Source organism: Chionomys nivalis, chromosome 20 (assembly GCF_950005125.1).
Source record: "Chionomys nivalis chromosome 20, mChiNiv1.1, whole genome shotgun sequence".
NCBI lineage: Eukaryota > Metazoa > Chordata > Mammalia > Rodentia > Cricetidae > Chionomys > Chionomys nivalis.
In genome coordinates, this window is record NC_080105.1 from 188732 (window position 1) to 332910 (window position 144179).

The following is a 144179-nucleotide window of genomic DNA, read 5'->3' on the forward strand; positions in this document are numbered from 1 at the left end:
AATTCTTGCATTGGCACCTGCCCATCTCTTCCTTTAATAATGCCAGGAGAGGCCTGGTGTCTTGGTCCAGTCTTTGCTGTGACTGACTCTCTGGGTGTATCTCCTCAGTGCAGGAGCAGGAACTGTTCCTGTCTGGATGGAACTCTTCAGCACTAAAACAGGGATGCCTGGTAGCCCAAGGACACTGTGGACAAAAGGGCCATAATTCCAAGTTTTGTTTGCTGAGGCAAGGTCTCATGTAGCACAGGTTGTACTCAATGCATATTGGAAGATGAGCTTGAATTCCTGGATCTTCCTATGTCCACCTCCCAAGGGGCAATAAGTAAATATTTAATTTGACAAACTTTACCTTGAAAAACAAACACAGGGAAACCCTGTCTCAAAAAAGAAAAAAATACAAACAAACAAACAAACAAAAAAACAAGCTTATTTTACTACAATGTAGGAGGGAAAATTTCCAGAATTCTGAATATTAACTTTACATACATACATAGTGTTTTTAAATTGTATTTATTCATGGGAAACATGTATGTGTGTGGAACTATGCTATGAGTAAAACTGAAAAACCTGTTTTTTCTTTTAGGTAATTTTGAATTGCTTACCTCTTCAGAGTTTACTGCACTTACTGAGTAGCATCAAAAAGAAAGCCTATTGTACAATATCTAATATTGCAGCTGGAAATAGGGCACAGATCTAGGCAACACCACAGTGCCTGCCACAGTACACATGGAGGTAAGAGAAGAATTTGCAGGCGTAGGTTCTCTAGTTTCATTGTGTTTCTTAGGAATCAAACTCAATGGCAAGTGCCTTTACCATTTGAGCCAAAGTGCCAGTCTATTAGAATAATATTAAAAGGTAGTCTGAAATACATTGAAGACTATGAATCTGGTTTCACTGTGTACATTCACAAACACTGTGATGTGTGATAATACATACCCATACCTAAGAAATTGGGAGGCAAAACAAAACCCTATAGACCAATTTTCCTGATGAACATAGATGCAGAAGTTCTTAACAAAATATTTGCAAACCAAATTCAATGGTGCATTAATAAGAGTATACATTACAACCAACTGGGCTTTATCCCAGAAACACAAGGTTGATTTACATATGTAAATCATTAAATGTAATATACCATACAAGTAAATTCAAGGACAGAAACCACAAATATTTTAACCAACTTTTAAAAAGCATTTGACAAAGTTCACCACCCCTTTATGATAAAAGTTCTTAAGGCTTCAGAAATAGATGGCACATACCTCAAAATAAAGGCTATATACAATAAATCTATAGCCAACAGTATATTAAATGGAGACAAAGAGAGAGAATGTTCTCAAAATGAAAAATGAGACAAGTATGAAAACCTCCTCTCTCGTATTTCATAATAATGCCCAAAGTTTTAGTTAAAACAAGAGGAAGACTTAAAATGGGTAAATTCAGGAAAGGAAAAAATTAAATTATCCCATTTGTAGACATGATTCTGATTTGGTTTTTGTTCTTTTGTCTTAATTTTGTTGTTTTGAGACAGGGTCTTACTGTGTAACTCTAACAGGCATTCATTTATACCAACATTCTATTCTCAGAGGAATCATGAAAAATATTCCATTCAAAATAACCCCCCAAAATCAAGTATCAAAGGAATGGATTTAGGCAAAGAAGTGAAAGACCTCTACAAGGAAATCTTTAAGGTAATGAAAAAGGAAATTCCAGAAGATACTAGACAATAGAAACATATGCCGTGCTAGGAGATTGACAGAATGTGGTGGAAATGGCTATACTACTAAAATTAACTTATAGACTTAAGGTGATATCTAACAAATTTTCCATTTTATGTTTCACAGCTTCAGAAAAACACACACAAGAATTCATATGAAACCAAAAAAAGACCACAGGTAACCAAAGCAATCCTAAGGAGCAAGAACCTTCCTGGCAGTATTACAGCATCAGGCCTCAAATTACACTATCTGTCTACAGCAATAAAAGCAGCCAGGTACACAACAACCATATGACACCTCTATTTTACTCCTGCACATATACCCAAAGAACTCCATACCCTATCATAGAGAGATGTGCAGTCCCAAGTCTATTACTGTTTTATTTATTATAGCAAAAATTTGAATAAACCTAGTTGTCCATTAGTAGGTGAATAGATAATTAAAAATCTCTCTCTCTCTCTCTCTCTCTCTCTCTCTCTATATATATATATATATATATATATATATATACATATATATATATGTATATAATTCAGTACTCAAAAAAATAAAATTTTCAGAATTGGATGGGCTTAGAACATGTAATATTAAGAAAGTTCATGCAATTTCAGAAAGAAAAAACCCCACCTGTTCTGATATGTGGAATCCAGCCAATAATTTGTGTATCTCTATAAGCAAATGTGCATGGGGGTACAGTATAACATGGAGAAAAGAGAACAAGAAAGGCTAAATATTCGAGGATAAGGAAGGACTGAATAAAAGTAATGAACCAACTTTCGTATTTACCATCTGACACAAATAACTCTAGGTATCTACCCAAAAGAAATTACAAAGCTTATAAGAGAATGTTACATAAACACTAAAAGAACAATACACACAGCTGTACAGAAGTACACAAAACAGCAAAAAATAAACATTTGGAAATATGTATGAGGGGTGGATTGTTAATACTGACAACTCCAGCTAATGGAGGAAAATAAAAGATCAAACTGCATAGAGATGTCAGAATATAATCTTTTTTTCAAGACAGGGTTTCTCTGTGTAACCTTGGCTCTCCTGGAACTTGCTTTGTAGACCAGACTGGCCTTAAACTCAGAGATCCACCTGCCTCTGTCTCTAGAGTGCTGGGATTAAAGGTGTAAGCCCCCATCACACAGTCAAAATTTAATTTTTCAAATACCAAAGAAGTGATCTAGAAAATAAACATGTTAGGAATTAGAAAGGGAGAACACTGCACAAAAAAGTTAGAAATGGGGGTGGTGTGGGAAGACAGAATCCAGAAAGAAGAAGAAGAAGAAGAAGAAGAAGAAGAAGAAGAAGAAGAAGAAGAAGAAGAAGAAGAAGAAGAAGAAGAAGAAGAAGAAGAAGAAGAAGAAGAAAGGGCAGGGCCTAGTGCACTGTAACAGCAACCCTAGTCATAAGCTGGTTGAGCATGAGCTGGGAGCAGATATGACAGAGGACAGTCTGCATAGCCACTTGCAGAACAAGCCAGGAAGATTGTTCATAGTTCTGGTTCATAGTTCATCCATAGTTTCTACTTCCGCTCCTTCCCTGGATTCCCTCAGTGATAGACTTTGACCTGGAAGTGAGAGTCAAATAAACCTCTTCGTCCTCTAAGCTGTTTTTGGTGTGGTTTATCACAGACATACTTTCTTGAAGATCATCTTACATCAGAATCTCCACAAGTCTCCACATACTTCTGCATCGTTGACTGCTTGAATTTTATCATTGGGTCTGTCTGACAGGTGTGAGAGGGCCCAGCAGGCATCAGCCAGCATGTTAGTGTCATTGACAAACAGCAGCCATGGAAGGGCATTCAAAGAGGGAGAAACCTAGGAAAAAAAGATTATTAGAAACTAAACAGAAACAAACTGAAATAAGATTAAGACTAAAGAAGTGTGGGAATTGCAGCCCCGAGTTGATATCCCTTTCCCCATTTGAGGTGCTTATCTGCAAGGAAAACATAATAAATTCCCTCTGCTCCTGGAGCGGGGAAGGAAGGAATTTTGAGTGCATGATGACCGGTCCTTGATCCCTGCCAGGGTCAGGTTACAGTCCCTTCGCAGCCCCCTCCTCATTTGGTGCCATGTTATAAAACCAGCCCAGCAGACAATAAAGAAAGCTGTTCCACCTCAACCTCCTGCTCTGTGTATTCATTCAACCTGGACACCCTCCGCCGAGACTCTTGGTTCCAGCCCGCGCTGGCGCGGCATCTGGAGGTCCCAACCGAGATCGGAAAGTGAGGTACAGTGGACTGGGTCGTCTCGTAAGCCGGCCGGGATGCATTGGGGAATTAATTATATAAAGGAATATTAATTAATTAATTAATATGGGTAATATTACAAGTAAATCGGAGTTAAAGTTTCAGTTAAAGAGATTATTGAAAGAGCAGGGAACAGCTGTAAAAACTAAGACTTTAGAAGATTTTCTTAAAACTATAGAGATGTGGAGACCCTGGTTTGTCACCAGTGGAGCCCTCAATATTTCTGAATGGGAACAGGTCCATGGGGATCTTCAGAAAACGTTGAGAAAGGAGGAGCCTGAAGTCCTACCAATGGCCACGTTCTCCCTTTGGAGACTGATCAGGGATGCTTTGCTTACAGAGAAAGTCCGGGTTAAGCAGGCTTTGGAAGCACCAAAAGAGGTGTTATCTGAGATCCAAGATAGTGAAACTAAGGCTTCCCTTTGTTCTGATAATGCCTCTGAAACAGAGGCCGAACTGCTCTCTCAGCCTGCTGAGGGGAGGCCTGGTAAGGTAGAAAAGAGAAAGATTAAAAGAAAGCGAAAACCTCCAGACAAGGGGGAGGGAAGTGAATCCCAGGACCAAGTTTCGTCTGAGAGCTTAGGGGCTCGTCCCAAGCAAAATTCTTCGGCGCAAACACGCCTCTACCCTTCTTTGTCTGATTTTGAAGAGAGCTTGGGGGAATCAACAGGTTCAGACGAAGAAGTTTTGGAGGGAGAAATGGCAGCGCTGCAGCGGGAATTACGCAGGGCCCGTTTAAAAGAAAAGACAAAGGGGACCTCTGGGGAGCAGGACAAGCCCCCTCCCTATCCTCTTTCTGACCAGTTCTTACCTCTCCGGCCCCTCCCACTTGGTTGGGCTCGAGGAGGCTCTAGGAGGAGGCTCCCCGCGGAGGTGTTAAGTGCTGCCCAGTGATTGCCCCTGTTATAAAAATTCCTGACCCTAACAATCCAGGACTGGGCTGCCAGTCCTTCAATTTGTCAAATATATGTTGCAGCTTCTTTGGATCCACTTTGGCTTAAGTTTTCCTCCTTCCATAGTGTCCTTTATATAAATGATATACTTCTGGCAGTACCAACAAAAGAGGAAAGTTTATTAATGTTTGAAAGTTACAGACCCCTCTGGAGGGACATGGGTACAGAGAAGGTGCAGATGCAACCCCCCTATTCCTATCTGGGCTTTCAAATCCAATCCATTGGGCTTCAGCCTCAGAGACTGCAACTGGATTGCTCCCATTTACAGACCCTCCATGACTGGCAGAGATTATTGGGAGATGTTGAGTGGATCCGTTCCTCCCTTTCCATTCCTACAGGAGCTCTTAAGCCCCTTTATGATATGCTGCCTGGGAACCCTTCCCCTGCCTCCCGCAGGATCATGACTCCAGCGGCAAAAGAAGCCCTGTATGCCTTGCTTAATGCTCCTGAGCAAGCACATCTCCACCGCCTCGATTATGCCCGCCCTTTTTATTTCATGGTCTTTTCTTCACAATTTTCTCCTACTGGAGTTTTTTGGCAAAGGGGACCAATTTATTGGCTACATTTACCTGCTTCCCCTAAGAAGGTGGTGACTCCATATTATGAAATGGTGCTACAGCTCCTATGGAAGGCATATGATTTTAGTTTACAAGTTTTTGGCAGGATCCCAAATAAATTTCTAATCCCTTATCAAAAGGAAGAAATAGCAAGGCTACAGAGGGTTCAAGATGGATGGACCTTGTTCATCGCCACCACTGGAGCCATTTTTGATAACCATTATCCTGATTCCCGTTTAATTTCCTTTTTTAAGAATCATCCTGTTATTTTTCCAAAAATTATTAAAACCTCCCCCCTTAAAGGAGTGCGCTCAGTGTTCACTGATGGTTCTTCCAAGGGCTATGCAGTGGTAGTTTCTGATTCAATTAAAGAAAAGCAGCCCCTAGGTCCAATTTCTGCCCAAGCTGCAGAACTCACGGCCTGCCTTATGGCCTTTTCTCTTTTCAAGGATCAACCCTTCAACTTGTATACTGATAGTATATATGTGGCAAGAATTGTCGGGCCATTGGAAACCTCACCATACATATTATCAACCTCTCAGGTTTTCCACCTTTTGGTTCAGCTACAAAGTCTTATATGCCAAAGAGTGTTTCCTGCCTTTGTTGGTCACATTCGGGCCCATACTGATTTGCCAGGGCCCTTGACAGAGGGAAATAAGCTTGCTGATTCCCTCACCCGCCCAATGGCATTGTTCCTTTCTGAGGAACAATGAGCCCGTCATCTTCATGAAAAGTATCATTTAAATGCCTCTTCTCTAAAGTTTCACTCTGGCTGTTCTTTAGCCACGGCTACTCAAATCACATCCCAATGTCCAGCTTGTGCTCCATTTCATAATGCCCCCAATGAAGGTGTTAATCCTCGAGGCCTCAGTCCTAACCACCTTTGGCAGATGGATGTTACCCATTTGTCCCAAGCTGGCAGGCTTAAATTTTTACATGTCTCTATAGATACTTATTCCAAGGTAATTTATGCCTCCCTACATTCAGGGGAAAAGATTAAGGATGTTATTGCCCATTGTCTACAGGCTTTTGCCTATATGGGCATCCCAGACTTTCTCAAAACAGACAACGGACAGGCTTATACCAGCCAATGGTTTGCAAAATTTTGCCAAGGACAACAAATTACACATACCTTTGGAATTCCACATAATCCCACAGGACAGGCCATAGTGGAGCGCACGCATGCTACCCTTAAACAGTTCTTTTGTAAAATAAAGAAGGGGGAGTATATCACCTCCCCAAATACCCAATTATCTACAATTTTATACATTTTAAATTTTCTAACAGTAGATAAACAAGGTCTATCAGCAATAGAAAGACATTGGCAGAAACCCTCCCAATCTCTGGGCTGGGTTATATGGAAGGATAGTATCACGGGACAATGGCAATCACCCACACCTATGCTGGCTAGGGTGAGGGGAACCATTTGTGTCTTCCCTCCAGGAACCAAAAAACCCATCTGGGTGCCAGAGCGGAATGTTCGGCCTGTGGAGTCGGGTTGTACTGGCCCTGATAATATGGGTTCAAGTGAAGAACATCGAGGGAGGCCTGAGATGGGCACTGATGAGGAATCCACCCATACTGATGCCAGTAAGTAAAATAAGCTCTGTTTTTCCATCCTTTTACTCCACCAATTATACCTTGGGAGTTCCTGCAGCAAATACAGCATTAGAAAGATCCTCACTGGGTAATTTAACGTTTGATATATCTCATGCCCTCTGCTTCTGGAGGATTAACAATATTTCAGAGATGCCTAGTGTCTCCCTTTCTGGGCCATGTGTGGTCCTTAGTAATTATTCTCTGGGAGACTTTTCTTCTAATTCTTCTGGGCATCCCTGTTTTGGATTGAGAGATATCTTTTACCCAATAAATTTTAAAAGAAATGTTTCTGGACTCCCTACCCCTCTGAGACCAGCTCCCTTATGATGGAAGATGCCACAATCCTTCAAATTATATTTACCATTGCCTTGGGGAAATTGTGCTCCTAAGGAACCATGGAAATTGGAGGGAGATAAATATTTACGGTGGTTTGGTCACCGACCTACCTTTAAAAACTCCTTAGGAGGAGCCTTTGATTATTCCTATAGAAATCCAAATATGGCAAGAGTTTCTCCTACGTTCTCAGGCATGTTTCTCTGTGGCCCTCGTGCATGTACAGATATTAGACCTTTAGCCCTTCAAAGGGGCTTGGCCTTCAATGCCACAGCCCGATGGAACACATCAGACATCTTTGAAACCTCCCTCCAGATTAATTATGCAGCGGGAATGAATTTCTCTATTGTCAGCCTAGCTTGTGTTCTACCTCCCTTTATGTTTGTCTCCTTTAATGGGTCGGTCGGGGAGGATGGTGTCCTTAATTGTTCTTCCAGCTCCTGCTTTTTGAGCAACTGCTGGTCCCCGATGGATGAGTCCGTGCTGATGGTGAGGATTCCTGCCCTGGTTCCCCTGGTGGTAGAAGACCCACATGATGGACGAGAGCTTATCTTGTATAGAGAAAGAAGAGACTTTGGGATCACCGCCGCAGTCATCGCAGCTATCGCCATATCAGCCACAGCTGCCACCGTTGCAGGAATCACCGTGTCCCAGAGTGCAGCTACTGCATAGACTGTTAACACTCTTGCTGCCCGTGTTACCCAGGCCTTAGAAACTCAAAATACTATTAACTCACATATTCAGTTGGGGATGTTAAATTTAAACCATCAAATGGCCTTATTACAGTAACAGATTAATGTGTTGTGGATGGTGCAACAAGCTTCTTGTTCTCATTTTTATCATTCTGCCTGTGTGACCCTTATGGAAGTGAAAAATATGTCCTTTGAGGTGCAACGCCTTAATGCTTACCTTAGGGGACCTTGGAATGATTCCTTTGTAAACTTTACCCACTCTTTGGTACATCAAATTATTGCAATTAATGAAACTCGTGTTGAACCTGTATCTGCTGAGGGATGGTGGAATACCATGGCCCAGATTGGGGGTTGGGCACAGTGATGGGGAGGTGCCTTATCCCTGGGGATCTTGGGACTAATAGGGGTGGCAGTAGGCCTGCTCCTCTTAAAACGAGTCTTAAACATCTTCACTCTGACTGAGCTTGCCCACCGTCAGGTGTTACTCAGTCTGGCGCATGACTCTCCCGGAAGTCATGAGGTGTGGCTACAGATGTTGAAAAAATGAGGGCCTCCAAGGATGGGCAACCTGTGGGGAGACCCCCCACCTAAGACAGGGCATCGGGGGCCCTAAGGCGGGTAAGGGAAGGTACTTCTCTCACAGGACCTAAGACAGGACCCCTCATTATAAAATAAAGTAGGGGGAATTGTGGGAATTGCAGCCCCGAGTTGATATCCCTTTCCCCATTTGAGGTGCTTATCTGCAAGGAAAACATAATAAATTCCCTCTGCTCCTGGAGTGGGGAAGGAAGGAATTTTGAGTGCGTGATGACCGGTCCTTGATCCCTGCCAGGGTCAGGTTACAGTCCCTTCGCAGCCCCCTCCTCCTCATTTGGTGCCATGTTATAAAACCAGCCCAGCAGACAATAAAGAAAGCTGTTCCACCTCAACCTCCTGCTCTGTGTATTCATTCAAGCAGGACACCCTCCGCCGAGACTCTTGGTTCCAGCCTGCGCTGGCGCGGCAAAGAAGCCTATCAGGCAGACACTCGGTGGGTTACAGAGTGGTTTACACTTCAAGCAATTGAAGGACATTTTGATCTCTAGCAATGTGACCAGTACTTAATCAGTTTTCTGAGCTGAGGTAGTCAGAACCCAATGAAAATGATTTCAGGAAAAAAAATGCTGTGTATTAATCCTTAAATTAGAATTCTTTGTTACAGTACACACTTACAGAAAGTAAAGAAAGTAAAAGAACTTTCAAAGATATTACAGCAGAGACATTCTGTTACAGAACTCTGTTATCAACAAAAACTGCTGTGGTTCTAAGAGTGATATCGAGCTTCATACTGGCAGTTAGAAATTACCCTAAATTAAAGGAAAAACTACCAAAGCGTAGTTTCTACAGACAAATACAATTTCTTTTTTAAAAAATATTTTAATTATTTATTTGTTATGTATACAGTGTTCTGCCTGAATGTATCCCTAGAGACCAGAAGAGGGCACCACATCTCATTACAGATGGTTGTAAACTACCATGTGGATGCTGGTAATTAAACTCAGGACCTCTGGAAGAGCAGGCAGTGCTCTTAAACACTAAGCCATCTCTTCTGTCCCCAAACACATTTTCTAACACTAAATATTTTAAACAAAAATCATCTTTCTATAAACATTAATATTGGTTACTATATTACTTTAAGAGCATTTTGTTTCCTAATGATTTCCAACAAGCAAATTGTTTATGTTAGCAAATTTTGGAGGGAGACTCTTCCCTCTACGGAGATTAGATAAAGCTCATACTGCAATTCTGAGTCATATTCAAGCAGTTTTGCTTTGAAAATAACCTACAAGTATAATGAACCCACTGTAAATTATAAAAGATCCTATTTCTCTATAAAGAAAATAATACTACCAATAAGAAATGTCTTTATTCTCCAAAATAAATATTCATTCTTTTCTTAAATTATTCATTCTTTGAAGATAAACATTAATTCTAATGCAGTATTTTATAATTTCAATAAGAGACATCACCCTAACAAGGTAACAAGAATATAGATGGAATCTAAAGAACACACGGAAAACACAACGTGGCTTCCCAAGGTGTAATGCTTCTTATGTATACAACATTACTCAGAAAGAGAAAAGAAACCTACAGCAGAAGAGGGGAGAAGATATTGCAGTCTAAGACATAGTCTCTGCACATGGTCTTATCTCCAGCAATGCTGCCAAGGGCCCAGACTGCCTGTGAAAGAGCTATTCATTAATAAGTTGAATATTTCCATTCCCTCATAATTCTTTCAAAAGAGATGCCAGCAGATCACAGTAACACTTTATAAAATCAACATTTTACATAAGGACTATTATTTTCTTAAAATCACTCATAAGGGAGTAAAACCAGTTATAGTATCAGTGTTAGAAAATGCAATTACTACACAATAATCAAAGAAAATGTTATTTCATCAAAGTAAAAGCTTTACTAGTAAAACAGAATGTTTTTCCCACTGCTGGGAACTGAATTCAGTACCTCAAAAAGGGTGGACAATTGCTCCACAAATTTCCCTTCAACAGTATGAAGTATGAATCCTTATTAGTCTTAATCAATGAAACCCAGAGCCCTGAAAAAACAAAAAATAAATAAAAAAAATATAAAAAAAGAAACCCAGAGTCCTATATCCAGGGTGAAAGCTGAAAGAGCAGAGAAGCAGAGCAGCCAGTTATCAGAGACTTCTTACCTCTATGAAATCTCAGACTGAATAGGGCAGATCCTGTCTCTACAAGTCATCAGATTGAATGGGCAGCCGAGATCCTGTTTCCACCTGCATTATATTCCTGTCTCCTAGTCCTGGGATTAAAGGTTTGGGCCACCACCACCTGGCTCTGTTTCTCTTTTAGACTGATTCAATCTCGTGTAGCCCAGTGTGGCCTTGAACTCCTGTTCTACCTGTTCCTCCTCCCAAGTGATGGGATTAAATGTGTGTGCCACCACTGCCTGGCCTCTATGGCTAACTGTTGTAGGAAGGCCACTTGTTTGTTTTCCAGCTGCCCAGACTCCCATTATAATAACACGGAAACATACTATGCATGTCCTACTTTATGACTTGGTGGGCCCAGTAACACACAACTCATGATGGGCAGTTCAGGTCTCATATTAAGTTAGTGGCCCACTGTCAAATGTTCAGATTCTTCCAGTGCCTGGGATAAATGGCATGTGCTCATCTTATTGGCCATATTTGTGCTTGTGTGTGTGCATGTGTGTGTGTATGTGTGTGTGTGTGTGTGTGTAGACTATGTAGCACAGGCTTTAAAACTCACAGTGATCTTCCTACCTCTGGTGTCCAGATTGCTGGCACTAAAATAATGCACTACCACATATAGTTTGAAAATAATTTTTATGGTCTACATTGACTGTTCTTATCAAGGCCAAGGAGGCCAGAAGATGGTGTCAGAACTCCTGGTACTAGAGTTACAGATAGAAGTGGACTTCTATATGTACCAGGAATAGAATCTGGATGCTCTGACAGAATGTTCAGTGCTCTTAACAGGTAAGGTGTTTTCTATTTTTGATTTTACTGTCCAAGGCAGCCTAGTTAGGCTCAGATACCTGATGCTGATTAAAAAGTAAAAATTCTCCTCTATTTGGGAAAATAAGTCTCAGGCAGGGATGAGCTCCCTAACTGTTTATCCAATACAACATGATCAGCCAATTATTCATATATGCACAATCAACAAAATGGATTCTTCAGTTTGCATTCATGTGTTTCAGCATTCTTATTCACTCAAACTTAACAAGGAAGAAATTGGAAGGGATTGGGAAAGGAGGGAATGAAGAGATAAAAGGGAAAGTGATACAATATCTTTTAATTATCATTTTATGGTATTGTATGGAGTCTGCTACTTGGTTCCTGGCCACCTGGCTAGCTTAGACCCAAAATAATTACACCAAACTGTATTAATTAAATCACTGCTTGACTCACTAGCTCTAGCTTTTTATTGGCTAGCACTTACATGTTAATTTAACCCATTTCTATTAATTTGTGTATCACCACATGACTGTGGCTTACCAGCTAGATTCCAGCCAGTGTCTGTTTCTGGCAGCTCCATGGCTACCCCTAACTCTGCCTTCCTCCTCCCATGCTATAGACCAAGCCAGTTTTCTTCATTCATTAACCAATAAAATCAGCACATAGACAGCAAGAACCTCCCTCACCATTATTGAAATAAGTTTTAAATAAAAAGAGGGACTAGAGAGATGACTCAGCAATTAAGAGCACTGGGTGTTGTTACAGATCCCAAGGTTCCATTCCCAGAACCTACATGGTAGCTAACCATTTGCTGTAACTCCAGTCCCAGGCATCTTCTATTTTCTTTTGGCCTCTGTAGGTACTGTGCACAGATGTATGCTGGCAAAACACCCATACAACTATTTATCTTTTAAAGTTAGAAAAGGAAAGAATAGAATTCTCTACAGTGATGTCACAGTCCTGAGACAGCAGCCAGGGCTAGTTAAAATGAACTCCTGATCTTGCATGGAAACAGTTGTGGTCCTCTGCTGAGGCAGCCTGCTCAGAGGTGAAAGCAGCTTTATTCTGAGGTTAATAGAGTTCATCATAACCGTCCATCTAAGAGCAGAGTAAACAGTGCTGTTAAGTGACCTTTCCTTGAAGTATTTTGTATTTATGTTCTCTATCTTTTGTATCTGTGAGAATTGTGATATTGGTACAGTTATCTTTTAGATCAAACATCAAGATTGACAGGTCACGCCCCTTTCCTCTTTGGGCACATAACACCATCCAGCTCAGTCTGTCTGGTGCTGGGGGCAAATCCTCAGGGCAAGTAAGCAGGCGAGACTTCCTTTGTTTCACTGGCCTGCCTGCACCAAGCAAGGTAAGGGCTTTGTTTAGGAACTACCCAACCTGCACGGAGATCTGATCTCGGCACCAGGAGAGACAGCAGCGGGAACCTTCATCTAGCGATGGATGGAGATAGAGACAGAGACCCACACTGGAGCACCGGACTGAGCTCCCAAGGTTATAATGAGGAGCAGAAGGAGAGAGAACATGAACAAGGAAGTCAGGACCATGAGGGGTGCACCCAACCACTGAGACAGGGGGGCCGATCTATTGGGAGCTCACCAAGGCCAGCTGGACTGCTACTGAAAAAAACATGGGATAAAACCGGACTCTCTGAATGTGGCAGACAATGAGAGCTGACGAGAGGCCAAGGAGAATGGCACAGGAACTTTCATCTGGCGATGGATCGAGAGAGAGACAGAGACCCAATTTGGAGCAACCGTCTGAGCTCTTAAGGTCCAAATGAGGAGCAGAAGGAGGGAGAACATGAGCAAGGAAATCAGGACCACCAGGCGTGCACCCACCCACTGTGACAGTGGAACTGATCTATTGGGAGCTCTCCAAGGCCAGCTGGACTGGGACTGAATAAGCATGGGTTGAAACTGGACTCTCTGAACAAGGCGGACAATGAAGGCTGATGAGAAGCCAAGGACAATGGCACTAGGTTTCGATCCTAATACATGATCTGGCTTTGTGGGAGCGTAGCCTGTTTGGATGCTCACCTTCCTGGACCTAGATAGAAGTGGGAGGACCTTGGTCTTCCTGTAGAGCAGGGAATTTGGACTGCTCTTCAGTATCGAGAGGGAGGGGAAGTGGACTGGTGGGAGGAGAAGTGGAGTGGGGATAGGGGGAGGGGAGCGGGAGGAGGGGGCAATATGTGGGAGGAGGGGGAGGGAAATGGGAAACAGGGAACAGTTGGAAATTTTATTTTTTTTTTTTATGTTTTTTTTTTTTTTTTTTTTTTTTTTTTAAAGATTTTATTTATTACATATACAATACAGTGTTCTGCCTCCATGTATGCCTGCATGCCAGAAAAGGGCACCGGATCTCATTTTTTTTATTATGATGATGTTTATTAAATAGTATATAGTTCATGGATGTCTTTATTAAAAAAGAATTAAAAAAGAATAAAAAAAAAAGATTGACAGGTCACAGGCTCCATAGCAATCTTCTTTCACTGTGTGGTTTACCTGATTTTCAGCTAAGACCTTGTTGTTGTAAATTTTAAAAGTGTCACAAAAAGAGAGCTCACAAAGAAGGATTTTTTTTATTAGGATAAAGGGAATGTGAAAAGGGTGGGTCTTTAGGTAAAGTCTTTAAGTAAAGGAGCAGCAGAAGCAGAAGAGAAGAGAGAGGCAGAGAGATGGGGGAAGAGACAGAGACAGGCAAAGAAGTAGAAAGAGAAAGAGAAAAAGGGAGAAAGGTAGAAATGGAGGGAGAGGGAAAAAGAGGAAGTGGGCAAGGCCCACCTCTAATATGCACAAGTGGTGATTTTAGTGACTGAAGCTAAGGACATATCCTGTCAGAACCCCAAGGGCAGACCAGTACAGATGCCTGAATACTAACAGTTGTGGTACAAGATAAACATGTCAGAGGCATTTCTTTTCATCATCATTATAATTTATATGTTTCTACATGACTTTGAAGTGAGAATGTCCCTAAACATCTCCACTTTTATATTGTCATCATATTCAGAAATGGATTTGTTAACTGAACCTGCTTAAGAAAAGACAGAACTCTACATAAATGTGTAGAGACTCCCTTAGTAAAATCCACATGCTTCCTTTGTTTTGGAAAAGCATTGTTTTGGAAATAACTCTCATGCTTTCCCTGCCTCCTGCAGGTAACAATTTTTCTTATTTCTTCTGTCTTGACTATTGTTATGCTAATCTTGGAAGTCAAATTGACTACATCTGGAATTAACTAAAACCCAATGGGTATACCAATGAGGGATCTTTCTAAAGGTTTTGAAATTAAAGACCTGTCTTTAATCTGGATCATTTGAAGTGATTTCCATGTTCAAATGCTTGGTTGCTGTGCTCACCTCTAACCCCAGCACTCAGGAGGCTAAAGCAGTCAGATTTTCTAGGTTTGAAACCAGCCTTATCTACAGAATGAATTCCAGGGCTACAGAGAAAATCCCTGTCTCAAAAACACCAAAAAAAGAAAAAAGAAAAAAAAACAATTAAAGAATAAGATCTGTCTTAAATCTGGATCACACTTTTGGTAGTCACCTACATATATAAGGAATATATGTTGTGTTCAGTGGTCACACAATAATGGTGGGATAGACCCCCCAAATCTATTAAACCAGAAGCAAGCTTTATTCCAGAAAAAAAAACCCATCACGGGCACACAAAGCTTGACACCTATAACTGTGATCACAGCCAGAGCCTGGTTTCTGAAACTGTGGCCCTGGGGCTGGTTTGGAGCCTCTTCCTACAGTAAAATCTAGCACCAGGTGTGTGTCAAAGGGCTTTTCCAACCTTGAGGTCAGGCTTAAAGTCACATTACATTATTAGTTTTACAACTTTTGTTTATAGAGCATTAGAATGTTAACTTAGAGTGTTGGTGAAAGTTAGTGACTGGCACAGCCACTTTTCATTGCACCTGAAAGAATGTAAGGCAGAGAGTAGAGTTACGTAAGGGGACAGTTAAAAATTAGAACAAAGCAGAGGGTCCCATAGAGGCAATAGCTAGAAGCTAACTTTTTTCGCCAGTACCTGCCTATCTGGAAAGCTGGGAGGCAGGAAATGATTGTTAAAAGTTTATCTCTGTACACAGTGGCTGCCAGGATATCTGCTCTTAAGGCAGAAAGTGTTTGGTAGAGGTTAACAGTGGCTGGCAGGTCTCTCTCTCTCTCTCTCTCTCTCTCTCTCTCTCTCTCCAAAATGTGTTTTAGCTTACAACTTTATATTTTTGCATTTCTGGACTGGACCCTTAATTTCTATATCTTATTCCTGTACTTTTTATTACTGAAGAAGGAAGCTGTCTCTTTGTCTGCTTGCCCTACCTCTGGCTACCAAGCTCATTTCTTTACCAGCATTAGAGCCTACTTCCTTAAAATTTTGGTATCTACTGAAGACCAGCTGAGATATGCAGCCTCATGAACTTAACAACTACTAGACTCTTCAAATTCCTATGCTTGGCAGACATTTTTTGGATTACCTGGACCACAGCTTGTAAGACATTCTAATAAATCCACTTTCTATATACATGGAGAGATTCAGTCTACCAGTCCAATTCATGTAGACAACTTTGAATAATGCTGCTGTGGGTTTTTTCACCTGCCCATTGAGGAAGATGTGATGGCATTAGTGCTCATAAACACTATTTTTCCTATCTCATTATTCTCTAAGCATTCAACTTTTCCTGAAGACTACTCTTTATTTTTATCCATTTGACAACAGTTTGTTCTGAATTTCATGAATGAAACTCCAAAGGAATGGAACCATCATGCAGCTTTCTGGTGGGAGAAAGACTTATTATCTGTTTTCAATCTGTGATCTATTTCTTGCTTTTCTTTCCTGGTTATCTGAATTCCCTGTGACAACCAGGTAAAAATTATCTTCAGTTCATCTGGCCTCAGTGTCACATAACAAATATCTCCTTTTGTATCTTTAAATCTCCCTTTAGTTGTTAATATTCTAGGCATCCTTCCACCTGTGAGACAGGGACTGTTACGAGCTGGGGGATTTCAGCTCCAGGTTCTTTTCAAGTAATATCTATGAGAACTCTGTGCCCTTCTCCCCAGAGAGTGATGAGTAACCAGACCAAGCAAGAGAATTGTTTTCATGATGATTCTTTACTAGCAACTTCAATATCCAATACATCAATGGAGTTTACAATCTTAATAGGCATGGGGGATTGATGATTGGCAACACACAGGCAATTCAATATCACAATTATTATTCCTACTAAACCTTAATACATAAAACCAATTCATAACTTTAATCTAACTTATCACTTATCTATAAAATACTTCTTAACCTTAATACAACTTATCCATTACTTATCTATAACCTTAATACAACTTATCCATTACTTGTCTATAAAACATTCCTTAACCTTAACTTATCCATTAATTATCTACAAAATGCTTCTTAACCTTAACTTATCCATTAATATTTCCTAACTTATCAATTATCCATAAAATATCTCTTAACATTTCACACACTAAACATATGTATTAACATATCTATGCTCTTCTCTTAACCTCTCATACACACATGAAATAGCATCATACGACCTGGTATTCCCTGCCTTCAAAAGGGATTTTTGAATTTCTTCAGGCTGGGCTCTTATCCGCACTGGGGGCTGGGTAGCGAAGATCGACTCTTGACCTTGTAGTCTGTGCTCGGGAGATAAGGTTCTGATGATTCAGGCTGGTATCTGGTAGGGTCTTAGACTCAGCTATTTGAGTGACCGAGTCTCGGGAGACAAGGCTTTTAGTTCTCTACTCTTGAAGATGAGGATTTGCTCTCAGGATGGCAAAGTGTTCTGTCTGCTCAGAAGACGAAGTTTTGCTCTCGGGATAGCAAAGCATTCTGAAAGGCAAAGTATCTTGTCTGTTCTCAGGAGACAGACCTTCAATATCCACTCTCAAGGAATGAGGATTTGCATTCGGGATGTAAGGCGTTAAATGTCTTTTTTCGAGAGACGAAGCTCTGTATTCGGGAGACAGAGCATTAAATGTTTAGGCAAGGCATTTAATATTGCTGCTTTTTGGGAGGTAGGCCAGGAGAATCTCTCTTTCCATGGGGGCCTGGTGTCAGAGCCATTGTGAGAAGTGAGATAACCATCCTGCTTCAGCCACCTCTTTTAAGTCAGTTCAAAATTGCCCCTCGTTTGATCCTTCCAATAACCAGGTGTTTTAGGTTATCAGTATTGACTGGTCACAGAGGGGTGGGGGTCCCTCTTGTGTGGCAAGACTATTTCATTACCATGGTTTCTGGGTGCAACCCCCATATCTGGCAGGGCCAGATGGGTGTGGTAGCCTTCAAGTGGGCAAATGTTCTCTTAATATTTCACCTTAGTAATTTTCCATACCACACACAAGAAGAAATGCTTTTACATTATACCAAGTTACATTCACTCCTATTCTATAAATTTCCTGCTCTATCTACACTACAGATTCCCCTTTATGTATTTATTCAGAGGAATCTGTTTCCATGCTCATTACAGGGACATAGTATATTATAGTGGCCCGCACAAGCTAGCTAGCCACATTGTGTCAAGGAGAAGAATGGGGCAGTGCCTGTGGAGAGCAGGAACATAGCAGGGTCTGCTATTGGAGCCAGGGGCACATGCTATGGAAACGCATCTCTACTGATCTAGAAAAGGTCTTTGGGATGAAAGGCAGGGTCAGGAACCACTGAGCTGTGTCTTTAATTTTCATTTTTAGTACTCCAATGTGGGTCTTGTCTCTGTCTCCTTTCATCGCCTAAATGTTTTTCTTTGGGTTCACCTTCTTAATTAGCTTCTCTAGGATCACGCATAATAGGCTCAACGTCCCCTATTCAAGGCTAGAAACCAAATATGAGTGAGTACATCCCATGTTCCTCTTTTTGGGTCTGGCTCACCTCACTCAGGATAGTGTTTTCTATTTCTGTCCATTTTCCTGCAAAATTCAGGAAGTCATTGTTTTTTACTGCTGAGTAGTACTCTAATATGTATATATTCCACACTTTCTTCATCCATTCTTCCATTGAAGGGCATCTAGGTTGTTTCCAGGTTCTGGCTATTACAAACAATGCTGCTATGAACATAGTTGAGCATATACTTTTGTTGTATGATAGGGCATTTCTTGGGTATATTCCCAAGAGTGGTATTGCTGGGTCCAGGGGTAGGTGGATCCCGAAATTCCTGAGAAACCGCCACACTGTTTTCCAAAGTGGTTGCACAAGTTTGCAGTCCTACCAGCAATGGATGAGGGTACCCCTTTCTCCACAACCTCTCCAGCAAAGGCTATCCTTGGTGTTTTTTATTTTAGCCATTCTGACAGGTGTAAGATGGTATCGTAAAGTTGTCTTGATTTGCATTTCCCTGATCGCTAGGGAAGTTGAGCATGACCTTAAATGTCTTTTGGCCATTCGAACTTCTTCTGTTGAGAATTCTCTGTTCAGTTCAGTGCCCCATTTTTTAATTGGGTTGATTAGCCCTTTACGGTCTACTTTCTTGAGTTCTCTATATATTTTGGAGATCAGACCTTTGTCTGTTGTGGGGTTGGTGAAGATCTTCTTCCAGTCAGTGGGTTACTGAAATCTCAAGGTCCAAATCAAGAGCAGGAGACAGAGCACGAGCAAGGAACTCAGGACGGCGAGGGGTGAACCCACACACTGAGACAATGGGGATGTTCTATCAGGAACTCACCAAGGCCAGCTGGCCTGGGTCTGAAAAAGCATGGGATAAAACTGGACTTGCTGAACATAATGGACAATGAGGACTACTGAGAACTCAAGAACAATGGCAATGGGTTTTTGATCCTACTGCACGTACTGGCTTTGTGGGAGCCTAGGCAGTTTGGATGCTCACCTTACTAGAGGATGGAGGTGGGTGGTCCTTGGACTTCCCACAGGGCAGGGAACCCAGATTACTCTTAGGGATGATGAGGGAGGGGGACTTGATAGGGAAATGGAAGGTGGTGATGGGGAGAAGGCTGACATCTTTAATAAATAAATAAATAAAATAAAAAAATAATTTTTTTATTTCATTAGTTAATTAATTAATTTATTGTTTTTCAAGACAGGATTTCTCTGTAGCTTTGGAGCCTTTCTTGGAAGTAGCTTTTGCAGATTTTTTTTCTTCCTTCCTTTTTTCCTTCCTTCTTTCTTTCTTTCTTTCTTTTTTAATTTAGTTTTAGTTTTTCGAGGCAGGGTTTCTCTGCCTCTTTGGAGCCTGTCCTGAAACTAGCTCTTGTAGATTTATCTATATCTATATCTATCTATCTATCTATCTATCTATCTATCTATCTATCTATCTATCTATCATCTATCTATCTATCTATCTATCTATCTATCTATCTATCTATCTATCTATCTATCTAATCATCTATATCTATCTATCTATCATCTATCTATCTATCTATCTATCTATCTATCTATCTATCTATCTATCATCTATTGTCTTTCAAGACAGGGTTTCTCTGTAGCTTTGGAGCCTTTCCTGTAACTAGCTCTTTTAGAGCAGGCTGGTTTAGAAATCAAAGAGATTCGCCTACCTCTGCTTCCCAAGTGCTGAGATTAAAGGCATGCGCAGCAACCATCATCACATGGCTGAGCTGTGTCTTTAAGCACAGTATAACTGTATGGGAGGTGCTTTTGTCACTCAGGCCGCACTAGCCAATCAGGCCCTCCAGGTGACCTGCCAGTCAGAAGTTGTGCAGGATTCTTCCAGCATTGGCCACTTTCAAGCTTGACTTTGAAGAGAAGATGGCATCAGTGGCTTTGTATGTTCTGCTGTGAGTGCAGGGAGCTGAGCAGGAAGCATGGGCAAGCTGAAAAATCACAATGAGGTGAGCTTGGAGCTATCCCCAGACTGGGAAAAGCGACTAGTTTAGCCATGGGAGACAATGTGGTGCGTCCTTCTCTGGCCGGGTAGGAGCCATTGACCAGATGCAGAGTTCATCATGTTTCTGCCTGGTCCTGCTGGTCCTACATGCCCCAGCAGGGTCTGCATGATCCTGTGTGATTCTGCATGATCTTTGAAATTCCTGAGCTGGCTGGAAGCTCTGAGTAACTTACTATCCTTACTGCGTCTGTTCAGAGATTTGGGACTGTATTTTGAAATACCCTTGTTGTTGACTTCACTGTGAAATGTGGGTTCCCTTAGTGCTTGCATTGTCCCAATGAAACACAGATTTGTCAAAGTCAGATAGCTTTGTTCCCTCTAGTATCTTCCAGAAGTTCTTCACTTGGAACATTTAATATTTAGGTTTATGATCCATCTGGAGTTAATTCTGTGGAGCTTGTAAAAAGTATTTCCTGTATAGAGTAGCACTCCACTGCTAAACTATAGAAGAGTAGAATTGATGGTAATGGAATTACCAGTTCTTAGGAGATATTAAGTCACAAAATAGAATTTAGGTAAGGAAGAGCTGCACCCCAAATACCCCAAAGGCAATGGTATTCTAACCTGTTAGAGATTAGTATGATAAAATATAAAAGTTTGTTCCCCAGGATTAACCAGCTACATTCCCATCACAAAGGAGACAAGCCTGATTTACAACCAGCACGAATGCCCATGCGTCCATTAAAAAACTGGCTTCTAAATGCTGCTCAAGGGGCCATTACAGGTTCACAACTAACATTAAGTCCTGTTGTGCCATAAACATATATATTTTTTTAAAAAAATATTTATTTATTATGTATACAATATTCTGTCTGTGTGTATGTCTACAGGCCATAAGAGGGCACCGGACCTCATTACAGATGGTTGTGAGCCACCATGTGGTTGCCGGGAATTGAACTCATGACCTTTGGAAGAGCAGGCAATGCTCTTAACCACTGAGCCATCTCTCCAGCCCCCATAAACATATATTAATTCAATAATTAATTTCCATTCTTTTTGAAAAGTGATTTTGAGTCAAGGTCTTCTAATTTGATTGAGATGTGCTTGAACCCTCTCAGTAGCCCCACAAGGCATTGTCCTTGTTCTCCTCTTGACTAAACACTCTAAACCTTGATTACATGTCTGCTGTACCACACAGTTCTAAAATTACCACACAGTTCTAAAATTGTGTTTGCGTCATATAGTGGACTGTCCATGGCAGTATAGGGAAAGGATTTGTGTATGGAGCATGGCTTCTCCCTTCAGACCAGAAGAGGAGGAACATTGTTCTGTGTTCACTGCAGGAGGAAACAGACTAGATAATGGCTAGGTCACAGATTGCACTGCAGGGGTCTCCATTACAAAGAAGGACGGATGGGGCATGGTGAGTGACTTTCTTTGTAATTTCCCTGCATGTATTAATTCCTTCCATATGATTGAAGACAGACAGAGTTGATGGGTGAACAATTTAGGCAGGATAGCTTGAACTACTAAGTATTCAGTTTCCAATTAGAGAACTCTCCTATGCAGATATGTACAATCTTAGTTGTCATAGTTAAGTCAGCTGAAAGGTTTGAGAAACAATTGACTATAACACCATCACATTACAGCACTCAGTAGCCAACATTTTACATGGAACAAAGTCATACAGTCTCTTATTAATGGCATTCTATCTCTCAGGGAAGGGACTACCCCATTTCAAATTTAAGATAGATAAGTGTTCTACTTTTTTTTTTTTTATCATTTTAAAGCATCAATTATTGGTATCATTTTTAACATTCATTTTCTTTAGATGCATTACTGCTATATTTTTCAATGTTCCCTAGTTTAAGAATTTCATTCTATTCTTTCTTAAGTGCTGTTTATTTATTTATATCAGTTTAGAGCAGGGTTTCTTAACCTTGTTGGTCACAGCTTCCTTTGGGGGATCAAATGATCCTATCACAGGATTGGACTAAGACCATCAGAAAGTACAGATTTTATATTATAATTCATAACAGCAGCAAAAATATAGTTATGAAGTAGCAGTGAAAATAATTTTATAGTTGGGGGTTCAACACATCAAGAGGAACTGTTTTAAATGATCACAACATTAGGAAGATTGAGAGCAACTGGTTTATATCAGTGTCTCCTGTAGCTCAGGCTTTCCTCACACTATGTAACTGAGAATTGCTTTGAACACCTAATCCTGCCTCTGCTACCCAGTGCTGGAAAGACAATCCTGCAACTCCAACCAGGATGGACCTTGACTGGTCTGTGGAAAGGAGAAATAGATCAGTGAATGAGTACCCTCCAACTTCTCTAGATTTTATTGTGAATTTACAAGTGGAGTAGGACTGGTGTAAGAATTTAGTTCACTGACCAACTGTAAAGCAAGCATAGTTACAATGGAAAAAGGGATGGGCAAGAAAGAGTGTGAAAGATTTTCTGCTGGGACAGTAGTTGTCATTAGCAAACCCTGCATTCAAGAATCTATATAAAAACTTATAATTAAACCAAATTACTGTAGTTACAGTAGTTCAAGCAAACTAGAAGAACTAGGTAAAAGGGTGTGGTCCTGCCTAACATGACTGTATACCCTGAGAGAAATGATGTGAATTGTACTTGGTGTGCTCTAATACAGATCCTTCGGCTCTGGAGCACATGACCATGAAGCTTGTTTCTACTTTTTAACTGTATTATTTTGATATGGTAATTACATTTTTTTCACCATCTCTCTCTTGCTTCCAACTGTTCCCAAGGACCATTTATTGTGTTCTAATCCATGGACTCTTTTTGTTTAACAATTACTGTTGAATGTGACCTGTGTTTGGTTACAAGACCTCCCAGCTATGAAGTAAAGGGTTGACTACACTGGACATTGAGTGCGTAATAGAATATGCACACATAGGACCATGTGCCTTGGAGGAGGAACAGGAAGTGCTCTGGGGGAATAGAAGATTTTACTAACCTACAAATTTCCTAGATTAGGGTCTTGTCTCACCATAATGTGGAAGGACAAACCTGGAGGGGTTTTGCTCTCTGAGACATTTGATCTCTGTTCACCCAGTAGGTTAGCTGCTAATGTCTTGAAGCCCAGGATTCTCTTATTCTGCTGAATGGAGCTGTAAGGAGGACCACAAAGCCATGCCATGGTAAATGTAGGGGCCACTGTCCCCAGACCAGGAAGAGCAGGTTTGATGAGCTATTAGCTGCTTGGAAAGGAATGAACCATGATCCAGACAGGTTCTGTTAGTTTGGGTGATGTCCCTTGGCCTCTGAGCTTAGTTGAGTGTAGATTCCCTGGGGGTGGGGGAGGTTCTGCCATACTGGTGTGGGAGACTATGAGCTTATAATATTGTTGTCTCATGCTATGTAATTGAAATTTCTTTAAACACCCAATCCTGCCTCTGCTGCCCAGTGCTGGGTAGACAGTTCTGAAACTCCTTCAGGACAGGGCCTTGACTGGTCTGTGAGAAGGAAAAATAGAACAGCTAGTGAGTGACCTCCAGTATCTCTGTCTTTTTGAAGAGGGATCTGTGCAAGAACTGAGTACACAGGTCAAGCTTGAAGCTGGTAGATTCACAGTGCAGAAAGGGAGAGACAGGACAGTGGTTGAGAACTTTCCTACTTCAACAGTAGTTGACATTAGCAATGTTTAGCTATTTACTAATTACCTAATTAGGAATTAGGTAATCAATTTTAGATGTTCCATAAATGTCCTGGTGGCCATTTCTTGTTGTCCACAGGCCAGGGCTATCAAGAATCTAAATAAACAACTGACCTTTTCATGAAACCAAATTGCTATAGTTACAGTAATTCAACCAAAATAGATCTGAGTAAAATGTGGCCCTGCCTAACAGGACTGTTATTTTACTGGTTTTAAATATACATCCTGAGATAAAAGGTTTGAGAAATCTTTGATGTGCTCTAATATAAATCTCTAGTTTCTGAAGCACATGGCCATAAATCCTATTTCAACGTTTCAAAATAATTTTTTTGAGATTATAACTATATCATATTCACATTCTCTTTCTTGTCCCAAAGCTTTACCATGACCCCTTATTATCTTCTCATTCATGGCCCATTTTTCTTTAACAACAGTTGTGAATGTGACCTCTGTTTGGCTGCAGGATTTCCCAGGTATGAGGTGATGGGTTGGCTGCACTGCACATTGAGTATGTAATGGAATGTGCACACAAAGGACCCTGGGCTTTGGATGAGGAATAGGGTATGGTCTAGGAATGTGGATGAAGCTCTACTAAAATACAAACTTTCTGGACTAGGGCCCTGTCTACTGAGTTGGAAGGGCAGAACAGGAAGTACTTTGCTGTCTGGTCATTTCTGATCACTTATTAGGGGAGCTCATAATATTCTGAGGCCCAGCAGGGTGGCCTTAGCCAATGAGGGACTCTGGAAATCTTAACAAGCAGGACTAATAGTCGCAGGTAGGTTGCACGTTCTTTCCAGGATTCTTCTCTGCTTTTGTTGTAATGAGGTGTAAGGAAGACCACAAGCTATGGCATAAGGAGTGTAGGGTGTTCAGAGAAGGTGTGTTGAATTGTCATTTCTGCTGGGATTTGGATTTGGATGGACCATGAGCCAGGTTGTCATTTTGTTGCTCTGTGTAATGACCTGGGCAGTGCTCCTTGTCCTCTGAGCCTCCCTATGTATGGATTTCCTGGGGAGAGGAAGACTCTGCAGCCCTTGAATGGTAGGATGTTATGCTTGTAATATCACTGTCCAGTGTACAGAGTCATGCTTTTGGTGTGCAGTGAGAAGACAGATTTGAAAACTGATAATCTGATTTCTAGAAGTTCTGAATATTGCAGTCTACTTTCTAGTTTGTCTGATAAATGTCTCAAATGGTTTAAAAGCTGGTAGAACTATGGTGATGTTGGTTGTCTTTTAGCAATACATGATTAAAATTCTTCTAACTTTCTACTACCAGCAGCTGCAATGATGTGATTCAGTGATGTTTAGTTCCAGGGGACAAAGGGATTTTCTGCGCTACAGAGGTTTCTTAGGTTTTTTATGGTGTTGGGCAGGTAGATAGGTCAGAATCTATATCTTGTGCTATAATCCATTTGTCAGGAAGCAGAAGTTATTCTATTTTGTTTTGGGATTCAGCATCAATGTGTCTGGGTTTACCTGAAAACACAAAGAGGTCTAAGGGGCCGGGCAGTGGTGGCGCACGCCTTTAATCCTAGCACTCGGGAGGCAGAGGCAGGCGGATCTCTGTGAGTTCGAGACCAGCCTGGTCTACAAGAGCTAGTTCCAGGACAGGCTCCAAAGCCACAGAGAAACCCTGTCTCGAAAAAAAAAAAAAAAAAAAAAACAAACCAAAAAAAAAAAAAAAACAAAGAGGTCTAAGGGGCTGCAGAACCATAGCAGGAGATCATCTCTTTTTGCAGAGAGGGCTCTAGAATATGGGGCCTATATAGAAGAAATATCAGTAGCTGGAAACTCAGAAACAGCAGTTTAAGGGTCACTTCGAAGTAATTTTGTAAAAATTGTGAAGTCTTTATTTATTTCATTTCTATACACATAGAATCATAGGTAGCTGGGTAACATTGGTCAAGATCACATGTTTTCTGACTAAGTTTCCTTTGGTCTTTTGATTAATAGCTGACTATATTTTCCTGACTTTGTTCTTGGCTTTTTCTCTCCATCCTCTTTATTCTTTCCCAAATATCATACACATTCTTGATTGATCAGCTTTGTGGTAATTTTTTTCCCGAGACAGGGCTTCTCTGTAGCTTTGGAGCCTGTCCTAGAACTCATGCTGTAGACCAGGCTGGCTTCAAACTCACAGAGATCATCCTGTCTCTGCCTTTTGAGTGCTGGGATTAAAGGTATGTACCACCACCGCCCAGAAAGAAGTCATAGTATGCCAATCTGTGTACTATTTTTTCATAATCCCATTGATTACTCTGAGTGCTTCCAATATGAATGTAGCTTTGTAATCAGTTTTCCTGTTATAAATTGTTAGGAATTGTCATTGTACTGTATTCATATATGGTGCAAATTTACCATACACGTCATCTTAGTTTTGATACATCATGTTTTCAAGGATCATTTATTTACTTCTTTCATTATTTAGGTTTTGTTGCTCTTGTTGTTAATCTGTGAGAGACTTTTGGTTTATTGGATAAAAGGTATTATGAATGTTGGCAGGTGGCTCAGCACATATTCATTTTGGAGGTGACCTGAGTTCAGATACCTACACTCAAGTTGTGAGGCTCATAACTCTACCATTTTAGATCCAGGGCATCTGAACCCCTCTTTTTTGTGTTACTTGTATACATATGGAAGACATTTTCACTCATGCACAAACATATGCAAAAAAATAGCAATAAATTGTTTTCAAAGTGCTTGAGGCTTATAAAACAATTAGAGTAAAACAAGTACCTCTAGGTGTCCACTGTTTCTTTAAAAATCTGTTATCTTGCATTTTGTTTTAAAATGTTTTTATTTCCTCACTCTGATTGCAGACTTACAGGCAATCATCAATCAGGGGGAGCAATACGGTGTCTAAGTAATCTCAACAGACATCCTTTTCTTTACTCTAAGAAAAAAAATGAGGTTTTTCTTTAGTAGTCAAAACTATTTTCTATGAAGGTAAGACATGAGAAGGTGCCAAATGAATCTCTCCAGTTTTGGTGGAATGGCCCTCCTCACCCAAGCCGTTTTCTATTTTTGGTAAAGAATGAAGAACTGAAGTGTATAGGATGAGTGCTGGTCAGTGATTTCTTAGAGTTTGATTTTGGTTAGAATCTTGTAGTTTTTATTTAAAGGAGCATAATTTGTCTTTGTTTGTCAGTGCTACCCATCTATGTTGTTAATTTTATTCATTGTTTTCTAAGTATATTGTTTATTTTCTGGAAAATAATGGTCTCACCAATTTTGTATTCAGATTTTTCATGTTATGAGTTTCTTGAGTTCTTGTTGGTTTGGAAAGGTTCTGTGGAGAGACAGCTTTAGTTTTCTCTTCTTTATTTTAAACATTTGCCTCTTTCCATTTCCTGGCATATCTATCTTCATGTTTGTGTTTTTGCTGCTTAAAGATTCAAAGGCAATGTACTAATCATGATAAAAAAACTTCTTGTATATTATTGTCTCTTTCTTCTAATTAGCCTCAGCTATCAGCATGACATAGCCTAGAGTGATCTGAGAAAATACCAAAGGAGAGTATGCCTAGATCAGAATATCTGATTAAGGTACCTGAGAGAGATTGTGTTTATTTTGATTAATATAGGAAGGCTGTTCCACTGAGTTGGTAGTATCTCTGAGCAAGCAACCCAGGAATAGATAGGAGAACTAGCTGAGTACAAGACAGTGACAAAGTAAGAGTGAAAGCCAGATTCCATGTGTTTTGCCTTTAGTTATTAGCTTGAGTATCTATCCTAAGCTCTTATAAAAAGGAATTGTGAAATAGGGTTAACAACGAAATAAACATGTTCATTACCTGAGCTGCTTTTGATACCATAATTTAATAACAGTGACAGAGAAGAAAGTTGGAACAAAAATGGGACTCAAAGGGGATTTTGTTGCTGCAAAGGACTTGGGAATGTTGACTCTTATAATAATGCTGAAGATATCAGAAAACTGGACAAAAAGCTTAATCAGCTGTTCTTGTAGGACTTAGAAGATGGGAATGTTGAGAGTAATGGCAGTCAGTGGAGGTCAAGGTCATAGGATTTTAGTGGGCAATAGGCTTTTCAGGGAACCATGGAGTTGCCCTGACCTAACTGCCTTGAGAGGCCTGTGTCATAAGTTTTTTAGGTTAAAGTCCATGGTTCCTGGATCACAATATACCTCCCAGTTCCTGACAGACTGTTGGATTCCCTCAGGCAGTGAAGCATTCAGGCTGATTTGTGCTCCTTTGTAAGATCCCTTAGTAGTCAAGGAATCATGAACACTTAACATGACATTTGAACTTAGACATTAATCATGTGTATGCTGTATAGCTTGCAAACTTCATTATATACTGGTATAGACAGAGGTTGCTTGGTCATTTTCCCACTACCCAGACCCATAATAATTATACAGAACTTGTATTAATTATAAAACTGCATATCCAATAGCTTACAGTTCTTATTAAGTAACTTTTACATCTTAAATTACCCCCTTTTTATTAATCTGTGTATTGTCACATGGTTGTGACCTACCAGTAAGGTTCCATCCAGCATCTGTCTCCTTCAGTGGCTACATGGCATCTCCCTGACTCTGTCTTCCTTTCTCCTCTATCTCTGCTTGGAATTCTCACCTTTTTTTTATTCTGTGCTACCATAGGCCCAAAGTGGTTTCTTTATTAACCAATGGGAATAAAACATATTCACAGCATACAGAGGGGAATTTGGTCTAAATAAAAAGAAAGGTTTTAACTTTGATATAGCAAGATTACATATAACGAAACAATTATCAAGCAAGAATTATAGTTATAATATTTAGTCCATTTACATTTGGCAAATTAAGAAAAATACTTTATCATGTATTCTATCTTTGTGAGTCTAAAGTTTTTATATCTAATCTATCTTTTATGATAATAAAATGGTCTTGCTTCAACTCCATCAAAGACTTTAGAAGGATATATATTACTTAAGTAATTATAAGCACTTCCAAAACTCTAGAATTGACAAAGACATTTTGCTACCTGGACAATCTCCCAAAGTTCTTCTGTAACATTAGGGTATCCATCTTCAGTCTAGAGGCCCATAGTGTCTGGTAGATTTTTCCATGAAGCAGAAAATTTCAAAGACAGTTCTACCTATATTGGCATCTTTTTTCTGTGTCCTGCAGACTGTCTAACAGACTCTTTCATGAAGCAGGAACTATCTAACCTTTTTTAGGCAACTTTATCAGTCATTTTTTTGTAGGTCCTGCATGTTCAGTTTATACAACATACCATCAAGCAATCCAGTCAAGTGCAGTTTCTTGCCCAAATGGCTAACCTAGTCACATTGAAGGCAAATTCCACAATAACTTCCCTCAATGCCCATCAACCCCTCTGAAATAATTGGGGCTACCAGAAGGAGACATGTCTCATTGTCATGAAAAGGCATAAGTTTGAAAAACATTTAAAATGCCATATTCTATATGTCTTTGAAAGATTTGAAGAATATCTATCCATATGAAATATATCTCTGTACATTTAGAAAACCTAACTCACATGAATACAAGTTTAAGTATTATTAATGACTATCTATTAATTTGTATTTCTTAACTATACATTATCATAAATGAACTGAACAAATATAATACCTTAAACAAGATCAGAGATTCATTTAACAAAATTGACCTTAAATTTATATCCATAGACTTCCACTGTTTCTCTGATCTTTCAGGTTTTTACCCCTGATATCTGACTCCCAATTTTTATTGATAAAGATTAATTAGTTGATTAATTCATCTGACCCCCTAAAATGTATGCTTAATAAACAGAAAGGGGTAATTAAGACATCTAGATTTACATTGCATAGTAGTTTTTTAACTTTAATTTTTTAATGCTAATGAAAAGGAAATGGCAGCTGTGGAGAAAGTTAAAAGTTATAACCTTTCATTTTTTATTTAGACAAAATGGGAAATGTTGTACAACATTAATTGAAGGTGTGTTACATTTATTTATGCTGTGGAATATTTGTTTAATGATGCAAGAGTGTGTTGCATTCTTTTATGTTACATTTTTTGACTCTGTGAAGCTGTGTTACTTTGCCTGCCTAAAACAACTGATTGGTCTAACAAAGATCTGAATGGCCAATAGCTAGACAAGAGAGGGATAGGTTGGGATGCCAGACAGAGAGAATAAATAAAAGGAGAAAGAGAGAAGGATTGAGGACCAAGAAGAGAAGGAGGAGAATGTCAGGGACCAGCCACTCAGCTTCACAGTTAGCCACAGATTAAGAAGTAAAGAAAGGTATATAGAATAAAAGTAAAATCCCAAAGGCAAAGGTAGATAGAATAATTTAAACTAAGAAAAGTTGACTAGAACCAAGCTAAGGCTGGGCATTCATAGGTAAGAATAATCCTCCATGTGATTTATTTGGGAGCTGGGTGGTGGGCTCCCAAAAGAGCCAAACAGTAAAAAACTAACTACAGGATGGATCATATGTGGGTATATACCCAAGACTTGTACAACAGAATCCTAGGGTGGATCTATTCCCAATTTTCTGAGGAACTGCCATTTTGATTTCCATAGTAGCTATATAAGTTTGTAAAGGTTTTTCCCCATAGATAACCAGAGCGTTATAGCTAAAGTGCTGCTCAGCTCATATCAGTCTATATTTTAAGAGATTTTGGTGACTTGAAATTATTAGGCCTGTTTATATCCCAATATCTGAGTTGGGATTCTCAGAACCACCTGCTACTCTAGATTCAGGGGATCTGATACCCTCTTTTCCTATATGTCACCTGTATATACATGGAAGACATTCTTTCTCACAAATAAACATATACAAAATGTGGGGATAAACTTCTTTTCAAAAATTCTTGTGACTCATAAAACAATTATAGCAAAACAAGTTGTTTTAAGTATATAATACAAATCATACACCGTTTCTTTAAAAATTTGTTTTCTTGCATTTGGTTTGAAAAAGTTTTATTTCCTCACTCTTATGCAAACTTACAGGCAATCTTCAGTCATAGGAAATAAAATTGTGCCTAAGTGATGTTAATCATATAATTTTATTTTTATAAGAGAATGGGATCCTTTTAGTAATCAAAACTCTTTATAAAGTTAAATCATCAGAAAGTCTTATGGAAATTTCTACAATTTTGGTGGAACAGCTCTCCTCACCCAATCCATTTTCTATTATCAGTGAAGGAGAGAACTAGTGTACACAGGATAAATGCTGGCCAGTGATTTCTTGTTATTTAATTTTGGTTAGTATCTTGTGATTCTTGTTTAAGGAACTATAATATGTATATGTAGGCCTGTCTTTGTGTCTTGTTTTGCCTATGATACCATCTATATTGTTGATTTTATTAATTATCATCTAAATTTATTGGTTTCTCTATAAAATTATAGATCTTCATCATTCTTTTCCAGAAAATTTACTATATTATGAGGTCCCTGAGCATTTCTTGGTTTAGAAAGTTTCTGTAGAGAAACAGTTTTAGTTTTCTCTTCTTGATCTTAGAGGCTTACTTTTCCTCATTTCTTGGCCTATCTGTGTTTTCTAGTTTTTCATGTTTGATATGGTTAATATATTGTTTTTGTGTTTAAAAGATCATGTCTACCTTAGTTAGCTTCAGCTGTCAACATGATGTAGATTAGAGTCATCTTGAGAGACCATCTATTAAGGCTTTGCCCAGATCAAAATTGGTACTTACTATGTTTGGGAAAATTTTGTTAATTGATGATTGATGTGGGAAGACTCTTCCACTGATGGTTTCAATACCCTAAGCAAGTGGGACTGAGAGGGATAAGAAGGTTAACTAAACAAGAGAGAGTGACTAAGCAAGAGAGAAAGCCAGTAAACATGTCTCTTGCCTTCAGTTCCTAACTGGAGTTTCTATCCTAAGCTTCCACAGTTGTGGGTTGTGATCTGGAAATATCAGTTAAACTTGTTTATTACCTCAGATGCTTTTATTTAGAGAATTCAATAACAGCAAGAAAGGAACAAATTAGTTCAAAATGTGATACACAAAAAGTGATTTTGTTGCTGGGTAGAATGTGGGAATGTTGTCTTTTGGAGGAATGTGGAAGATATTAGCAATTTAGATGTTAAAAGCCATAGAAAACTGTACACAGAGCTTAATTAACTATTCTTGTAGGACTGGGAATATGGAGGTGTTGAAAGTAATGTACACAGTGGAGCTTGAGTTTATAGGATTTCAGTGGGAAATAGACTTCATGAAAAATTTATCTATGGGTCATTTGTATAATATTTTTTCCCAAATCATTCCAATTTTCTCCATTCCCTGAGAAGTTGTGTAAGGGAAAATTAAAAAGTAAGTGGGTAATTTCTTGGACAAAGCATTGATTCTGTTGGCTGTTTATTACTGATGATTTATTTAGGTCTACAGTAGAAAAAAAATGAGTGCTGTGGATAGAAATGAAAAGTCAGTTTTGTGGAGAAAAACAACACTAGGAAGATTCAAATAGCAGTCCTGTCATGAAAAAGATGACAAAATTTCAAGAAGTTTGGAACCATTAAAAAGAAGGCCCTTATTATTTGAAGCCTAGGAAGGTTTTTATCTATCTAAGTCTTCAATTTCTCAAAGGATTCAACTTGATTCCTAATCTGAGAAAGCAACTTCATGCAGAAGCTGCTGGAACTCTGAACCAAGCATGGTAGCATCCATAACAACTTAGAAGCCAAATTGTGTGTTGGGGGGGGGGCATGTTGATGTTTTTCTGGAAAAAAGAAAGAAGCAAAATTTATAGTTCATAGATTTTCCTCTTTAGTTTTAGTTTAGCACTGTTGCATCCATCTATGTTTGGCAGTCAGAAAACCACTGAGGAGATTGAGACTTTATTGCATGAAGCTGTGAAGATGAAAACAGAGATGTATTTTTAGATGACAGGATGTTGAGATACCCAAGCTATGAGGTATCTGCCATGGAGAACTACATACAGGAAGTATAAGCAGCAAAGGTTATATATATATGTTTGTTTTTTTTTCATGGATAGTGCTATCTAAGCTCTTTGAAAATGAATCCCCACCTGTCTGGTAAAGAGCTAAAGGGTTTGTTGTTTGCCCAGCTGAGTTTTAGTGTTATCATGAACCAATCTTCCCTCACTGTGTCCATGTTTCTCTCTCTCTCTTTTCAAAATTTATTCTTCTTGTAAACAGAGACTGCTTATTCATTTCCCGGGCACCCAGACCTGAATAATCAAACAGAAACTATATTAATTACAGCACCATTTGGCCTACTAGCTCAGGCTTTTTATTAACTCACTCTTTCATCTTAACCAATGTCTATTAATCTCCATGTCACCATGAGTTTCTGGGGGTGACTTTCTGCTTTGGCAGCTACATGACATCTCTTAGATTCTTCCTACTCTCTATATATATCTCATCCAACCTGGCTATATTCTGCCTTGCCATAGGCCAAAGCAGCTTTATTCATTACCCAATAAAAGCAACACTTATAAGAGGACACCACACATCACTTTTCTTATAATATATCCCAACTGCAGTTTTTCTGCTCTCCATTTCTCTCAGTCCTCTCCACTACTCCCTTCTCCACAAGATCCACTCAATCTTCATTTCCCTTCAGAATAGAGCAAATATCCCAGAGAATTCAAATAAGACTAGGCACATATCAAAGGCTGGATGAGTCAACCTAGTAGAAGAAAAAGGGTTCCAAGAGCAGGCAAAAGAGTCAGAGACATCCCCCACTCCCACTGTTATCAGTTGCACAAAAACAGCAAGCTACACAAAGATAATATAATATAGAGAGGACCTGGTGCAAAGTCCTACATGCTCCATGATTGCTATTTCAGTCTCTGTGAGCTCCTGTGAGCCCTACTTAGTTGATTCTGGGGCCTGTGTTCTCCTGTGTCATTTTAGTTGGGAAAGATTTTGACTATAAATTTTTTTGAAATTTTTTTTTCTGTGCCTTTGGGGTGAGATTCTTCTCCATTTCCTGTTATTATTAGGATTGGTCTTTTCCTAGTGTTTCATATTTCTTGGAGGTTATGTTTCAGGAAATTTTAGGTTTAACATTTTCTTTGATCAATATGTCCATTTCTTTGATCATGCTTTTAAAGGCTGAAATTCCCTGTTCAATGTCTTGTATTCTTTTAGTGAAGCATGCCTCTGTTGGTCTTATTTGATTACTTAGATTTTCATTTTCATAATTACTTCAGTTCATATTTTTTAATTGCTCCTATTTCCATTTTAAGGAGTTGAACAGATTCATTCATTTCTGTCAACTGTTTCTTCATTTATTTTTTGGCTTTCTTTAAGAGATTTATTAATTTTCTCCAATACTTCATTTATCCTTTCTCTGCTTTTTTTAAGGGACTCATTTACTTCTTCTTTAAGAACTTCTGTCATTTTCATAAATTGGTCTTAAAGGTGCTTCAACTGTGTTGGAATATTCAGGGCTTGCAGTAGTAGGATAGCTGGAATCTGGTAGTGACTTACTGTTGAATTTGGTATAAAATTCCAGCCAATCTGGGACAGGTCTTTGTTTAGATTAAAAGCCAGTTAATTCACCATGCTGAATCCCTTCTGCTCCCCTGGTCCCATCACTCAGACCTCACCAGCCAATCATAGCCTCCAACAGACCCGCCAGTCAGATGGGAGGGCTCTTCCAGGAGCTGACTTCTGTTCCTGTTCAGCTTTCTCACGCACTGCCTCTAGGGCTCTCTTGTGGGCAGAGAGCATGTCTGCTTGGCGGGTGCACCATGGTGAGTGAGGGGTTGCTCTCCACAGATGGTAGGAGTGGCCGAGCTTGGTGAGCTAGGGGCCTGTGTTCCTAACCTAGGTGGAGCAGCCGCTGAGGCTCGTGAACAGTGTGGTGGGTCCTCCACTAGCCAGATGGGAGCCAGCAGACATATACAGAGTTTAGCGTCTTCCTGCCTCAGTAGTCCTGACCTTGCAGCTCTCTGCTGGCAGCCTCTGAATCACTTCACTGCCCGGGCTGTGTCCGCATGGAGCAGAGTGTCGGGAGCCACAGATGGTGGTGTCTGTCATGCTTATATCATCCTATGTGGAGAGAGATCTTCACATTCTCCAAACGCGTAGACTCCTGGTGTCTCCTGTGTCTTCAGAAGTTCTGCACTTTTAACATTTAGGTTTGGGATCCATCTGTAGTTAACTTTGTGTGACTTGTAAATGGTTTCTCCTGTGTAAAATAGCGCTCCACTTCTAAACTGTGATGTAGATGAGTATAGTTGATAATAGAATTAATGGTATAAGGATTTACTGGTTCTTAGGAGACATTAAGTCACACAAAGTAGAATTTAAGTAAGAGAGGGTTGCAATGCCAAATATCCAAAGATGAGTAGCATTCACACTATGCCTGTTAGAGATTAGTATCAGGATTTGAAAATGTTGTTCACCAGGATTAATCAGTCATTAAGATACATTCCTATAACACATGAGACAACCATGATTTGCAACCAGTCCTTAAAGCCACTTCTCCATCGAAGGCCTCTGACCTGCTACTCAGGGGCCGTTATGGGGTCACAACCTTGTGTGCCAGGAGAGTATAACAATTCTACAACAGCTGTATTTTTCAGCTCTTAGGAAAGCAGTTGTGACACAGTGTCCCCTGTGCTGATTGAGGTGGACTTGAATCCTGTCTGCAGCCCCATAGGGCATTGCCCTTGCTATCCTCTTGGCTAACCATCATACATTCTTAGATTACAAGTATGCTGCTCCACCGAGCTCTAAAATTACCAGTTTGAGTCATACAGTGGGACTGTCCATTGCAGTAACAATAAAAGGATTTGTATGTGGAGCATGGCTTCTCCCTTCAGACCAGAAAAGTAGGAATGGTGTATTGTGTATACTGGAGGGAATAAACATACTGGACAATAGTTAGATCTTAGACTGAAGTTTAAGGCCATGGGCTGCAGCGGTGTCCATTACAAGGAAGGACACAGTGATGGGGCACACTGAGTGACTTAATGTGTAATTCCCATCATACATTAATTCCTTCCTTGTGAATGAAGACAGACACTAGTGAGTATACAGTTTAGAGAGGAGAGCTTGAACTCCTAAGTATTTAGTTTCCAATTATTGAACTCTCCCATGCAGATATGTTCAATCCTGGCTGACACAGTGAAGTCAGCTCAGGTGTTTGCAACACAGGCCATTGGCTGTAACTCCATGTGTCAGCTTACAGCACTCAGCAGCTAACATTTTACATGGGACAAAGTCATGCATTCTCTTATTAATGGCATTATCCCTACCAGGGAAGTGCTTACTCTGTTTCAAAGTCAGTATAACTAAGTGTTCAATTATTTTTTTATCATTTTAAGAAGTCAATTATTGATTATTATTTTTTAGATTTTATTTTCTTCAATGGCATGACTGCTATAATCTTTTTGTTTCTATTTTTTCCAATGTTTCCCAGTTTTTTAATTTCATTCTATTTTAAGTGTTGTTTATTTATTCATCTATTTATTTATATCAGTTGATAGCAGTGATTCTCAACCTGGTGGGCCATGACTCCTTTTGGGAGATCAAATGAACCTATCACAGGACTGAGCTAAGACCACCAGAAAGTTTGGATATTATATTATCAATCATAACAGTAGCAAAAATATAGTTATGAAGTAGCATTAAAAATCATTTTATAGGCAGGGAGATCACTACATCATGAGTAACTGTATTAAAGAGTAACAGCACTAGGAAGATTGAGAACAACTGGTTTAGATTAATGTCTCCTGTAGCTCAGGCTTGCATCATACAATGTAACTGAGAATTGCTGTGAACACCTAATCCTGCCTCTGCCACGTAGTGCTGGAAAGACAGTCTTGCAATGCCTACCAGGCTGGACCTTGACTGGTCTGTGTGAAGGAGAAATAGATCAGTGAATGAGTATCCTCCAATTTCTGTATGTTTTATTGTGAATTTACAAGTGAAGTGGGACCCAGGTAAGAATTGAGTTCACGGACTAACTGTAAAGCCAGTGTAGTCACAACAGACAAGATGGGCAAGAAGGAGGGTGAAAGCTTTCCTGCTGTGACTGTAGTTGACATTAGCTGTGAGTAGTGAGGTGATCAATTTTAGATGTTCCTTAAATGTCCCATCTGGCCATTTCATGGGTTCACAGACCACACACAGGATTCAGTGCCTTGGAGGAGGAATAGGAAGTGCTCTGGGAGAATGGAAGAATTTATTAAACTACAAATTTCCCAGATTAGGGTCTTGTCTGACTATAGTGTAGAAGGACAAACCCGGAGGATGCTTTTTGAGACATTCTATCTCTGTTCGCCCAATAAGGTAACTGCTAATGTCTTGAAGCCCAGCTGTGTGGAGCTAGAGGGACTCTGGTTGGCAATTAGCAGCACCAGAGGTAGTTTACAGGTTCTTTCAAGGATTCTCTTGTTCTGCTCTCAGGGGCTTTGATGGGGAACTTCAGCCAATCACATTCTGTTTAAGGTGTGTCCCCCTGGGGCCACACAAATCAAATAAAAACATCCAGTTGAACTTGTTCTTCCTCTTTGCCCTCTGCCTTCCTGGATCACTGGAACCCTGGTTTGTAAGTTTTCTTTCTTCTGTTTATTAAAACTGAATATTATTTTAAGTTGGTCTGGTTAATTACAACTTCCTATCAACCATGCCCCTACAGAGCTGTAAGGAGGACCACAAGCCATGCCATGATGAATGTAGGAGTGACTGTCCCCAGACCAGGAAGAGCAGGTTGACTGAGCTGTCAGAGCTGCTTGGACAAGGATGAACCATGAGCCAGACAGGTTTTATTGTTCTTCATGGTGACCTGGGTAGTGGCCCTTGGCCTCTGAACTTTGTTGAGAGTGGGGGAGACTATGAGCTTGTAATATTGTTGCCTCACACTATGTAATTGAGAATTGCTTTGAAAACCTAATCCTGCCTCTGCTGTTTAGTGCTAGGTAGATAGTCCTTCAGCTTCTACAAGACTGGGCCTTGACTGGTCAGTGAGAAGGAAAAATAAACCAGGTGATGAGTGACCTCCAGTTGCTCTGACTTTCAGTGTATGATTATAGATGAAGAGGGTGAATACATAGGTCAAACTTGAAGCTGGTAGATTCATAGTGCAGAAAGGGAGAGAAAGGACAGTGGTTGAGAACTTTCCTACACCAACAGTAGTTGAGATTAGCATTGCCGAAGCAGGTAATCAATTTTAGGTGCTCCACAAATATCATGATGGTAATTTTGTGATGTCCACAGACCGGGCAATCAAGAATCTGGATAAAGAACTGAACTTTATTCTTTTTTAATTAAAATTTCCAACTGCTCCCCGTTTCCCATTTCCCTCCCCTCCTCCCACACATTGCCCCCTCTCCCCTCTCCCCTCCCCTATCCCCACTCCTCTTCTCCTCCCCCCAGTCCATTCCCCCTCCCTCTCGCTACTGAAGAGCAGTCCAAATTCCCTGCCCTACAGGAAGACCAAGGTCCTCCCACTTCCATCCAGGCCCAGGAAGGTGAGCATATATAAAAAAAAAAAAAAAAAAAAAAAAAAAAAAAAAAAAAAAAAACAGGAAATAAGTCAATGACAATGCATGGGAGGGTAGATTAAGAAGGCGCGTTATCACTCACAGTAGAATTTTAGGTGGCAGTCAAAACAAATGAATTGCTGTAAAACAAAAAATATGGCTAAATCTTAGCAGTAACTGTTAATTTAAAAAAGCTTGATGATTTCATGAATGTAAAATCAAAATAAGTATATTTAAAAATAAATATATATCTAAAATGCGAAAAAAAAAAAAAAAAAGAACTGAACTTATAAGGAAACAAATTGCTATAGTTACAGTAGTTCAAACAAAATAGATCTGAGTAAAATGTGGCCCTGCCTAACAGGACTGTTATTTTACTGGTTTTAAATGTATACCCTGAGATAAAAGGTTTGAGAAATCTTTGATGTGCTCTAATATAAATCCCTTGTTTCTGAAGCACATGGTCATATATCCTGTTTCAAATTTTCAAAATAATTTTTGAGATTATAACTATATCATATCCACATTCTCTTTCTTGTCCCCATGCCTTACAATGACCCCTTAATATCTTCTAATTCATGCCCCATTTTTTTTAACAACAGTTGTAATTGTGACTTGTGTTTGGTTGCAGGATTTCCCAGGAATGAGGTGATGGGTTGGCTGCACTGCACATTGAGTGTGTAATGGAATGTACATACAAAGGACCATGTGCTTTGGATGAGGAACAGGATAAGGTCTAGGAAATTGTATGAATGTGTACTGAAATACAAATTTTCTGGACTAAGGCCCTGTCTACTGGGCTGGGAGGGCAGAGCAGGAAGTACTGTGCTGTCTGAGTTATTTTATATCTAATCACCCATAAGGGGAGCTGATAATATTCTGATGCCCATCAAGGTGGTCTTAGCCAGTAAGGGACTCTGGAAAGTCTTAGCAAGCAGGAATAATAGTGGCAGGTAGCTGGCAGTTGCTTTCCAAAAGTCTTCTCTACTTTTGTTGTAATGAGTTGTAAGGAAGACCACAAGCTATGCCATAGTGAGTGTAGGGTGTTGAGAGAAGGTCTGTTGAGCTGTCATTTCTGCTGGGATTTGGATAGACCATTAGCCAGGCTGTGGTTATGTTGCTCTATGTAATGACCTGGGCAGTGTTCCTTGTCCTCTGAGCCTTGCTGTGTATGGATTTCCCAGGGAGAGGGAGAATCTGCAGCGCTGGTGTGGTAGGATATTATGCTTGTAATCTCACTGTCCAGTGTACACACAGGGTCTTGCTTTTAGTATACAGTAAAAAGATAGATTTGAAAACTAATAATCTGGTTCCTAGAAGTTCTGAATATTGCAGCCTACTTTCAAGTTTGTCTTATAATATTTCAAGTAATTTATAAGCTGGTAGAACTACAGTGATGTTGATTTAGCAATGCATGATTTAAATGTCTCTAACTTTCTGTTACCACCAGCTGCAATGGTGTGATTCATTGATGTTTAGTTCCAGGGAACAAAGGGAGTTTCTGAGCTGCAGAGGTTTCTTAGGTTTGTATGGTTTTGGGAAGATAGGGCAAAATCTATACCTTGTGCTATAATCTATGAGACAGGAAGCAGAAATTGTTCTTTATTGTTTTAGGATTTGGCATCAGTGGGACTGGGTTCACCTGAAAACACAAGGAGGTCTAAGGGGCTGCAGAACCATAGCAGTATATAATCTGTTTTTGCAGAGAGGGATCTAGAGCATGGAGTCTCTCTGGAAGAAACACCAGTAGCCGGAGGGTCAGAAACATCAATTTAAGGGTCACTTTGAGGTAATTTTGTGAAAATTGTGAAGTCTTTATTTAATTTCTTTTTTTGATTATTTATTTATTTATTAAAGATTTCTGCCTCCTCCCCGCCACTGCCTCCCATTTCCCACCCCCTCCCTTTATTTAATTTCTATACATATAGAATCATAGGTAGCTGGATAACATTGGTCAAGATCGCACGTTTCCTGACTAAGTTTCCTTTGGTCTTTTGATTAATAGCTGACTATATTTCCCTGTTTTTGTTCTTGGCTTTTTGTCTCCATTCTCTTTATTCTTTCCCAAATATCATATACATTTTTGACTGATCAGGTTTGTGGTAATTTTTTTTCTGAGACAGGGTTTCTCTGTAGCTTTTGAGCCTGTCCTGGAACTCACTTTGTAGACCAGACTGGCTTCAAACTCATAGAGATCATCTGGTCTCTGCCTCCTGAGTGCTGGAGTTTAAGGTGTGTTCCACCACCACCAAGAAAGAAGTCACATTATGTCAGTTTGTGTACTATTTTTTCATAATCCCATTGATTACTCTGTGTGCTTTCAATACGAATGTAGATTTGTAATCAGCCTTTCTGTTATAAATTGTTGGGAATTGTCATTGTACTGTATTCATTTATGGTGTAAATTTAACATACTCATCATCTTAACATTGATGCATCATGTTTCCAATGGTCATTTATTTACTTCTTTATTTATTTAGGTTTTGTTGCTCTTGTTGTTAATCTGTGAGAGACTTTTGGTTTATTGGATAAAAGGTATTATGGATGTTGACAGGTGGCTCAGCACATATTCATTTTGGAGGTGACCTGAGTTCAGATACCTACACTTAAATTGTGAAGCCCATAAGTCTACCATTTCAGATCCAGGACATCTTAACCCTTCTTTTTTTGTGTTACTTGTATACATATGTGTGGCGAACTATCGCCGCCATTACAAGATGGCGCCGAGAGCCTGATGAACAAGTGTGTTTTGGCGTGTTAGACCAACGTCTCTACTGCCTGATCTTGCTCTTGATCTGCCCAGCAACAGCTGCTTCCAATCCCATGCGGCCACGTCTCTTTCGTTCTGAACACGCCCATTCTCCCTGTATATATTCAGCCGCTTTCTGCCACTCGGGGCCCCCTACTTCCACCAGTCAACTGTAACCGAGTGCACTTCAATAAAGCGTGATAGAGAAGGATCCTGTGTCAGTGGTCATCATTTCATCGCTGGTCGAGTCTTGGCGGGCCACAGCTGGTGCCGAAACCCGGGAACTTCGGTGGACACCGTAGGGGGCCGAAGAGGATTCAGAACTCTACACGCGAAGTGGTCGACGTCGGTAAAGTATCCTCAGGTATGTCGAGCTTGCTGGTGGGGGGGGGTTGAGCCTGTGTGGTTTGGCATCGCTGCGGTAGTCTTTGGGTTGATAATTTTTTTCTGCTGCCTGTGCTTGCGGTGTGATCATCCCGGAGAGGAGTGCCTCTGCTGCGTGTCAAACTGAAAGTAAAATCCCGGGTAGACAACTCGGTATTTCAGTCCCATCGTAAGACTCTCGTAAAGAAGGAAGGTGATGGGCTCGGACAGCAGCAAGGGTCAAGCGCCCGACTTTGTTAGCCCAATACAAGCTTTATTGAAAGAACGGGGATTGAAGGTCTCTGATGGCACTATTAAAACCATATTAAAAGACATTGACCAACAGGCGCCGTGGTTCGTAGTGTCAGGGGACTTAAATATCCCTTGTTGGGAGAAACTGGGGAAGGACCTCGACAAGGCAGAGGAAAGACATCAACTTAGAGCAGGTACAATCCCGCTCTGGAAATTAATTCGTGCTTGTTTAAAAGAAGGCAAGCATATGGAGCATGTGAAAAGAGGGCGACGCGCGTTGACAGAGCATCAGGATAGCCTCTCAGAGTTAAGCTCAGTGAAGGGAGATGAGGATAGCAAAAGAAATGGATCCAAACTGGGAGAGAAGGAGAAACCCAGTAAGAAAAAAAGGGACCCCGATCATGGGATAGAGAAAAAAGGAAATCCCGATCAGGGAGCAAAAGGGGAGGAGGGTGAGAGACCCGTGCCAAGTGCACCCCTCTACCCACCCCTCGATGAATTTTTAGATGAGTTTGCCACCATAGACTTGTATGAGGATGAAGGACTAGAGGGAGATGAGGAACTAATTGAGTGGGAGGAGGAGGAGCTGGAGGAAGAGGCAGCTAGATATGAGGAGGGCCGATATGAACCACAGCCTAGCTATGCTTCACCGCCATACCCAGGTCGGAACAAGCGTGGTACGGCAGGGGGAGCTCATAGACTCTCTCGAAATACTCTTCGATATCTAGCCGAACTTACCCCAATCCCGTCTATGGCGTTTCCTGTTTTTGAGGATCAGGACCAGCGGAGGTATCATGAACCAATTCCATATAAACAGCTGAAAGACTTAGTCGAGGCCTCCCGGACTTGGGGACCCAACGCACAGTATACCATAACCTTATTGGACAGGATATTGAATTCAGCATTAACACCCAATGATTGGTGGGAGATAGCGTGGGCTTGCTTGACCACCGGGCAATACCTAGATTATAGATCTGTGGTGACAGAGGCAGCCCACGCGCAGGCTAGAGTCAATGCTCAAGCACAAAATACAGCGCCATGGAATGCTGACATGCTTCTGGGTCAAGGCCAATGGGCCGTGAACCAGACAGCTTATCCAGTTCAGGTTTATCAACAAATCCATGATATTTATAAAAGGGCATGGAAAATGATCCCAAAAAGAGGAGAAGTGTCAGGAAATCTGACTAAGATAATACAAGGCCCAAATGAGCCATTCTCAGATTTTGTAGCTAGAATGGTAGAAGCAGCGGGAAAAATTTTTGGTGACGCCCAGGAAGCCATGCCGCTGGTGCAGCAGTTAGTGTATGAACAATGTACAAAAGATTGCCAAAGGGCCATTACTCCCTGGAAGGGAAAAGGGCTAGATGCCTGGCTAAAGGCCTGTCGTGAGATTGGAGGCCCATTGACAAACGAAGGGCTAGCCCGTGCCATGATAGCTGCCACAAAACAAAAGAGCCGCCAGAATGGCTGTTTTGCCTGTGGTAGGCAGGGACATTTGAAACGTGATTGTCCAAACAAAGGGAGCTCAAGCAATGGCCCACCGGCGGGCAGACAACCAGGCACCTGTCCTAGGTGTAAGAAAGGGAAACACTGGGCCAATGAATGCAGGTCAACAAAAGATATTAATGGTCAACCCATAAACAACCCATATGTTCCCAGGTCAAAAAACATGCAGAGGGGCCCTTGACCCCAGGGCCCCAAAATCTATGTGGCAATACAGGAGGGGAACATGGATCCTCCCAAATCGCCCGACGAGCCACATCAGGCTCCGCAGGGATGGACCTCCGTGCCACCTCCGGGTTGGTTTTAACTCAAAGTATGGGAGTACAAGCGATCCCCACTGACATGAAGGGACCGCTTCCAAAAGATTCAGTGGGAATTGTTATCGGTAGATCCTCTAGTACAATGAGAGGGCTGCTGGTACTCCCAGGAGTTATTGACCCAGATTATCAAGGGACCATTAAGATCATGTGTCACTCTCCTTTTGGAATTGTTTCTATAGCTCCGGGAGATCGAATAGCTCAGATGATAGTCGTGCCATCCATGCATGAGCGCTTTCTGGCTCATACCGCGGAGAGAGGAGACAAAGGGTTCGGGTCTTCCAGAGTAGATATGGCCTGCCTTTCCTTGGAGTTGAACAATCGGCCGATGTGTACATTAAAAATAGAAGGGAAGTCCTTTACAGGGCTGATAGATACAGGGGCAGATAGGAGTGTTATGAGCCGTCAGTTTTGGCCTAAGAGCTGGCCGTTGCAAAAGGCTTCACAAACACTCCAAGGGCTAGGATATCAGAACACACCTGACATGAGTGCGAAGAGCTTAAAATGGAATGTGGATGGCCAAGAAGGATTTTTTCAACCTTTCGTACTAGATCTGCCATTAAATTTGTGGGGAAGAGATGTACAAAAGCAACTAAAACTTATGTTAACCAATGAGGGAAGTTACTCAAGTACTAGCCAAGAACTTATGAGTAAGCAGGGATATATGCCTGGAGCAGGTTTAGGCTGTAATTTACAAGGTAGGCCTGAGCCTATTATCCCAGAGGGAAAACATGATAGAAAGGGTTTGGGTTTTTCTTAGGGGCCACTGAAGATTATATAAAAATTCCATGGAAGACTAATAAGCCCGTATGGATACCCCAGTGGCCCCTCTCTCAGGAAAAACTCCATGCGGCATGGCAGTTGGTGAGAGAACAATTACAACTAGGACATATAGAGCCGTCCACGTCGCCATGGAATGCTCCCATATTTGTTATAAAGAAGAAATCAGGAAAATGGCGCTTATTGCATGATTTGAGAGCCATTAATGCACAAATGTCCTTAATGGGCCCGATTCAAAGAGGCCTTCCTGTGCTTTCAGCTTTACCTAAAGGATGGCACGTATATGCCATCGATATTGTTGATTGTTTTTTCTCCATCCCCTTGCATCCAGCTGATAAAGAGCGCTTTGCCTTTACTATTCCTTCATTAAATCATGAGGAACCCGACAAACGATACCAATGGCGGGTCCTGCCTCAGGGCATGGAAAATAGTCCTACTATGTGCCAGCTCTTTGTGGATGCGGCCCTTACCCCTGTTAGGAGGAGTTTTCCTGATGTAAGAATAATTCATTACATGGATGATATCTTACTAGCGAGCCCAGAGAAGGTTAAGTTAGATCAGGCCTTAATTGCCTTGGAGGCAGCCCTGGGAGAGAAAGGACTTTATATAGCTCCAGAAAAGGTGCAAAAGACTGAAACGGTGGAATGTTTAGGATCTAAGATTGAATTACAGACAATCAGACCACAAAAAATTAAGATAGGCACACAACACCTAAAGACCCTTAATGATTTTCAAAAGCTTTTAGGAGATATTAATTGGTTGCGCGGATATCTCCCTATGACGAGGGAAGAATTAAAACCATTATTTAGGATTTTGGAAGGTAATCCTGATCTTAATTCACCAAGGAGTTTAACGGCAGAAGGACGCGAAGCCCTCAAATTGGTTGAGGCCGCAATTCAGAAAGTACAAGTGATGCGCATTGATCCTTTGCGCCCATTAACGTTTTGTATACTTCACACTTCTGGTAGCCCCACGGGGGTGTTTTGGCAAGATGCTCTGGTATGGTGGATACATAGCCATTCTCAAGGCCAAAAAACTTTAACTTATTACCCTGAAGCTGTTGCCTCTCTGGCCTTATTGGGGCTGAAGTTTTCAATTTCTACCTTTGGGTATGCACCAGATAAATTGATCATACCCTATACAAAAGAGCAGGTAGAGGTCCTTGCTGGTACAATAGATAGTTGGGCCATTCTTGTTACAGCTTATTCAAATTTGATAGATAATCATTATGCCCAAGATAAATTATTACAATTTTTGTGCCATAATATTTTCTTATTATTACCTCTCAAACACCGATTTCAGGTGCACTGCATATTTTTACAGATGGATCAAAAACAGGATTAGGAGTTTATCAAGTTATGGGGAGCAAGCCAGTGCAGTTACAATTTCGCCCTGGAGCCCCCCAGGTGACTGAATGTTTGGTCGTTTTGGAAGTTTTCAAGGCTTTTCATTCATGCTCATTTAATTTGTTATCAGATTCCTCCTATGTTGTTAATGCGGTTCGACACTTGGAGGCTACATCACATATTAAAGAACAAAGTATGATTGCGGCAGTCCTTTATCAAGTACAACAATGTATTTATAAAAGAGACACGCCGTTCTATATTGGTCACATAAGGGCACATTCAGGCTTGCCTGGACCACTCGCTGGTGCTAATGCCACGGTGGATGCTCTTACAAGAGAACAGCTTGGACTGCTATTATACGACCCAGTACTCCAAGCCCAATCCTTCCATTACAACTTTCATGTACCTGCCGAGACGTTACACCTCCGCTTTAATATCACTAGGAACCAAGCCAGAGACATAGTCAAATCCTGCCAGACATGTGTGATGTTTCATCACCCGCCTCAGACCGGGGTTAACCCTCGGGGATTGAAACCCCTAACCTTGTGGCAAATGGACGTAACCCACGTTCCTGAGTTTGGCAAACAGAAATGGGTGCATGTTTCTGTGGACACCTATTCAGGTGTCATTCATGCTTCCGCCTTAACGGGTGAGAAAGTGAGAAATGTAAAAACCCACTGTCTAGAGGCCTGGGCAGCTTGGGGAAAGCCTGTAACCTTAAAAACAGATAACGGTCCTGCCTATGTGGCCCAGGGCTTCAGATCCTTTTGCACTCAAATGCAAGTAGCTCATCTCACTGGGCTGCCCTACAACCCTCAAGGGCAAGGGATTGTTGAACGTGCAAATCGAACCCTCAAAGAGATGCTACAAAAACAAAAGGGGGGTATTGAGGGCTCTGCCTTTCCCAAGGATCGTTTATCACTAGTCCTCTTTACCTTGAATTTTTTAATCTTGGATAATCATGGCCGTTCACTGGCAGATAGACATGCTGGCCACATTATAACATCCACAGAATATGTAAAATGGAAAGATGTGTTAGATAACAAATTGCATGGACCGGATCCTGTAATACAGAGATCCAGGGGAGCTGTTTGTGTTTTTCCTCAGGAGCGGCCCAATCTGGTGTGGGTGCCTTCGAGGTTAACCAGAACAGTGGCAGACAAAGAAGACGCCGGACAGCCCCAGGATGACGAGCCAATTCTCGAGGAAGCACCGTCTGACCCTGAACATCATACTCGCCCTTGCTCCCCTTCTGATGACTGTTAATAGCCAAAACAATTATTTTTGGGCAGTTACCCGCACCTGGCCCATTCCCATGCCGGTTACTAATGTTTCTAGAATCTTGCCCCATTTGTATATAAAAGATTGCCTTTTTGATTTGTCCTGCCAACAAGTAGATTATAGAGAAGAAGCTTATAATGCAACCAGCTACGATTTACAGGGAACCCTTTGCCTGACTAGTAATAGTAGCGCCTCCCTTCCCTCTTGTTTGATGTTAGACTTTAAGATGTTTGCTAGTTATTTAGATCCTTTAAATGGCATTCACGAATCGTGGATGCTTGATGCCATATTTCAGACTCTTAAGCAGGCGAATGGGGGCAAGTCAAGTGGCTCAGGTGATATAAGCAACCAGACTGTTTTTAATGTTACCACCTATACGTTAAATGTTACCGCTGCCCTTCCATTTGTTGTTCAGACAGGTAATTCCAACGGGACAAAAGACAATACCCATAATTACAACCTACCCTTACCTCGCTGTGAGCGTAGGGTAAATTTTCAATGGCCACCTACATTTTTAAATTGTGTCCCTCGCTTTGACAAGCCCAAACCAGCTTCTCCGGGCTGGTGGCTTTGGAAAGAGCTACCAAAGTCAACGAAACAAGGATTAAAAAGGGGTCTGCTTACCTCACCTTGGATTTATTCCAATCATTATGGAGGTTTTGTGGATCTGTCACCTTTTATTTTATTTAACACTTCCAAGTGGATATTAACAAATAGTTCAGGAGTGTTAAATGGGTCCAAGTTGTTGATCCAAGAGAGTGAAGGGGTGGCTAATATTTCCAAATCAAAAAATCCAGTTTGTGTGGATGCCCCGTTTTTATGGATTTTAAGCAATCACTCTACCGACAAGCAGCTTAACTGCTCAAAGACTTCTTGTGTATTATCTCAATGCTGGTCCTTTCGGCACACAACCGGCCTGCTAGCGAAGGTGCCTACCTTTGTGTGGGTACCAGTGAAGGCAGACCCAAATGAATTTTCTGTTTTGTCCCTGATTCGGCAAAAGCGAGATTTCGGTATCACAGCAGCTATCGTAGCAGCTATTGCTGTTTCCGCAGCTGCGGCTGTTACAGCTGGGGTAGCTATGGCCAACCAGGTACATGTAGCAAATACCATTAATGAAGTAGTGCATAAAACCTCAGAAGCCCTGATACAACAAGAAGCTATAAATAAGCATTTGGCTTCAGGAATTTTATTACTTAATAAGAGGATAGATTTAGTGGAAGAAAATTTATATAAGATGTTTGATGTTATGGCTATGAGTTGTGTTTTACGCAAAGAATACTTATGTGTTACTCCTTATTTTGCATAATTTAATGAATCAAAACGATTATCCAATTACTTGAAAGGTAATTGGAGCTTGGAGTTTGAGCAATTACAATCCAATTTAAGCTTGAAAATTTTAAGTTTAAATGCTACCAAAGCAGAAGTGATTACACTTGGAGAGTTTACGGACTGGCTGGTTACTACCTTCTCTTATATTAAAGAGTGGGCTGGGGTTGGTGTGATTGGTGTGCTGATGTGTGCATGGTTGATGGTGGCACTGTTCTTGATTATAAAGATGATGAGAGCACGCAAAAGGGAGAAGATGGCAATTGTCCGAGCACTCGCTGCACTTGAGGCTGGCACATCCCCCCAAGCTTGGCTCACTATGTTTAAAGAGACTTAAGCCGTGTCTTTGCACCCAACGGGTCCTGTTGCCCATTGCACTCGGAAGAATGGCTTGCCTTACCCGGGGGGGCTTGCACCACAGAGTGCACAGGGTGAGCCACCCTGGAAATCATGGTTCCGTGCAGACGGGTTTCCTCTGACTAATTTTCCCGTCCCTGGAAAAACAGAGATTATCATTTTTGCCCAGGGGGGAACCCTCTAATTTCAGCCATGACTGGAGGTCTCTTTCTCTAATCAAACAAAAAAGGGGGAGATGTGGCGAACTATCGCCGCCATTACAAGATGGCGCCGAGAGCCTGATGAACAAGTGTGTTTTGGCGTGTTAGACCAACGTCTCTACCGCCTGATCTTGCTCTTGATCTGCCCAGCAACAGCTGCTTCCAATCCCATGCGGCCACGTCTCTTTCGTTCTGAACACGCCCATTCTCCCTGTATATATTCAGCCGCTTTCCACCATTCGGGGGCCCCCTACTTCCACCAGTCAACTGTAACCGAGTGCACTTCAATAAAGCGTGATAGAGAAGGATCCTGTGTCGGTGGTCATCATTTCATGGCTGGTCGAGTCTTGGCGGGCCACACATATGGAAAACATTTTCACTCTTGCTCAAACATGTGCAAAAAATAGCAATAAACTTGATTTCAAAAGTGCTTGTGACTTATAAACAATTAGAGTAAAACAAGTTGTTTTAGGTGTGCACTGGTTCTTTAAAAAAATTAGTTATCTTGCATTTTGTTTTGAAATGTTTTCATTTCCTGCCTCTGATTGCAGACGTACAGGCAATCATCAATCAACGGGAGTAAAATGGTGTCTAAGTGATCCTAACAGACATACTTTTCTTTATTATAAGATAATGACATATTTTTTAGTAGTCGAAATTATTTTCTACAAAGTTAAGACATGAGAAGGTTTCAAGTGAATGTCTCAAATTTTGCTGGAACAACCCTCCTCACCTGGCCATTATCTGTTATTGGTAAAAGATAAAGAACAAAAGTGTATAGGATGAGTGATGGTCAGTGATTTCTTAGAGTTTGATTTTGGTTAGAATCTTGTAGTTTTTATTTAAAGGACCATAGTGTGTCTTTATGTTGTTGTTTGTCAGGGCTACCCTTCTATGTTATTGATTTTTATTAATTGTTATTTAAGTATATTGTTCATTTTCTGGAAAATAATGGTTTCACCAATTTTGTTTTCAGGTTTCTCATATTATGAGTTCCTTGATTTTTGTTGGTTTGGGAAGTTTCTGTGAAGAGATAGTTTTAATTTTCTCTTCTTTATGTTAGATATTTGTCTCTTTCCATTTCCTGGCATATCTATGTTCATGCTTATGTTGTTGCTGCTTAAAGATTGACAGGCAATGTAGTAATCATGTTTAAAAACTTCTTGTATATTTTTATCTCTTTCTTCTAATTAGCCTCAGCTATCAGCATGACATAGTGTAGAGTGATCTGAGAAAATACAAATTGAGAATATGACTAGATCAGAATACCTGATTAAGGTATCTGAGAGAGATTGTGTTGATTTTGATTGATATAGAAAGGGTGTTCCACTGAGTTCACAATATCTCTAAACAAGCAGTCCTGGAATAGATAGGAAAGCTAGCTGAGCACAAGACAGAGACAAAGCAAGAGGGAAAGCCTAAAAACAATGGTTCCACATATTTTTGCCTTTAGTTATTAGCTTGAGAATCTATCCTAAGGAGGAATTGTGAAATAGGGTTATCAACCAAATAAACATGTTCATTACCTGAGTTGATTTTGATTACATAATTTAATAACAGCAACAGGGAAGAAAGTCAGAACAAAAATGGGACTCAAAGGGGATTTTGTTGCTGCAAAAGATCTGGGAATGTTGACTCTGAGAAGGATGCTCAAGATATCAGAAAACTGGACGACAAAGAGCTTAATCAGCTGTTCTTGTAGAACCTAGAAGGTGGGAATGTTGAGAGTAATGACAAACAGTAGAGTTCAAGGTCATAGGATTTCAGTGGGCAGTAGGATCTTCTGGGAACCATGCAGTTGGCTTGAGAGACCTGTATCATAGGTTTTTCAGGTTAAAGTCCATGGTTCTTGGGTCACAATATACCTTCCAGTTCCTGACAGACTGTTGCATTCCTTCAGGCAGTAAGCATTTAGGCTGATTTGTGCTTCTTTGTATAATCCCCTAGTAGTCAAGGAATCATGAATGCTTAACAGGACAATTGAACTTAGATATTAATCTTGTGTATGCTGTATAGCTTGTAAACTTCATTATATCCTGGTATAGACAGAGATTGCTTGTTCATTTTCCAAATGCCCAGATTTGTAATAATTATACAGAAATTGTATTAATTATAAGACTGCATATCCAATAGCTTAGGCTTATTAAATAATTTTCACATCTTAAATTAAGCCATTTTGATCAATCTGTGTATCGCCACATTGCGGTGGCCTGCCAGTAAGGTTCCATCCAGCATCTGTCTCCTTCAGTGGCTACATAGCATCTCCCTGACTCTGCCTTCTTTTCTTCTCTATCTCTGCTTGGAATTCCCACCTTGCTCTATTATGTGCTGTCATAGGCCCAAAGCAGTTTTTTTTTTGTATTAACCAATGGGAATAAAACATATTCACAGCTTACAGAGGGGAATTCCACAACATCCTGGAAGCTACAACTGTATTGATCCTAGAAATTGCCATTATCTTCTATATTTGATAAATAAAATGTCTGAGTGTCCTCAATAAAACAATCATAGCCTTGTCTTGTTGTGGCCTTTCTAGCCCAAGTCTGGCTTCATTCCTTGTTGCACGATCAGGTGATCTTAGCTTGGTACACAAGCACAGGTGCTTAGAAGACTTCATAAAAAAATTATCTACAGATCATTTGTGTGATATTTTTGTCCTAATCTTTCTTATTCTCTCCATGTCCTGAAAAAGAGCTTAGGCAGAATTACAGAGGTATAAACTGATTTCCTATACAAAATACTGCTTCTATTGGATGGTTATTACTGATGACTCATTCAGGTCTACAGTGATAAAAAAACAAGAAAAAAGAGATGACAAGTGTAGCTGCAAGTTTCTCTCTTATCTGTCAGCTCTTAAATAATCATTCCTAGGCTTATATTAATTATAAATATTTGTCCAATGACTCAGACTATTACTAGCTAACTCTTACAATTAAATTAACCAATATTTTGTATATATGTGCTTTGCTACTTGATTCACGACTTGTTCCCTCACATCTTGTTCCTCTTGAAGCTCTTGGAGTCTCCTTGACTTCACCTTCTTTCTCTCTGTATCTGTTTGGATTTCCTAGCTAGCTATATTCTGCCCTGTCATAGGCTAAAACAGCTTTATTCATCAACCAATAAAAGCAACACATATTTGCTGCATTCAGAGGGACATCCCACATCAGAAAAGTGTGTTTTGTTAAGAAAAACAATACTAGGTAGTTTCAGATGGCAGTCTAGTGGTGAGAAAGATGCAGAGATTATCAAGGGTTTTATCACCATTAAAGGGAAGAGCCTGGCTGTACATTCGAAGCCTAGGCACAAGCCTCATGTGTAAGACTGCATTTACCTAAGCCCTTAATTCCTGGAAGGAGTACACAAAGTGATTCCTTGTCCCAGGAAAAACATCATATAGAACGTACAATAAATTTGGTTCAAGCTTGGTAGGGTCCATCAAATCTTGGCAGGATTACCTATATCATACTGATTTAGAAAACAAGAAAGATGCAAAATGTAAAGGTCATAGATTCTTCTTTTGTGATCAGGTCATCACTATTTTGCTCATATATGTTTGGCAGAGTCAGAGCCCCAGTGAAGAAGAGATTGTGAGAATTCATTACATGAATTGGTGGAGATGAAGCTGGGTCACATTTCAAGATACCCAAGCTATGGGACATCTGCCATCGAGAAGTGCATAGGAGTGTGGAAGCAGCAAGAGTGAGATATAAGAGAGGTTGCAGGGTGTTGTGTGATATTTTGATCATATTTTGATAAAAGCAGGTTTAGGGTCAGAGAACAGAGCTTAGCTATTTACTGACCAAAGATGTCATAGAGGTTTGGAGGACTGTGGATAGATAGGAGACAAGAAGTAGTAAGGTTGAGCTGAGAGGGGATCTTGGCCTTTTTTGGATAGAGGAATGGAAGAGATATTCACTGGGGGCTTTTCCACTGTTTCTCTGATCTTTCAAGTTTTTTTCCTGATATTTGACTCCCAATTTTTATTGATAAAGATTAATTAGCTAATGTTTCATCTGTTTCCATAAAATTTATGCTTAATAAACAGGAAGGAGTAATCAAGACCCCTAGATATAAATTGCACAGTAGTTTATCAACTTCAATTTTTTTTCTTTTTTAATTAAAATTTACACCTGTCCCCGTTTCCCATTTCCCTCCCCTCCTCCCAAATATTGCCCCCTCCCCCCACTTCCCTCCCCCTATCCTCATCCTCTTCTCCTCCCCCCACACCATTCCCCCTCCCTCTCGATACTGAAGAGCAGTCCAAATTCCCTGCCCTGTGGGAAGACGAAGGTCTTCTATCTACGTCCAGGAAGGTGAGCATCTAAACAGGGTAAGCTTCCACAAAGCCAGTTCATGTATTAGGATCGAAACCTAGTGCCATTATTCTTGGCTTCTCATCAGCCTTCATTGTCCGCCATGCTCAGAGAGTCCAGTTTCAACCCATGCTTATTCAGTCCCAGACCAGCTGGCCTTGGTGGGCTCCCAATAAATCAGTTCCACTGTCACAGTGGGTGGGTGCATCCCTCATGGTCCTGATTTCCTTGCTCATGTTCTCCCTCCTTCTGCTCCTCATTTGGACCTTAAGAACTCAGACCGTTGCTCCAAATTGAGTCTCTGTTTCTACCTCGATCCATCGCCAGATGAAGGTTCTAAGGTGATATGTAAGATATTCATCAGTATAGCATAGGGTCATTTCAGGTTCCCTCTCCTCAGTTGCCCAAGGTACCAGCTGGGGACATCTCCCTGGACACCTGCGAACCCCTCTAGAGTCAAGTCTCTTGCCAACCCTAAGATGGCTCCCTTAGTTAGGATATATACTTCGCTGCTCCCATATCCTATATCCCAATCCTATATCCTATATCCTTCCTATATCCCAACCATCCCAATCCCCTAAGCTCCTCCCATCCTCCCCTTCTCACGTTTCTCATCCCATTTCCCCTTTGCCCCATGCCACCTCACCCGCAAGTTCCCAGTTTTTGCCCTGCAATCTTGTCTACTTCCCCTCTCCAGGCGGATGACTATACGATTTTCTTTGGGTTCGCTTTCTTATTTAGCTTCTCTAGGATCACAAATTATATGCTCAATGTCCTTTATTTATGGCTAGAAACCAATTATGAGTGAGTACATCCCATGTTCCTCTTTTTGGGTCTGGGATACCTCACTCAGGGTAGTGTTTTCTATTTCCATCCATTTGCATGCAAAATTCGAGAAGTCATTGTTTTTTACCACTGAGTAGTACTCTAATATGTATATATTCCACACTTTCTTCATCCATTCCTCCATTGAAGGGCATCTAGGTTGTTTCCAGATTTTGGCTATTACAAACAATGCTGCTATGAACATAGTTGAACAGATACTTTTGTCATTTGATAGGGCATCTCTTGGGTATATTCCCAATAGTGGTATTACTGGATCTTGGGGTAGGTTGATCCCAAATTTCCTGAGAAATCACCACACTGATTTCCAAAGTGGTTGCACAAGTTTGTATTCCCACCAGCAATGAATGAGTGTGCCCCTTTCTCCACAACCTCTCCAGCAAAGGCTATCATTGGTGTTTTTGATTTTAGCCATTCTGACAGGTGTAAGATGGTATCTCAAAGTTGTTTTAATTTGCATTTCCCTCATCGCTAAGGAGGTTGAGCATGACCTTAAGTGTCTTTTGGCCATTTGAATTTCTTCTGTTGAGAATTCTCTGTTCAGTTCAGTGCCCCATTTTTTAATTGGGTTAATTAGCATTTTAAAGTCTAGTTTCTTGAGTTCTTTATATATTTTGGAGATCAGACATTTATCTGTTGTAGGTTTGATGAAGATCTTCTCCCAGTCAGTGGGTTGCCTTTTTGTCTTAGTGACAGTGTCCTTTGCTTTACAGAAGCTACTCAGTTTCAGGAGGTCCCATTTATTCAATGTTGTCCTTAATGTCTGTGCTGCTGGGGATAAACATAGGAAGTGATCTCCTGTACCCATATGTTGTAGAGTACTTCCTACTTTTTCTTCTGTCAGGTTCAGTGTGTTCAGACTAATATTGAGGTCTTTAATCCATTTGGACTTGAGTTTTGTGCATGGTGATAGATATGGGTCTATTTTCATTCTTCTACACGTTGACAACCAGTTCTGCCAGCACCATTTGTTGAAGATGCTCCCTTTTTTCCATTGAATACTTTTAGCTCCTTTATCAAAAATTAGGTGTTCATATGTTTGTGGGTTAAAATCAGAGTCTTCTACTCAGTTCCATTGATCGACTTCTCTGTTTTTATGCCAATACCAAGCTGTTTTCAATACTGAAGCTCTGTAATAGAGTTTGAAGTCAGGGATGGTAATGCCTCCAGACGATCCTTTATTATATAAGATTGTTTTGGCTATCCTGGGTTTTTTGTTTCTCCATATAAAGTTGATTATTGTCCTCTCAAGATCTGTGAAGAATTTTGATGGGATTTTAATGGGGATTGCATTGAATCTATAAATTGCCCTTGGTAGAATTGCCATTTTTACTATGTTGATCCTCCCAATCCAAGAGCAAGGGAGATCCTTCCATTTTATGGTATCCTCCTCAGTTTCTTTCTTCATAGACTTAAAGTTCTTGTCAAATAGATCCTTCACTTCCTTGGTTAGAGTTACCCCAAGATATTTTATGCTATTTGTGGCTATCGTGAAGGGTGATGCTTCTCTGATTTCCCTCTCGGCTTCCTTATCCTTTGTGTATAGGAGGGCAACTGATTTTTTGGAATTGATCTTGTATCCTGCAACGCTACTAAAGGTGTTTATCAGCTGAAGGAGTTCTTTGCTGGAGTTTTTGGGGTCGCTTATGTACACTATCATATCGTCTGCAAATAATGAAAGTTTAACTTCTTCCTTTCCAATTTGAATCCCTTTGATCCCTTTATGTTGTCTTATTGCTATTGCTGGAATTTCAAGCACTATATTAAAGAGGTATGGAAAGAGTGGACAACCTTGTCGTGTTCCTGATTTTAGTGGAATAGCTTTGAGTTTCTCTCCATTTAATTTGATGTTAGCTGACGGCTTGCTATAAATAGCTTTTATTATACTTAGGTATGACCCTTGTATTCCTAATCTCTCTAAGACCTTTATCATAAGGGGATGTTGAATTTTGTCAAATGCTTTTTCAGCATCTAATGAAATGATCATATGGTTTTTTGCTTTCAGTTTATTTATATGATGGATTACATTGATAGATTTTCGTATGTTGAACCAGCCCTGCATCTCTGGGATGAAGCCCACTTGATCATAATGGATAATTTTTCTAATGTGTTCTTGGATTCGGTTTGCCAGTATTTTATTGAGTATTTTTGCATCGATGTTCATGAGTGAGATTGGCCTGTAGTTATCTTTCTTGGTTGTGTCTTTGTGTGGTTTTGGTATCAGAGTAACTGCAGCTTCATAAAAGGAATTTGGCAATGACTTCTCTGTTTATATATTGTGAAATACATTAAGGAGTATAGGTATTAGGTCTTCTTGGAAGTTCTGGTAGAATTCTGCATTGAAGCCATCTGGACCTGGGCTTTTTTTGGTGGGGAGGTTTTTTATAACAACTTCTAATTCTTTGCGACTAACAGGTCTATTTAGATTGTTCACCTGGTCCTGGTTTAACTTTGGTATATGGTACTTATCTAAAAAAGTGTCCATTTCTTTTACATTTTCCAATTTTGTGGCATACAAGATTTTGTAGTAAGATCTAATGATTCTCTGAATTTCCTCTGTGTCTGTGGTTATGTCTCCCTTTTCGTTTCTGATTTTGTTAATTTGCGTATTCTCTCTCCGCCGTTTGATTAGTTTGGATAGGGGTTTATCAATCTTATTGATTTTCTCCAAGAACCAGCTTTTTGTTTCATTGATTCTTTGGATTGTTTTCTGTGTTTCTATTTTGTTGATTTCAGCCCTCAATTTGATTATTTCCAGTCTTCTACTTCTCCTAGGTGAGTCTGCTTCTTTTTTTCCTAAAGCTTTCAGGTGGGCTATTAAGTCTCCAATGTGTGCTTTCTCCGTTTTCTTTAAGTGGGCACTTAATGCTATGAACTTTCCTCTTAGCACTGCTTTCATAGTGTCCCATAGGTTTGAGTATGTTGAGTCTTCGTTTTCATTGAATTCAAGAAAGACTTTAATTTCTTTCTTTATTTCTTCCTTGATCCAGGTGTGGTTCAGTAGTTGACTGTCCAGTTTCCATGAGTTCATAGGCTTTCTGGGGATAGCATTGTTGTTGAATTCTAACTTTAATCCATGGTGATCCGATAAGACACAGGTGGTTACCGATATTTTTTTGTAACTGTGTAAGTTTGCTTTGTTACCGAGTATGTGGTCTATTTTCGAGAAGGTTCCATGAGCTGCAGAGAAGAAGGTATATTCTTTCCTATTTGAGTGGAATGTTCTATAGATGTCTGTTAAGTCCATTTGATTCATTATCTCCCTTAATCCTCTTATTTCTCTGTTAGGTTTCTGTCTGATTGACCTGTCCATTGGTGAGAGAGGAGTGTTAAAGTCTCCTACTATTAATGTGTGCAGTTTCATTGCTGCCTTGAGTTTTAGCAATGTTTCTTTTACGTACCTGGGTGCTTTTATATTAGGGGCATATATATTCAGGATTGAGACTTCATCCTGGTGTATTGTTCCTGTTATGAGTAAAAAATGTCCATCTCCATCTCTTTTGATTGATTTTAGTTTGAAGTCAACTTTGTTAGAAATTAGTATGGCCACACCTGCTTGTTTCTTAGGTCCATTTGCTTGATAAACATTTTCCCAGCCCTTTACTCTGAGTAGATGTCTGTCTTTGTGGTTGAGGTGTGTTTCTTGTAAACAGCAGAATGTTGGATCCTGTTTTCGTATCCAATCTCTTAGTCTGTGCCTCTTTATAGGTGAGTTGAGTCCATTGATATTAAGTGATATTAATGACCAGTGGTTGTTAACTCTGGCCATTTTTCCTTTCTTTCTTTCTTTCTTTCTTTCTTTCTTTCTTTCTTTCTTTCTTTCTTTCTTTCTTTCTTTCTCTTTCTTTCTTTTGGTAGTAGAGTTTGTGTGTTTCCCTTCTTCATGTTGTGCTGGTGAAGGGTCATTAGATATCTGAGTTATTGTGGATATTGTTGGACTCCTTGGTTTGTGATTTTCCTTCTATTACTTTCTGTAAGGCTGGATTTGTGGCTACGTATTGTTTAAATTTGTTTTTATCCTGGAAAATTTTGTTTTCTCCATTTATAGTGAATGAAAGCTTGGCTGGGTATAGTAGTCTCGGCTTGCATCCATGGTCTCTTAGTTTCTGCAGTACATCTATCCAGGACCTTCTGGCTTTCATGGTTTCCATAGAGAAATCAGGTGTAAGTCTGATAGGTTTACCTTTATAGGTAACTTGACCTTTTTCCTTTGCAGCTCTTAATATTATTTCTTTATTCTGTATGTTTTGTGTTTTGATTATTATATGACGAGGAGATTTTTTTTTTTGATCCAGTCGATTCGGTGTTCTGTATGCTTCTTGGACCTTCAAAGAAATATCTTTCTTAAGGTTGGGAAAGTTTTCTTCTATAATTTTATTAAATATATTTTCTGGACCATTGAGCTGTGCTTCTTCTCCTTCTTCTATCCCTATTATTCTTAGGTTTGGTCTTTTTATTGTGTCCCAGATTTCCTGAATGTTTTGTGATGAGAATTTGTTGGTTATGCTGTTTTCTTTGATCAGAGTGTTTATTTTCTCTATGGTATCTTCAGTGTCTGAGATTCTTTTTTCTATCTCTTGTAATTTGTTGGTGGTACTTGTCTCTGTAGTTCCTGTTTGTTTATCCAAATTTTCCATCTCCATCCTTCCCTCAGTTTGTGTTTTCTTTATTACTTCCACTTCATTCTTCAAGTCTTGAACCGTTTCCCTTACCTGTTTGATTACTTTTTCTTGTTTCTCTTGGTTTTCTTGGGTATCTTTGAGAGATTTATTCATTTCCTCTACCTTTTTGTTTGTAATCTCTAATTGATTATGGCAGTTTTTCACCTCCTGTTTAAGGTCCTCTATTATTTTCATATAATTCACTTTTGAGTCGAATTCTTCTAATTCTTCTGGATTAGGGTGTGCACTTCTTATTTCGGGATTCCTGGATTCTGGTGATGTCGCGTTGCCTTTCAAGTTGTTGGGGGAATTCTTGCATTGGCACCTGCCCATCTCTTCCTTCAAATGGAGCCAGGAGAGGCCTGGTGTCTTGGACCAGTCTTTGCTGTGACTATCTCTCTGGGTGTATCTCCTCAGTGTAGGGGCAAAAACTGTTCCCTTCCAGATGAACTCCTCAACACAAAAACAGGGACGCCTGGTATTCCAATGACCCGCGGAAAAAAGGGCGAATGCAGGCGGTAGAGCGGGGTCGAATAGAACACAGGCGACACTGCAGTACAAGCTGGAGGTGCCTGCGCTCCCTTTCGGGGGTTGCTGAGGCCTGCCCGCTAGGCAGGCACTCACTGCTCTCGTTGGTAGCCTTAGTATAGGGGGGTTTGTGCTCTCTACTGGGACAGTCTGCTCCAGGGTAGCACACACTCACCCGTCCAGATGGAACTTGTCAGCACCTACACAGGGACTCCTGGTAGCCCCAAAGAGCCAGGGACCAAGGGAAGTAGGAAGCAGGCAGAGCAGGTCCAGGAGAGCACAGCAGACCCTGCAGCCCCAGCAGCAGGGGCCTGCGTTCCCTGGCGGGGACCTTGAGGCCTGCCCTCTAGTCAGGCACTCACTGATCTGGGTTGGTAGCCTTAGTGAAAGAGTAGGAAACTGTTCCACAGCAAAGGACCTTGCAGACAAGGCATTCTTGGGGGTGGGGGTGGGGGCATATGTGTAGGAAAGAAAGCCCTGCAGCAGGAGCTGGGGGAGGGGCATTTGTGCTCTCTACCGGGACAGTCCGCCCCAGGATAGCCCACACTCACCCGTCTGGATGGAACTTCTCAGCACCTACACAGGTACTCCTGGTAGCCCCAATGAGCCAGGGACCAAGGGAAGTAGGAGGCAGGCAGAGCGGGTCCAGGAGAGCACAGCAGACCCTGCAGCCCCAGCAGCAGGGGCCCGCGTTCCCTGGCGGGGACCTTGAGGCCTGCCCTCTAGTCAGGCACTCACTGCTCTGGGTTGGTAGCCTTAGTCTCAACTTCAATTTTTTAATGATAATGCAAAGGGAATGGCAGCTGTGGAGAAAGTTAAAAGTTATAACCTTTCATTTTTTATTTAGACAAAAGGGAAAATGTTGTGGAACATTGATTAAAGATGTGTTACATCCATTTATGCTGTGGAATGTTAGTTTAATGACACAAGAGTGTGTTGCATTCCTTTATGTTGCATTTTTAATTCTGTGAAGCTGTGTTACTTTGCCTGCCTAAAACATCTGATTGGTCTAATAAAGATCTGAATGGCCAATAGCTAGGCAGGAATGGGATACGTTGGGATGCCAGGCAGAGAGAATAAATAAAAGGGGAAAGAGAGGAGGATTGAGGACCAAGAAGAGAAAGAGGAGAATGTTGGGGATCAGTCACCTAGCTTCACAGTTAGCCACAGAGTAAGTAGTAAAAATGGGGGCTGGAGAGATGGCTCAGTGGTTAAGAGCATTGCCTGCTCTTCCAAAGGTCCTGAATTCAATTCCCCGCAACCACATGGTTGCTCACAACCATCTGTAATGAGGCCTGGTGCCCTCTTCTGGCCTGCAGGCATACACACAGAACATTGTATACATAAATAAATAAATAAATAAATAAATAAATATTTTTTAAAAAAGAAGTAAAGAAAGGTATAGAGAATAAAGATAAAATCCCAAAGGCAAAAGTTAGATAGAATAATTTAAATTAAGAAAAGCTGACAAGAACCAAGCTAAGGCTGGGCATTAATAGGTAAGAATAATACTCCATGTGATTTAATTGGGAGCTAGATGGTGGACTTCCAAAAGAGCCAAAGAGTAAAAAAAACTAACTACAGGATGGTTCATCTGTGGGTATATGCCCAAGACTATATATCAACATCCAGGGGTAGATCTATTCTCAAATTTCTGCGGAACTACAACTCAGACATCTAAAGACCCTTCACCAGCACAACTTGAAGAAGGGAAACACACAAACTCTACTACCAAAGAAAAGAAAGAAAGAAAGGAAAAATGACCGGAGTTAACAACCACTGGTCATTAATATCACTTAATATCAATGGACTCAACTCACCTATAAAGAGGCACAGGCTAAGAGATTGGATACGAAAACAGGATCCAACATTCTGCTGCTTACAAGAAACACACCTCAACCACAAAGACAGACATCTACTCAGAGTAAAGGGCTGGGAAAAGGTTTATCAAGCAAACGGACCTAAGAAACAAGCAGGTGTGGCCATACTAATTTCTAACAAAGTTGACTTCAAACTAAAATCAATCAAAAGAGATGGAGATGGACATTTTTTACTCATAACAGGAACAATTCACCAGGATGAAATCTCAATCCTGAATATATATGCCCCTAATATAAAAGCACCCACTTATGTAAAAGAAACGTTACTAAAACTCAAGGCAGTCATCAAACCACACACACTAATAGTAGGAGATTTCAACACTCCTCTCTCACCAATGGACAGGTCAATCAAACAGAAACCTAACAGAGAAATAAGAGGATTAAGGGAGGTAATGAATCAAATGGACTTAACAGACATCTATAGAACATTCCACTCAAATAGGAAAGAATATACCTTCTTCTCTGCAGCTCATGGAACCTTCTCGAAAATAGACCACATACTCGGTAACAAAGCAAACTTACACAGTTACAAAAAAATATCGGTAACCATCTGTGTCTTATCAGATCACCATGGATTAAAGTTAGAATTCAACAACAATGCTATCCCCAGAAAGCCTATGAACTCATGGAAACTGGACAGTCAACTACTGAACCTCACCTGGATCAAGGATGATTTTCATAGTAGCTTTATAAATTTGTAAAAGGTTTTCCCCCATAGATAACCAGAGTGATATAGCTGAAGTGATGCTGAGCTCATACCAGTCTATATTTTAAGAGTTTTTCAGTGACTTGAAATTATTAGGCCTGTTCATATCCCAATATCCAAGTTGGGAGGCTCTGAACCACTGCATACTCCAGATTCAGGGGATCTCACACCCTCTTTTCTTATATGTCACCTGTATACACATGGGAGACATTCTTTCTCACACATAAACATTTACAAAATCAGGGATAAACTTCTAAAATCCTTGCGGCTTATAAATCAATCAGGGCAAACAAGTTGCTTTAGGTGTATAATATAAATCATACACTGTTTCTTTAAAAAAAAGTTGCATTTGGTTTGAAAATGTTTTTATTTCCTCACTCAAAAATTCAAAGAAAACAAAATAATATACATAATTCAGACACTCTGTACATAGTCTATCTTTACATGGGTTATTTGTTTTTATTCTATTACTTTTTTATATTTATTTTATTGTCTTTACTCTTTGAATTTATGACTGTTCTCTTTCTCTTTAAAGACTTCATTTTTTATAAACCATTTACATCTTTTTATAACTATATTATTTTTCCTTTTCTCTCCCAGCTGTATGTACATTTTTAACACACTCTGTCTCATTTAGAGGACTTTTATGTATAAATTTGTCCTACTGTGTATCTGTTATTCTTTCCTGTTCAGGAGTGTGCTTCTTAAAATGCTAAGCACTTATAAACTTAAGCTGTGCCATTGGTAGAGCAAATACGGCCTGCCTGTTTCATTCACAAAGTCCAACATCGCAGAGGCATATTTGCTGCTTCCAAGAGCCATGTACATTGCCCCATTTTCAGGCATACACAGGGTCTAAGTTGCCATTAGCAATCTTCTCACAGACACCATAACTGGTCCACCAGAAAGAGTCAGAGTTCACGCTCGCAGCAAAGCCCTGAAAGCTGGCATTTCAAAATGGTGCATCTTTTTTTTCTGCTACCTCTAAATCAGGAAAACCTCTCTTAATGGTGCCAAAGCATGTGACCAGTAAGCAAAGCCCATTTGGGGAAAGAAATGTGGCTAAACTTCATATTTTAGTGTCTAGAATTCCTTTTCAAGCTCTCTAAGATTTTAAGTGGATTTTATTTGGCCACCTGGTCATGTTTGTTAAGGGAAACTGCTTGTTAGTTCCCAGCTGCTAAGCCGAAAAACAATCACACAGAATCTGTATTAATTAAATCACTGCCTAGCTCATTGGCTCTAACTTCTTATTGGCTAACTCTTACATATTAATTTAATAAATTTTTATTAATCTGTGTATTGCCATGTGGCTGTGGCTTACAAGATAAAGTTCTCTGCATCTGTCTTCTGCAGGGCTACGTGACTTCTCTCTGACTCCGCCTTCTTCCTCCCAGCATTCAGTTTAGTTTTCCCAACCCACCTAAGAGTTGTCCTATAGCTCTGTTATAGGCCCAAAGCAGTTTCTTTATTAATCAATGACAATCACAGCATACAAAGGGGAATGCCACACTATGAGTTTTTATAGCCTCAACCCATTTTCTGTTCCGTGTGCCTACTGTGTTATGGTTGAAATTAATCAGTCAGCTTTCTGTCATTACTTACCCACCATCATAAACTCTATCACTAAATTTACAGATGGTATCGTTATCTTTTCCAGGATGGTATGTATTCATGACATTAATACTGGCTGTGCCTTCTGAGTCATAGGCTTGCAGGTGCATAACCTTCTTTCTGCCTATTTAGTTTGTTTTGAATTTTTATTTTAAAAAGAATATTTTACCTGTATGCATGGATATGCACCATGTGAGTACCTGGTCCTTCATTACATTGATCAAAAGATGGTACTAGAAAATTGAACTTGGGAGGGAAAGCGGGCCCCTGCTGCTGGGGCTGCAGTCTCTGCTGTGATCTGCTGGACCTGCTCTGCCTGAGCCCTACTTCCATTAGTCCCTGGCTCATTGGGGCATCCAGGAGTTCCTGTGTAGGTGCCGAGAAGTTTCATCAGGACGGGTGAGTGTGTGCTATCCTGGGGCGGACTGTCCCGGTAGAGAGCACAAACACCCCTCCCCCAGCTCCTGCTGCAGGGCTTGCTCTCCTACACTCCCGCCCCCACCCCCACCCCCAAACCTGCCTTGTCTGCAAGGTCCTTAGCTGTGGAACAGTTTCCTGCCATTTCACTAAGGCTACCAACCCAGAGCAGTGAGTCCCTGACCAGAGGGCAGGCCTCAAGGTCCCCGCCAGGGAAAGCGGGCCCCTGCTGCTGGGGCTGCAGTCTCTGCTGTGATCTGCTGGACCTGCTCTGCCTGCGCCCTACTTCCATTAGTCCCTGGCTCATTGGGGCATCCAGAAGTTCCTGTGTAGGTGCCAAGAAGTTTCATCGGGACGGGTGAGTGTGTGCTATCCTGGGGCGGACGGTCCGGGTAGAGAGCACAAACGCCCCTACACTAAGGCTACCCAACCAGAGCAGCGGGCAGGCCTCAGCAACCCCCGAAAGGGAGCGCAGGCACCTCCAGCTTGTACTGCAGTGTCGCCTGTGTTCTACTGGACCCCGCCCGACCCCTTGCATTCGGCCTTCTTTACGCGGGTCATTGGAATACCACGCATCCATGTTTTGGTGTTGAGGAGTTCACCTGGAAGGGAACGGTTCCTGCCCCTACACTGAGGAGATACCCCTAGAGAGTTAGTCACAGCAAAGACTGGCCCAAGACATCAGGCCTCTCCTGGCTCCATTTGAAGGAAAAGATGGGCAGGCGCCAATGCAAGAATTCCCCCAACAACTTGAAAGGCAACGTGACATCACCAGGATCCAGGAATCCCGAAATGAGAAGTCTAAACCCTAATCCAGAAGAATTAGAAGAATTCGACTCAAAAGTGAATTTTATGAAAATAATAGAGGACCTTAAACAGGAGGTGAAAAACTGCCACAACCAATTAGAGATTACAAACAAAAAGGTAGAGGAAATGAATAAATATCTCAAAGATACCCAAGAAAACCAAGAGAAACAAGAAAAAGTAATCAAACAGGTAAGGGAAACGGTTCAAGACTTGAAGAACGAAGTGGAAGTAATAAAGAAAACACAAACCGAGGGAAGGATGGAGATGGAAAATTTGAATAAAGGAACAGGAACTACAGAGACAAGTACCACCAACAGATTACAAGAGATAGAAGAAAGAATCTCAGACACTGAAGATACCATAGAGAAAATAAACACTCTCATCAAAGAAAACAGCATAACCAACAAATTCTCATCACAAAACATTCAGGAAATCTGGGACACAATAAAAAGACCAAACCTAAGAATAATAGGGATAGAAGAAGGAGAAGAAGTACAGCTCAATGGTCCAGAAAATATATTTAATAAAATTATAGAAGAAAACTTTCCCAACCTTAAGAAAGATATTCCTTTGAAGGTCCAAGAAGCATACAGAACACCAAATCGACTGGATCAAAAAAAAACATCTCCTCGTCATATAATAATCAAAACACAAAACATACAGAATAAAGAAAGAATATTAAGAGCTGCAAAGGAAAAAGGTCAAGTTACCTATAAAGGTAAACCTATCAGACTTACACCTGATTTCTCTATGGAAACCATGAAAGCCAGAAGGTCCTGGATAGATATACTGCAGAAACTACGAGACCATGGATGCAAGCCCAGACTACTATACCCAGCCAAGCTTTCGTTCACTATAAATGGAGAAAACAAAGTTTTCCAGGATAAAAACAAATTTAAACAATACGTAGCCACAAATCCAGCCCTTCAGAAAGTAATTGAAGGAAAATCACAAACCAAGGAGTCCAACAATGCCCACAATAACTCAGACATCTAAAGACCCTTCACCAGCACAACATGAAGAAGGGAAACACACAAACTCTACTACCAAAGGAAAGAAAGAAAGAAAGGAAAAATGACCGGAGTTAACAACCACTGGTCATTAATATCACTAAATATCAATGGACTCAACTCACCTATAAAGAGGCACAGGCTAAGAGATTGGATACGAAAACAGGATCCAACATTCTGCTGCTTACAAGAAACACACCTCAACCACAAAGACAGACATCTACTCAGAGTAAAGGGCTGGGAAAAGGTTTATCAAGCAAACGGACCTAAGAAACAAGCAGGTGTGGCCATACTAATTTCTAAGAAAGTTGACTTCAAACTAAATTCAATCAAAAGAGATGGAGATGGACATTTTTTACTCATAACAGGAACAATTCACCAGGATGAAATCTCAATCCTGAATATATATGCCCCTAATATAAAAGCACCCACTTATGTAAAAGAAACGTTACTAAAACTCAAGGCAGTCATCAAACCACACACACTAATAGTAGGAGATTTCAACACTCCTCTCTCACCAATGGACAGGTCAATCAAACAGAAACCTAACAGAGAAATAAGAGGATTAAGGGAGGTAATGAATCAAATGGACTTAACAGACATCTATAGAACATTCCACCCAAATAGGAAAGAATATACCTTCTTCTCTGCAGCTCATGGAACCTTCTCGAAAATAGACCACATACTCGGTAACAAAGCAAACTTACACAGTTACAAAAAAATATCGGTAACCACCTGTGTCTTATCGGATCACCATGGATTAAAGTTAGAATTCAACAACAATGCTATCCCCAGAAAGCCTATGAACTCATGGAAACTGGACAGTCAACTACTGAACCTCACCTGGATCAAGGAAGAAATAAAGAAAGAAATTAAAGTCTTTCTTGAATTCAATGAAAACGAAGACTCAACATACTCAAACCTATGGGACACTATGAAAGCAGTGCTAAGAGGAAAGTTCATAGCATTAAGTGCCCACTTAAAGAAAACGGAGAAAGCACACATTGGAGACTTAATAGCCCACCTGAAAGCTTTAGGAAAAAAAGAAGCAGACTCACCTAGGAGAAGTAGAAGACTGGAAATAATCAAATTGAGGGCTGAAATCAACAAAATAGAAACACAGAAAACAATCCAAAGAATCAATGAAACAAAAAGCTGGTTCATGGAGAAAATCAATAAGATTGATAAACCCCTATCCAAACTAATCAAACGGCGGAGAGAGAATACGCAAATTAACAAAATCAGAAACGAAAAGGGAGACATAACCACAGACTCAGAGCAAATTCAGAGAATCATTAGATCTTACTACAAAAATCTGTATGCCACAAAATTGGAAAATGTTATAGAAATGGACACTTTTTTAGATAAGTACCATATACCAAAGTTAAACCAGGACCAGGTGAACAATCTAAATAGACCTGTTAGTCGCGAAGAATTAGAAGTTGTTATAAAAAACCTCCCCACCAAAAAAAGCCCAGGTCCAGATGGCTTCAATGCAGAATTCTACCAGAACTTCCAAGAAGACCTAATACCTATACTCCTTAATGTATTTCACAATATTGAAACAGAGAAGTCATTGCCAAATTCCTTTTATGAAGCTGAAGTTACTCTGATACCAAAACCACACAAAGACACAACCAAGAAAGAGAACTACAGGCCAATCTCACTCATAAACATCGATGCAAAAATACTCAATAAAATACTGGCAAACCGAATCCAAGAACAAATCAGAAAAATTATCCATTATGATCAAGTAGGCTTCATCCCAGAGATGCAGGGCTGGTTCAACATACGAAAATCTATCAATGTAATCCATCATATAAATAAACTGAAAGAAAAAAACCATATGATCATTTCATTAGATGCTGAAAAAGCATTTGACAAAATTCAACATCCCTTTATGATAAAGGTCTTAGAGAGATTAGGAATACAAGGGTCGTTCCTAACTATAATAAAAGCTATTTATAGCAAGCCGTCAGCTAACATCAAATTAAATGGAGAGAAACTCAAAGCTATTCCACTAAAATCAGGAACACGACAAGGTTGTCCACTCTCTCCATACCTCTTTAATATAGTGCTTGAAATTCTAGCAATAGCAATAAGACAACATAAGGGGATCAAAGGGATTCAAATCGGAAAGGAAGAAGTTAAACTTTCATTATTTGCAGACGATATGATAGTGTACATAAGCGACCCCAAAAACTCCAGCAAAGAACTCCTTCAGCTGATAAACACCTTTAGTAGCGTTGCAGGATACAAGATCAATTCCAAAAAATCAGTTGCCCTCCTATACACAAAGGATAAGGAAGCAGAGATGGAAATCAGAGAAGCATCACCCTTCACGATAGCCACAAATAGCATAAAATATCTTGGGGTAACCCTAACCAAGGAAGTAAAGGATCTATTTGACAAGAACTTTAAGTCAATGAAGAAAGAAATTGAGGAGGATACCAGAAAATGGAAGGATCTCCCTTGCTCTTGGATAGGGAGGATCAACATAGTAAAAATGGCAATTCTACCAAGGGCAATTTATAGATTCAATGCAATCCCCATTAAAATCCCAGCAAAATTCTTCACAGATCTTGAGAGGACAATAATCAACTTTATATGGAGAAACAAAAAACCCCGGATAGCCAAAACAATCTTATATAATAAAGGATCATCTGGAGGCATTACCATCCCTGACCTCAAACTCTATTACAGAGCCTCAGTATTGAAAACAGTTTGGTATTGGCATAAAAACAGAGAAGTCGACCAATGGAACCGAGTAGAAGACCCTGATTTTAACCCACAAACTTATGAACACCTAATTTTTGATAAAGGAGCTAAAAGTATTCAATGGAAAAAAGAGAGCATCTTCAACAAATGGTGCTGGCAGAACTGGTTGTCAACGTGTAGAAGAATGAAAATAGATCCATATCTATCACCATGCACAAAACTCAAGTCCAAATGGATTAAAGACCTCAATATTAGTCTGAACACACTGAACCTGATAGAAGATAAAGTTGGAAGTACTCTACAACATATGGGTACAGGAGATCACGTCCTACGTTTATCCCCAGCAGCACAGACATTAAGGGCAACATTGAATAAATGGGACCTCCTGAAACTGAGTAGCTTCTGTAAAGCAAAGGACACTGTCACTAAGACAAAAAGGCAACCCACTGACTGGGAGAAGATCTTCACCAACCCTGCAACAGACAAAGGTCTGATCACCAAAATATATAAAGAACTCAAGAAACTAAACTTTAAAATGCTAATGAACCCAATAAAAAAATGGGGCACTGATCTGAACAGAGAATTCTCAACAGAAGAAATTCAAATGGCCAAAAGACACCTAAGGTCATGCTCAACCTCCTTAGCGATAAGGGAAATGCAAATTAAAACAACTTTGAGATACCATCTTACACCTGTCAGAATGGCTAAAATCAAGAACACCAATGATAGCCTTTGCTGGAGAGGTTGTGGAGAAAGAGGCACACTCATTCATTGCTGGTGGGAATGCAAACTTGTGCAACCACTTTGGAAATCAGTGTGGCGATTTCTCAGGAAATTTGGGATCAACCTACCCCAAGATCCAGTAATACCACTATTGGGAATATACCCAAGAGATGCCACATCAAATGACAAAAGTATCTGTTCAACTATGTTCATAGCAGCATTGTTTGTAATAGCCAAAACCTGGAAACAACCTAGATGCCCTTCAATAGAGGAATGGATGAAGAAAGTGTGGAATATATACATATTAGAGTACTACTCAGCAGTAAAAAACAATGACTTCTCGAATTTTGCGTGCAAATGGATGGAAATAGAAAACACTATCCTGAGTGAGGTATCCCAGACTCAAAAAGAGGAACATGGGATGTACTCACTCATAATCGGTTTCTAGCCATAAAATAAAAGACATTAAGCATATAATGTGTGATCCTATAGAAGCTAAATAAGAAAGTGAACCCAAAGTAAATCATATAGTCATCCGCATGGAGAGGGGGAAGTAGACAAGATTCCAGGGCAAAAACTGGGAACTTGCGGGTGAGGTGGCATGGGGCAAAGGGGAAATGGGATGAGAAATATGAGAAGGGGAGGATGGGAGGAGCTCGGAGGATTGGGATGGTTGGGATATAGGAAGGATGGATACGGGAGCAGCGAAGTATATATCCTATCTAAGGGAGCCATCTTAGGGTTGGCAAGAGACTTGACTCTTGAGGGGTTCGCAGGTGTCCAGGAATATGTCCCCAGCTGGTACCTTGGGCAACTAAGGAGAGGGAACCTGAAATGACCCTATCCTATACTGATGAATATCTTGCATATCACCTTAGAACCTTCATCTGGCGATGGATCGAGGTAGAGACAGAGTCTCAATTTGGAGCAACGGTCTGAGCTCTTAAGGTCCAAATGAGGAGCAGAAGGAGGGAGAACATGAGCAAAAAATCAGGACCACGAGGGATGCACCCACCCACTGTGACAGTGGAACTGATTTATTGGGAGCCCACCAAGGCCAGCTGGTCTGGGACTGAATAAGCATGGGTTGATTCCGGACTCTCTGAGCATGGCGGTTAATGAAGACTGATGAGAAGCCAAGGACAATGGCACTAGGTTTCGATCCTAATACATGAACTGGCTTTGTGGGAGCTTAGCCTGTTTGGACGCTCACCTTTCTGGACGTAGATAGAAGGACCTTGGTCTTCCCGCAGGGCAGGGAATTTGGACTGCTCTTCAGTATTGAGAGGGAGGGGGAATGGAGTGGGGGGAGGAGAAGAGGAGTGGGGATAGGGGGAGGGAAGTGGGGGGAGGGCAATATTAGGGAGGAGGGGAGGGAAATGGGATATGGGGAGCAGGTGGAAATTTTAATTAAAAAAGAATAAAAATAAATAAATAAGTAAAAAAAAAAAAAAAGAAAATTGAACTTGGAATAATGGATAGTTACAATCCCCCATGAAAGTCCTTGAGCCCACTTGTATGCAAGACCAGGATGACTCTTTACTGTTTTGCCATCTTTCCTGCTCTGTGTTGATTATTTGTAATCAGCACATTAATTGCTATTGTTTTCATTTGTCTATTTGTAACTTTATAAACACATGGTACCTTTTAGTCAAATCTTATTTATGTTGCAGTTTAAATTGGGGCAAGAGGTATTTAACATGTAACATGTATTTCTGGTTGCTTTAGAAGTGATTGCATGGACAAGGCTGGTATTCAACTCAGAGGTAGATAGACATACATGCTTCTGTCTTCTGAGTACAAGGATTAGAGGCATGATTCAATATATCCAGCTTTTTCATCTCATGTTTCTTTTTTGTAGTCAGAAATTAATCATTCATACAATTTCTCTTATCTGTACTCTGTACTGTTTATCTGTTTATGTATCTTCCATTGTTGGTTAGTAGGCATTTCTCTTGCAAGGTGATATCCCATTCAAAGAGTTCAGAAATAACAATGGTGAACTTCGGGATCAGTTTGCTTCTAACGTGACTTGGTGATTAAATTATGATGTCTATATCATGGAATAAATATGGGAAGCCCCAGAATTATATGACTATACTGTCAAAGAAGTACACTTTTACAGTGTTGTCAAAATCATACTTTCTGTTGTACATATTTATGGGACATTTTAGAATGCAGTGACCTATTATGACGTGCATGTCAACTTCACTTGGGAAGAGTGGACTTTGCTGAATCCTTCCCAGAAAAGTCTCTACAAAGATGTGATGCTGGAGACCTACAGAAACCTCACGACTATAGGTAAGACTGAATTATCTTTTATGTTTCAAATAAGGGGACAACTGTTCATTGTTTAATGATGCTCTTTTGTAATATGATTGAAAAAGAATGGGTAAAAAAAAACAGGCATGGTTTTAACTTTTGCTTCAAATGGTAACCAAATTTTTTTACAATTTTTAATATATATCATACATTTTTCTGTCACTATATTTTAGGATATAATTGGGAAGACCATAATATTGAAGAACATTGTGAATGTTCTAGAATACATGAAAGGTAATTTCCATCTATAAGCTGATACATATGTACTCCTGAAGAATTTGTAATGTATCCTCTATGTTTTAAACCAAAACAACAATGTAAATAATAAAGTGCTTTTATGATTATTAAATTATCACAAAATCATATACCTAAATTTCAGATAAGTGAATAACATTTGAAAGTCATTCTTTTAAAAAAGAAGTCAAGGAAACAATATGCCTTAACTCATATTTCCATTTGAATCATAATACAATGAGCTATACTATAAAATTGCCAATACATTTATTTCATATTATTCATATTACAAAAGATACATTTTGAAAAGGTGATAAGCATATCTCTGAAACTCTCTATTACACTAATAGTACATAGAAAAGGCAGTTTAACCCATATACTTGTGATTGTGAGGGGGTACATATACTTAGTGAAGGGGTAGATAGAGTCACAAATCAAGGGGCAGCTGTTGTGGAGAGGCCTCAATCCAGATACCACAAGTCTATGAAGAAAGAAAGTCAAACTGTGAACTCATTGTGGAAGCCTTATATTTGTTATTCTTCCTTTACTAAGTATATCATATGTTCCTCTGGATACAAGCCTCATGAGTATAGTGATGTGAAGAAATATAACATACCTCTCTCTCAGAACAAATAGAAGATATGTAGCAGTCCCAATGTTGAGTATACTTGTTGAATTTGATGTACAAGTATAGAAGTAATTGTTTTTCTAGTCTCATTGTTAATATAGCAACAAGCTCACGTTTCAGAAAAGCACCATGAGTACTAGGACTGTGTAAAAACTTCTGTTTGCCCTAGTTCACTTAACAAATGTAGTATCACTCACAGTATAGGAAATTTTATGAATGCAATAAGAGTGGTAAAGCTATGAGTTTTTTTAGTTCTCTTCAACTACATGAAACTCTCACACAGAAAAAAAAAGATTCTGTAAATGTGAACCATGATAAAGGCTGTTATCAGTTATCCTCAAAGATGAAAAACAAGCCTTAATGAAGGGGAAAAACAAGATTGTAAACATGGTGATAAAACCTTATATAAAATTCTTCTTTAAAATATGACAAATTGTAAAATTATACAGATAAAAATATTCAACAATGTATTAAATGTAGGAATGCTTTCACAAGTACCATTATCATTGTAGGCATGAAAAAAGTCAAACTAGAGAGAAAACTTCTGTATATATTCAAAATGTTAAAGCCTTTGCATGTCATCTTCACAGGCATGAAAAAACACATACTAGATTGAACCCTATGAAGAAAATGAGTACAGTAAAGCCTTTTCACATCACAGTCATCTTCAAATGCATAAAAGATCATACACTGAAGAGAAACCCTATGAATATAATCAATGTTGTAAACTCTTTGCATGTCACTGTACTCTTCACATGCATAAAAGAACACATACTGGAAATAAGCCATATGAATGTAATCAGTGTGGTAAAGCCTTTGCACTTCCCAGTACTTTTCAAATGCATAAAAGAACACATACTGGAAAGAAGCCATATGAATGTAATCAGTGTGGTAAAGCCTTTGCATAGCACAATCATCTTCAAATTCATGAAAAAAGCCATACTGGAGAGAAACCCTATGAATGTAATCAGTGTGGTAAAAGCTTTGCATGTCCCAATTCTCTCCAAAAGCATAAAAGAAGCCATACTGGAGAGAAACCCTATGTATGTAATGAAAGTGGTAAAGCCTTTGCACAGCACAGTGGTCTTCAAACTCATGAAAGAACCCATACTGGAGAGAAACCCTATGTATTTAATCAGTGTGGTAAAGCCTTCGCACAGCAAGGTCATCTTCAAACTCATGAAAGAAGCCATATTGGAGAGAAACCCTATGTATGTAATCAGTGTGGTAAAGCCTTTGCACAGCACAGTTATCTTTAAACTCATGAAAGAAGCCATATTGGAGAGAAACCCTATGTATGTAATCAGTGTGGTAAAGCCTTTGCACAGCACAGTTATCTTTAAACTCATGAAAGAAGCCATATTGGAGAGAAACCCTATGTATGTAATCAGTGTCATAAAGCCTTTGCATATCCAAGTAGTCTCCAAATGCATAAAAGAACCCATACTGGAGAGAAACCCTATGAATGTAACCAGTGTGGTAAAGCATTTACACAGCACAGTTGTCTTCAAACTCATGAAAGAAGCCATACTGGAGAGAAACCCTGTGAATGTAATCAGTGTGGTAAAGCCTTTTTATAGCACGTTCATCTACAAAGTCATGAAATTAGCCATGCTGGAGAGAAAACCCTATGACTGTAATCAGTGTGTTAAAGCCTTTGTATGTCACAGTACTCTACAAACACATGAAAGAACACATACTGGAGAGAAACCCTATGAACATAACCAATGTGGTAAAGCCTTTGCATGAATAGTAATCTCTGAAAACATAGAACCCATACTGGAGAGAAACATTACGTATATATTGTGGTAAAGGCTTTGTTTATTGTAGTCAACTTCAAAGACATAAACTAACATACGCTGGAGATAAACTCTATGAATATAATGAGTGTGATAAAGCCTTTGCACTTCACAGTACTCTTCAAATGCATAAAAGATCACTCACTGGAAATAAACTTTATGAATGTAATCAGTGTGGTAAAGCATTTGCATGAATGAATAATCTAAATCATGAGAAATTTCATACTGCATAGAAATCCTGTAAATGCTTTTATTGTGATAAAGTTTTGTACTTTAAATAGGAGTAAAACTTTTTGTGTGCAACAATCTCTTAAAATCTTTGTATATTACAATGGACATTGACTACCTGAAAAAGATACTGAGGACTTCTTATTATGAAGTATTTGGTAAGATCTTTAGCCAAAATACTTATAATCAGCTACACAACAATTTGGGTTTCCTTTCTGTATGCTGTCAATGTATTTTGTTACCATTATTTAATAAAGAAGCTGCTTTGGTCCTATAACAGGGCAGAATAGAACAAGGCAGAAATTCCAAGCAGTGATAGAGGAGAAAAGAAAGTGGAGTCAGACTCCATGTATCTGCTGAAGGAGACAGATGCCCTGGAACCTTACTGGTAAATCACGAGTCTTGTGATAAAATACAAAGTAATAGGAATAAGGCGATTTAAGATGTCAGTGTTAGTTAACAAGAATCCTGAACCAATAGGCCAAGCAGTGTTAATTAGTATAGTTTCTGTGTGATTATTTAGGGTCTGGCCAGCCAGGAATGAACAAGAATCTTCTGCCTATAACACAAGACTATTTCTTCTGTAGAAATAAATTTGACAATGTTAACAATCTTTTCAAGCATTATGATGCCCTTTTTATACTGTTTGTACTTACAAACTCATGGAAAAATGAATTTATGAAGCCCCATGTGTAGGGTAAATGGGCCAGCTAAAGAAACACATCCTGACCCTGAAACCAGAGCCAGTGAAATACATAATTTTGACTCTAAAACTGGAGCCAAAGAAATGCATCCTGACTCTGAAACCAAGACAAGGAAACACACTTTGTTCCTGAATCCAGAGTCAATAAAAGAAACACCTGACCATGAAACCAGACTCAAAATGTTATAAGGGGCCAGTGAAAGAACACACTTTGGCCCTTCAACAAGAGCCAAAAACCACTCTACCCTTGACCACCTGAGCATAAAACCAGCTAATCCCTAAGCTCCAGATCTACCGACACCTGAGCATGAAATCCATCCAATCTCTGCATTGTTAAAATCAAGGATTGACATCTAACCAATTCTCACCCTGAGAATCTTCTCCCTGGGAAATCTCTGCCCCTAAGACATCTTATATAAGTTCTGTACATCTTCAGTTGGCACCTGCCTATTTCTGCCCTGGCAGAGGCAGTCCTTCTCCTGGATTCTTCCCTTCCAAATAAATTTCTCAAATGAGTTTCAGAAACTTTGTAGTGTATCTGAACAGAGAAGCTTTGGTCACCTCTGTTGGCAAACTCCCATAAAGGAGCAGAGCAGAAGTAGCAACTCTTCACCAGAGACTGCAACATTTCTGCAACAGTTTCCCATCAACTCCAGTGAAGCAGAGAAGTAACAAATTGGGCTGAAGCTGAGAAAAAAATTGACATCTCTTTTAGGAAACTCCCTAATTCGGTGAACTGAGGAGCATTGGACAACTCCACTAGGAAACTCCCTTAGGGAAGTGGAGCAGAACAGCAATGGATGTCTCTGCTTTCAAGCTCTCTTAGCAGAGTGAAACAGAGCCCAGTTGTGATGGCTCTCTTTTGTAGGGGAGCAGTATTGCTACACCCTTTAGGGGAACATCTCCCACTGGAACACAGCTTTGGGTATAGACGGACTTCCCAATAGTCAGTATATGTCAGGAACCATCATTGACAAGTATACCACTTACCAGGGTAGGGACATGGGGATTAGAACATAGTAAAGAGAATGAAGACACAAGTGAAAATAATAAAACAGAAGCATAGGACAGTACAAGGAGGGAGTTCCAGTGAATACTGTAAATCTGCCTGCATTTAATTTTTCATAATTAAAAAAAGATTTAATTATTGTATATATGTTTTTCTGCCTACATGCATGCCTGCAGGCCAGAAAAAATTTTCTGACCTCATTACAGATGGTTGTAAGCCACCATGTGGTTGCTGGGAATTGACCTCAGGACCTTTAGACGAGCAGGCAGTGCTCTTTAATCACTGAGGCATCTCTCCACCCCAATTTTTTCATATAGTTTTATGCCCCAATACAACAGGGAAAAGAAGACAAAAGACTGCTTTAACATAATGCAAAAGACAACTAGAAGAGTTACTTCCTTCAATACTTTCAGCTACCAAGTCTTTAATTATTGAGAAAAACATTCTGTTGTTCAGGCAGTGAAGCATCCCTAGAACAAGTATCCTAAAGGCAGTCATTCCCTAAGTCAAACCTCTTAATTCAAAAGAAGTAGCAGAACTATGTTTGGATTCTTTCACCTTTGCTCAAGGGGGAGTGGATTTACCTGTATGGGCTCTCTTAAAGTCCAAAACACAAAACAACCACACATTAGGTCAAGGTGTGTAGCCACACCTGTTAACAATTTTGAGCAACCTCAAACTCTGCCCTTCAGATAAGGTGGAAATAGACTCATGGTTTTGGGCCTCTGCAAAGATAACTTTTCACCTCATAGTTGTAGGTACACTTTCCCTTCTCAACTGTAGGTATGGCCTGACTTCTAATGATCAGAGTACTTTTTATTCAGAGCCCTAGGTATCAGGCTACCTTCCCTCCACAGCTTCCGTTATAGCCAGACTTCTCAACAGTCAGGATTCCTTTCTCTTTATTGCTATAGGTATCCAGTATGCTTTCACAGCTGTAGGTATGTCCTGACATGACAGTCAGGGTACCTTTCTTTTCAGAGCTATAAGTATTCAGGATGCCTTTTCTCCACATTTTCAGGGATAGCCTGGCTTAATAACAGTCAGGGTAGCTTTCCTATCAGGTGTAGATATCCAGGATTGTTGTGGATCCTGCTCAGGCAGTTTCCGTAACCATCTTGACCCAAATAGTCACACAGAAAATATATTAACTACAACACTGTTTGGTCTGTTACCTCAAGATTCTATTATCTAATTCTTACATCTTAAATTAACCAATTTCTGTTAATCTCAACACAAGGTTGGTGGCTTATCAGTAAGATTCTGTTCTGGAATCTTTCTGCTTCAACAACTAAGTTGCATCTCTTTTACTCAATTTACTCCCTCTATAGATCTCTTCCAGCCTGACTATCTTCTGCCCTGTTGTAGACCAAAGCAACTTCTTTATTAACTAATGACAATAAAACATGTTCACAGAATACAGAGGGGAATCCCACATCACAGGACACCTTCCCTTCACAGCTGTAGGTATAACCTGACTTCTGACAATCAGTGTTGTACAGAGGTCGCTTGTTTGGTTCCCAGCTCTCATGAAATCTGAAATAACCACACAAATAGTGTATTAATTAAATCACTGCTTGGCCCATTAGCTCTGGCTTCTTATTGACTAACTTTTACATATTAATTTAACCCATTTCTATTAATCTGTGTATGGCCACGTGGCTGTGACTTTCTGGGTAAAAATCCCAGTATGTGTCTGCAGCTGTTCCATGTCATCTCGCTTCCTCTGCTGTTCTTCTTCCTAGCATTCAGTTCAGTTTTCCCTGCCTACTTAAATTCTGCCCTATCAACAGGCCAATGCAGTTTTTTTATTCGTTAATGATAATCACAACACACAGTGGGGAATCCCACATCAAATCGGGATATCTTTCTCCACACAGCTGTAGATATCCAGACTACATTCCTTTTATAGTTGTAGGTATAGCCTGACTTCTGACAGTCAGGATAACTTTCCCTCCAGAGCTATAACTCTTACACTATGCATTTAAGCAATAACCCTTTTACATTTTATTTCTCTTCACCTAAATGGAATCATTGATTCATGTGTAAAACTTTATTGATTTATATTAGTTCCTTTTCTGTTGTTGTGATATAATGTCTAGGTCAACTTATAAAAATTTTGCCTTTGGTTCCAGAGGAATACAGAATCATCATAAAAGTGAGTGACACCATGGCTGGGCAGTAGTGGTGCATACTTTTAATCCCACACCCAGGATGCAGAGGCAGTTGGATCTCTGAGGTTGAGGCCAGCCTGGTCTACAAAGCTAGTTCTAGGACAGACTTCAAAGCTACAGAGAAACACTTTCTCAAAAAAAAAAAAAAGAATCATGGCTACAAGTGTCTAACAGGACAGTTAAAACAGGAAACTAAGAACTCAAATCCTTGACCTATAGCATGAAGCAGAGAGTGTAAACTAGAAAAGCCTACTCCCAGTGACTTATTTCCTCCAGCAGGACAGCATTTCATAAGTCTTCCCAAATAATTCTGTCAACTTAGACTTGATTTCTCAGACTTCAAGCCTCCCTGATGGCTTCATGATGAAGAAAAACTCTGTAAGCCATTAGGTACCTTAACACCTGTATTATAGGAATGAATTCTTACAAGAGAAAAACATTCATGAGTGAAAATGTTTAAAGAGTTGTTTTAATTGTGATTATAGTATCAGTGTGGTTTTGGGTGGGTTTGTGAATGTGCATGCTGGTTTCTGATAATATTAGATCCTAGGATTTTATAGCAGAAATTACAGGAGATTGTCAAAAGTCAGACCTTGGTCCTGCAAGTGAACATTTATTTACTTCCCAGCCATGTTTCTAGTGCTCTAAATGTTTTAAAGCCTTTGTGTTTCAAACCAAAGTAAGGAAATAGGGATAAACTCACACAGAAGAAAACTCTATTCCTGAAAATGATTTTTTAAAGATTTTAGACATCACAGTTGTCTTGAGCTGCAAGAAAAAAGTAATGTTTTATTTATTTTTCATCATAGCCTTTATGGAAATAAAGTACCATGTTCACTGAAGACTGATGGTACAGATCACTGCATTGTAGTTTCTATTGCAAAACATTTGAGGTAGATATTAAAGTGTACTACATGTGTGACAAATCCATTTAGTAAAGTTTATTTTGTGATCCTTATATTTCTTCTGTGACTTTTGTTAATCTATTTTGGTTTTACTTATTGATAGGTATTTTCCTACTATAATATGTAGAGTGGTCCATTGTTTCTTTAAATATCAGGCTGTGTGTGATCATACATTTCAAGTAAGAGTGTCTATGAAATGGTGGTGGGTTGTTGCTCCTGGTTTTGTTTTTCATATTTTCACAACTTCTCAATTCCCTTGAGATTTTCTTATTTCTTATTCAGTTTTGCTTAGATGTTAGTAATGATTCAGGGAAACATTTGAACTCATGATCCTCATGTGTCTACCTTTGAGTACAAATCTAAGTGTAGATGATGTACTCCCAACATTTGCTGTTTTGTCAACACAATTTAACAATGTTAAGGTTAAAATGCTTAATAGAAGAGAATATAAGAAACATTAATAATCTCGTGTGTATTCAAAAAAAGTGTTTTTGTTTATCTAGTAGAGATTTATTAAAATAGGATAATCATCATTAAACTGTGTATATCTCATACTGTAGCTTAATGTTTTTTCTGTGTGTATGTGTGTGTGTGTATACATATATATTGGTGGTCCATGCTTCCCTCATCCTAATTAGTAACCATTTGGCATTTTGAAGAATTGCTTTCTAAGGAAATTATCCAGAGATGTCAGATAATGTAATGGCACTAAGATTTATTTTTGTAACAAAGATTTATAGAGTGTATGTGTGTGTGTGTGTGTGTGTGTGGTATGGGAGAATTGTCTATGTTCTGTCAATCATGTTTTAAATAAATGCTGATTGGCCATTAGGCATTCAGGAAGTTTAGGCAAAAAAAAAAAAAAAACCAGACAGGAATTAAAGGCGGGCCAATGAAAACAGGAATATTCTGGGAAGAAGGAAGCTCTTTTGCCTGTCCTGCCCAGACCAAGGAAGGAGCAAGATGTGACCTGCCCTACTGAAAGATGTACCGAGCCATGTGGCTAACATATAATAAAATAATGTGCTAATATAAGTTAAAAGAGCTAATACGAAGCCTGAGATAATGGGCCAATCAGTTTATAATTGATATAGACCTCTGTGTAATTTTCTTTGGGGGTTACTGACTGTAGTAACTGGGTAGAAAAGAAATCCCAACAAGCAAGCCCTCATGTTACATGTGTGCAATATGATTATTGGTTTGTAGGACCAATACAGATATGTGGAGATCAGAAGACAACTTCACATTTTCTACTTTTAGTCCTCTTAATATGATGATCAAGGTTAATTTTTCATCCTTGCACACCACAGATCTTTCCCATGGAGCTATTTCACTGTTCCTCAAATAAGATTATTAGGAATGTTGTAATAGTAAACTCTTGTCTCCTTTTAAGATTGTAAACTTAATTTCATATGAGGATAGAGGAACATAGTATAATTTGAATAATAAATCCTCTTTGCATAGGAAAATAGTTATATGATTATACATCTTTTTAATTTGTTTTCCTGGGGACTAAACATTTGTTTATAACACTTTCTCAAAAACCATGATTGAATGCCAAAGAATTGCCTCATTAATTAAAATTGGTTGCTGATAAGCCTGATGACCTGTATTCTATGTCTGGGTGACCCATCTTGCTCCTAAAAGTGTTTTTCTTTTATTTCAAAACTTGGGCAGTGGCATATGCACATTCCTACATACATAAATAATTTTTTAATCCTGAATAAGTACAATTGAGGTCAATTGTAGTCAAATGAATTCCTAAGTTTCATCATTAAGCTCACATAGGGCAAGAAAATAATAGATACCTGTGGGTTGTCCTCCAGTGCTACATACACATGGCAAAGGTGTATATACACAAACAGAGTTTAAACATTTTTGCATGCATAAAGTTAATAAAACAAAGAAAATAACCCAATTATTGAGCACATAATGAATTAAAATTCTCCTACACTTGGGTGAATCTCAGGCATGGATGAGATCCCTATTTGTGTATCTGAAACAGCATGTTCAATTCTGAAACCATAACACAAAACAAACAGAAATGGACCCAGCAGGTTATATTCATATATTTGCACATACTTATTCACATAGACTTAACAAGGAAGGAATTAGAAGGGGAAAATTTGTGAACAGATGGAGAGGACAAGGAAGGGGGAAAGTGATGCAATATGTTTTATTTTAAATGTATAAAAATAAATTTTAAATAAAAATGCAGCTTGTGAGATAGCTTTGCATAAACTAGTGGTGTATCTTTATCACAGACTTTAAGATAGGCTTTTCACTGCTCTTCAGTGAAAACAGCATTGCTGTATAAAGGAAGTTCTATATTAGGATTTACCAATATTCAAAACATGGGCTTAGAAAAGGGTACCAAATTACTCAAGAAAAAAATCATTTTTTTCCTGAGATAAGGTTTCTCTGTGTAACAAAGCCCTGGCTGTCCTGGAACTCACTCTGACCTTGAACTCAGAGATCTGCCAGTTTCTGCCTTTCAAGTGCTGGGATTAAATGTATGCCACTCCCACCCAGCAAAAATCAATTTCCTAAAAATGTGCAAAAAATTTCTTTTGATAATAAAATTGCAAGTGATAAAATAGAGGCATTTATATCTAAAATAAAACAAAGGCAAAAGTACAGTGTACAGACAACATCAAGAACATTAGATCATGGAGCTATTGGCAACATTGTAGATTAGGCTGGCCTTGAATCACAGTGATCCACCTGCCTCTGCCTCCCAAGTGCTAAGATTGCAAGTGTGTGCCACCACTGCTCAGCTGGCACATGATATTTTTAAAATCACTGAGAAGTAGTGCATTGGGTGGCTATAATGATGTGTCCTCTGGTAGCACTAGGAAGGCATGTGAGAGTCACTGGAGTCTTATAAAGCAGAAACCACCTGAGTCCCAGACACCATGGTAGGGGTATAAGTGCTTATTTTCCAACACAAACAAATGAGAATGGGGATGGCATTTTCATAAGTATAAAATTTAATTCCCTGGGAGTAGGAAAGGGGATGGTTGGGAGCCAAGCCATGAATTAGGAGGTGGAAGCTGGTCCCCAGCACTTCTATGAATGATAAACACCTCAAAACTCTTGGGCAGACTCTCTTATGACTTTGTCAGGGCATTCTCAGAGGCTCTTCTAAATGCCCCTGCCTACTGGCATGCTAGACAATACAGTGTGTGGTCCAGCTGCTTTCCAGTCTCCCTAAAGGCACCTTGGCATTTGGAAGGCTGGCTCCCCAACATGTATCTGGGCAGTGTACCCAGCTACTCTTCTTGTCCCTTCAGACATGGTATAAAGAACAGAGAAGACCTGCACTCTTTGGGCCTCAGAGGATATATCAACCTTGCTCTGTGAGTAGAAGTTAGGTGGGTACCAGATGCTCCACAGAGTTTATATCAAGTTTGAAATTAGTTTCCTCTTTTTCACTCTCTGTAACGTGGGGAAGCAATGCTTTACTTGGATAAAACCAAAAACACAGTCATTCTTCAAGAAAATGTATTTTTCCCCCACAGCAGAAGTAGGGAAGTGGAATAAATCTGTGCAAAGCATGTGTCATATCACATTCTTTCCAGTACACACTTGTTACTGCAACCTCATTCCCAGGTTTTCCAAATTCAGCTCAAATAATTCTACTTTGTTTTGGCCTTCATAGCTGCCTCCTCTCTCAGACTGGCTTTCCTTTCCAGGTTCAAGCTTGTTAAAGACTTGTGTCTTTTCACTGCCTAAAAGGAAAAAAAATGAAGAGATGATGATGCCAGGTTGGAGAAGATATTCTCCCCCTTGTGCTGACATCAGCAGGCTGACTCTGCAGCACAGGCCAGAAGTGGTCAGCTGTCTGGGCACTGGGCACAGTAGAGTCCTGTACACACCTTCTATTCTGACTTGAGTGCCCAACCCCTCTAAGGAGAGAAGTATATGGCTCTCCCTTTCTGCCTTAATGACTTCTCTCTCCAAATCCTGTCTCTTTTTCTCCACACCCTTCACTCTTTTTTGTCTTTTTCTTTTTTGTTTTCTTTTGTGACTTTTTGAGACAGGGTTTTTCTGTAGCTTTGGAGCCTGTCCTGGCACTCACTCTGTAGACCAGGCTGGCCTTGAACTCACAAAGATCAACCTGTCCCTGCCTCCCAGTGCTGGGGTTAAAGATGTGCACCACCACTGCCTGGCCATCCTTCACTCTTATTTATAATGGGAGCCACAATTTCCTCTCCATCTCTGATGGAGAGTTACTTTCATTTAATAAAGAAACTGCCTTGGCCCATTTATAGGCCAGCCCTTAGGTGGGTGGAGTAAACAGAACAGAATGCTGGGAGAAAGAAGCCGAGTCAGGAGTCGCCATGATTCTCCCACTCCAGACAGACGCAGGTTAAGATCTTTCCTGGTAAGCCAGCTCGTGGTACTACACAGAATATTAGAAATGGGTTAGATCAATATGTAAGAGCTAGCCAATAAGAGGCTGGAACTAATGGGCCAGGCAGTGATTAAAAGAATACAGTTTCCGTGTAATTATTTCGGGGCATAAGCTAGCCATGTGGGCGGCTGGGTGCCGGGGACGCAGCCCCGCCGCTCTTATTACAACAGAGTGGCAGCCAATGTGCTAATAAACTCCACGTAAAACCTGAGAGGGCTTAAAAGGGACAGAAAGAGAATTTAAGACAGCTTTTTGCTGTTTGTGTGTTGTGTACCGCAAAGAAATTGTCTTGACTTAGCAATAGGAAAAAACTGGCTGTTTTAAAATGCCGGCTTTCTGGGCTGTGCCACCATTGAGATCTCTGTCTGGCTCCTGCAGGAGACAGAGTTTTTGAATGGAGCATTTGGAGTGAAGTGCTACGGCTTGCTTGATGGCAATGTGGACTGCTGTGTGTCTGGAACTGTGTGTGGCTCAGGGGCACCAAAAGGTTCTGATGCAGGAGCAGCTCGGCTCCGCCATGCTGAACTGTGCTGGTCTCAGGCAGGAACTACCGTAATTACCATAACAACAGGGCAGTTAAGGTTTAGACTGAGAAGGACATAGGTGGTACCGTATTACCTGTACATGGTGCAACTTAAGTTTTTAAAAAATGCTTAACATTTTAAGAAATGCTCCTGGATAGTAAAAAAATTACAGATTCACAATAGAACTGATTCAGACACTGTTGGATAAATGTACGTAGGCTTGAGAGAGATAAAAAATATATATAAAGAATAAAGTTAATGTCTTAAAAAAGGGTAAAGTCCTTAAAGAGACAGAGTACAGATAGTTATAGATTAAAAGAAATAAAGAAAAATAAGTCACGTAAAAATGGAAAATTCACAGAGAGTCTGGATTCTTTGTATTATTGTGTTTTCTTTAAAATTTTTGACTGTGAAGGAGCTAAGTACAGAGAGACATTTCATTATATGGGCTACCAAGCTAAACCAGAATGGATATAAGGGTATTATGATTTCAGAATATGGGTCTAAGGATATGATGCTTTGGAAAGGGTCTTCTTTTGTTTTCACAGAGGATAAGACTCTGTGGATTGCATCTATCCCGATATGGTATGATAGACCACGCCCTCCTGAAAGGTTGCTGTGAACACCTTCAGAAAATTACTTCACTCAACTGCCGACTGAGATGACCCTGACACACAGGTTACACCATGAAAGATCTGAATACAGCGCCCCCATTCAGCAGGAAGCAGTTTGGAGAGAAAAAACTGCGCCCATGTTCCCAAATATTGTTTATAAATGTTCTTTTACATTTAAAGGGGGAAATGATATAGATATGAATAATTTGCATTGCTATGGATTTTAAGGTTAATTTTGTTATATGTATATGTATTTCTGCTCTTAAGGTATTGTGATTATGTAGTTCATTTAAAAATGTAATGTAAATATAGGTTGTTAATGGATAATCATCGATAATAGTAAAGCTTGTAGTCATGTTAGTTAGATTTTCTAGATATGCATAGATATATTTCAGATAGGCATTCTTCATATCTTTCAAAGGCTACAGAATATGGCATTTAAGTGTTTTAATAATTTAGGGCTTTTTATGACAATGAGACACATCTGCTCCTGGCAGCACCAATCTACTTCAAGAGGAAGATGGGCATCGAAGAGGCTCCTTATGGAGTATGATAGCCATTTGGGCAAGAAACTGCTCTTGCCTGGACTGTTGCATAAACTGGACACAGAGAACCCTCAGAGAGAGGACTACTGAACTCGCCTAAAGGTGAGACGGTCTTTCGGGGTTCCTGACTCATGAAAGAGTCTAAGAGACATTCTGCAGGACACAGCAAAAAGTGACTAAACTGTCTTTGGAATTTCCTGCTTGATGAAAATGTGTGCTGGATACTATGGGCCTGAAGGCTGAAGATGGATGCCCCAACGGTACAGAGGAACTTTGAGTGACTGTCCAGGCAGCGAGATGTCTCTGTCATTTCTAGAGTTTTGGATTTCTTGTTTACTTAGGTAATATTATATCCTTCTGGAGTCTTTGATGGAGTTGAAGAATGGTTAGTTATAGTTATAGTTTTCCTTAGTAATGATAAAAGATAAAATAGATATAAATATTGTAACTGTAATTCTTGCTTGATAACCATTTTGTTATATGTAATTTTACTATGTTAAAGTTAAAGCCTTTCTGTTTTGTTTAAACAAAAAAAGGGGAAATGATGGAGAGTTACTTTCATTTAATAAAGAAACTGCCTTGGCCCATTTATAGGCCAGCCCTTAGGTGGGTGGAGTAAACAGAACAGAATGCTGGGAGAAAGAAGCCGAGTCAGGAGTCGCCATAATTCTCCCACTCCAGACAGATGCAGGTTAAGATCTTTCCTGGTAAGCCAGCTCGTGGTACTACACAGAATATTAGAAATGGGTTAGATCAATATGTAAGAGCTAGCCAATAAGAGGCTGGAACTAATGGGCCAGGCAGTGATTAAAAGAATACAGTTTCCGTGTAATTATTTCGGGGCATAAGCTAGCCATGTGGGCGGCTGGGTGCCGGGGACGCAGCCCCGCCGCTCTTATTACAACACATCTCCCTGTTTTCATGTCTCCTTCCCTAACTTGTGAGTGTATTTTCTGGCACCTTTCTTCTCTTTTAACAAAAACATTTAGCTTTGGAAATCCCAGGCTTTACCAAAATATTATCAGTGATGACTTCTAAAATGATCTATCCTCAAACATCACTTTCCTTGCTTCCCTAAGTGTGAACTATTAAATTTCTATGGATCTTATATAATCTGGCCCATTTTTATTTCAAATTTGTGAATCTTGCAGCCACAGAAACTGGGATTTTCTGACACCCATGTTATTGCACATGTGAAGCATCTGATGGGAGGAGGAAAGGATGGGGAAAGAATGTCAATGGTAAGGACAAAGCATAATGATCACTAACTCATCTCTCCTAATGACCTTTAGCTCTATAGGTTTTCATTCTAGCACATGCCCTTGGAAGGTGCTGGAGAACACCCTAGGGGGATTATTTGCTTCTGGAGATTTTTAACATCAAGTATTTCTCAGAATTCTAGAAATCCACATGCATAGGCTTTTGAAGATTTCAGTCTGAGAATTATGAATGAGAGGTCAAATGGGGAGACAGGAAAAGGGAAGTAGGCCAGGCTAATTTCCAAAAAACTTCACTCAGGTCTGCATATTTGCCCCTTTGTGCTCCTGTGAGGCTGGATTGAGATGGCTAGAATTTTCATGTGACTGCAAGGCACAGAGAGTCAAGAATTTATGTCCTCTTTACTCTGGAATTGCTCAAGATAAGGAGATCAGTTGACAAGTGTGTTCATGGATAAATCATTTTATTTTTTTCTTTTTTTGGGGGGGTTTTTCAAGATAGAGTTTCTCCGTGTAGCTTGGCTGTCCTGGAACCAGACTGGCCTGAAACTCAGAGATACACCTGCCTGGGTCTCCTGAGTGCTGGGATTAAAAGGCACTACCAGCTGACTGAAGAGTCTTTTTACTTTGTAACAACAGCTAAAGTATATCTCTAAGTGAAAACTGACACAGAATTAGACATGATAGTCAAGGTGTGTTCTTGAATTTGAAAGCACACACATATATACACATACTTTAGATTTACTTATTTTTATTTTATGGGTATAAATATTTGCATGTATGTACATGTAACCACGTGTGTGCCTGGTACTTGTGATGACCAGAGAGGGTAGCAGATCTCTTAGAACTGGAGTTACAGTTGGTGTGAGCTGCTACGCGGGTGCTGGGAATTGAGCCTGTGTATACTGCAGGAGAACCAAATGTTCCTAACCACTGAACCATCTCCCCAGCCCCCAAAGTAACCATATATTAATAACAAGGTAGTTTAATAGGTCATTTAGTAACATGAAAAATCAGATCTGAAGTTTTGTTTTCCTTTTAATTTCTTTTAAATCTAAGTTTTTATCTCTCCGCTTACTATGTGAGTTTTGGAAAATGCATGGTGCATATGTTATAAACTGCATATAAAGCATGGTGATGGAAAAGTCTCTCAGGCTCTCACATCCACTGACTTTAAACAGGTGTTGCTGTGTAAACAAACATTCAGGACTGGGGAGCAACCTCACCCTTACTTCAGTTATGTCTAGGTTCAAATTACTTCTGTCACTAGAGAGATGCACAGCTTTGAGCAAGCTGTCAAAACTTGCTTTAAAAATTATTGTTTTGCCAGGAAGTAGTCAAATGTAACCTTTAATCCCAGAATTTGGAAGGCAGAGATAGGCAGATCTCTGTGAGTTTGAGGTCAGCCTGTTCTACAGAGTGAGTTCCAGGACAGCCAAGACTGATACACAGAGAAATCCTGCCTCAAAAACCAAACCAAAACAAACAAACAAACAAAAAATTATTGTTTTACTGTCTGTGTGCAGGCACACATGTTCTTTGGGGTACATGTGGAAGTGCCAAGACAATTTCTAGGAGTTGATTTTCTCCTGGCATCTTGTGGGATGCAAGTGCCTCTGCCTGCTGAGTCCCCTCATCAGCCTACTGCTGAAGCTTCCTAAGCTATGGTTTCCTCATCTCAGGGTAGCATCTACCTAACAAAGATGTCATGAGGTACAAATGAGGTCACCACTCAGAAGAGCATTTAGTCAGTAAATTGATACAAAGTGGCTTCTTCTTAGCTCTTTCCCTTCTCAGACTAAACTGAGGAGGCGTCTTTGGGAAAGCACACAGAGACAGAGAGGAGCTGGCTCTTACCTTCTTGCCCTCAATAACCATATAGATGAATTCTGCCATTGTCAGAGCAATCATTAAATAGCTGACCTTCACCCAGAGCTTGTTCTTTTTAGCATCAAACATCTCAAACCCAGCAATAGAATGAGCAAACTTGATTAACTCTTTTCTTTCTGTACCTGCAGCATCACAACTTAAAAGTACAGTGACATCTGTAAACACAAAGCATCTAGGACCTATGACCTCATAGCACCTCAAGGAGTGTGGGCCAAGTTCACAATTCTTTCATTTTTGGAGTCTGGGTCTTTCTTACTTTATAGTCCAGGCTAGCCTGGAACTCATTCTTCCCTTCTCAAAAAGTCCTGCTATGATCTCAAGTTATAACAAAAATATAGTTCAGAAAAACAAACTAACATAGAAGTTAATATTCTTTGTGAAATCCAGTTTTCTCCCCCATATTTAAACTTTATGTACATGGGTGGTTTGTGAGAAAGTATGTCTGTGAAACACGTACATGCAGTGTTTGAGTCAGAGGCCAGATAAGGGTGTTGGATTTGGATCTCTATGATACAGAAAGTTATAAGCCACACGTGGGTTCTGGGAATTGAACCTCCATTCTCTGGAAGAGCCACCAGTGCCCTGAACCACCAAGTCATCTCTGTAGCCCTGAATATTCTGATTTTTGATGGGGGGGTATTAGAAACTATGTTATTAATTCAAAGTCTTTTCATTTTTATTAATGCATCTAAATGTGCATTTTATATAACAAAACCTACACTTGCTGGGAATAGTGGCACAGAAGCAGGAGGATCTTTGTGAGCTCAAGGTCAACCCATTCTCTATATCAAGTTCCAGGAAAGCCAGGGCTACAAAGAGACCCTGTCTCAAAGCAAATAAACACAAAACAAGCCTTAGGCTTTATTTCAAGGAATGCAAGCAAATTGGTATTTTTCTCTAGCCTCTACTTTAGCTTTTGACTCTGTTTTGAACCAGGACCAGATTTGAGATTGCCTGAGCCAGCAAAATAATCCCTTAAACAATGGTGCCTTAATGTTAATCTTGTCATGAAGGCTTTGCTAAAACTGAGTGACAATGGGCTGGAACTTGGGCTTTTAGAATATAGCCTTTCTAATCTGCCCTCTGACTGATGACCTACATGCCCTGATAATTTCCTGGGTAAAAGAGAAGAGGCATAATGTGCAAGAGTCTGAAGAAAAGGCTGGGTATACAAGATGGCTTAGTAGGTAAAGGTGCTTGCAGCCAAGCCTGATGAACTAAATTCAATTCCCAGGGCCTATATGGTAGAAGAAACTTCTGTAAGGTGTCTTACTTCTACACAGATGCTGTGTCATGAGCACCACCCCAAGACACTAACTGAATAAATGTAATTAAAATGAAATGAGAGAGAAGGCTATTTATGTCCATGATTCTGTAGGAAGACAGTGGGATTTGGTTGTACCATGGTACCAAGAAGAGCAAGACAGGACACATAGAGTCCAAGTGGGGTCTTCCCAGTAGGTGTGCACAGGAAGTGACTATCTCTAAATAATCGGATTGAAGTGCTCTCTACACTCTTCTCCCAATGTTTAGCATGTGTATTGTTGAATATCAGCAAGAGCAATGGCTTTCTTTTTTTTTATTTTTTTATTTTTTTTATTAATTAATTTATTTAATTATTAAAGATTTCTGCCTCTTCCCCGCCACCACCTCCCATTCCCTCCCCCTCCCCCAATCAAGTCTTCCTTCCTCCTCAGCCCAAAGAGCAAGCAGGTTTCTCTGACCTGTGGGAGGTCCAAGGACCACCCACCTCCATCCAGGTCTATTAAGGTGAGCATCCAAACTACCTGGGCTCCCACAAAGCCATTACGTGCAATAGGATCAAGAACCCATTGTCATTGTTCTTCAGTTCTCAGTAGTCCTCATTGTCCATTATGTTCAGTGAGACCGGTTTTGTCCCATGCTTTTTCAGTCCCCGGCCAGCTGGCCTTGGTGAGTTCCCGATAGAACATCCCCATTGCCTCAGTGTGTGGGTGCACCCCTCGCAGTCCTGAGTTCCTAAGAGCAATGGCTTGTTTGGTTTGGTTTTTGTTTTTGTTTTTGTTTTTTTTTTTTGTGGCTAGTGGGATTTCCATTGATTTTAGTTAAGCAGTTAAACAATTCACTATTTTTACAAGTTGTTCCTGGTTCCTACTGTCCTGCAGGCCCAGCTTTAGTGCCTTGGGAGCACAATCTGCCTTCTGAGTCCCAGCTCTTCCATCACACTGTATATGTGTTTAGGGTCCTTCTCTGTCCGGGCATCTTCCATGGCAGCCTTTAAAAGCAATGGCTTACACATCTACACAGATGCTGTGTCATGAGCACCACCACAAGACACTAACTGAATAAATGTAATTAAAATGAAATGAGAGAGAAGGCTATTTGTGCTCCCAAGGCACTAAAGCTGGGCCTGCAAGACAGTAGGAACCAGGAACAACTTGTAAAAATAGTGAATTGTTTAACTGCTTAACTAAAATCAACGGAAATCCCACTAGCCACAAAAACAAAAACAAAAACAAAAACCAAACCAAACAAACAAATAAAAACAACAAAACCCAAACCATTTTAACTTGGTTGGTACCTGGAATGGAAATGTCTTTCTATAGTCTAGGGCCTTTGAATATTTAGTTGATCTGGACCAGCAGGCTCATCTTCAATGATAGGTTCCTAAGGGGAAGAATGGGAATGAGAAAAATAATGAAACCAGGAATGTAGGGACCAGGAGGTTTGTATAAACTGATGGCTTATGCCAAAGCAAATTTATTAAGAAGTAATATGTATTATAGACAGTTTGCAGCAGGGGTGGGGCAGAGTCTGAAGAAAGCTATCATACAATGGGATGGAGCTAATCAAGCAATATTGCACAGAAGAAACACAGTATAGCCCAAGGGTGTCATAGGTCAAGCATACAGTGGCCTGGAGACTAATAATTCCAATTTCTTCAGGGGAAAATCCAGGGTCCCAGGAACCAAAACCTTAAGTCCTTTGAGGCCCTGGGCCCAGGCCCAGACTAGGCCTTGTCATGCACACACCTGAGCAAGGACACAGAACTAACATCCTTCCTGTCCTTTCATCAGGGCCTCTAAGAAAGCCTTGGATCAGCCTGGCTCCCAGTGGCACTGTTTGGGAGGGTTAGGAGGTGTGACTGGTTGGAGGAGTATGAAAGTGTGGGCAGGCTCTGAGGTCTCAAAAGCCACATGCTTTTCCCTGCCTACAGTTTGAGATATGAGCTCACTGCGCCTGTCTTATGTCTGCAGCCTGCTGTCCCCACCAGCAGGATCCTAACCCTTTGCAACTTCAAGCCCAGAGCACACTCTATTCTGTAAGCTGCCTTGGTCATGCTGTTTTATCACAGCAACCGAAGGGTAACTAGCACAACAAGATTTTATGTGCATCAGTGTCTCCAGCTGAAGTCTGTGATCCTCCTAGAGTGGTATAGTTTACACTCAGGAGACCATTTATAAAGGAAATATGCTTCATATGGGTATGACAGTTTCCACTTATTTCAAAAGGAGCAAATTTGATTAAAAAACAAACAAACAAACATTAAGTTGGGAGGGAAGTGTAGAAATTGGTGGGAAAGGGCTCCTTTCCACAGTCAAGGACACAGGAATGAGCAGGAACCTGCGGGAGTATTTTCTAATTAGACTCATTCTAAGGGGATTCCTGGCTCACCAGCTAACTGAGGATGAGGTATTTCAGGGCTTGTGGATCTGGGGGTAAAGCTCCTAGTGACTTTGAGAAAGACAGACTCTGATTAGGGTGGTCTGGAGTGGGGCCCTGAACTCATTTTCTAATGAGCTTCTGGGTTCATTGACAGCCAGTCTGCTAGTCTGCAAATAGGGTAAACAGCTTTCTCAAGTTTTCAATGCTTGTTCGAATGGACATTCTTAGTTCTAAGTTTCAGAGTTTTGCATCCAGGCCACACTTTGAGAAGGCTGGCTTGTGCACTGTTTATGTTGAGATTCACAACTGCTCACACTGGAGTCCATGGACCAATCCTCTTGACATGATTTGTTTTCTGTAATTAGTGATCCTGAGAGCTGGAATCTAGTACAGCAGCAAAGCACTTGCCTAGTATATGTGAGGCCCTAAGTTTCATCCCCAACTATAAAAGTAAGATAAATAAACAGAATTTTTAAATAAAAAGAAAAGAAATTGGAGGGAAGGACATAGGTGGCTGAATTAGACCAAAACACATATGTATGTGTGAACTACTCAGATAATGATAATAATGAAAGACAAGAGAACTGGGCCTCCTCAGAAGCATCAAGAAGACAAGTCCAGGGAAGAACTTCCCAGAGTGACTCACCAGGTAGTATTTTGGGTCTGAGAAGATCTAGGAACCAATGACAAGGGAGAGAAGGTATGCACACACACACACACACACAGTCACACACACACTATTTTTGGTCATTCCATTTCTCAGAAGAGGGCGCTGTCACATGGGGGCAACATATGCTCTCTTACTCAGCTAACAGGGGCAGCAGGACTCTATGAGCAGGAAGCAGATGCATCCCGTCTCCCTGGAAAATATGTGCTGCTTGAACCTAGGTCCTTTTTATGTGTGACTTCAGACCAGAGCTAGAAGGCACAGGAAGTTTCTTGCTGACAGAAAATGCATGACGTTTACTTCCTTTCTCTGAGGAGGATGCCCACAAAGGAGAGAGTTTCACTTCTGAACACATGCTGGCCAGTCAGGGTCCTTAGCAGGAGATGGAACACTGCTTCCACCTGAGACAGATTTGCTCCCATGGGACATGTGACATCACCTAGGGATACTCTTGGAGAGAGTGCTCTTAGCATCTAGAGGGTAGAGACCAGGGATGTTGTAGGCATCCTTCCATGTACATGGCAGTTCATAAAATCCAAAGTATTCCAGTCCAAAGTGTCAACAGTACTAACTAATGCAGCAAAACCCTGGCTTAGAGAAACCTGTATATATCACTTAGAATTTCTGAAAAAGATGGTTCCAACTGAATCTGCTTAAGGAGGCAGGGGAGGAAGAAATTCCTTCCTGGTTGCAAGAGAAACCTTAGGTGACCAGTGTATGAAGAGGGAGAAGTTTATAGAATTGGAACAGCCTGCCGAAGTGTGAGAGGATAGGGATCACTTACTTCGAAGGAAGCAAAAGAGCTGAAGATGAGGAGCATCAGGAGGATCTCTGAAGATATCCCATGAGGTCTCACTTCTTTAGGGGCAGTTTCAAGACAGGGTTTCTCTATGTAGCTCTGGCTTTCCTGGAACTCACTCTGTAGATCAGGCTAGTCTCAAACACAGAGCTCTGCCTTCTTCTGCCTCTTGAGTGCTGGGACTAATAGCATTCACCATCACCTCCTAGCTGAGGCCTAAGGCCTCACCTCTTAAATTGAATGCAGCCATGGATGGGCTTTGGAGGATGTTGAAGATCCAAACTAAAGCTGCTGCATCAAAATACTATCACGTCCAAGCCTGACTTTTGGGAGGGTTTTGTAGCATGTAATTATTATCATTGTGCCAAGCTTAAAACAAATGAAAACAACACATATTATTGTTTACCACATTTCTAGGGGATGCAACTAAATGTCGGCTGACTTCAGCAGTGGACAGGTCCACCAGTCCCTAGGTAACACACTAAAGAGTTTCCCAACAGTCATTGTTCTGGGTAATTGCCAAGCATGAAAACATGTAGAGAATAAAGAATCTTTCTAAATCTGGTCAGAAGATTTCAAACAGAGCTCAAACACACCCTGCTTTCCCCTTCAGAGACCAGTGAGAAACTCAGGCTGCCTACAACCCTGCCAGCACTCATGAGATTGTCTCCGGAATTTCTTTTTCCTTCTTGAAGCATCCTGACCACAACAGTATCTTTCTCTCCAAGTTTGTGGGTTTGTGAAGTGGCACTCTGTATCTGTAAGATTCTGTGGGGAAAACCAGGTAGGAATCTTGTGTGAGATTTTAATATTCAAATCAAGCAACAGATAAAAATGTTGTTTGTGTCCTGTAGTCATTCAGTTAATGATCTGGAGCTTCATGTGACGTGAGTAGGATTGCACAGAATGCCTGTTTTCAAGTGACATTCCACAGTGCCATGAGGACTAAGGTAAAATAGGCCTAGCCACCATAAAGTGGAAAGACTACCACAAGAAATGTTAGGATGGAGAGGAATCACTGATAATGGACAAAAGAGTGCCTATCTCCAGTAGAGTAAGAAACCAGAGTCATGGCAGCATTAAAGTCACTCTAAAGACAACAAAGAATTAGGAGACTGATTTTACATGAGTCATTTTTGTTTTTAATTTATAGATACCATCACAGCCACGTTAGACTGCCTAGACAGGCCTGTTCTTCAGGCCATTTTCCTTAACAGTAATTGCTTTGAACATCTCATACAACTTCTACAGAACTGCAAGGTACTTTATTATCAACATTTTATATTTATGAACATTTGTTTGTTTGCCTATTTACTTATTTGTGTGCGGGAATGTGTGCCACAGCATAAATGTGGAGGTCAGAGGACAAATTGTGGGAGTTGGTTCTGTTTTAGCATGTAGGACTTAGGAATTAAACTCAGGTTGTCAGGCTTGGCAGCAGTGCCTAACCCTAACCCTAATCCTAACCCTAAACCCTAACCCTAACCCTAACCCCCACTCCTCTTCTCCTCCCTCTCCAGTCCCAGGAGCAGTCAGGGTTCCCTGCCCTGTGGAAAGTCCAAGGTCCTCCCCCCTCCATCCAGATCTAGGAAGGTGAACATCCAAACTGTCTAGGCTCCCACAAAGCCAGAACCTGAAGTAGGATCAAAACCCCGTGTCCTTGTCCTTGGCCTCTCATCAGCTCTCATTGTCCACCATGTTCAGAGAGTCTGGTTTTATCCCATGCTTTTTCAGTCACAGTCCAGCTGGCCTTGGTGAGCTCCCAATAGATCGGCCCCACTGTCTTAGTGGGTGGGTGCACCCCTCGTGGTCCTGACTTCGTTGTACATGTTCTCCCTCCTTCTGCTCCTCATTAGGACCTTGGGAGCTCAGTCTGGTGCTCCAGTGTGGGTCTCTGTCTCTATCTCCATCCATCGCTAGATGAAGGTTCTATGGTGATATGCAAGATATTCATCAGTATGGCTATAGGATAGGGTCATTTCGGGTTCCCTATCCTCAGGTGCCCAAGGAACTAACTGGGGACATTGCCCTGGGTATCTGGTAGCCACTCCAAGTTCAAGTCTCTTGCCAACCCTTAGGTGGCTCCCTTAACTAAGATATGAGTTTCCCTGTTCCCCTATCCAACCTTCCTATATCCCCAATCATCCCGTTTCCCCAAGTTCCCCTCATCCTCTCCTTCACACTTTTCTCTCTCCATCTCCCCTTACCCCCATCCCACCCCACCCCCAAGATTCCAATTTTTTGCCTGGCAATCTTGTCTATTTCCCATAGCCAGGAGGATAACTATATGTTTTTCCTTGGGTTTGCCCTCTTGTTTAGCTTCTTTAGGACCACAAATTATAGACTCAGTGGCCCCCATCCATGGCTAGAAACCAATTATGAGTGAGTACATCCCATGATCTTCTTTTTGGGTCTGGGTTACCTCACTCAGGAAAGTATTTTCTATTTCCATCCATTTGCATGCAAAATTCGAGAAGTCACTGTTTTTTTACCGCAGAGTAGTACTCTAATGTGTATATATTCCACACTTTCTTCATCCATTCTTCCATTGAAGGACACCTAGGATGCTTCCAGGTTCTGGCTATTACAAATAATGCTGCTATGAACATAGTTGAACAAATGCTTTTGTCATATGATAAGGGATCTCTTGGTATATTCCCAAGAGTGGTATTGCTGGGTCCAGGGGTAGGTTGATCCCAATTTTTCTGAGAAACCGCCACACTGATTTCCAAAGTGGTTGCACAAGTTTGCAGTCCCACCAGCAATGGATGAGGGAACCCCTTTCTCCACAACCTCTAAAGCAAAGGCTATAGTTGGTGTTTTTGATTTTAGCCATTCTGACAGGTGTAAGATGATATCTCAAAGTTGTTTTGATTTGCATTTCTCTGATCGCTAAGGAGGTTGAGCATGATCTTAAGTATCTTTTGGCCATTTGAACTTCTTCTGTTGAGAATTCTCTATTCAGTTCAGTGCCCCATTTTTTAATTGGGTTAATTATCATCTTAACGTCTAGTTTCTTGAGTTCTTTATATATTTTGGAGATCAGACCTTTGTCTGTTGCAGGGTTGGTGAAGATCTTCTCCCAGTCAGTAGGCTGCCTTTTTGTCTTAGTGACAGTGTCCTTTGCTTTACAGAAGCTTCTCAGTTTCAGGAGGTCCCATTTATTCAATGTTGCCCTTAATGTCTGTGCTGCTGGGGTTATACATAGGAAGCAATCTCCTGTGCCCATGTGTTGTAGGGTACTTCCCATTTTCTCTTCTATCAGGTTCAGTGTGTTCAGATTGATATTGAGGTCTTTGATCCATTTGGACTTGAGTTTTGTGCATGGTGATAGATATGGGTCTATTTTCATTCTTCTACAGGTTGACATCCAGTTGTGCCAGCACCATTTGTTGAAGATGCTTTCTTCCTTCCATTGTACACTTTTAGCTCCTTTATCGAAAATGAGGTGTTCATAGGTTTGTGGGTTAAAATCCGGGTCTTCTATACAATTCCATTGGTCGACTTCTCTGTTTTTATGCCAGTACCACGCTGTTTTCATTACTGTAGCTCTGTAATAGAGTTTGAAATCAGGGATGGTAATGCCTCCAGAAGTTCCTTTATTGTATAAGATTGTTTTGGCTATCCTGTGTTTTTTGTTTTTCCATATAAAGTTGATTATTGTCCTCTCAAGATCTGTGAAGAATTTTGGTGGGACCTTGATGGGGATTGCATTGAATCTATAGATTGCCTTTGGTAGAATTGCCATTTTTAATATGTTGATCCTCCCAATCCAAGAGCAAGGGAGATCCTTCCATTTTCTGGTATCCTCTTCAATTTCTTTCTTCAAAGACTTAAAGTTCTTGTCAAATAGATCCTTCACTTCCTTGGTTAGAGTTACCCCAAGATATTTTATGCTGTTTGTGGCTATCGTGAAAGTTGATGATTCTCTTATTTCCCTTTCTGCTTCTATATCCTTTGTGTATAAGAGGGCAACTGATTTTTTGGAGTTGATCTTGTATCCTGCCACATTACTAAAGGTATTTATCAGCTGTAGAAGTTCTTTGGTGGAGTTTTTGGGGTCGCTTAAGTACACTATCATATCATCTGCAAATAACGCAAGTTTAACTCCTTCCTTTCCAATTCGAATCCCCTTGATCCCCTTATGTTGTCTTATTGCTATTGCTAAGACTTCAAGAACTATATTGAAGAGGTATGGGGAGAGTGGACAGCCTTGGCGTGTTCCTGATTTTAGTGGGATGGCTTTAAGTTTCTCTCCGTTTAATTAGATGTTAGCTGTCGGCTTTCTGTAAATAGCTTTAATTATATTTAGGTATGACCCTTGTATCCCTAATCTCTCCAAGACTTTTATCATAAAGGGATGTTGAATTTTGTCAAATGCTTTTTCAGCATCTAATGAAACTATCATATGGCTTTTTTCTTTCAGTTTATTTATATGATGGTTTACATTGATAGATTTGCGTATGTTAAACCAGCCCTGCATCTCTGGGATGAAGCCTACTTGATCATAATGGATAATTTTTCTAATGTGTTCTTGGATTCGGTTTGACAGTATTTTGTTGAGGATTTTTGCGTCGATGTTCATGATTGAGATTGGCCTGTAATTCTCTTTCTTGGTTGAGTCTTTGTGTGGTTTTGGTATCAGAGTTACTGTAGCTTCATAAAAGGAATTTGGCAATGACTCTTCTGTTTCTATATTGTGAAATACATTTAGGAGTATAGGTATTAGGTCTTCTTGAAAGTTCTGGTAGAATTCCGCATTGAAACCATCTGGTCCGGGACTTTTTTTGGAAGGGAGGTTTTTGATAACAGCTTCTAATTCTTCGTGACTCACAGGTCTATTTAGGTTGTTTACCTGGTCCTGGTTTAACTTTGGTATATGGTATTCATCTAAAAAAGTGTCCATTTCTTTAACATTTTCCAGTTTTGTGGCATACAGGCTTTTGTAGTAAGATCTAATGATTCTCTGAATTTCCTCTGTGTCTGTGGTTATGTCCCCCTTTTCATTTCTGATTTTATTAATTTTCAAATTCTCTCTCTGCCGTTTGATTAGTTTGGATAGGGGTATATCAATCTTGTTGATTTTGTCCAGGAACCAGCTTTTTGTTTCATTGATTCTTTCAATTGTTTTCTGTGTTTCTATTTTGTTGATTTCAGCCCTTAGTTTGATTATTTCCAGTCTTCTACTCCTTCTAGGTGAGTCTGCTTCTTTTTTTTCTAGAGCTTTCAGGTGGGCTGTTAAGTCTCCAATATGTGCTTTCTCTGTTTTCTTTAAGTGGGCACTTAGTGCTATGAACTTTCCTCTCAGGACTGCTTTCATAGTGTCCCATAGGTTTGAGTATGTTGTTTCTTTATTTTCATTGAATTCAAGGAAGACTAATTTCTTTCTTTATTTCTTCCTTAATCCAGGTATGGTTCAGTAGTTGACTGTTCAGTTTCCATGAGTTTGTAGGCTTTCTGTGGGTAGCATTGTTGTTGAATTCTAGCTTTAATCCATGGTGATCTGATAAGATACAGGTGGTTACAGATATTTTTTTGTAACTGTGGATGTTTGCTTTGTTACCGAGTATGTGGTCAATTTTCGAGAAGGTTCCATGAGCTGCAGAGAAGAAGGTATATTCTTTCCTATTTGGGTGGAATATTCTATAGATGTCTGTTAAGTCCATTTGATTCATTACCTCCATTAATTCTCTTATTTCTCTGTTAGGTTTCTGTCTAATTGACCTGTCCATTGGTGAGAGAGGAGTGTTAAAGTCTCCTACTATTAATGTGTGCAGTTTCATTGCTGCCTTGAGTTTTAGCAATGTTTCTTTTACGTACGTGGGTGCTTTTATATTAGGGGCATAGATATTCAGGATTGAGACTTCATCCTGATGAATTGTTCCTGTTATGAGTAGAAAATGTCCCTCTCCATCTCTTCTGATTGATTTAAGTTTGAAGTCAACTTTGTTAGAAATTAGTATAGCCACACCTGCTTGTTTCTTAGGTCCATTTACTTGATAAGCTTTATCCCAACCCTTTACTCTGAGTAGGTGTCTATCTTTGTGGTTGAGGTGTGTTTCTTGTAAACAGCAGAATGTTGGATCCTGTTTTCGTATCCAATCTCTTAGTCTGTGCCTTTTTATAGGTGAGTTGAGTCCATTGACATTAAGTAATATTAATGACCAGTGGTTGTTAACTCCGGTCATTTTCTTAGTAGTAAATTTTGTGTTTCCCTTTTTCGAGGTGCGCTGGTGAAGGGTCTCTAGTTGTCTGAGATATTGTGGTCATTGTTGGACACCTTGATTAGTGATTTTCCTTCTATTACTTTCTGTAAAGCTGGATTTGTGGCTACATATTGTTTAAATTTGTTTTTATCCTGGAAAATTTTGTTTTCTCCATTTATAGTGAATGAAAGTTTGGCTGGGTATAGTAGTCTGGGCTTGCATCCACAGTCTCTCAGTTTCTGCAGTACATCTATCCAGGACCTTCTGGCTTTCATGGTTTCCATAGAGAAGTCAGGTGAAAGTCTGATAGGTTTACCTTTATAAGTAACTTGGCCTTTTTCCTTTGCAGCTCTTAATATTCTTTCCTTGTTCTGTATGCTTTGTGTTTTGATTATTAAATGGTGAGGGGATGTTTTTTTTTTTTTGATCCAGCCTATTCGGTGTTCTGTACCCTTCTTGAACCTTCATAGGTATAACTTTCTTTAGGTTGGGAAAGTTTTCTTCTATAATTTTATTAAATATATTTTCTGGACTGTTGAGCTGCGCTTCTTCCCCTTCTTCTACTCCTATTATTCTTAGGTTTGGTCTTTTTATTGTGTCCCATATTTCCTGAATGTTTTGTGACAAGAGTTTGTTGGCCTTGCTGTTTTCTTTGATCAGCGTGTTTATTTTCTCTATGGTAGCTTCAGAATCTCAGATTCTTTCTTCTATCTCTTGTATTCTGTTGGTTATGCTTGTTTCTGTAGTCTCTATTCGTTTACCTAGATTTTCCATGTCCAGCCAGCCTTCTGTTTGTGTTTTCTTCTTTCCCTCCATGTCAGTTTTCAAGACTTGAACTGTTTCCATTATCTGTTTGATTGTTTTTCCTTGGTTTCCTAGGGTATCATTCACTGATTTACTCGATTCTTCAAACTTTCTGTTATACTTCTCATCCATTTCTATAAGGGCATTTTTTACATGCTGTTTAAGGGCGTCAATCACTTTCATAAAGTCAATTTTTTCTACTTCTTCATGATTAAGGTGTTCATGTCCTCCTGTTGTGAGGTCACTGGGTTCTGGTTTTTTCATATTATTTTTCAGATTGTTGGGTGAATTCTTGCATTGGTACCTGCCCATCTCTTCCTCCGAATGCTCTCCTATGGATCTTCTTTTACAGGATCAGGTCTCCTTGCCTACTGTTGTACCTTCCCAGTGATGGTACTCCCCAGTGATGGTTCTCCTGGTGCTCCAGTGATGGCTCTCCTGGTGCCGAGATCAGATCTCCGTGCCCAATGATGGCTCTCCTGGTGCCAAGATTAGCTCTCCTTGCCCAATGATGGCTCTCCTGGTGGCAAGACCAGATCTCGGTGCTGGTTGTGTAGTTCGTAAACAAAGCGCCTACCTTGCTTGGTGCAGGCAGGCCAGTGAAACAAAGGAACTCCCACCCGCCTGTTTGACCTGAGGATTCACCCCCAGCGCCCAGACATGCTGAGCTAGGTGGTGTTATGTGCCCGAAGAAGGTAGGGGGCAGAAGGAAGAAGGGTTCTGGATGCAAGCTGGGTGGGGTAGGAAGAGAGAGGCAGTCTGCAGGGAGTAGAGTCTCTGCAGGGAGCCCAGGAGGGATGGGGGGGTGTGAGGAACTTCTGAGTTCCCTGTCCGGGGCTGCTGTCATGGGTCACAAACTCACCCCAATGATGGCTCAACAAAATAGATACAAAGAAAACAATACAAAGAATCAATGAGAGAAAGAGATGGCTCTTTGAGAAAATCAACAAAATAGACAAACCTTTATCCAAATATAACCAAAAGGCAGAGAGAGAATATCCAAATTAACAAAATCAGAAATGAAAGGGGGTTACATAACAACAGACATGGAAAAAGTACAGAGAATCATCAGGTCATATTTTGAAAACCTATACTCCAATAAATTTGAAAACTTAAAGGAAATGAACAACTTTCTGGATAAACATCACATACCAAAATTAAATCAAGACCAGAAAAGCAAATTAAACTGACATATAACTGCTGAAGAAATAGAAAGTCATCAAAAGTCTCTCAAAAAAGAAAAAAAAAGCCCAGGACCAGATGGTTTTAGCTCAGGATTCTACAAGATTTTCAAAGAAGAACTAATACCAATCCTCCTCAAATTATTCCACACAATAGAAACAGAAGGAACATTGCCAAATGTTCTTTTTATGAGGCTACAACTACCCTGATACCCAAACCACAGAAAGACATTACTAAGAAAGAGAATTACAGACGAATCTCACTCATGAACATTGATGCAAAAATACTCAATAAAATACTAGCAAATTGAATCTAAGAACACATCAGAATTATCATCCATCACATTCAAGTCAACTTCATTCCAGAGATGTAGGAATAGTTTAACACGAAAATCTGTCAATATAATCCACCATATAAACAAGCTGACAAATAAAGACCATATGTCCATCTCATTAGATGCCGAAAAAGCTTTCAACAAAATACAACATCCCTTCATGATAAATGTCTTGGAGAGAGCAGGGATACAAGGAACATACCTAAACATAATAAAGGTAATACACAGCAAGCCAACAGCCAACATCAAACTAAATGGAGAGAAACTCAGAGTGATCCCACTGAAACTAGGAACAAGAAAAAGTTTTCCACCACCTTCTTCATATCTACGATATATAGATTTTGAGGTCTTAGCTAGAGCAATAAGACACCAAAAGGAGATCAAGGGGATGCATATCAGAAAAAGTCAGACTGTCATTATTGGCTGATGATATGATAGTTTACATAAGCAACCCAAAATTTTCTACCAAGGAACTTCTACAAATCATAAACATTTTCATTACAACATTAATGTAGCAGGATACAAGATAAACTCAAAAACATCAGTAGCCCTCCCATACAGAGATGATAAATGGGGTTAGAAAAAAGCAGAGGAAAAGTTACCCTTCACAATAGCCACAAATAGCATAAAATATCTTAGAGTAACTCTAACCAAACAAGTGGAAGACTTGTATGGCAAGAACTTTAAATCTTTGAAGAAAGAAATTGAATAAGACATCAGAAGATAGAACAATCTCCTGTTCTCTTTGGTCAGTAGAATTAACATAGCAAAATGGCAATCTTACCAAAAGCAGTCTACAGGTTCAATGCAATGCCTATCAAAATCTCAGCAAATTCTTCACCGAACTTGAAAGAATGGTACTTATCTTCATAAGGAAAAGCAAAAAACCCAGGATAGCCAAAACAATCCTGTATGATAAAAGAACTTCTGGAGGCATCACAATCCCTGACTTCAAACTCTACTACAGAGCTACAGTACTGAAAACAGCCTGGAACTGATATAAATATAGATAAGAGGACCAATAGAACCAATTCAAATACATGGATATTAATCCACACACCTTGAACACCTGATTTTTGACAGAGAAGCAAAAAATATCAAATGGGAAAAAAGAAAGCATATTTTAAAAAGGATGCTGGCCTAACTGGATATCAACATGTAAAAGAAAGAAAATAGACCTATATCTATCACCATGCACAAAACTCAGGTCCAAATGGATGAAAGACCTCAACATAAAAACAGCCACACTGAACCTTATAGAAAAGAAAGTGGGAAGTACACTTGAATGCATTGGCACAGGAGATCATTTCCTAAATATAACCCCTGCAGCACAGACACTGAGAGAAACAATTAATAAATGGGACCTCTTGAAACTGAAAAGCTTCTGTAAAGCAAAGGACATGGTCAACAAGACAAAATGATAGCCTACAGAATGAGAAAAGATCTTCACTAACCCCACATCAGACAGAAGTCTGATCTCCAAAATACACAAACACTCAAGAAACTGCTCATCAAACGAACAAATAAGCCAATGAAAAAATAGAGCACATACCTAAACAGAGAACTCTCAACAGAGGAATCTAAAATGGCTGAAAGACACTTAAGGGAATGTTCAACACCTTTAGTCACCAGAGAAATGCAAATCAAAACAACTCTGAGATTCCATCTTACACCTGTAAGAATGGCCAAGATCAGAAACACCGATGACAACTTATGCTGGAGAGGTTTGGGGTTAAAGGGAACACTCCTGCATTGCCTATGAGAATGCAATCTAGTACAGCCCCTTTGGATGTCAGTGAGGTGATTTCTCAGAAAATTATGAAACCACCTTCCTCAAGACCCAGTAATACCACTTTTGGGTACATATCCAAAGGATGCTCAATCATGCCACAAAGACATGTGCTCAGCTGTGTTCAGAGCAGCATTGTTTGTCATAGCCAGAACCTGGAAACAACCTAAATGCCCTTCAACCAAAGAATGGATAAGAAAAATGTGGTACATTTACACAATGGAGTACCACACAGAAGAAAAGATAACAACATCTTGAATTTTGCAGGCAAATGGTTGGAGCTAGAAAACATCATTTTGAGTGAGGTAACCCAGATACAGAAAGACAATTATCACATGTACTCACTCATAAGTAGTTTTTAAACATAAAGAAAAGAAAGCCAGAACACAAATCACAGTGCCAGAGAAGCCAGACAATAATGAGGACCCTAAGAGAGACATACATACATCTAATCTACATGGGAAGTAGAAAAAGACAAGACCTCCGAAGTAAATTGGGAGCATAGGGACAATGGGGGATGGTTGAGATACAGGGTGGGGAGCAGAGAAAAATGTAGGGCTCAATAAAAATTTAAAAGGAAAATAAATGATCCTGCAGAAGCTGGGATCTCTGTAGGCTTCATTGGTGATGAAAACCTTGCTCAGTGGCATATGCTATATTGGCTTTTATAAGACAGGACCCCACCATTTAGTGCTGGTTCTTCTAGAACACAAAGAAATCTGTCTAGCTCTGTCTCCCAAGTGCTGAGATTAAAGGCCTGTGCCACCACATCCAACAGTGTCTTTTGACTGGATTAAAGCCAACCTGTGGGAGGACACCCACAGCACAGTTCTCTACAGCTGCCATATTGACCTGATGTAATGTCTAACTGCAGCTGACAGTGCTCAGGGAAAGGAGAGAAAGGAGCTGTTTCTTGGATCTAGAGCAGTGATTCTCAACTTTCCTAATGCAGAGACTCTTTAATACAGTTCCTCATGTTGTGGTGATTCCTCCCACCATAAAATTTTTTTCATTGCTGTTTCATAACTGTAATTTTGCTACTGTTATGAATTGTACTGTAAATATCAGATTGCATGTTTTCTTATAATCTACCCCCATGGGGGTAGCAAACCCCAGGTTGAGACCTGTTGGTCTAGTGTTTCCAAATAGGTAAATGTGGAAAGTGACCTTAGTGATGTTTGAAGATAAGATGAATGTGTGTTGCCCTGTACTGGACTGGACAATTATGATCAAATTATATATTTTCTGTTATGTATTTTGAGTGTATGTGCTCACAAAGGGCCCACTGGGACATAAGGACAGCATCCATACTGACCAATAAAGATGAAGTCCAGTCTGCTTTCACAGCCAGAGGTGGTGCATGGGCATGTGGCAGTGTGGCTGTAGTTGGCCCCCATAGGGAGTGGCACTCTTAGGAGGCATAGCTTTGTTGGAATAGGTGAGGCCTTGTTGGAGGAAGAGTATCATCATGGGGGTTGTTTTTAGGTCTCTTATGCTCAGGCTACACTTATGGTAGATAAAGTTCACTTCCTGATGCCTGTGGATCCGGATGGATGACACTCAGCTCCTGCTCCAGCTCCATGTCTGCCTCAATGCTACTATATCCCACCATGAAGATAATGGACTAAACCTATGAAACTGTAAGCCACCCCAAATTAATTATTTCCTTTCTAAGAGTTGCCATGCTCATGGTGTCTGTTGAAAGCAATAGAAACCCTGAGACAGACATGCAGGATTCAGGTTCAACAATCATAGCCCTGCATAGATGCAGCTCTTATTCCCTCAATGACAAGCCTCTAATTTATAACAATCAGGGTTCTTTGCTGAGTCAGTGGAAAATTGTCCCATCCTGATCAGACTAGCTGAAGATAGGAGTGATGGAGAAGTCACCAAGGCTTCTCCTGACTAAAGTAGAGTCTTCTGGGGCAGCTGCGAGATGTCTGTCATGTTGTAACTGGATCCAACCCTCTGAGGCTGAACTTAGCATCAGCTGTGGTCACCGCAACCTTGATAACTGGGGTATTGACTCCTCTGAGCACCCATGAAGTATTCAAACAAGCAGACTGCCATGATGACTGTCTGTCCAGTCATCTGAAGAAAGGTCCGTTCACCATATCCTCCATCTAGGTAGCTGGGAACAGAGAAGAGGCCTCATGGATGGTACTCTAACAGTCAACTGTTTCCATTATTCAAAAGGGAGGAAAAACAAAGGGGCCTATAACAAAGCATTGAACAGAACCAACATTCTCAATGACATTTAGGTCAAATTCCCTCAGGGTAAAGGGAACATGGCTGTTTGAATGGGAGCAGACATGGGGTCTAGCCAGGCTGCCACTCTTAAAGATTTGTGTTCCCCAGCCAGGAATCAGGGCATGGTGCCCTAGGCTTGTAATCGCAATGACTGACAGGTAGAGATAGCAAGATTATGAATTGGAAACTCTCATTGGTACCTGTAGAGTCTGAAACCAACCTGGGCTCCATGAGATTCAGTCTTGAGACCAACAAACCAAAGCTAACCAAAACTCCAAACAGTAAAGAGGTTATGGAGGCAGGTCATCCATTAGTTCACTTTGGTTGAAGACAACCAAAAGTTGTAAAAAAAGATGTAACCAGTTTTTCTTTAGATCACTGAAACAAATTTTGTGACTATTAATAGTTTTATTTAAGCAGTATAAAAAGTTGAAGAGGAGATTGAGAGTTTCTCAGTTTCTGTGACCTCAAACTCAATGACATATGATTTCCTTCCTCTGCCTTGGCTATCTGTAGAATCTGGGGGATTTCATACCACAGGAGTAGATGACAGACCTGGTTACCCCGCCATTCACTGGACTCAGAGAGTCTCCTCTGGTGGCTTTCCTCTACAGGGATGGAGGGAGATGCTCCTGCTGAGGTTGGGCAGCACATGACAGAGATGAAGATGATTGTGTCATCCTAAGGGAGAAAGAAGGGTTCAGATGGCTCCAGGGCAACTACCACTAGCCTCCATCCTTCCACCCACTCTAGCATCTCCTCATCTCTCTTCAGGACCCACTCTGGGCAGCTACTCTGGATTCCTTCTGGGCTGTCTTAGTTGTCACTGGGGAAAAGAATTCAAGGACTGGGAGATTAGATGGTGGGACAGATTGGTGGACAGATGGGCAGTTTTCATCTATGAGCTATCTGCTGGGACAGGGCCCATCTGCTCTTCACTGTGTGTTATTTGAGGGAAGTTTTTGGAGTTGGATGGGTCAGACAGAAATAGGAAGGGTTGTGCCTGTTCTCTGCCACCACTGTCATGGGAAATCATAGTTGGGTATAAAATCAGAGTCTGAATGTTGGGGACACCATCAGGAACTGAAGTCTGAAGAGTCACAGAGACTGGCCTCGGGAGGCCATGCTTACTCAGGATGAGGTCTGGGTAAACATGTGGTGGCACATCAGCTATGGATGTCTCCTTGCATATGTCTGTGTCTGTATTCAGGAGCATATGTGTGCAAGAGTGTGCAAACCAATGTGGAGGTGAGTGGACAACCTTAGGTGTTACTACTCAGGATATATTCCTCTTGGATTTGTTTGTTTGTTTGGTTGGTTTATATTTTTGAGACAAGATCTGTATAGCCATTGCTGACCTGGAACTGGATATATAGACTAGGCTAGCCTTTAACTCACTGAGATCTACTCATGTTTGCCTCTGCCTCTGACTCTGCCTCCCCAAAGGAATGAAATGCATGCACAACCATGTCTAACTCACTTTGTTTTAACTTTTAAAATTACACTTATTTCTTCTGTGAGTGCAGGGCACACTTGTGCTATAGCCTGAACAGCAGCCAGGTTCTAACACTGCAGTCTGACACTCTCCATGGTTGCATGTATGTAAAAGCCCCATGTATGCACACTACAGCCCGAGGCTGCTCTTCCACCAAAAGTGCCCCTCCCCTGTGAAGGCATCATGACTGCAGGGCCCAGCCACTTCTATTAGGGGAAATGGGGTTCTAACTGCAGGAGTCTGATTACAGCATCCTGGACAGAAATCACATCCCACAGCAGTGGACCTATTGGCATCCACTTGAGTCCAGGGCTTGAAACTGAACAGAGCCCATGACTAGGGATTGAGGGGTCAGCAGGTGGCAGCAGTGAGGCTGAACACAAGGCTAAGCTAGGTTCCTGAAGAACCAACCAGAGCCTGTTGTATAAAAATGCTGGAGACCTTAGCATTTTAAAGTCTAATTTCTTGAGTTCTTTATATATTTTGGAGATCAGACCTTTGTCTGTTGCAGGGTTGGCGATGATCTTCTCCCAGTCAGTAGGTTGCCTTTTTGTCTTAGTGACAATGTCTTTTCCTTTACAGAAGCTTCTCAGTTTCAAGAGGTCCCATTTATTCAATGTTGCCCTTAATGTCTGTGCTGCTGGGCTTATATGTAGGAAGTGGTCTCCTGTGCCCATATGTTGTAGAGTCCTTCCCACTTTCTCTTCTATCAGGTTCAGTGTGTTCAGATCGATATTGAGGTCTTTGATCCATTGGGACTTGAGTTTTGTGCATGGTGATAGATCTATTTTCATTCTTCTACGGGTTGACATCCAGTTATGCCAGCACCATTTGTTGAAGATGCTTTTTTTTCTCCCATTGTATACTTTTAGCTCCTTTATCAAAAATCAGGTGTTCATAGGACTGAAGGTTAAAATCCGGGTCTTCTATTCAATTCCATTGGTTGACTTCTCTGTTTTTATGCCAATACCAAGCTGTTTTCAATACTGTAGCTCTGTAATAGAGTTTGAAGTCAGGGATGGTAATGCCTCCAGAAGTTCCTTTATTGTATAAGATTGTTTTGGCTATCCTGGTTTTTTTGTTTTTCTATATAAAGTTGATTATTGTCCTCTCAAGATCTGTGAAGAGTTTTGATGGGACCTTCATGGGGATTGCAATGAATCTATAAATTGCCTTTGGTAGAATTGCCATTTTTACTATGTTGATCCTTCCAATCCGAGATCAAGGGAGATCCTTCCATTTTCTGGTATCCTCTTCAATTTCTTTCTTAAAAGACTTAAAGTTCTTGTCAAATAGATCTTTCACTTCCTTGTTTAGAGTTACCCCAATATATTTTATTTAAAATGCTAATTAACCAAATCAAAAAATGGGGAACCAAACTAAACAGAGAATTCTCAACAAAAGAAGTTTAAATGGCCAAAAGACACTTAAGGTCATGCTTAACCTCCTTAGTGATCAGGGAAATGCAAATCAAAATAACTTTGAGATATCATCTTACTCCTGTCAGAATGGCTGAAATCAAAAACACCAATGATAGCCTTTGCTGGAGAGGTTGTGGGGTAAGCGGACACTCATCCATTGCTGGTGGGAATGCAAACTTGTGCAACCACTTTGGAAAGCAGTGTGGTGATTTCTCAGGAAATTCATGATCAACCTACCCCAGGACACAGCAATATCACTCTTGGGAATATACCCAATAGATGCCCTATCATATTACAAAAGTGTTTGTTCAGCTATGTTCATAGCAGCATTATTTGTAATAGCCAGAACCTGGAAACAACCTAGATGCCTGTCAGTGGAAGAATGGATGAAGAAAGTGTGGAATATAAAAATATTAGAGTAGTACTCAGTGGTATAAAAAAAAAACAATGCCATCTTGAATTTTGCATGCAAATGGATAGAAATAGAAAACACTATCCTAAGTGAGGTAACCCCAACCCAAAAAGATGAACATGGATTGTACTCACTCATAATTGGTTTCTAGTCATAGGTAAAGGACATTGAGCCTATAATTTGTGATCCTTGAGAAGCTAAATAATAATGTGAACCCAAAGAAAAACATATAGTCATCCTTCTGGATATTGGAAGTAGACAAGATTGCTGGGCAAAAATTGGGAACTTAGGGGTGGGGTGGGATGGGGGTAAGGGGATATGGGGAGAGAAAAGTGAGAAGGCAAGGATGGGGGCGGCTTGGAGGAATGGGATGGTTGGGATAAAGGAAGGGTGGGTATGGGAGCAGGGAAGTATTTATCTTAATTAAGGGAGCCATCTTAGGGTTGGCAAGAGACTTGACTCTAGAGGTGTTCTCAGGTGTCCAGGGAGATGTCCCCAGCTAGTTCCTTGGGCAGCTGAAGATAGGGAGCCTGAAATGGCCCTATCCTATAGCCATACTAATGAATATCTTGCCTATCACCATAGAACCTTTATCTGGTGATGGATGGAAATAGAGACAGAGACCCACATTGGAGCACTGGACTGAGCTCCCAAGGTCCAAATGAGGAACAGAAGGAGGGAGAACATGAGAAAGGAAGTCAGGACCACGAGGGGTGCACCCACCCACTGAGACAGTGGGGCTGATCTATTCGGAGCTCACCAAGGCCAGCTGGACTGTGACTGAAAAAGCATGGGATAAAACCGGACTCTCTGAACATGGCGGACAATGAGGGCTGCTGAGAAGCCAAGGACAATGGCATTAGGTTTTGATCCTACTGCATGTACTGGCTTTGTGGGAGCCTAGCCTGTTTGGATGCTCACCTTCCTAGACTTGGATGGAGGGAGGAGGACCTTGGACTACCCACAGGGAAGGGAACACTGACTGCTCTTCGCACTAGAAAGGGAAAGGGGAAAGTAGTGGGGGAGGGGAAGGGAAATGGGAGGCAGGGAGGAGGCAGAAATTTTTTCAATAATAAAAAAAATGCTGGAGACCAACAACTGACATGAAGCAGGGTCATGGGGGGGCAGCCCCTTCTTGAGAAACTTAACCATCAAGTGACCTTTCCTACAGATCCTAGACTGGAAAGCAAGGTCAGGTGAAACCCAGAGGCGAGTACTCATGAACAAGAGGGCCCCCTCTCAGTCCTACTAAGACTAAAGACAAGGCTCATCTGATGACACGCTTACCTGCCTGACACGCACAGAACCCTAGGTTCTATTTCCAAAAGGGGACAAAGGGGCACAATGGGGTGCACCTGTCACCCAGCACATGGGAGAGCAGAGAGGAGGATCTGTAGGAATTCAGTCATCCTTGGCTACATAACAAGTTCAAGGCCCAGCCTGGGCTACATGAGACCACATCCAATAAAGTGGGACTTCCTGAAAGGTACAATAGGCCCTGTCCCCTCTCCTGACTGATGGACCATTTGGGCATAAATCATCCCAAAGTTTCTATGCTCTGCATCCAGGACACAATGGATGGATATAGAAGTGCATCCATGTGCAGCTGGCAGTGAGGCCATGAGAAGGAGACCCATGACCATGAGAGCTTAGGCCATGGGATATGAGGACCATGGGTATTGTGAGGAAGCTAGAGAAAGCAGATATGACAGAGGGCAGTCTGCATAGCCACTTGCAGAGAAGCATGGAGAAGACAATCAATGCCAGAAAATCTAAGGCAATGGGAAGCCACCTCTGCCCTTGTCACTCAGAGAGAATGATGCCACTTCCTCTGGTACAATCACATTTTCCTCCCTTTCAGGGAACTGATGGCACCATGTCATGGAAAGGGGTAGGAATGACCCTCCTACAAAACCAGCCCTTTGGCCACCACAGTCACCACCCCATCTCTCATGAATCTACTCTAATCGCGGACCAGCTGTGTCCACTCTCAGAGATGTCCCAGGCAATATGTCATGAGTGACACATTGCTGTTCTGAGCCTTCTTTACCCACTTCATCCCAAGAAGGCTCTAAAACAGCCACAGCTAGAAGAAACCACTCAAGTGTTTTGTGGGAACAGCCTCCAAGGGGGCCAGCAGCAGATCCATGGCCTTTGAAGAGAGTTCAGAGGCTGCACCAAGCAGGCAGCCAGGAGTCAGTGTGAAATGGAAGAATACAAAAGCTCAATGTTGCTGAAATGCAGTTACCTGCCATGTGCCAGTCACATGACATGTGCCAGGGCATCTCTGATCCTTGGTTTCCTCTTCTAATCCTTGGTTTCTTTTTCTGAGTGTGTGTTAAGGTTGGTGGGAGGCAGAAAGGTTCCTTCAGAACCTGGAGTAGCTATGAAGTCACCCACAAGGTGAGGGAGACAATCAGCCAAGAAGCCCAGGGAGTTTACAGACTCAGCAGCAGCAAGCATTCAGGGCTAAAGTGTCCACAGGGCATTGGTTTTCTGGTGGGGGTAGGGCCTGGGTCTACCCTTGTTCTCAGGGTTCATCTTGAGGACAGTTTCTGGTCAACCAGCTAAAACATTCTGTTTGTTTCTGTGCTCCCTCTGCCCTGCCTGGTGATTAGCTTTATGGCATTGTTGACTCCATCTTTGGTGTGGTAATTTCCCACCTTCCTGGGTGGAAATCCTTGTGCAGAAGCGAGGTATATAAGGATTTCCCCAAGGTTAAATAAATGGCATTTGGCTGATCTCCTTTCAAATGACCCAGGTCTCTTTGTGTGTTCTTTCATTCACCAGACCCTTGCCCAACTCGCATACAGTACATTGGTGCGCAAACTGTAACTAGGGGGTAACACAGAATCAGGTGTTACAATTGGAGGTCCTGCTGGGATCATCAACAACTACAGTCAAAGACCCTTCTGCGAGATCGGGAAGTAGGGATCCCTGAGAGGTCGCCCTCAGAAGGCTGGCCAGCAGGTAAAAAATTGAGTGGTGAGGGTGTATTGGTAATGGGTGCAAGTAATTCTGTTTTGGTATTGATGGCTGACTAAAGGGCCAATTGATAGTGCTTTTAGAGAAGCAAGGCAAAAAAGGCAAGATAGCACAAGAGTTCCTTAAGAAAATTTTCTTTTGTGTAAGGTAGCTTGTTGCCATTTTTTTTGAGAGAGTTTAGTCCCTGGTTTCTACACACAGGGGGCTTTAATATTACTGATTGGGAGCAGGCAAGGTAAAAGTATTAAAAGAGTGAGGGCCAGAAGAATTTTCCATAGCGATATTTTCACTATGGCATTTAGTCAGAGATGCTCTTCTCAGTGATGATATAAAGTAAAAGAGCAATTAGAGAATTTGAACAAAACCTTTGAGGAGATTCAGAATGCAGAATCTGTGAGTTCTATTAAGAGTTTTGAGGAGCAGGAAGTTTAAGATTACTAAAAAATATAAAAGAGAAAGAAAAAACTTTTAAAAAAGATTGCACCTTCCTAGAACTGGATGGAGGGGGGAGGACCTTGGACTTTCAACAGGGTAGGGAACCCTGACTGCTCCTGGGACTGGAGAGGGAGGAGAAGAGGAGTAGGGGAAGGGGGAGAGGGGCGGGAGGAGGGGGAGGGAAATGGGAGGCGGGGAGGAGGCGGAAATTTTTTTTTCAATAAAAAAAGGGAAAAAAGTTAGTAAAAGAAGAAAGGCAGCTTTGCAGAGTCTGTCTTTTGGGACGAGATTGTTGGGAAGGTAAAATGCAGGAGGATTGTAATGCCTTGATATGTTAACTGGTGCAAGACAGTATGCTAGTTTAGCAGCACAGATCACTTACAATCCTGCTATTTATGCTCAGCTGTGGTAAACCTTGGACAGCTTTACTTAACAAAGGAGCAGGAGAACAGCTTTCTAAGATCCTTCAAGTGCCCTCAAGAACCTTATTCTGAGTTTGTTGACCCGATGGGAAGTCGCATTTTTGGGGATGTGGACTCAGCTATGCCAATCATAAAGCAATTGGCCTATTAAAAATACTAACAGATTTTGGCAAAAGGTTTTACACCCCCATAGAAATGGAAATTTAAATGACTTTATCCGGTTACACACGTGATGGGTCAGATAATTGTTTCTGCATGGGGGGGGGGTAAAGGTAGAGCTAGATCAAGAAATTGTTTTCAATGCAAAAGGTCAGGACACGTAAATAAAACTGCCCTGCAGGTTAAGGGACAGTTAATCAGTCCAGAAAAAAAGCCAAATGTGATGGTGCACACTTTTATCCCAGCTCTGGAGACAGAGACTGGCAAAACTGAGTTCAAGGCCAGCCTGGTCTACAGAGTGAGCTCCTAGAACAGCTAAAGGCAGGATACATAGTGGCATCCACTTCTCCCTGGAATACTCTTATCTTTGTTATTTAAAAAAAAGTCTCATAAATGGAAGTTGCTGTGGGATCTTAGAGCAGTAAATAGTTGTATGGAGATTCTGCAGGGGAATCCAGACCCAACCTCCTTTCAAGAGTTGGTGCCTCAGGCAATCCAATGTATTACTTTGATTGAAGAAAAGCTTGCCTCTGCTCATATTCATTATATTGACTTTAGTCAGCCGCTGCTGTTGATAATTTTTCCCTCTCAATATAGTCCTACTGGAGTTTTTTTGAAAGAAAGGACCCATTCTATGGGTACATGAACATGTGTCACCTGTAAAAATTGTTATCTCATATCCATCAGCTGTGCTATGTGTTATTCAGAAAGGATATAAACTTAGTTTACCAATCTTTAAAATGTTACCTGGTAAGGTTATTACACCATATACCCGGGCAGAAATAACTTGACTGCAGAATTTTGCTAAAGATTGGACCTTGTTTTTATAAGTTGGTCACCTTTTTCAAAAATCATCCAGTATGCTTACTAAAGGGTCTTTTACTGGGACAGCTGTGGTAGCCTCCCCTCCTGATTTTGATATTCAGCCTGTTAATGCTAAATCTGCTCAGGTGGCTAAATTGATTGCTGTACAAATGGCCTTAGAGAAATATGCTGATATTCCATTTAACCTTTTTGCTAACAGTCAGTATATAAGCAAAATTCTTGCACCTTTGGAAACTGCAGCTTACATTGCCTCTGTATCTCGAGTCCAGATGCAGGATTGGCTATTCAAACTTTGCTTTGGGCCCGATCTGTTTTCATTTACGTAGGACATTTGCAGGCTCATTCTGACCTCCCTGGTCCCTTGAGTGAGAGGAATGAATTGTCTGATCAGCTTAATCACCAATTTTGTGCAGTTAGTCAAGAATCTTATGAAGCTGCAGAAAAAACTCATTATCATTTTCATCTCAATGCTGGGTCTTTAAGACTTCATTTTAAGATATCTCAAGAGAAGGCCACTGATATTGTTTAAAATATGCTCTCTGTGTACAGAACTTTTAATGTTCCCCATTTGGGAGTTAATCCTCGTGGGCTTGCTCCTAATCATTTATGACAAATGGATGTTACCCATGTTCCTTCTTTTGGGCACATACAATATGTTCACATAACCGTGAATACATATTCTCATCTTATTTTTGCCTCGGCTCATACAGAAAAAAATTACGGGCTGTTAGAAGTCACTGTCTCCAGGCTTTTGCATACATAGGAGTTCCAAAAACTGTAAAATCTAATAATGGGCCAGCCTACACCAACACAGGCTTTGCTAAATTTTGCTCTGAATTCTCCATTTCTCATAAGACAAAAATACCCTATAATCTTCAAGCTATAGTGGAGCGAGCACATCGTATGCTCAAAGCCTATTTGCATAAAACAAAAAAGGGGGAATATGGTTCCACCCCCAGAAACCATTTGTCTTTTATTTTATACATTTTAAAATTTTGGACTGTTGATGTTCAATCTCATACCGCTACTGACTGGCATTGGCGGGCAGACTCTTCCAGGATGCCTCATGTCAAATGGAAGAATCTATCAGACGGCACGTGGTATGGTCCAGATCCTGTACTGGTGTGGGGAAGAGGGGGTATTTGTGTTTTCCCACAGGATGCTGACAATCCAATATGGGTACCTGAGCATCTGGTGGATGCTGTCTTACAAATGAGGTGTATGATATCTGAGGAAGGAACAACAAAGGTTAATCTGTGACACACACACATACACATACACGTACCATTATGTGTTTGCAAAAAGTCAATAAAAAATAAACATTTAGAAAATAAAATATAAAATTAAGAACCAAATAATAATCAATTATCATTAATTGCATTGTCAATTCTCAGGGTGCCAGTGATAAATGGGTTCATGCCTTCCAAGTTGGACCCACCTGCCTCTCCCTGGCCAACCACTCCTCATCTTAACCCCCGTGCTGGTTCAGGATATAGTCCACAGCCAGAACTGGCCAGGCCACCTTACATCTGCGTTTCCTGTGCCCCCTACATATTTCCCTAAGTGAAGTTTTCTGAGATTTCTGTTCTTCTCAGCCTCTTCCCTCTCCCTTCTTTCCTAATTTCTCCTGGACTTCGAGATAACCTATTAGGTGCTTGACAGAATGATCAATTTAAAGCAGCCGTGCCTGTCTCTGCTTCAGTCAGACACACCATGTTGTTTTTCTTTAGAAGGACTTCAGATGGTCCCCAAGGCCACATGCATGTGAGACCAGGGCTCTGTCATTGAGTTATACCTCATAGTCATCATGGGTTCTTCCATCAGTATTTTTAAAATTAATTCATTAACTGAATATTCCTGCCCATTGTTTTAAAAATGTTAAAATCAATGATAAAAAGACATTTTCTTTCCATTATATTTTTAAAATTAATTCATTAACTGAATATTCCTGCCCATTGCCTTAAAAATATTAAAATCAATGATAAAAAGACATTTTCTTTCCATTATATTTTTACAATTAATTCATTAACTGAATATTCCTGCCCATTGTTTTTAAAATGTTAAAATCAATGATAAAAAACATTTTCTTTCCATTTTTAAAGATGAGTCTCATATAGCCCAGGCTGACCTCAAACTTGCTCTGTAGCTGAGGATGGTCTTTTTTTTTCTTTTTTTCTTTTTTTTTGGTTTTTCGAGACAGGGTTTCCCTGTGGCTTTGGAGCCTGTCCTGGAACTAGCTCTGTAGACCAGGCTGGTCTCGAACTCACAGAGATCTGCCTGCCTTTGCCTCCCGAGTGCTGGGATTAAAGGCGTGCGCCACCATCGCCTGGCCTGAGGATGATCTTGAACTCCTAATTCTCCAGCCACCACTTCCCAAGTGCTGGGACCACAAGGGTGTGTCTCCACTCCTGTGTGCAGTGCTTAAAATGGGACTCAGAGCCTCATGCATGCCAGGCAAGCACTCTACCAACCGAGCTACATCCAAAGACCCCCAAAAGAAATGTGTTTATCTGACCAAAATTCCCACATTTAGTGTAGAGAAATCACAACCAGAGAAATATTTGCAACAAGTATTGAGAAAGAATCCTGCGGTTGGTTTATTTTTTTTCACATAATTTTATTTTTGTAGTCAAATTCAATAATACTTTCCTTTGCAATTTTTCTCTTTTATGTCTAAGCAAAAAGACCCCTGATGACCCCCCCCAATGAAAATAGATTCTTCTCTCATGCAATAAATCTCAACCAGTTTCCCCTTCCTTCTCTTCTTCCACCCCCCTACATTGTCCATCTTTCCTTTCCACCAGATCCACCCCACTCCACTCCCATTTGGTCTTCTGAAAAGAGCAGACCTCCAAGAGACCACAGCCAAAAAGAACAAAATGAGACGCAATAAGACAAGGCAAAAGCCCTTCTATCGTGATAGGCTAGACAAGACAACCCAATAGGAGGAAGAGTCCCAAAAGCAAGTTAAAGAGTCAGAGACACACCACTCCCTCTGTTAAGAGTCCCACAAAAACACCGAACTAGCAGCCTTAACGTATACTTAGGGGACCTGATGCAAATCCAGATCTGGTTTTTAGAACAGCATGCATTTCTGGCCTGTCTATCCCATCCTGCTCCACTGTCTTTATTTATAGTTGTACTTACTGTTTGGGTGTGCACAGGCATGTGGGCATGGGTGTCTCAATGGGATGCTCAGAGGACTTTTAGAGTTGAATTCTTTCCTTCCAACTTGCTTTGAAGCAGGGTCTCCCCTTGTTGTGTCTTCTCACCACAGAGAAGTGCAAGATGGCTGCTGAGACAGCCTCCCTGTGATTCTCCCACCTCTGCCTCCTGTCTCCCCAAAGCAGTGCTGCAGTTGCAGATGCTCATAACATCTGGTTTTTTATGTTGCTTCTGAGGGATCAAACCTCACAGAACATGTTTTTATCTATTAACTCTGGTTCCTTATTTTTATTAATTTTTAATTTATGTGTATGTTATTGTCAGTGTGGTTACATATTTACAAGAAAGTGTCTGTGTGGGCATACATGTGGAGGCCAGGTAACAACCTTGGAAACCTTTTCCTGGACCCTTTATGCCTTTTCTCTCTCTCTCTCTCTCTCTCTCTCTCTCTCTCTCTCTCTCTTTCTCTCTCTCTTTTTCTTTCTGTGGTCTTTCTATGTCCTGGAACTCACCAAGTGGGCCATACCAGCTGGCAGTGAGCCCAGGGATCTGCCCATCTTCCCTCTGTAGTGCTGGGATTACAAGTGCATGGCGACAGGCACCAGTCCCTCCGGATGTGACTCAGACCTTTGTGCTTAAAAGGTGTCCTAGTTGGAGTTCCTATTGCTATGATAAACACTATGACCAAAGCACTCAGGGAGGAAAAGGCTTATTTCACTTACACATCCCAATCACAATCCATCATCAATGGAGGTCAGGGCAGGAATTCCAGGGAGGAACCTGGAAGAGGAACTGAAGCAGAAGCCATAGAGGAGAGCTGCTTCCTGGCTTGCTTTTTGTGGCTTTCTCAGCCTGCTTTGATTATAGCATCCAGGACCATCAGCCCAGATATGGTACCACCCACAGTGAGCTGTGTTCTCCCACATCAATCAAATCAAAAAAAATGTTCTACAGACTTGCCTATGGGCAATCTGATAGAGGCATATTCTCAGTTGAGGTTCCCCTTCTAAGATACCTACAGCTTTGTCAAATTGACAAAATAACTAACAAGGCAAGTGCTTTCTGCACTGAGCCACCCCCTCAGTAGCTGACCTGCCTTTTCTCCTCTCAGGACTACACTTTCTTAGTGACTCTAACTTTATCAATGACAGTGGCTGAAGTGACTCTTTCCTTCTCAGTCATTACTCAACCACTATGCTTCCAACAACTTCATTTGTTTGATTTGTTCTTTTGGACATTCTGGGAAAGAAGGTGAAAAGTATAGATATATGCACCTACACACACACACACATGTTTGCTTACACTTCCTGTTAAGATTGGGACAGCACAGATCCTAGGACTCAGGTAATGGCTCAGTCAGTAATGTGCTTGCCATGCAAGCTTGCGTATCTTTCACCACAATCCTTGTAATCCCAGTGCTGAGCAGGTGGAGACAAGATCATCCCGAAAGCTGATGGCTACTCATACTAGCCTAATTGTTGAGCCTCAGGTCCCAGTGAGAGACCCTGTCTTTAAAAACAACAAGGTGGACAGCTTTTGAGGAGTAATAGCTAAGGGTGGCTTTTGGCCTCCCCAAGGCAGATCCCTGATGGCCTCCTCTCGAGTCCAGAGTCGGGTTCTGAGGCTTCTGCTTAGAGTAGCTGGGGTCTTTTGTTGCTGTTGCTTCAGTTTAGTTTTGCTGGAGTCATGCAGTGCTAACTCCACTGGAAATCTGCTCTAAGCCGGTTCCCCAAGTGAGACCTCTGAGGGTTCAGTTTGTGAACCGCACAGTCCAGTCACGTCTCAGTTCTTCTCTGTTGACTCAGTCATTTCATCATCAGTCCACCCCTTTTACAGAGGAGAAATGGCCTGCCTAGGAGAAAGCCAGGGGAGGGAAAAGCAGAAGGGACCGGAAGTACCCTCAGCTCAGAAGTATTGCTCTACTTCCCAAAGTTTGACTTGCAACTGGAGAATTCCAAGTAGATGAATGTCTGGCTTCCCAGTAACTGTGGGTGATGGGGGAGGCATCCCAAGGGCTGAGTGTTCATTTCAGAGAGGGCTGTGGTGTTTACAGACACAGTCAGAGGGGAGACAGGTTGGTAGAGGAGCTCTCAGAGGAAGAAAAATTGCATACAATGTCAAAGAATAAGTAATGACAGCCAGATGCAGTGAGATGGCTCAGGAGGTCAAGACACTGGAAATGCTAGAACACATAGGGACAAAGGAAAGAACTGACTCTTGTATGTTGTTCTCTGACATGCACACACACACACACCGTTGCCTGTGGACACTCGCACACATGGTGAATAAATAAATATAATACAATTAAAAATTAAAACAATAACAGTCACTGTGATCCACACCTCAGTCTGTGCACCTGGGAAGGAGAGGCAGGGGCATCTTGATTACATGAGAATTTATCTCAAACTCTCTTCCTTCCACAGAATAGCCAAGAAAGTGCTGGAAGTCATGGAGGACTCTCTCTGGCCTTTCAGGAAAGGGAATCCATGTCAGGAACTCTTGAGAAGTGTGGTGCTGGTGAAGGTGACAGGAGATGACAAGAGGGAACCTTGTAAGTCAAGTCCCCAAGCCTCTGATACCACTGGCAGAATGAAGTAGCCACCTCAGCACCTGCTATGATGGCTTCAGCATGTGTGAAAGGTCTCAGATAGGGTTTAAGAGTGTCACTGAGACAGGTTACTGGGGAGAAAGGTGTTTACTAAGAGTTATCAATGCCACAGACAGTCAGAAAGGTAAACCACAGCATGGGAGTGGGGCTATAAGGAGATTTCAGGCCCCACCAACATGGCATCCTTCTGAGGATAGTGATAATTTCACTGCACAAGCCTAAACCAGGAAGGAGGGAGGAAAGGGAGCAGGATGTGTGGCCACTAATGCCCTCTGACATAAGTCACTCCCCAGCTGAGAAACCCTGGGCCTGGATGGAAGTATGTCAGCTGGAGAGTCACAGTGTCTCAGTAGTGTATCTGTGAGACGTGAAGGGTAGTGCTGCAGCCTGAGCAGCTGCTGGACACTAACCTTGCAGTCGTAGGGTGTAGAGGACAAACTGGACATGGGCCTGGCTGCATCCATTTACCACTTGGGATGTACATGGAGACAAATGGCCAGGACCAGGAAAATTTTGAGGCAAAAGCTTTCAGACTCTGTGATTAGCCCTGTGTGGTAGGGCATGTCTATAAGTGGAAGGTGCAGGCAGGAAGATCAACATTCAAAGTCATACTTGGGTGCAGAAGATCTCAAACAAACAAAAAGTGAGTGATTAGACTGATACTGGTACCAGAGAACAGGAACAAGTCTCATTTGTTGGAAAACACTTTGATGAAACCACCATGCCATATGGGGACTGAAAGAGGAAGTCTGTCTGAGGGTGTGCAATGGTGGGTACTTTTCCACTGTTGAGATAAAACATCATGATCAAAAGTACCTTGTGGAAGGAAGAGTTCATTCTGGCTTGCATCTCCAAAGGAAGGTTAATAATGGTGGGGCAGCTGAAACAGGACACTGAGCAGTCGCATCTCAATCACATGCAGAAAACACAGAAAACGGCAGTGAGGTGGGAAAACACATTCTCAAAACACACCCCCAGTGACACACCTCTTCCAGAAGGCTGCCCCTCCTAAATTCTCCATAACCTCCCCAATATGAGCAAGGGTACAAACAGGTGAGCCTGTGGCAAAGATTCTTCATTCAAACTTGCACAGGGGTAGACTGAGCCTCTCAGAAATATATTTGAAGTGCCTGTGTGGATCTGACAGAGTTGTCAAAAAGACAAGACAAAACAAACATGTATTTATAAGTCAAAAGAGAAAAGACAGACAGATGGTTCAGGAGTTAGGAACAGGTGCTGCTCTTGCAGAGACCCAAGTTCAGTTCCCAGCACCCTTAGGGAACCACTCACAACCTCCTGTAATTCTAGCTTCAGGTGTCCAGGGTTCTCTTCAGGCCTCATTGGGCTTGGAAACCCAGATGGCATATACAATCTCTCACACAGAGATACACTCACACACATACAAGTAAATCTTTAAAGCTAAAACTATAATGTAAAACACTAGGGGAAAAAGTTTAAACTAAGGAGCCAAATAACTTCTCCAAAGCACAGTGGGGGAACTGTTGTAATTTTTTTTTAAAAAAAGCAGTGCAAGAGAGAAAGACACCATGAGACAGAGCTCAAATGGAGAGGGTTTTTAATGAGGGAAAGTCAATGGGAAAATAGAGGATGGGTGAAGGGAGACCAGCTTCTGAGACAGGAGCTGCAGAAGAGAAGAGAGAGAGAAAGGAAGAGACTGGAGATGAGCAGGGTTCACTTTTTAAAGGGGAACATAGCAAACATATATAGGAGGTGCTCTTAGTGGATGCACTGAGAATATATCTCATCTGAACCTCAGGGGTCAGTACAGATGCCTGAATACTAACAGTGATGTTGTTGAATGACAGAGGCAGTGGGTGAGTAGGAAACCTCTCATTCGTAAAATGGAAAAACTAGTTAAGGTGTCTATATTAGGTGGTTGGAGAGATGGCTCAGTGGTTAAGAGCACTGGATACTCTTTCAGAGGACCCAGGGTTTGATTCCCAGGACCCACACAATGGCTCAAGGCTCCTGTAACCCCTGACCCAGGGTATATGATGCCCTCCTCTGACTGCCACAGGCACCAAGTACACATATGGCAAACAGACATACAAGCAGGTGAACATTTATACAATAAAAATAATTAAAGATTTTTTAAAAAGATGTCTATACAACAATATAATTTTCTATACAACAATATAATTGACTCGGCTTCTTTCTCCCAGCATTCTGTTCTGTCTACTCCGCATACCTAATTTTCTGTTTTATCAGGGCCAAGCAATTTTTTTATTAATTAACCAATGAAAGCAACAGATAAATACAAGACCCACCTCCATCATTTCCCCTTTTTCTCGTTAAACAAAAAAGAAAGGCTTTGACTTTAACATAGTAAAATTACATGTAACAAAACAGTTGTCAAGTAAGAATTACAGTTACAATATTTGTATCTATTTTATCTTTTATCATAACTAAGGAAACTACAGCTATCTATTCATTTTTTAACTCCATCAAAGACTCCAGAAGGATATAATATTATCTAAGCAAACAAGAAGTCCAAAACTCTAGAAATGACAGAGACATCTCACTGCCTGTACAGTCACCCAAAGTTCCTCTGTACCATTGGGGCATCCATCTTTGGTCTTCAGGCCCATAGTATCCAGCAGACTTTTCCATGAAGCAGGAAATTTTAAAGACAATTTAGTCACTTTTTTTTGTGTCCTGCAGAATGTCTCGCAGACACTTTCATGAATCAGGAACCCTGAAAGACCATCTCACGTTAGGCAAGTTCAGCAGTCTTCTCTCTGTGGGTTCTTTGTGCCCAGTTTATGCATCAGTCCATGCAAGAGCAGTTTTTTGCCCAAATGGCTAACCAACTTCATAAGGAGCCTCTTTGATGCCCATCTTCCTCTTGAAGTAGATTGGTACTGCCAGGAGCAGATGTGTCTGTCTCATTGTCATGAAAAACCCTAATTTATTAAAACATCTTAAATGCCATGTTCTGTAGTCTTTGAAAGATATGAAGAATGTCTATCTAATTGAAATATATCTCTATATATCTAGAAAATCTAACATGATTACAAGCTTTACTATTATCAATGATTATCCATCAACAATCTATATTTCCTAATTATACATTATGTTTTAAATGAACTACACAATCACAATACCTTAATCAAGATCAGAAATACATATACCTATAACAAAATTGACCTTAAAATCTATACCAATGCAAATTATTTGTATCTATATCAAATTCACACCTAAATGACAATGGCAATTTTGCCAAAACAATTTATCTTCTCCAATTCAGATGCCTTCTCAAAGACAAAACAAGACAAAATGAGATGAAACAACAACAACAGACATGAAATGACCGATGACGGAGCACTCCAATGCCCGATCCCAGAATTTACTCAGAGTTGCAATAGGAGGCTGGAGGGATGACTCAGCAGTTAAGAGCACTGGTTGCTTTTGCAGAGAACCTGAGTTCTGCTTCCAGCAGCTACAGCACCTGTAACTTCAGTTCCAGTTCTACCAGAAACTCTCTCCTGAATCCACAGGCACCTGCTCTCATGAGCATCAACCCCAAAACAGATGCACAAAATTTAAAAATTATAAAACCAAAAAAACCAAGTACAGTAGGTGATTCAATATAAAATAAATGAAGACAAAAGGCTCCAGTAGGTGAATCAATATAAAACAAATGAGGACAAAAGGCTCCAGTAGGTGAATCAATATAAAATAAATGAGGACAAAAGGCTCCTGTAGGTGAATCAATATAAAATAAATAAGAACAAAAGACTCCAGTAGGTGAATCAATATAAAACAAATGAGGACAAAAGGCTCCAGTGGCCTCTGAGGGTGGACAGTTTCATTGTAAGAACCAGATGATGGAGGGAACCGACTCCTTCAAGGTGCCCTCTACCTCCACACAAACTGAGGCACAGCCCCTACCACATAATAAATAAGTGACAATAAAAGAGCTATAGTAATTAAAACAGCACAGCATGCACCAAGATAAATAGACCAGTAGAGTAAACTACAATCCAGAAGTATGCAGTTTCTAATGGCACAAAAGGAAGCCAGGAGAACACAGAGTAGACAAGCAGGTGTGGGGCCAGGGGGAACTCAAGGTAAGATGAAGGAACCAAAGGAGACAGAGGTGGGACCTGAACCTGGCAGAGATTTGTGGGAGGGGTTGCTGTGTAGGACAACAGCCAGCAGAGGTAGTCCAGGCTCTTCTCTGACTGCCTGGGCTGGTATCTTCGCTCCCCTGTCCTCTGAAGGTGCTGAACATAGAGGACAGCTGAAAGGCAGATGGACAATCAGCATGGATGTCACACTGACACTGTTTCTTCCCCCCAGGCCAGAGGACTAAAGCCAAAACCCCAACCAGGTGCGTGCCATTCTGTCCTCTGCAAGAGCAGCCAGTGCTCTTGACCACTGAGCCATCTGTTCACCCCCTTCAAATAGCTTAGAAGAACAAAGGACACACAGGGCTCTTCACATCTCCCACCCCTGACTCATCCTGTCTGCTTCCTCCATGTCCTCTATGACGCCATGTTCTTCAGGGCCACCAGTTTCACACACCAACATGGAGTGCAGCAGAGTCTCAGGGAGTCTCCTTCCCAGGACAGTCCCCACCCACAGGTCTCATGGGTCTTTCTCCCTCTTTCCTTCCATTCCCTGTGCTTCCTTCTCTGTGGCTCTGGTTCCTGTCAGCCTGGAACATCTGCCTGGATTCCACCAGTTCTCCCATCTTTCCCTTTCCTCTCTCTGTCTTTATGCTCAGTGAGCCCTGCTCCCAGGAGTTCTTTCTTCTAGATCTTCCACATCTCTTGCCCTTTTCTGTTCACCTCCCAACCTCACTGCCCTTCTTTCCTGACTTTTCTTTTCCTTACTGTACATGGCCTGCTCTGAGTCTTCTCCATTTTTTCTGAGAAAGGGTCTCATATAGCCCTGGCTGGTCTTGAACTCTCTGTGTAGCCAAGGACAACCTTGAACTTCTGACCCTTTTGCTTCCACTTCCCAACTATTGGAATGACAGGCATCATACCACAGCTGGGTTATGAGGTGCTGGGGATGGAACCCAGGACCTTGTGCAATTAACACAAGCACTCTAAGAGCAACACTGCAACCCCAGCTCCTCCCTCTTTCTTCTCCCTGTGGCTTCTCTGGCAAGAGTCTCTTCCTCCAGTCCAATCTCAGGTCCCTTCTTTCACAAACTTAGCCTGAGAACCTTCACATAAGATCTGAAACTTACTTTCCTTCTAGTTTTAATCAAGTTGATGAGAGAGGATAACATTGGGGTGTGTATGTGTGCATGAGTGTGTGTTTTCTCACGAGTCATAGAGTTCATACATTTTAAACATTATTTTTATTACATTTTACTTATTTGTTTGTGTGCATATGTATGTAGGTATGAGTTTGATATGGCACAGATGTGGAAGACAAAGAACAGCTTCAGAGAGCTATATTTTTCCTTCCACATGTGGATCCCTGGGATGAGATCAGGTTGTCAGTCTCCCCCCCTCCCCTCAGTTGTTCAAGACAGGGATTCTCTGTAGATTTGGAATGTGTCCTGGAACTCACTCTTGCAGCCCAGGCTGGCCTCTAACTCACTAAGATCTGCCTGCCTCTGCCTCCCAAATGCTGGGATTATAGCGTGTGTCACCACCATCCTGCTCAGGTTGTCAGTCTTAATGGTAAGGCTTTATCTACTAAGCCATTTCACAAGACCCCATTGGCTTTTGGGGTTTTGTTGTTGTTGTAGTTTGGGCTTTTGTTTTGTTTTGTTTTGTTTGAGACAAGGTCTCACACTTGTCTGGAACTCACCAATTAGACCTGGTTGATTGCACAGTGAACATCAGGAGTTCCTCTGGCTCTACCTTCTGAGCATTGAGAATACAAGCATGCACCACCATGCCCAGGTCTGTGTGTGTTATTACATGTTTCTCTGTGTGTGTGTGTGTGTATTCAGTGCACATGCTCATGTGCTCATGTGTGTAGAAGCCAGAGATCAATGGTGTCTTTTCTCAGTTGCTCTCCATTCTATTTTGTGTTCATGCATTTATGTTGTGATTCTGTGTGAACTTAAGCATGTATGTGGAGGTCAGATGTCTATGCTGTGACTCTTCTCAGCTTCTCCCGCCTTTATTTAATATTTATTTTGTGGCCTTTATAGTAAGATCTCTTCCTAACTGAATCTCATCAGTTTGCCTGGGCTGCCCAGAAAAGTTGCTTCAGGAATCCACCCATCTCCACCCCTACCCTCCAGGCACATTGTACCCAGAATATTTTGTTGTTGGTTTGGTTTACTGAGACAATGTTTTTCTGTATAAACATCCCTGGCTGGAACTCACTTTGTAGACCAAGTTGGCCTCAAAATTACAGAGATCCACTTGCCCCTATTTCCTGAGTACTGGGTTTAAAGGCATGCACCACTACTGCATGTCTATACCCAGCATTTTTACATGAGCCCTTGGGAATCTAAATTTGGGTCTTCATGTTTGAGAAGCAGGCACTTTGTTAACTGAGCCATGCCTCCATCCCTCCACTTCATCTTCTGAGACAGGGTTTTTCACTGAATCTAGAGCTCATCTGTTAGTGTAGGCTGGCCAGTGAACTCCTGGGACTTAGCAGCCTGTTTCTGTTTCTCCAGCATCCAGCTTTAGGTGGGTGGATGCTGGGGTCTAAAGTCAGGACTTCACGTTTATGTGACAAGCACTTTACTACCTGGGTCATGTCTCCAGCCCAGCACCCAATGTCTTAATTCTTTCTTGTCCAGCCTCTAATATGTTGCCCATTTTGTTCTTATGTGGGGAACTCATTGAAAACATTGAGAAATATGAGGATGTTGAACCTGAGGGTGAATTCTACCATCTTCCAGTTTCCACACTTGGCTCTGCCTTCTTCTCCCAAGACCCCACACTTACATAAGCATTCCCTCAGTGTTTTTGTCTTCTCCTTCTCACCCTGTCCCTCCCATGTAACCAAGGTCTTCATCTCACACTTGGAACTCCCAGCCATGTGTCTCCCTTCCTGTCACATGCCTTGGTGTCAGAACTCTATGTTCCTTTTTCTCTAGGACAACATATGGACCCCAAAGAGAACCCCAAGGTAAGCAATTCAGACTCAGATATGAAGGAGTTAAAGGGATGTTGATGGAGGCAGAAGGTTGGAGGTCAGAGGTGTGGGAGGGACATTTAGGCTGCAGCTGCTGCTTTATGGGAGCCTCAGTTGTTCTGTTATCTAATGCCTTGTCCCCCCACACCCCTGCAGGATAACAATATCATGTATGCCTCCATTATCCTGTCAAGCTCAACCTCCCCAACAACACCACACTACCCACCTGTCCATGAGAACCCCCAAAAAGAGACTGTATATTCCATCATAAAAGCCAAATGAGTGGGTCTGGGTAACCATCTCAGAGACACCTTTGCATCTAGTAGGAAGACTCCCAGATTCCACTGATACCCACAGAGTCAGAAGCTTACAGGTCACAGATACTCATAGCCAGAGACAGAAACTCACACGTCAGAGAGTTTGAATTCAGAGAAACTGAGAAACTCCCAGTTCCATTTTCTAACTTCCTAGGTCTTTCTCCCACAAAAGATCTACAGAATTTGCCTAAATGAATGTAATTAAGGGTCACTGGTATGACCCTTAACTTCTGGCCCTCTAAGACCCCCTCCTTCTCCTCTATCACTTTTTCCTAGCCGCCCAATGCAGTGGATGCCCCAAATGCTGGCAGCTGTCTACACGATGCGCACCCACATCTGTGAGTGTAATAACCAGTATACACTGTGACTGGTTCCCATGTACCACTGCACAGGACATGAGCAACAACTCTAGAGAGATGGTGTGAGGCAGGGAACTGAACACCGGATGCTTGTGGTGCTTTCCAAAGGTCAGCTTGCTCCCACGCCATCTCTCTGTCAATAAAACCCTTAAACATATTATAGAGTAGTCATGTATGCAGTTTCGCTACTACCCCTGCCATCCTTAGCGGTGACCCCACCCCCACCCAAGACCAAAATGCCCATGAATCTGTTATGGGCGCTGAGATAAACTACTCCAGTCAGGGCTCCAGGGATCAGTGTCTGCCCTACTGCACGTGAACAACCACGTATATAGTAGAAGTCTGTCATCTGTGATTGGTTAGTGCATTTCCACTGACTGGACATTGACAGTTTATGCCACCAGGGTCTCATGTGCAAGATGCACAGTATAGGAGACAAGGAGAATACAGACTCATTCATAGGCCAACTGCTGGCTACTCAAGCGACTTCAGAATTCAGTGTTCTGCCTTCAGGAGCACGGGGTCCAATGCTTCTTATTTAGAAGTACAGTTTGTCAAGTAGGCTGGGCACCAGGTCATGCCTGAATTTTCCCCTACACACAGTATGGTATGTTCTAGGCTTTGTTGGTTTTTTTTTTTAAAGATTTGATTTGTTTATGTATGTATGTATGTATGTATGTATGTATGTATGTATGTATGTATGTATTAGCTTTTGGTTTTTCAAAACAGGGTTTCTCTGTGTACCCCTGCCAGTCCTGGAACTCAGTCTATAGATGAGGCTGGCCCTTGAACTCAGAGATCCCCCTGCCTCTGCCTTCCAAGAGCTGGGACTAAAACTGTGCACTACCGCAACCCCACTTATTTTAATTTTAAATTATATGTGCTCCCCTCCACCCCTCCTCTCTCTCTCTCTCTCTCTCTCTCTCTCTCTCTCTCTCTCTCTCTCTGTGGTGGGGGTATGTGCATGTGTGGTGGGGGTATGTGCATGTAGGTCAGGTCCCTGAAGAGAGCAGAGATGTTGGTTCTCTGAGAGCTAAGGTTAAAGACAGTTATCAGCTGCCTAATGTGGGTACTGGGGCTTGAACTCAGGTTTTCTGTAAGAGAAGTTTAACTACTGAGCCATTCTCCAGCCCCCTTGTATTTGAGACAGAGTCTTGCTGTGTACTCCTAGCAAGACCAGAACTCCTTATGTAGACCAGGCTGACTTCAAACACAGTGTTTCACCGGCTTCTGCCTCAGGAGTACTGAGAGAATAAAGATGGCATTCCGGATGTAGGCTGGCTTACTAAATTCTAATTTTGGATGATCAAATGCCAAGTACCCACCCAGGCCAGAGGTGTTCTATTTTTCTGCCCATGCCTCAAGGATGATAAAGCTGATGTTTACCTTTCTAGTGTTAGAACAAGTTTCAGTGGCCCCCCAAAGCTGCTTTGAGGTGTTCCTCCCCTTTATCCCCCAGGTCACTTTCAGGGTTCCCCTTTGCTTGCAGTGCTTCTCCCCCAGACCCTACACATTCCCTTTCCCTCCCTCAGTTGATTGCTTAGGCTGCACCCCTCACTGAAGCCTTTAATGGCACTTTCCCACTTCCTCCTCCTGCCATCTCTGATGCTTCTCTCTCTTGACCCATTATTCTTGGTTTTTAGACAGGTCCTCACAATTTAATTCAGGCTGTCCTCAAACACACCCTCCTCCTGACCGGCATATGTGGCTATACCTGACTATATATGTAGTATGAATTCTAATTTGTCTTAATAAAATAAACTCAGAGTCAGATATCAGGGTAAATGGTGAAAGATCAGAGCAACAAAGGAGCAAGTCACAGCCAAGTCTTACCTTGTTAACTCCTCAGCCAAAAAAAAAGAGCTGAGCTCCTGTTTCCCATGGCTTATATTTCTCTCTCTGCCCAGCCATATCACTTACTGTCTGTCTATACAGACTTCAAGACCTCTGTGGCTAGCTCTGCCCTCTGATCTTCAGGCAAGCTTTATTTGTTAGAGCACAAACAAAATATCACCACAATATATGTGTTCTTTTTAGATTTATTTTATGTCTATTAATTTTTTTGTCTACATGTATGTCTATGAACTACACATGTGCCTGACAAGGAAGGGAAGACACAGAAAGGCTTGACCACTCTGCTTTAGTCCCGTGTTCCCACAACCTGAGAGCACTGAGATGAGAGAGCAAGAGTTGTATGACCCGCACATTTAAAGCACAACCTACATACTATGAACAGATTATTTCCAGATTAAACAGAGCCTTATTAAATTATGGCACCTGTATGCACATAACACGATTTATACTAAACATCCATCCCAGGCTCCCTGAGGATGTCCCTGGAGTCCTGAAGTTGGCTGGCTCAGTCCTGCAAATGACAGCATCTGAGCTGTGGATCACTACAGCAAGCTCCTCATGTACAAATCACAGCATGTCAGAGGGTCATAATGTCATCTGCACAGGCTTTGTGCTGTTCTTCACCCTTGTCCTCTGTGTCTCTCTAAATCTTCACCACAGATGAAGGACCAACTCCAGTTTCCAGTCAGCATCTTCAAAAAAAGGCTCAGGACACTCTATTCCCTCATGAGGAAATGCTGATGCTAAGACCAGTATTAGTGACTTTGCAGTGCTTATGTAAGTGTGCGTGCGTGCGTGTGTGTGCATGCTTCTTGTGTGTGTCTGATGCCCTCAGAGACCAGAAGAAAGCACTGGGTCCCATGAATGTGGATTTACACATTGCTGCCACATGGGTGCTGTAAACCAAATCCAGGTGCTCTGCAAGAGCAGCAAATGCTCTTAACTGCTGACCCCCAAACCTTTATTTTATTAGACTTTTAAAAGTTTAGGGTGGGACTAGAAAGTTGGTTCAGGTTCAATCCCCAAACCTACATGGTGGCTTACTCTAGTCCATGGGGATCTGATGCCTTCTTCTGACCTCTGCAGGAACCAGGCACACAGGTGGTATATGTACATACATGCAGGAAAAACACTATAAGCATGTGTCTGTCCTGTGTGTGTGTGTGTGTGTGAGAGAGAGAGAGAGAGAGAGACAGAGAGACAGAGAGAGAGAGAGAGAGAGAGAGAGAGAAAGAATGACTTGTGGGAATTAATTCTTCCCTTAATCTTGTGGGTCCTGGAGATCCAATTCTGGTTGTTAGGCTCAGCATCAAGTGTCTCTACCCAGCAAGCCAAGGATTTTAGCCTTGTGTGTCAAGGCCTTTGGGACGAGAAACAACGCTTCCACAGGGGTCAGCCAAGACCATCAGAGCACTCAGATGTTTATGATTCATAACAGTAGTAAAATTATGCTATGAGGTAACAATGAGAACAATCGCATGTTTGGGGGTCACCACAACATGACAAACTGTATTAAAGGGTCACAACATCAGGAAGGTTGAGAACCACTGTATAAGCCCTCTCATCAGGAGTCCCCAGGCCTCTTAAAATCATTAATCACATTTAAATATGAACACATGCATTTGATTTCTTCATACCAATATGTAATAAATATTAAAAATATTTCATTGTACTAAAAAATGAATGAAAATTTTAAGTGGGCACAGGTTTTGTAAGAAAATGTGAAAACAATTAACAGTCTAAATTACTGGATCAGGCATTGTGTATCTGAGGGATCAGCTATTATGATGATGCCCCCTGAAAAATTCATTTGTGTTCCATCTGATCTCCAAATGCAATGTGGATGAGAGTGTAGGAGTCTTTTTTTTTATTAATCAAGAAAAATTTTATTCCAACTTAACAGAAAAACACCTCATGGAGAATGGAGAATGGAGGGTGGGGAATACAATCCTGTTCTCCATGAAGGTCAGACACAGGACAGACAGACAGCTGCATGGCAGGAAGGAGAGCTTAGAGGAGTAAGCAGGTGATGGGGAAGAGTTTAGATCAGAAAGAGAAAGAAAGGGACTGAATAAGCATGGGTTGAAACTGGACTCTCTGAACATGGCGGACAATGAAGGCCGATGAGAAGCCAAGGACAATGGCACTAGGTTTTGATCCTAATACATGAACTGGCTATGTGAGAGCTTAGCCTGTTTGGATGATCACCTTCCTGGACCTAGATAGAAGTGGAAGGACCTTGGTCTTCCCGCAGGGCAGGGAATTTGTACTGCTCTTCAGTATCGAGAGGGAGGGGGAATGGAGTGGGGCGAGGAGAGGAGGAGTGGGGATAGGGAAAGGGGAGTGGGGGAGGGGCAATATTTGGGAGGAGGGGGAGGGAAATGGGAAAGGGGACAGGTGGAAATTTTAATTAAAAAAGAATAAAAATTAAAAAAAAAGAAAAGAAAAGTGACAAGTTCTGAGTATTTCAGGAAAGTGGACAGGCATATGAACCAGCATGGCTGCACACGGTAAGATGCTGTGCTAGACAGCAGGGTTCTGGGATGGGACAGTGCAGCTTTATTAAAGGTAAAATCATTTGACCTCTAGCATGGCTTAAGGGAATATTTATTTCTAGGGTGACCCCCTAGCCATGCTGACACCATCCACCGGGGATATTTGGACTCTACACAGACATTCTATTCTCTTGTCCAGGCAGTTACTCTTCCTTCCTTTCCTTCCTTCCTTCCTTCCTTCCTTCCTTCCTTCCTTCCTTCCTTTTCTCTCTTCTTTATTTGTTTTTTGTTTTGTTTGTCAAGAGAGGGTTTCTCTATATAATAGTCCTGGCTGTCCTGGAACTTGTTTTGTAGCCCACACTCACATGATAGATCAGCCCATGACAGGGCAACTCAGCACCAATGGTTCAAGAGGGATCTTAGCATAAGCCCCAAGAAAGGTCAGCCATTGAAATGACATTTTTTATTGACATTTATTGAGCTTTACATTTTTCTTTGCTCCCCTTCATGCCTCTCCTTTCCTCCTTCAACCCTCCCCCAAGGTCTCCATGTTCTCAATTTACTCAGGAGATCTTGTCTTGGTATTTAATAATAATTTTGAAAGATTTATGATGAAAAGTGTTTAATAACTTTTAATTATTTACAGAAGTAGAAAAGAGAGTAACATATTTTGTTAATTATTTGACTTTTATTGTGGTTTGTCTTTATTTTACAAGTCAGATTATTAAGAAGATTATAATTATTAAGTAAAAATGTCATGCATCATTAAGAAGAGATAAAAGGAGACCAACCATAAGATTTCAAAGAACCAGAGCAAACTTAAGACCAAAGCTGAAGACCTTAAAGTATTTCATTTCAAACTCTTATTACAAAGTCATTATAATAACAAATTATGATCCTGTCATAAAAATAGACTCAAAGGTTAGTAGAATAATGGAGAAATCTCCCAAACTATATCCAAACACTTATGGTCAAGTGTAATTTATCATTCTATCAAAAGTTCAATAGAGAAAATATGTTCTCTTCCAGAAATACTATTGTGAAACAGGTTATCCATTTGTAAATAATGAATTGAGGCTCTTTCTTTAAAGTATGCATGAAAGTTGGGTCAAAATGGATGAAAAACTTGAATGTAAAACCTGAAATTACAAAACTATATTTTTAGAAGAAAATGTAGGCCAAAACTCAAATGATTTTGGTTTGAGAATGTGTCCTTTTTGTTGTTGATAGCTATAATCTCAGAAGTAGAATGAATAGAATGAAAAAATAGACAAAATAAGACCACATATAATTAAAAGCACTCTGCATAACAAAGTAACTTGTTAACCATGTAAAGAAAACTGAGAGAATAGCAGACTATACCACCAAACACCTTCTCTTACCAAGGAATAAATCTAAAGTTTCATAAGAAATTATTCAAAGCAAAGCAAAATCTAAATAAAAGCAAAACCAAACAGTATGCTCAAACGATAGGTAAAATATTTGAAAATGAAAATGTGTTCATCATTAATATTAGTATTTGAATTTCATAAATTTTTAATTGTTGTATTAGCTGTTTTATATAGAAAGTATTTTTTCTTTTGATATAGCAACTGTTTATTATTTTTATTAAATTTTTTTAAAATAAAAATTTCCGACTCCTCCCCGCCTTCCTTTTCCCTCCCCCTCGCCCCACTTCCTGCGCCCCACTCTCCTCCCCCTCCTTCTCCTGTCCAAAGAGCAGTCAGGGTTCCCTGCACTGTGGGCAGTCCAAGGTCCTCCCCCCTCCATCCAGGTCTAGGAAGGTGAGCATCCAAACCAGCTAGGCTCCTACAAAGCCAGTACATGCAGTAGGGTCAAAACTCAGTGCCATTGTCCTTGGCTTCTCAGCAGTCCTCATTGTCCACCATATTCAGTGAGTCCGGTTTTATCTCATGCATTTTCAGTCCCAGTCCAGCTGGCCTTGGTGAGCTCCCAATAGATCAGCCCCACTGTCTCAGTGGGTTGGGTGCTCCCCTCGCGGTCTTGACTTCCTTGCTCATGTTCTCCCTCCTTCTGTTCCTCATTTGGATCTTGGGAGCTCAGTCCATTGCTCCAATGTGGGTCTCTGTCTCTATCTCCATCCATCGCCAGATGAAGATTCTATGGTGATATGCAAGATATTCCTTAGTATGGCTATAGGATAGGGCCATTTCAGGCTCTCTCTCCTCAGCTGCCCAAGGACCTCGTTGGGTACATCTCTCTGAACCCCTGGGAACCCCTCTAGAGTCAAGGCTCTTGCCAACCCTAAAATGGCTCCCTTAATTAAGATATATACTTCCCTGCTCCCATATCCATCCTTCCATTATCCCAACCATCCCATTCCCCCAAATTCTCCCTATCCTCCCCTTCTCATTTTTCTCTTCCCATCTCCCCTTTCCCCCATCCCACCCCACCCCCCACTTCCCAAATTTTTGCCCAGCAATTTTGACTACTTCCAATATCCAGGAGGATAACTCTATGTTTTTCTTTGGGTTCACCTTCTTATTTAGCTTCTGTAGAATTGCGAATTATAGGCTCAATGTCCTATATTTATGGCTAAAAACCAATTATGAGTGAGTACATCCCATGGTCATCTTTTTGGGTCTGGGTTACCTCACTCAGGATAATGTTTTCTATTTCCATCCATTTGCATGCAAAATTAAAGATGTCATTGTTTTTTTTTTACCACCAATTAGTACTCTAATATGTATATATTCCACACTTTCTTCATCCATTCTTCTGTGGAAGGGCATCTAGGTTGTTTCTAGGTTCTGGCTATTACAAATAATGCTGCTATGAACATAGTTGAGCAAATACTTTTTTAAATATTTATTTATTTATTATGTATACAATATTCTGTCTGCGTGTATGCCTGAAGGCCAGAAGAGGGCACCAGACCTCATTACAGATGGTTGTGAGCCACCATGTGGTTGCTGGGAATTGAACTCAGGGCCTTTGGAAGAGCAGGCAATGCTCTTAACCGCTGAGCCATCTCTCCAGCCCCCAGGCAATGCTCTTAACCTCTGAGCCATCTCTCCAGCCCCGAGCAAATACTTTTGTAGTATGATAGAGCATCTCTTGGGTATATTCCCAAGAGTGGTATTGCTGGGTCCAGGGGTAGGTTGATCCCAAATTTCCTGAGAAACCGCCACACTGCTTTCCATAGTGGTTGCACAAGTTTGCATTCCCACCAGCAATGGATAAGTGTATCCCTTACTCCACAACCTCTCCAGCAAAGGCTATTATTGGTGTTTTTGATTTTAGACATTCTGACAGGTGTAAAATGATATCTCAAAGTTGTTTTGATTTGCATTTCCCTGATCACTAAGGAGGTTAAGCATGACCTTAAGTGTCTTTTGGCCATTTGAACTTCTTCTGTTGAGAATTCTCTGTTCAGTTCAATGCCCCATTTTTTAATTGGGTTAATTAGCATTTTAGCATCTAGTTTCTTGAGTTCTTTATTTATTTTGGAGATCAGACCTTTGTCTGTTGCGGGGTTGGTGAAGATCTTCTCCCAGTCAGTGGGTTGCCTTTTTGTCTTAGTGACAGTGTCCTTTGCTTTACGAAGCTTCTCAGTTTCAGGAGGTCCCATTTATTCAATGTTGCCCTTAATGTCTGTGCTGCTGGGGTTATACGTAGGAAGTGGTCTCCTGTGCCCATATGTTGTACTTCCCACTTTCTCTTCTATCAGGTTCAGTGTGTTCAGACTGATATTGATGTCTTTGATCCATTTGGACTTGAGTTTTGTGCATGGTGATAGATCTGGATCTTTTTTATTCTTCTACAGGTTGACATCCAGTTATGCCAGCACCATTTGTTGAAGATGCTTTCTTTCTTCCATTGTATACTTTTAGCTCCTTTATCAAAAATCAGGTGTTCATAGGTCCCTGAACATTTCTTGGTTTAGAAAGTTTCTGTGGAGAAACAGTTTTAGTTTTCTCTTCTTGATCTTAGAGGCTTTTTCTCATTTCTTGACCTATCTTTGTATTCTAGTTCTTCATGTTTGATATGGTTAATATATTGATTTTGTGTTTAAAAAAATCTTCTTCTCATATATTATCATCTCTACCTTAATTAGCTTCAGCTCTCAACATGATGTAGATTAGAGTCATCTTGAGAGAACATCAGTTGAGTCTTTGCCCAGATCAAAACTGCTACTTTCTATGTTTGGGAAAATTATGTTGATTGATGATTCATGTGGGAAGGCTCTTCTCTTCCACTCATGGTTTCAATACCCTAAGAAAGTGGGACTGAGAGGGATAAGAAGGCTAACTGAACAAGAGAGAGTGACTAAGCAAGAGAGAAAGCCAGTAAACATTTTTCCTTAGTGTCTCTTGCCTTCATTTTGTAACTTGAATTTCTATCCTAAGCTTCCACAGTTGTGGGTTATGATCTGGAAATATCAGTCAAAGAAAACTGTTTATTACCTCATATGCTTTTATTTAGAGAATTTAATCACAGCAAGAAATGAATAAATTAGGTCAAAATGTGGTATACCAAAAGTGATTTTGAAGCTGGGTAGAATGTGGGAACATTGTCTTTTGGAGGAATGTGGAAGATATTAGGACATTAGGTGGCAAAAGCCATAGAAAACTGTACAGAGCTTAATTAACTATTTTTGTAGGACTAGAAATATGGGGGTGTTGAAAGTAATGCACACAGTGGAGCTTGAGTTCATTGGATTTCAGTGGGAAATAGACTTCATGAAAAATTTATCTATGGGTTATTTGTATAATATTTTTTTCCCAAATCATTCCAATTTTCAACATTCCCTGAGAAGTTGAGTAAGGCAAACTTAAAAAGGATTTTAGCCATAAATATAGGACATTGAGCCTGTAATTCGCAATCCTACAGAAGCTAAATAAGAAGGTGAACCCAAAGAAAAACATAGAGTTATCCTCCTGGATATTGGAAGTAGTCAAAATTGCTGGGCAAAAATTTGGGAAGCGGGGGGTGGGGTGGGATGGGGGAAAGGGGAGATGGGGAGAGAAAAAAGAGAAGGGGAGGATAGGGAGAATTTGGGGGAATGGGATGGTTGGGATAATGGAAGGATGGATATGGGAGCAGGGAAGTATATATCTTAATTAAGGGAGCCATTTTAGGGCTGGCAAGAGCCTTGACTCTAGAGGGGTTCCCAGGGGTTCAGAGAGATGTACCCAAAGTTTGGTGCCCTTTACTGGCAACACAAGGAAGAGGCATGAGAGATGGCTCTGTGGTTAAGAGCAAGACCTGCTGAAATTTATGAGGCCAAGGGCAGACATACAGCCGCCCATGTTGTTGTGACTGAATCAGGCAAGTTTTTCTTAGGATGTTAAAGACTCACAGCTCTATCACCATGAGCCAGCGTGCTTCAGAAACAACACCAAGGAGAGTAAGGTAAGATGGCTAGAAGAAGAAAACCCTGGCATGTTCATGTGCCTTAAAGAGAACTCACATCCAAGACAATCAAAGGACTACAAAAAACCAGCAAAATGTTAACCAATTTAAAGCCAGAGAAACAATTTCTCTAGACCTCACCTATGAGGTACACGAACAGCCAATAGGTCCATGGAGACCCCTTAACTCTACATGTTAGGAGAATGCAGATGTGATCCACACAACACATTGAGTAAACCTGGTTTAGTTAAAGAAGTTGAAAAACGGGTTGTAGAGATGCCTCAGTGGTTAAGATCATTGCGTGTTCTTCCAACATCCTGAATTCAATGCCAGGCAACCACATAATGGCTCACAATCATTAGCAATGAGGTCTTGTGTCCTCTTTTGGATACAGAAAGAAGAGCTGGAGAGATAGCTCAGTGGTTAAGAGCACTGGCTGCTCTTACAAAGGTCAGAAGATGGATTCCTGGCAACCACACAATTGCTCTCAAAATGAGGTTTGGTGGCCTCTACTGGCAACAGAAGGAAGAGGAATGAGAAATGGCTCTGTGGTAAAGACATTGCCTGCTGAGTTTGATGAGGCCAAGTAGAGACATACAGCCAGAGCAGAGGGACAGGGCCCACGTTGTTAGGCAAAAGTTTTTGTTAGGATGTTAAAGACTCACAGCTCTATCACCATGAGACAGCGTGCTTCAGAGACATCACCAAGGAGAGTAAGGCAATATGACCAGAGGAAGACAATACTGGCATGTTCATGTGCCTGAAGAAGAACTCACATCCAAGACAATGAAAGGACTATAAACACCAGCAAAATGTTAACCAATTTAAAGCCAGAGAAACAATTTATATAGACCTCTTCTATGACATACACGAACAGCCAATAGATCCATGGAGACCCCTTAACTCCACATGTTAGGGGAATGCAGATGTGATCCACACGCCATATTGAGTAAACCTGGTTTAGTTAAATAAGTTGAAAAATGGGTTGGAGAGATGTCTCAGTGGTTAAGAGCATTGCGTGCTCTTCGAACCTCCTGAATTCAATTCAAGGCAACCACTTAATGGCTCACAATCATCTGCAATGAGGTCTTGTGCCCTCTTTTGGCTACAGTAAGAAGAGCTGGAGAGATAGCTCAGTGGTTAAGAGCACTGACTGCCCTTCCAAAGATCAAAAGTTCTCTTCCTTGCAAACACACAAAGGCAAAATCATTTTTAAGAACAATATTTTTAGCTGTGGTTGTGCACAACTTTAGTCCCAGCACTCAGAGCCAGGCGAATCACAATGAGATCCAGGCGAGCATGGTCTATAAGGGTTAGTTCCAGGAAAATTTTTTTCCAATGAGAAATGATTCTGGGGCCATTTGGTATCCCCAAATGAAAAAAACAAGTCCTGATGACTATGAAAAACCACAAATAAAATTCACTCATAATGCAAGATAAAAAGTATGAAATGAGATGCACAAATGCTAGGAAACGGACCTGGGCACACGTTGTTGTGTTGGATCAGGCATAATTTTGTGTTAAGAGATTAGGGACTCACAGCTCCATCACCATGAGCCACCGTGCTTCAGAGACAACACCAAGCAGAGGAAGGCAAGATGGCTACAAGAAGAAAATAGAGGCATGTTCATGTTCCTGAAGAAGAACTCACATCCAAGACATACAAAGAATTACAAACACCAGGAAAAGGTTTACCAATTTAAAGCCAGAGAAACAATTTATCTAGACCTCCTCTATAAGGTACACGAACGGCCAATATGTCCATGGAAACCCATGTATTCCACATGTTAGTGGAATGCAGAGGTAATCTACACACCACATTGAGGAAACCTGGTTTAGTTAAAGAAGTAGAAAAACGGGTTGCAGAGAAGGCTCAGTGGTTAAGAGCATTGCGTGCTCTTCCCACCTCCTGAATTCAATTCCAGGCATAAGCCAGCATGCCTCAGAGAAATTACAAGCAGAGTAAAACAAGATGGTTAAAAGAAGAAAATATTAGCATAATAATGTGCCTGAAGAAGAACTCACATTCAAGACAGACAAAGGAACAAATACCAACAAAAGCTTAACCAAATTAAAGCCAGAGAAACAATTTGTCTAGACCTCCTCTATGAGTTACACGAATGGCCAACAGATCCATGGGGACCCATGTACTTCAAATGTTAGGGAAATGCAGATATGATCCACAATCACTGAGTAAATCTGGTTTAGGTAAAGAAGTAGAAAAACGGGTTGGAGAGCTGGCTCAGTGTTTAAGAGCATTTCGTGCTCTTTTATCCTCCTGTATTCAACTCCAGACAACCACATAATGGCTCACAACCATCTGCACTGAGGTCTTGTGCCCTGTTTTGGATACAGAAAGAAGCGCTCAAGAGATAGCTCAGTGGTTAAGAGCATTGCCTGCTCTTCCAAAGATCAGAAGTTCGATTCCTGGACATCACATAATGGCTTCAAAATGAGGTCTGGTGCCCTCTACTGAAAGCAGAAGGAAGAGGCAGGAGAGATGTCTGGGTGGTTAAGAGCATTGCCTACTGAATTTGATGAGGCCAAGTGCAGACATAGAGTCAGGGCAAAGGCCAGGACCCACGTTATTGTGACTGAATTAAGCAAAAGTTTTTTTAAGGATGTTAAAGACTCACAGCTCTATCACCATGATCCATCGTGCTTCAGAGACAACACTAAAGAGAGTAAGGCAAGATGGCTAGAAGAAGAAAACACTGACATGTTCAAGTGCCTGAAGAAGAACTCACATCCAAGACAATCAAAGGACTACAAACACCAGCAAATATTAACCAATTTAAAGCCAGAGAAACAATTTATCTAGACCTCCTCTAGGAAGTACATGAATGGCCAATAGGTAAATGGAGACCCCTGTACTCCACATGTTAGGGGAATGCAGAAGTGATCCACACACCACATTGAGTAAACATGGTTTAGTTATAGAAGTTGAAAAAAGGTTTGCCAGTATTTTATTGAGTATTTTTGCGTCGATGTTCATGAGTGAGATTGGCCTGTAGTTCTCTTTCTTGGTTGTGTCTTTGTGTGGTTTTGGTATCAGAGTAACTTCAGCTTCATAAAAGGAATTTGGCAATGACTTCTCTGTTTCAATATTGTGAAATACATTAAGGAGTATAGGTATTAGGTCTTCTTGGAAGTTCTGGTAGAATTCTGCATTGAAGCCATCTGGACCTGGGCTTTTTTTGGTGGGGAGGTTTTTTATAACAACTTCTAATTCTTCGCGACTAACAGGTCTATTTAGATTGTTCACCTGGTCCTGGTTTAACTTTGGTATATGGTACTTATCTAAAAAAGTGTCCATTTCTATAACATTTTCCAATTTTGTGGCATACAGATTTTTGTAGTAAGATCTAATGATTCTCTGAATTTCCTCTGAGTCTGTGGTTATGTCTCCCTTTTCGTTTCTGATTTTGTTAATTTGCGTATTCTCTCTCCGCCGTTTGATTAGTTTGGATAGGGGTTTATCAATCTTATTGATTTTCTCCATGAACCAGCTTTTTGTTTCATTGATTCTTTGGATTGTTTTCTGTGTTTCTATTTTGTTGATTTCAGCCCTCAATTTGATTATTTTCAGTCTTCTACTTCTCCTAGGTGAGTCTGCTTCTTTTTTTTCTAAAGCTTTCAGGTGGGCTATTAAGTCTCCAATGTGTGCTTTCTCCGTTTTCTTTAAGTGGGCACTTAATGCTATGAATTTTCCTCTTAGCACTGCTTTCATAGTGTCCCATAGGTTTGAGTATGTTGAGTCTTCGTTTTCATTGAATTCAAGAAAGACTTTAATTTCTTTCTTTATTTCTTCCTTGATCCAGGTGAGGTTCAGTAGTTGACTGTCCAGTTTCCATGAGTTCATAGGCTTTCTGGGGATAGCATTGTTGTTGAATTCTAACTTTAATCCATGGTGATCTGATAAGACACAGGTGGTTACCGATATTTTTTTGTAACTGTGTAAGTTTGCTTTGTTACCGAGTATGTGGTCTATTTTCAAAATACTGGCAAACCGAATCCAAGAACACATCAGAAAAATTATCCATTATGATCAAGTAGGCTTCATCCCAGAGATGCAGGGCTGGTTCAATATACGAAAATCTATCAATGTAATCCATCATATAAATAAACTGAAAGAAAAAAACCATATGATCATTTCATTAGATGCTGAAAAAGCATTTGACAAAATTCAACATCCCTTTATGATAAAGGTCTTAGAGAGATTAGGAATACAAGGGTCGTTCCTAACTATAATAAAAGCTATTTATAGCAAGCCGTCAGCTAACATCAAATTAAATGGAGAGAAACTCAAAGCTATTCCACTAAAATCAGGAACACGACAAGGTTGTCCACTCTCTCCATACCTCTTTAATATAGTGCTTGAAATTCTAGCAATAGCAATAAGACAACATAAGGGGATCAAAGGGATTCAAATCGGAAAGGAAGAAGTTAAACTTTCATTATTTGCAGACGATATGATAGTGTACATAAGCGACCCCAAAAACTCCAGCAAAGAACTCCTTCAGCTGATAAACACCTTTAGTAGCGTTGCAGGATACAAGATCAATTCCAAAAAATCAGTTGCCCTCCTATACACAAAGGATAAGGAAGCAGAGATGGAAATCAGAGAAGCATCACCCTTCACGATAGCCACAAATAGCATAAAATATCTTGGGGTAACCCTAACCAAGGAAGTAAAGGATCTATTTGACAAGAACTTTAAGTCAATGAAGAAAGAAATTGAGGAGGATACCAGAAAATGGAAGGATCTCCCTTGCTCTTGGATAGGGAGGATCAACATAGTAAAAATGGCAATTCTACCTAGGGCAATTTATAGATTCAATGCAATCCCCATTAAAATCCCATCAAAATTCTTCACAGATCTTGAGAGGACAATAATCAACTTTATATGGAGAAACAAAAAACCCAGGATAGCCAAAACAATCTTATATAATAAAGGATCGTCTGGAGGCGTTACCATCCCTGACCTCAAACTCTATTACAGAGCCTCAGTATTGAAAACAGTTTGGTATTGGCATAAAAACAGAGAAGTCGACCAATGGAACCGAGTAGAAGACCCTGATTTTAACCCACAAACTTATGAACACCTAATTTTTGATAAAGGAGCTAAAAGTATTCAATGGAAAAAAGAGAGCATCTTCAACAAATGGTGCTGGCAGAACTGGTTGTCAACGTGTAGAAGAATGAAAATAGATCCATATCTATCACCATGCACAAAACTCAAGTCCAAATGGATTAAAGACCTCAATATTAGTCTGAACACACTGAACCTGATAGAAGAAAAAGTTGGAACTACTCTACAACATATGGGTACAGGAGATCACTTCCTACGTTTATCCCCAGCAGCACAGACATTAAGGGCAACATTGAATAAATGGGACCTCCTGAAACTGAGTAGCTTCTGTAAAGCAAAGGACACTGTCACTAAGACAAAAAGGCAACCCACTGACTGGGAGAAGATCTTCACCAACCCTGCAACAGACAAAGGTCTGATCACCAAAATATATAAAGAACTCAAGAAACTAAACTTTAAAATGCCAATGAACCCAATAAAAAAATGGGGCACTGATCTGAACAGAGAATTCTCAACAGAAGAAATTCAAATGGCCAAAAGACACCTAAGGTCATGCTCAACCTCCTTAGCGATAAGGGAAATGCAAATTAAAACAACTTTGAGATACCATCTTACACCTGTCAGAATGGCTAAAATCAAGAACACCAATGATAGCCTTTGCTGGAGAGGTTGTGGAGAAAGAGGCACACTCATTCATTGCTGGTGGGAATGCAAACTTGTGCAACCACTTTGGAAATCAGTGTGGCGATTTCTCAGGAAATTTGGGATCAACCTACCCCAAGATCCAGTAATACCACTATTGGGAATATACCCAAGAGATGCCACATCAAATGACAAAAGTATCTGTTCAACTATGTTCATAGCAGCATTGTTTGTAATAGCCAAAACCTGGAAACAACCTAGATGCCCTTCAATGGAGGAATGGATGAAGAAAGTGTGGAATATATACATATTAGAGTACTACTCAGCAGTAAAAAACAATGACTTCTCGAATTTTGCGTGCAAATGGATGGAAATAGAAAACACTATCCTGAGTGAGGTATCCCAGACTCAAAAAGAGGAACATGGGATGTACTCACTCATAATCGGTTTCTAGCCATAAAATAAAAGACATTAAGCATATAATGTGTGATCCTATAGAAGCTAAATAAGAAAGTGAACCCAAAGAAAATCATATAGTCATCCGCATGGAGAGGGGGAAGTAGACAAGATTCCAGGGCAAAAACTGGGAACTTGCGGGTGAGGTGGCATGGGGCAAAGGGGAAATGGGATGAGAAATATGAGAAGGGGAGGATGGGAGGAGCTCGGAGGATTGGGATGGTTGGGATATAGGAAGGATGGATACGGGAGCAGCGAAGTATATATCCTATCTAAGGGAGCCATCTTAGGGTTGGCAAGAGACTTGACTCTTGAGGGGTTCGCAGGTGTCCAGGAATATGTCCCCAGCTGGTACCTTGGGCAACTAAGGAGAGGGAACCTGAAATGACCCTATCCTATACTGATGAATATCTTGCATATCACCTT

The 144179-nt window shown here is 40.8% G+C and overlaps 1 protein-coding gene and 1 pseudogene across 1 annotated transcript; both read left to right on the forward strand.

Annotated features, from left to right (window-relative positions):
* Positions 1-1640: 1640 nt before the first annotated feature.
* LOC130863110 (zinc finger protein 431-like) lies at positions 1641-71827 on the forward strand. Its single transcript, XM_057753031.1, has 3 exons — positions 1641-1688; positions 71442-71568; positions 71763-71827. The coding sequence occupies exons 1-3, from the start codon at positions 1641-1643 to the stop codon at positions 71825-71827; spliced, it is 240 nt and encodes a 79-aa protein (XP_057609014.1).
* A 1463-nt stretch (positions 71828-73290) lies between these two features.
* Positions 73291-74200, forward strand: LOC130862543 (zinc finger protein 431-like; annotated as a pseudogene).
* Positions 74201-144179: the final 69979 nt, after the last annotated feature.

Coding starts and splice junctions, on each gene's coding strand:
- LOC130863110 (XM_057753031.1), top strand. CDS start 1,641: ATGGATTTAGGCAAAGAAGTGAAAGACCTCTACAAGGAAATCTTTAAG. Junction 1,689..71,441: donor TCTACAAGGAAATCTTTAAG/GTAATGAAAAAG, acceptor GGGACATTTTAG/AATGCAGTGACCTATTATGA. Junction 71,569..71,762: donor CAGAAACCTCACGACTATAG/GTAAGACTGAAT, acceptor ACTATATTTTAG/GATATAATTGGGAAGACCAT.